The 144,179-nt window shown below is 44.3% G+C and overlaps 2 protein-coding genes across 2 annotated transcripts in view; one reads left to right on the forward strand and one right to left on the reverse strand.

Annotated features, from left to right (window-relative positions):
* Positions 1–16,124: 16,124 nt before the first annotated feature.
* ATG9A (autophagy related 9A) lies at positions 16,125–112,178 on the reverse strand. Its single transcript, XM_082262055.1, has 16 exons — positions 112,095–112,178; positions 103,823–103,950; positions 75,287–75,446; positions 73,008–73,051; positions 69,154–69,218; positions 65,976–66,131; positions 61,550–61,691; positions 58,001–58,749; positions 52,995–53,148; positions 46,769–46,948; positions 42,186–42,431; positions 31,998–32,164; positions 25,854–25,950; positions 25,434–25,641; positions 21,722–21,864; positions 16,125–16,857 (listed from the first exon to the last, which is right to left on the reverse strand). Exons 3-16 carry the CDS (start codon positions 75,387–75,389, stop codon positions 16,852–16,854), a joined length of 2,460 nt encoding a protein of 819 aa, XP_082118181.1. The 5' UTR covers positions 75,390–75,446; positions 103,823–103,950; positions 112,095–112,178; the 3' UTR covers positions 16,125–16,851.
* A 6,028-nt stretch (positions 112,179–118,206) lies between these two features.
* Positions 118,207–144,179, forward strand: part of STK16 (serine/threonine kinase 16) — a 170,361-nt gene continuing 144,388 nt past the window's right edge. The window contains exons 1-10 of the mRNA XM_082262066.1: positions 118,207–118,264; positions 124,007–124,134; positions 127,320–127,414; positions 129,843–129,945; positions 130,044–130,231; positions 130,306–130,421; positions 133,303–133,456; positions 138,170–138,389; positions 141,486–141,572; positions 143,223–143,366. Coding sequence (XP_082118192.1) covers positions 118,257–118,264; positions 124,007–124,134; positions 127,320–127,414; positions 129,843–129,945; positions 130,044–130,231; positions 130,306–130,421; positions 133,303–133,456; positions 138,170–138,389; positions 141,486–141,572; positions 143,223–143,366 — 1,243 coding nt within the window. The 5' untranslated portion in view covers positions 118,207–118,256. The remainder of the gene's footprint in view (positions 118,265–124,006; positions 124,135–127,319; positions 127,415–129,842; positions 129,946–130,043; positions 130,232–130,305; positions 130,422–133,302; positions 133,457–138,169; positions 138,390–141,485; positions 141,573–143,222; positions 143,367–144,179) is intronic.

Raw genomic sequence — 144,179 nt, forward strand, 5'->3', positions numbered from 1 at the left:
GGGGTCTAAAAGACTCCAAATCCCTCCTCTGCACTTAAAAGAATTTGATCACACGAAGATCACTGCGATCAATGCTTTTCATATTTGAAAATGTTGCTATTTACATCCAGGTAAACCGGAAGGGATGCATGCTCAGGAGTGCTGGCTGGTTGATCTGGACTCCCAGTGGGAGATCCCAGGAAAGCCAGCAGCTAGGATCGCTTTTACAAGAGAGCTTACTGTTGGGTGTAAAGCTGCAGGCATCATCCCAGTATGACTGCTGGAAGTCTAGCGACCTACGGGTACATTGCTTGGTGGCAAGTGCTTAACACGCCGACCGTTTCCTCTTCCAGCTTCTGCCACCATCGCTCTCCGGGCTGCTCCAGGTGAGGAGCTATCACTCCACCTGGGCCTCCCTCCATTGCCGGCTCCATGCACTCTGATTCTCTGAGATGGTGAGTCGGCAACCCATTCATCACAATCTGGGTTTGCTGACCAACCATCCCAGAGCATGACAGTGAGCTTCCCTGGTTTGTGGTCACCGCCCACATTAGAGGGCTCCACGGGCCACAGGTTGTCCACCCCTGACCTATATAATTCCCTCTTCTATAAGGCATCACCCTATAGATAACATTTATCTCCAGATGTCCCTCTCTATATGTCCATCTCTATATAACCTCACCCTCTATATAATCTCCATCTCTAGATGTCCCTCTCTATATGTTGATCTCTATAAGGCCTCACCCTCTATATATAACCTCACCCTCTCTATAAACTCCATCTCTGTATCGGCCTTTTTCAAACTTTGTAACATGAAGGAACCCTTTAAGTAACTTTCCAATCTCAGGGAACCCCGGCCAATAATTACAAAACCTACAGCTTCCTGTACATTACATTGCTGGTGAGTGGAGAGAATCCCTCCTTATATTGCTGGTGAGTGGAGAGAATCCCTTCCCTTACATTGCTGGCAAATGGAAAGAATCCCTCCCCTTACATTGCTGGTGAGTGGAGAGAATCCCTCCCATTACATTGCTGATGATTGGAGAGAATCCCTCCCCTTACATTACTGGTGAGTGGAGAGAATCCCTCCCATTACATTGCTGATGATTGGAGAGAATCCCTCCCCTTACATTGCAGGTGAGTGGAGAGAATCCCTCCCCTTACATTGCAGGTGAGTGGAGAGAATCCCTCCCCTTACATTACTGGTGAGTGGAGAGAATCCCTCCCCTTAAATTGCTGGTGAGTGGAGAGAATCCCTCCCATTACATTTCTGGTGAGTGGAGAGAATCCCTCCCCTTACATTGCTGGTGAGTGAAGAGAATCCCTCCCCTTACATTGCTGGTGAGTAAAGAGAATCCCTCCCCTTACATTGATGGCGAGTGGAGAGAATCCCTTCCCTTACATTGCTGGTGAGTGGAGAGAATCCCTCCCATTACATTGCTGATGAGTGGAGAGAATCCCTCCCATTACATTGATGGTGAATGGAGAGAATCCCTTCCCTTACATTGCTGGTGAGTGGAGAGAACCCCTTCCCTTACATTGATGGTGAGTGGAGAGAATCCCTCCCATTACATTGCTGGTGAATGGAGAGAATCCCTCCCCTTACATTGATGGTGAGTGGAGAGAATCCCCCCCCCCCCCCCCTTACAATGATGGTGAGTGGAGAGAATCCCTCCCCTTACATTGATGGTGAATGGAGAGAATCCCTCCCCTAACATTGATGGTGAGTGGAGAGAATCCCTCCCCTTACAGAGAGCGGTCAGTCCATGTACCCATGTAGGAGGCAGCCATTGCTCCTGGCTCAGGAACCTGTGGAGAAAGGCTGCTCTATATAATGGTCCCTATATATGGCCTCACCCTCTATATACAGAACACACTGTACATATATTATATATACAACTCCCTCCCAGCACCTTCCCCTCCGTAATCTACTTTCCATATCACCCCCATTTCCCCTCCGGTGACCCCCTCATCATACCCCGCTACACCCGCTTACACTCACCAAACCACAGGCAGCAGCCTCACACACCCGGAAACGGCGTCACTTCCGCCCTGTCACCCCTGGAGACCGTGAGCAAGCGCTTGCCAACCAGCCCGTCTACAGGCTGAGAGGAGCTGTCAGTCCAGGGTGGGCGGGACTGTTGGCCATGTTGGTACACCCAAAGCTTCGGGGTGTAGTGTTAAGCAATGTGTTTTGACAGCTGAGTCATGTGTTGTTCACGTGACTTCCTCTGGGGATACGTGTGCTCTGTTTGCAGGAATTATTTTTAGTCTTCCTAGGGTCAGGAGTCTATGACTGCATGTTTATTTATTATAATTATTCTTTACCTATAGTAATAATATATATATATATATATATATATATATATATATATAGGCAAACGTAAATCGAAGAAATCTTACAATAATGCTAATATTTTTTTTATATATTGATTTATACTTTTCTATATATATATATATATATATATATGTTATCAAAGGTGTTGTAGAATATTAGACCTAGTAAAATAAAACTATAACACTAGCAGCGCTAGAAAAGAAACGAACTGTTGTGTAAAACAAAGTCCTTGACAACTCATATAATATATAGGTATACAGTCCATACAGTGATTGATCAGGCAAAATCCATCCACCAAGGTAGGGGAGTGTAGGGTCTTGTCTATTCTCCCAAACTTCCACCACACTGCGGTGCTCCCCCCCTTAAATGGAACACTCACCAGAAAGCGGTGAATAAAAAGCCTTCAAATATATCCACCAATCGACGGGTGTACGAATCACTGCTGGGCTACACCTAGCTCCTCCTTCCTCCAATTTTCCTCCGTTCAAAGCACATGCAATTGAACAAAGTGGGGGCAACAATAGTGTAATTCCGCAAAATGTTTATTTAAAACCACACACAATTACAGCCCCTCTCCCCTCCAGATGTCTACTTACAGGAGGGCAATGGAGTGAAGACATACAGATAAAAATATGCACACTGGATGGTCATCACAAGCAATTCCTGCAGCCCAATAGGAATCCTGGACGATGTCCTGTGTGAAATAGTGAGCGACCGCTGGGCTCTCAGAAGAAGTCGAGAGGACGAAACGTCAGAGCTGATGTGCGCGGTCGCTCACTATTTTACACAGGACATCGTCCAGGATTCCTATTGGGCTGCAGGAATTGCTTGCCGTGAAGGACTGAAATCCTGCAGCACCCGCAAGGTCCCCCTGCTCAAGAAAGCACATGTACAGACCCGTCTGAAGTCTGCTAATGAAGATTTGAATGATTCAGAGGAGAACTGGGTGAAAGTGTTGTGGTCAGATGAGACCAAAATTGAGCTCTTTGGCATCAACTCAACTCGCCGTGTTTGGAGGAGGAGGAATGCTGCCTATGACCCCAAGAACACCATCCCCACCGTCAGACATGGAGGTGGAAACATTATGCTTTGGGGACAACTTCACTGCATCAAAGGGAGGATGGACAGGGTCATGTACCATCAAATCTTGGGTGAGAACTTCTTTCCCTCAGCTAAGGCATTGAAAATGGGTCATGGATGGGTATTCCAGCATGACAGTGACCCAAAACACACAGCCAAGGCAACAAAGGAGCTCAAGAAGAAGCACATTAAGGTCCTGGAGTGGCTTAGCCAGTCTCCAGGCTATAATCCCATAGAAAATATGTGAAGGGAGCTGAAGGTTCGAGTTACCAAATGTCAGTGTCACGTACCTGACTAGAGGCTGAGGTGACGAGAGGGCTCCCCTTGCAGCTGAGTGCAAAGTACCCCTGAAAGTGGAGACAGAGGGTGCTATGCCCAAAGATGCACAGGTTGCCTGGAGGTGAAGTTGCAGATGAAACCAGATGCGAGGACACCCACGGGTAGAGAAGGTGGTCACAGCCAATGGTTCACTGGAGGTGCTGACGGATCTTGACAGAGGAGTAAGCAGCAGCAAGGTTAGAAGCCAGGCCAGGGGTCAAACACAGCAAGTGAGTCAGGAGCTGAAGCAAGTAGCGCAGTCAAGATCAAGCCAGGGTCAAAGACAAGATATCAATCTGGAATAGACAGGAGCAGGTCTGAGAAGCAAGCCGGGTTCAGAGCCAGGAGAGAAGCCAGAGGAGGTCAGGGGTAAGCCGGGTCGGTACCCGGTAATCAAACAGAAGCACAAGGCACAGGACACAAGCTGAAGATAATGCAGCAATTTATGCTAGTCACTGGTGTCCTTATATAGGCCAGTGAACACTGGCAATTAACACGCTTTGCCATCGCGTACGCCAATGCGCTATTGCGTGCCTTTCGCTAATGTGCATGCGCGAATTAACGCAGCCATTTTGGGCATTGGCATATTTGCCAGTACTTCTTGGATTTTTTTCCCTGACAGTCGGCCTCGAAACCCTAATGACTTGGAGAGGATCTGCAAAGAGGAGTGGGACAAAATTCCTCCTGAGATGTGTGCAAACCCGGTGGCCAACTACAAGAAACATCTGACCGCAGTGATTGCCAACAAGGGTTTTGCCACCAAGTACTAAGTCATGTTTTGCGAAGGGGTCAAATAATTATTTCACTCATTAAAATGCAAACTAATTTATACAATTTTTTTAAATGCATTTTTCTGGATATTTTTTGTTGTTATTCTGTCTCTCACTGTTAAAATAAACCTACCGATAAAATTATAGACTGATCATTTGTCAGTGGGCAAACATAGAAAATCAGCAGGGGATCAAATACTTTTTTTTCCCTCATTGTATACATTGTTACACTGGTCCAGCTTGGATCAATATAATTATGTATATACCAGACTTGGCAAATGTCCCTGGGAGATGGAAACCACTGAAGTAGACACCACCAGTGATCTCCACTTGCTTCCGAGTCCCATGCTTAGCAGCTGCCCTGCTCGACTCCATTCAGAGAACGCTTTGCATTCTTCTCAATGAATGCAAAGCATCCTTTGATTGAACAAGGTGGATGTGATGGTACTCACGGTCACTGGTAGTGAAAGACAGATTCTTAATGGTTTTGATTGCTTCATGTGGGACAGTAATATTTGTCAGAAATATCTCTGAAGAAATATGAAGATTTAATCCCACTTTACACTGTGAGACCTATAGCCTGTTGCCATGAAGTCTGACTACTAAATAATCATAGCAATACGTAGATGTGTATTCCATGTACTACAATGTAGGAGATGGACAGACTGTCATTGGCAGTCTTGTCCTATTGTCTATCTATTGAGGTGGGATGCGGATTGTGTTAAGTCTGCCTGTCCCATTGTTAAATGTTAATGAGCCCACATTGTTCTGTCCAGGTGGCTAGATAATTAGTTCAGGTTAATCCAGTTTCTGTATACAATTTCATCTGCATATGATAATGTAATCAGGCAACCCCTGACCTGTGTGCTGTATTTTGATCAGGAGGGGGAAGTTCTCATGTGTGTATAAATTGAGCGTGAAACTGTTGAATAAAGGAGAAGGTTCCAAAACTTGTACAAGCTAAGTTGTCGGCTAGCTTTGTATGGGGGTGGCTGGGAAAATCTGGTATATATGTTCACGACTGCAAGGAAGCCGTATACTGATGGAAGTACAGTGTGGGTTGAGGTTCCGTTACAGTGGACAGCGTGACATCACCACCCCTCCTCTCCACCTCACCCAGATGCTCAGCATCAGACCCAGAGGCTGGAGTAGCAATATCCACTTCAGTGATTTCCAGCTTCAAGGGGCATTGTCCAGATATGGTATATACAAGCTGGACAAGTAAATATACCGATCAGCCATAACATTATGACCACTAGCAGGTAATGTGAATACATTAGTTATCTTATTACAATGGCACATGAAAGTGGGTGGGATATATTAGCCAGCAAATTAACCTGTTTTCCCTGAAGTTGATGTGGTAAAAGCATAAAAAATTAGCTAACAAGAATATGAGCGACTTTGACAAGGATTAAATTGTAATCAATGTGTAGTAGACGAATAGGTCAGAGCAATTCCAAAACTGCAGCTCTTGTGGGATGTTCCCTGTCTGCCGTGGTCAGGAATGACCAAAAGTGGCCCTAGGATGGAAAACCAGAGAACCAGCAACAGTGTAATGAGCAGCCAATGCACATTGGGGGGAGGCTAGCCTGTGTAGTCCAATCCAATAGAAGAGCTACTGTAGCTCGAATTGCTAAAAAAGTTAATGTTGGCTCAGATATAAAGGTGTCAGAACACACAGAGCATCACAGTTTGCTGTCTATGAGGCTGGGCAGTCGCAGATTGGTCAGGGTGCCCATGCTGACCAGTGTACACAGCCAAAAGTACCTAAAATGGGCATGTGAGCATCAGAACTGGACCACAGACTAATAGAAGAAGGTGGCCTGGTCTGGTGAATCACGTTTTCTTTTGCATCATGTGGATGGGCGGTTGCGTGTGCATCACTTACCTGTGGAAGAAACGGCACCAGGATGTACTAAAGGGAGGTAAGCAAGCTGGCGAAGGCAGTGATCTGCTACTGACGGCTTGGTGCCAAATAGCACAGCCCACCTTCAAAGGTCTAGTGGCATCCATACCTCGATGGGTCAGGGCTGTTTTGGCAGCAAAAGGGGGACCTACTCAGTATTTGGTGGGTGGCCATAATATTATGGCTGAGCAGTGAATGTAAAAATATGCAGTGCCTTTAAAAATTTAGGAATATTTGAATAGAAAAAATAGACTATTCTGATGTGGCTTTTATTAAATATTGAACATCTAAAATGTTTACATCTTAAAGAGGTTGTAAACTCAATTGTTTTTTTTTTTTTCTTTTTCACCCTGAAAGAGAAACACATAATTAGCTAGTATGCATCGCATACTAGCTCATTATGCAATACTTACCTTAGAACGAGCCCCCGCCGTGCCGCCCGCTCACCTCTATGACGGGCGACATGTTCAGTCGCCCGTCTTCCGGGATCGGGGCATCCGGCCATCTGATTGGCCGGAGCCGCAGTGACGTCACTCCCGCGCACGCGCGCCGGAGCCGACAGTCACGGCACGGGACTCTGAAGGAACGGAACCAGCGGCCGTTCCTTCAGAGCGCATGCGCCAGTGACGTCACTGGCTGCATGTAAGGTAAATATCTCCTAAACGGTGCAAGTTTAGGAGACATTTACAGTACCTATAGGTGAGCCTTATCATAGGCTTACCTATAGGTACAACTTGTAGAGGAGGGTTTACTTCCTCTTTAAAGCTGAACTCCAGAAAACTAAAAAGCCCTTCCTTGCAGTAAGGTTGTGCGTGGTTAAATGTCTAGGGAGTCCATGAGAAGCAGGTATACTTACCCAGTTCTCCACTCCCCCAGGCTGCTCTGTGTTGCTAGACCAGTCCCCACAGGCTCTTCTTCCCTGAACTCTGGTAGTCTTAGGTTCTCTGATGTCATCAAGACCAAGGCAGGGACCACAGCCCTGCACTGGATCTGAGGACGCAATGGGACAGTCCACTGCTGGAGCATGGGGGAGTGTCATCTGCCATGGGACTGGAGGATCAGGTAAGTAATGATCATGTCAAGAAGACAATACTCGTTGGGCGGAGCTTACTTATGTCACTTCTGGTTTGCTCACTTAAGTCTAGAGAATGCAGGAGCGTCCCAGACACACTGTAATGTGCTCTAAGCTTGTCAAGCAAAATTAAGGTGTGTTTTAACAGTTTTAATCTTTAAAAAATAAGCAACATTACACTATTTGTAGTATTTCCTTGGTTTGTTCTTGTGTGGTGGTCTCTGGAGTAGGAAATGTGATACTGGGATACCTGGATACAGCCCATAAGGTAGAGAGAGGAGCCTTGTAGGAGAGCGCAAATGGAGCCACTTACCATACTAAGGGGTCATGGATGGCTGGTGAGTGTGGTGTTCAAAGGGGGATCACGTGAACACTGGAACTGGAGTGAAAATTGCACCCTATTTTGAATTGAGCAAGATAATAAGAGACACTTTTAATAAAGCACTTTATTGGACTTTTTATATGTTATATATGCATTTGGCACTTTGGATGAATTATTTTTTATATTTAGTTGCACGTGGATTTATATATTATTTATTTATGTATTTATTTACATTGCACTGTGTGGGAAAACACCACATTTATTAACAAACAAGGGGAAGGTGTATTGTAGTGCCGTACCTACAAATATGTTTCTTAGGTAAGTAAAAGTGCTCTTACCTTCCCCTAGACTTGTGGTTCTCAACCATTGGACCGTGGCCTTCCATCTTCTGGGCTTACAGCCAGCTGCAGATACTTTAACCTCCCACAGCGCCTCCCAGCTCCCATGGTAGCCCACAGTGCCCCCAGGCCCCCGAACCCCCCATAGTACCGCCCAGCCTCCCACAGTGCCCTCAGCCTGCTGCAGAGCCTCTTTAAAAAAAATCTTCCACTTTGCCTATTCAGGATAAAGTGAGGGGTTCTCTAAATTGGGTGCCTCCACCCATGAGTCCTGGCCTGGCGGTTCTCCTGTGTAAGCTTCATGCTGGTTTCTGTCCTAATGGCCATCTCCTTTCCCTTATATGACAGTGTTGTTTTTTCTGGTTATTGACTACTCAAGCCTGAGCACCAACTGCAGGGTATGTTTGCATACAGTCTTAGTTAAAGTGGACCTGAATTCTATGTACCTTTTGTCTTAAATTCCTCATGAGAAATAGCAGTGCACTTTCTCTGCTTACAGTGTCATAATAAATGGTTTGGATACACAGGTAATGGTATAGGATCCTGACCAGGGCTGGGACAAGGGGTGGGCGTAAGGGGGGGCTGCCCTGGGCACAATGGTTTACTGTAGGGATGAGAGTATCTTCCTTCTGTTACAAGGCTGATATGAGTAGTGACAGAGGCAGTAATTTTGACAAGCTGGTGACCGTTGAGAGTGTCAAGATATGAAAATATATGAAGAGCATATCATTATACAGTCAAAGAGTCCCCTTTAATATACTAAAAAAATATATTCTTCTTATTGCTTAGAATTCAAGTTGGTATGTTTTAAATACTGTGTCTCACGTTGTCCCAGAGAATATGAAATGTTCTGCCAAAAATGATAAAGTTCCCGGACAGAGAAGTTTATGAAAATAAGCCCTTAGTACCGTAAAATGTTATTTTCCCTAACATACGCCCTTGCTGGGTCAAGATGACCCGATGTGTAAATGGGATTTTCCACAAGGAATGTATTGTCATCCGCTAGACTGTATTGTGAAATCTTGTGAAACTTTGTGTAATCTGTAACTTTGGCTTGTGCCCGTTTATGTACTATAAAAGCTCTGTAACCAATGTAATCTGGGTCACACATCCGTTGAAGGATGATGTGAACCGTTGCACGGCCGCTGTATGGCGTATATTCTGAGTAAACATATGGAGACGAATGCAAACCTGATTGGCCTAGATGTCCGTTATTTCAAGGCTCAAACTTAACATTTGAACTCAACAAGAGTAGGATCCCCTAAGCTTGCACATCATGAACAGAAGAAGAGGGGGGGGGGGGCACAGTTTGGCATCTTTTCCCTGGGCACTGGATGACCTTGTCCCGGCACTGCTCCTGGCTATATATGCACAGTACTGTCCTGTCACCCTCTATAATAGATGGGGTACATAGGTAGTAATATGGATGGGATCGCTGTATAAATGGTATATGCACAGTACTTTACTGTCACCCCCTAATATACAGTCAGGTCCATAAATATTGGGGCAGCGACACAATTCTAATCTTTTTGGCTCTATACACCACCACAATGGATTTGAAATGAAAGAAACAAGATGTGCTTTAACTGCAGACTTTCAGCTTTAATTTGAGGGTATTTACATCCAAATCAGGTGAACGGTGTAGGAATTACAACAGTTTGTATATGTGCCTCTCACTTTTTAAATGATCAAAAGTAATGGGACAATTGGCTGCTCAGCTGTTCCATTGCCAGGTGTGTGTTATTCCCTCATTATCCCATTTACAAGGAGCAGATAAAAGGTCCAGAGTTCATTTCAATTGTGCTATTTGCATTTGGAATCTGTGGCTGTCAACTCTCAATATGAGATCCAAAGAGCTGTCACTATCAGTGAAGCAAGCCATCATTAGGCTAAAAAAACAAAACAAATCCATCAGAGAGATAGCAAAACATAAGGTGTGGCCAAATCAACTGTTTGGAACATCCTTAAAAAGAAAGAACGCACCGGTGAGCTCAACAACACCAAAATTTGAGGGTGGCTAGGCCGCTGCTTCACCCTGTCATTAGCAGTGAAGTAGTATTAAGTACACTGTCTGAGGTAAACTGGACTGTACTGCAGAACAATCTTCAGGGCCCTTCCTGGCACCCCCTTTGTTCCTATTCTTCAGGGTCAACTACGCGGCACCCCCTTTACTGTTACACTTCCTGTGTGAGCTAGCTCCTTGATCCCCCTGACTTCTCTGGAGTGGTCCCCCTTCCCGGACAGACCCCCCGGCAAATCTCCTGGCACTCATGGACAGCGTTTTACCCGAGAGACTGCGCCAGCAGTTCCACCATCAGCACTCAGGATCCTCTACAGCTCAGCTCCACACCTAGTTCACTATGCCGACTGCCTGAACCACCTTCCTCACACCTGCAGGAGGAGAGACAGCCGTCTACCTCCTCCTGGGACTTTGCTCCCGCCAAAAGATGCCCTGTCACATGTCCCCTCTGTACTTATGGTCAATCCCAGGATGCATTGCAGGAATGCCCTCCCACTGGGACTGCCATAAAACATGATGTGTCACTGGCTAGGTTTCCTCCACTGTCCAACAAGCTCCCTCATTGGATACAGTGGGAACACTCCCTCAGACCCAGTGAATCACACCTGGAAACATGCGACAGGAAAACTAACAGATCAGGCTCTCCTGATAAGCAGACGGAGCAACAGATGCTTTTACCCAGCACCTAACTAACTAGGAGGGTGCTACATAGATAAAACTCAATTGTTCCTAGGAACAATTCAACATATATATTGGAACTGCCCCCTTGTCAAAACGTACTGACAAACTGTTCATACTCTAATCCACCCAGTTTTTTTTACACCTGCCTACCATTTACAATCAAAACATACCTTTTAAGTATACCTCCTCCTGCTTTCTCAAAAACATCTAAACGATTGTTGGATTATATCCTTACAGCAGCACAATATCCAGTTGCCCTTCATTGGAACAGACATGAACCCTTCTCTGACCCATCTTCACACTAGGATCAGGAATGTCAAAAAGGATGGCATATCTCTGCTACTATCAACAGCTCTTGATAAGCACAATGAGAGTCGGTTCACACTGATCCGACACGACTTCGGGCGACTAATGCAGTCGCCCGTGCACCGCGACTTTGGCGCGGCTTGCAACGACTTCACATAATGGAAGTCAATGCAAGTCGCACCGACTTTGCAAAAAAAAAGGTGCAGGAACCTTTTTATAAGTCGGAGCGACTTGAGTCTCTCCTATTAGAACGGTTCCCATTGCACAGCACGGTCCGCTACTTGTCAGGCGACCAAGAAGATAAGAAGATGATCACTCAGGCGTGTGTCTGAGGTGTTCCAAGCTAGCAAGAACCCATAAGAGCTGATGTCACAGACCAGAAATGGCTGCAGAAAATTCCTTCATTGACAAAAAGCAGCAGATTCTGCTCCTGAGACAGACAGAGCCACACTCGGGATTACCCCAGAATGATACTCAGCTTCCCCTGCGATCCCCCGCCGTCCTCCCCAGCCTTCCTGCAGCCTTCCTCCCACTGTCCTCTCGCTCTGTGCTTGGCCGATGCCGGCACCTTCTTCCAGTTCCGTTCCCTGCGAACGCCGCCTCGCAGGCTGGTGGAACCGGCAGGGGATTAAAAAAAAAAAAAAAAAAAGACATGATACAGTGCAATATGTTAGAATTACAACTTTGTATCGTGCCATTTCACCTAAAGGCTTTTCCAGTGCCCTGCCTGTACTTTGTGCCTGGAAAATTGATAACATCCATGGCGTCCAAAAAGCGTTCTTTTAGCTCAAAAACGCTTTTGGACAAACTGGAAAACAGCGACGGTGTATCGGAATTATTTGAAGAACTGAGCGATAGCAATTCATGGGAAAATTCGTCATCCGGTACTAAAAGTGACGACAGCGACGATTCTGCAACTGAGCTCAGCGATATGCGGACTTGGTGCTCTATTGACTGCGATACGGATCAGGAAGCGCCCCCGAGTACAGATTCTACCTCATAACGAAATATCTCCACTTCGAAAACAATGAAGAATTTGATGAAAAGTATTATTATTACATTAAAATTTATGATTTCGTGTTTCAAACTTTATCATATCCGGGATGTCTACTAGACTCTTGTTTGGACAGATTTAAGTGAGTTGTTCCTAAGAATTACAGGCCTAAAATATAAAACATATTTCTATGCAAAACAATGTAGCGCTTTTAGCACAGAAATTCTGACATAATCAGACCGCCAGGGAGGGTAAAGCATAAACGTTTTTACGCTATGAGGAGCCCATTTGTTTTTGTTTCCTCTCCTTGGGATCGCATGGACTACCATTTTTCCTGTGGAGGAAACTGACAGCGAGGACGATTCGGAGATCGCATCGCGGTCACGGAGACCACTAAAGCCTGACTTTGATCCCACTTGTCATATGGTAAGAAGGATCAACACTGTTTGGTGACTGGGAATTCTTTCTACATTTTGCACGCAGGGTGGCACCATCATTACTTCTGGGTTACATATTTTTGAAGCATCAAGCCAATGTGGCAGGAAGATTGCGCCATTTTGGGTGAAAATCCATGAAATATTTCGTATAAACTAATTGCTGGACAGTTTTTCCACTGGACTGAAGTTTTTTCATATTAATAATTTAATAATTTTTTCTTACATACTTCTCAATCTTTTTTAATTTTATTTTTAGAGTGCACTGGGTTCATAGGGGGTCACTCCCTTTTTTTCTACCTTGCACTAGCACTTTATGTTTTTCGTTAGCACTTTATGATAATAGTTTCAATGCAACATATACAAGTATTTATTGTTGTTGATTGGTGCGATTACATTTTGTTTGGGAGCTAGCGCTGCTGACCGCATAGAGTACACCACCAGCGCGGCAATTTATTTATAGTGTTATCATTGTTTTTGCAGCAGCAGCTGCTTCATATTATTAATTAATATTTACTTTATTCACGCAATAATTTTTTTTTTTTTTTGGCACGAGTGTATTTACACAAATCACAGTTCCTTTTGGCCTACATCTAATCTGAATAAAACCCTCCAATGCCCCTTCAGTGGTGTGAGAAATAGGGCAAAAAGCCTGCGACTAAGGCTCCATTCACACTTTTACACTCCATAGTTGCACGAAGCAGCTTTGGATGGGTGCCACTTGGATGCGATTTTGGCTTTGACCAATGATAATGGACAACTATTGCATGTATAACATTTAGGTGCGACTTTCATGTGACTTTGAGGGTTGCAGTCTATGGCACTCGGGTCCCAGGTCCCACGAAAGTCAACCCAAAGTAGAGCAGAAACCTTTTTAAAGTCGTTACAATTTTAGGTCACACATTTGAACGGTTGCCATTGAAAAATATGGAGCGTGACTTGTCATTTGACTTTAGTGTTCAAAGTAACATGACAAGTCTCACAATTGAGAATGGAGCCTAAAGCCCACGAAAGGAGATCTTCAGAGAAACAACTGTAGGCACATCTATCACCTAAGGACGCTATCTAAAAACTGGGCTTAGTTGAGTTAAGAGGGATAAAGCCTGGATGGGGATTCCTGTTGTTTTGGCTATTGTCCAGTAACCTGAAGGTGGCAGCATAGCCACAGTAGTCATACCTATGAACTACTCTGTGTCCTGTGATGTACGATTGAAAAAATATGTTTTCTAGGTAATAGATGTAGCACCCTCCTTGGTAGGTGCTAGGTAAACACATAGGATGGCTCTGTCTGCTTATCAGGAGAGCCTGATCTGTTAGTTGGTCTGTCACATGCTTCTAGGTGTGACTTATTAGGTCTGGGGAGTCTCCCCACTGTATCCAATGAGAGATCTTGTTGGACAGTGGAGGAAACCTAACCAATAGCACACCAGGGTTTTTGACTGTCTCAGTGGGCGGGCATTGCTGCAATGCATCCTGGAATTGGGAATCAATCCTGAGAGGGCATGTGACAGGTGTCTTTTGGCAGGAGCAAAGTCCCAGGAGGAGGTGGACGGCTGTCTCTCCTCCTGCAGGTGTGAGGAAGGTGGTCCAGGCAGTCGGTCTAGGGACCAGGTGTTGAGCTGTGCTGCAGAGGATCCAGTGAGCCGACCAGTGGAGCTGTTGGGCAGAAGACTTTAGGAAAAACAGTATCGTGAGTACTAAGGGACCTGCCCAGGGGGTCTGCCTAAGAGAGGGGACCACTCCAGAGAGGTCAGGGGATCAAGGAGCCAGCTCAACCAGAGTGTTACATAAATGTAGCGCTTCTGGTGTCGGCTTCTAGGCAGCACTCTTAATCAGGGTGGAGGGCAGGTTTGCCTAGAAATATCAAGCAGTGCAGACAGGATTTTTTTGTTAGTCTTTTCCATTGGTCTGGCCTAAACCTCCACAGTGTTTTATCACCCAATAAGCATTTCCATAATGAACAAGCAATAGAAAAAATAAAAACACAGACAGGTGACATTGAACATAATTATTCTTTAATTAGAATCATACAATAGTACAAAATCTGCCATATACATTTCTATACAAAATGGAGTGGAGCGGTGTCCCTTGATAGACAGGCTAGCGGTACACTTTTGTAAAGGACAGCTTAGAATGATAAGACAGATCCTAGAGAAACGCAAGTACCGCCACTGTAATACAAAGTACACCGCTCATCTGCACATCACTCCAGGCTTCATTCATCAAAGGGTCTTAAAGCTGAACTCTGGGATAAGCAAATTTTTGCTAAATACAAAACCCCTATGTATTTATACTCGAACCTTTGCTTGTGTGCTTTGTGTATTTCTTCCACATCTGTGCAGTAATCCAATGTGAGACTTTACCTCTGTGCAGGAGCTTCCTGTGGTAAAGACCGCTCACTGCTGCTCTCTCTGCTTGTGCAGGGTGACTGGTCTTGTCTCCGCCCCTTCCTGTAGTTTTCTACAGACAGCCTATTGAAGGTGGAGCCTGCTGTGTCCCTCCAATGTCAGCAATGCTCTATATTCCTCATAGTGTTGATGTCACAAACAAAATGGATTTATATATTTTTTTGTTATTAAAGAATGTATTTAAATGAAAGCTTTTGTGCCCAGAATTCAGCTTTAATCTGAACAGATTTGTTACAATCTCTGTACAATCTCTATACAAATCTTCTTTAGTTTTAAACCCTACCTGAACAACCAGGTAGCTGGTTATAAAAAAAAAAAAAAAAACAGGCAGCTTCTAACTGGTGGCTAAAGGGCAACACAGACAGGTCTTCTTTCCCACACAATGAAGCCCCGTTTTCTTGCCATTATATAAACAGGAATATTTTTCAGTGCATTATTTAATTTTCATCCCTTAATATGCAGATAGCACAGCCAGCGGCACCCCAAGGACTATGCCACACTGGCGATCCTGTTTTGGCTACACACTGGTGATCCTGTTTTGGCCAGCTGCTTGATTGCTTTGGAGGACACAGCAGGAGTGAATACAGTCACCAGCTTTCTTGTGTCACGCCCTGAATTGCCAGCAAGTCTTACTCTATCCAAAGATTTAGATTTTGCATCCTTTTAGGCAAAGAAGGAGCAATACCTTACTACATAAACTGCCAAACTGGTCAGTGAGTGACACATACAAAGCAGGCCTGATGTCCTCCCTGTCTTTCCTGGCAATCCCATAGCTGGCGAAGAGTCGCTAGTAGCAGAATCAGTAGTACGACATGACCCTAAGGCTCCGGAGCCTATAAAGGAGAACTCCAGGTAAACTAAGATAATACTCCCTTTAGTCCTCACACATGTTCCTTCAGGAGGTTATGAAATTATGTTTAAGGCTGGGTTCACCGCTAATACCGATGCTGCTCACGGCAGGGGTCTGGTGCGTCCTTGTTCTCCATTTCAGGAACGAATCAGGCCCAAATTTTTGCCTGAATTCGGACCTGAAACAGAGTCAGATGCACAGGACTCCCCAGGGATGTGTGAAGCGGCTCCATTGGGAGCCATTCACAATATCCTGTCATGCGAATTGGATGCAGAGACACCCACATGGGTGTGAACCCAGCCTCAATTTAATAGTTCTGTCTACTGAGCTGCTACATGGAATCAGGTTTGCAGTGTGAGCATCTGCTCTCTAAATGGTTGGCTGAAAGGGGGATAAGAGTACCTAGATGAACTGTTGAGAGGCAGCGGGCTTAGAAAGGACATTACCGGCATGGTCATGTGCACCAGTAGTGCAAGGAGACAAGTGTCAGGGTAGTGGTCCAGAATCTTCAGACTCTGAGAAGTGGTATCACCCATCTTGCATTATATTGCAATAGGGAGTTTGCAAAAGGATGTGCATTACTTTACCAATGTTTTGGCTTGTAAAAAAGTGCCCAGATATGTGTTGTGACTGTGTATTTAGTTGTTGTAGTCCTAGTATTCCTCCATTACTTGGGTGACACAGGCTGCTAAAATGCGGTATATGAAATCCTAATGCCATACACAGAAATAATGTAGACACAGAAGCAGCAGAGATAGCAGTATACCTTATTCCTGTACACACAGCTCACACGCCCTCTGACAGCCTGCTGTAAATCCAGATCAGTCCAGTATCATAGCATACATGTGCAAGAAAACTGGATTACTAACTAAATATATATATTTAAATAGACTGAGGGGGGTCACACTGCCAAACACACATACACACAGTTTACAACAGAACTTGTCTCCTGGTGTTTCCTAGTCAACAAGAAACCCATTGTGCCGGAACGTCTTTGGACAGGCTGCATCTTCAGACTTGAGACTACTCAAGATATCACACCTGCGGAGGAAGAAAATTGGATAAAAAAGGGTGAAAAAAACATGGCAATTGTTTACCATAAACAGTACTTTATCAAACTAAATGTAGTTCAGTTAGGATTCACCAGCCATGCAGCCATTCGCCAGCCATACATGGATCAAAGTTTGGCTAGTTCAGCAGGGACTGGCCAAACTTTGATCCATCTACGGGCAGGCTGATTGTACCCAAGTTGATCGATGGGTATAACCAGCCTGTCGGATCTTTAGCATGTGATTACTGCCCGTGGCTATAGCGGATAACAGTAATCGTTGTATTCTGCTGGCTGGGAAGGCTCCCCCTCTGGCAGAATACAATGGTGCTGTGAGAGGCATTCCCCCATCAACACTGAATGTGTTGATGGGGCAATGAAGCAATTTTCTTTCCTTCTTGTTCAATATCTTATTGAAGCTTATCAGAGTGAACAATAATAAAAAATGACCATGAACAATATCTGTTGTACATTAGGATCCATTAGGTAATTTCACAAAGAAAGGTACAGATGATAGAGCATTAATAAATAACATGTGTGGGCAATGTAATTCATTCTATATATTGAATGTAAAGTAAGACCAGTTGCCAGACGCCCCCAAGCACCCCGTCTGGGAGCTAACTGTACCATGGGAGGAAGACAACAAGGTCAACCATTCCTTTTCTTGTTAAAAAACATAGATAAAGAAAAATAGTAGGTTCCAATATAAACATACAAGTAATAACGTAGGTATGATTAGCATTAGGTAAGTACAGTTTGACAATGTATGGAAGTAAGTAAGGAACATGTCAAGTGGAGAGGTCGTTCAAAGAACGATGTGGTAGGATAATTTGGTATATATTATTGACAAGTAAATTGAAATCATAGGGATAAACTTCCCATTAACAGTAAGGGAAAGGTGCTGGGGGGAAGAGGAAGGGGGGGAATTAGATCCCATATGGCATGTCCAAATGCTGATGATGGTGGTAGCAATTTGGCACTCTTATGGAGGAGAGTGTCGATGAACACAGGAGATCAGGGAGACTGTAGAATAAGGTAAGTAATACGGTTATGTTGGGATAAGCCTGGCTAGGAAACCGAGCCAGGAGAAGGAAAGCTGCAGGCGTAGGTTAGGATGGGGTGGAGACTGAGGGGGGGAGGGGAGGGCAAGGGGGAGGGGACAGCAAGGGCAAAGGGTAGGGGGGTAGGGGAGACCAGAAGAGGGGGTAGGGGGGGTTAGGGATGAAAAAAGGGAGGGAAAGAAGGGGAGGAACTCCAAGTAAGGGGGGAGGAGTAGGGGTGTGGTGGCAGGCCAAGGGTAGGGTAAAAGAGGCATGTTGTAAAGGTTATGGACGCAATAGGGTCTCATCAAAACCCGGGGGTAGGAAGTGGGTCACCCAAGGGTTCCAGAGCCTCTCAAATTTTGTGCCTTTATCCAGTGGTGTTGCCTCAAGCTTAGCGTGGATCATGGCATGAGTGACTCGGTTTTTTGCTGCAAGCACGCACAAGGTAGAGGATTTCCATCCTTTTGCTGTGGTCTGCTTGGCAGAAGTCGTGACATAGAGTGGTAATTTAAATTGGCAATGAGTCAGGGACACGGGTTTGTTGTTCAGGAGAGCAACTGTTGGGTCTGGTGACAGAAATGTGGCGAATAGTTTTCGACAGGATTGAGAAGATCTCAGTCCAGAAGGTCTGTGCTATGGGACAGTCCCACCAAATGTGGAGATGTGTTCCTGTCTCATTACAGCTGCGAAAGCACAGTGGTGAGTATTGTGGGAGGAATTTGTGAATCCTGGAGGGGACCAGGTATCACCTGGTAAGCACCTTGTAGTTCATTTCTTGGGCTGCGGAGGATTTAGTTGCCTGCTAGACGAATGACCAATTAGCGTGGTTAAGCGTGAGGTTAAGGTCTCTTTCTGATCTGCTAACATAATCTGGGGGTTTCGCTGTTTCTGGTGCAACTAAGAAGGACAACGCACGCAAGTTCAAAGGATGTAAAACTGGAGTCTGAGGGATCAGAGGGGATAAATGGCGTAAGAAAATGTTTGACTTGTAGGAATCAGAAGGGTTCAGAGGAGGGAATGTTATAGGATTTGGAGAGTGTCTGGAAGGGTTTGAAGGAAGTGAACTCAAAGAATTGATGAGCTCTAATAAGGCCAGCCCTCGACCAGGAAGAGAATGAAGCCGGGGAGGACCAGGCTGGATAAAAGGATGGGTTGCGGAGAAAAGAGAGTAAGGGATTATAAGGGGAATGGAGGCCAAATCGGGTCTTAAGTCTGTCCCAGAGTATGAGGCTATGTTTCATAACCGGGTTGGTGATGGTTCTACGCTGAGCCGCGGCCAACTGAAGGAGATTGGCTGTGGAGAGGGGATCACAATCTACTGATTCTATGGCTACCCATAGTGGGGTTTCAGCTGTAACATGATATTCTGGGAGTTGGGCAAATTGTGCTGCATAATAATATTTATGAAAATTTGGTACACCTAGGCCTGCTCTGATTCTAGAGGTATATAAGGTACATATAGGTAGTCGGGGGTCTCAGTTTGTTCCAGACAAAGGAGGATGTGCAGGGCTGCAAAATTTGCAGGTAGTATAAAGGCACCGTGATAGGGAGTACCAGAAACACGTAGAGGAGTTTCGGGAGGATGGACATTTTTATGACCTTAATTCGGTCTATCCAGGACAGTGGTAGAGGGGCCCATTTGGACAGAAGGGTTGTGAGGTGGGAGAGCATAGGCGGACAGTTTGATGAGTAGAGGTCTGAGGGGTCAGCAGTAAGTTTAATACCTAGGTAGGGGATGGAACCATTAGCCCATGGAAAAGGGAGGACCTCACTAAGATGGGATTGGGGATAGCATAGTTGGGATATGTTAAGGGCTGTCCATTTCTAAGGGTTAACTATGAGACCTGAAATTTGGCAAAAGCTAGAGGATATATCTAACAAATTTATGAGCAGAGATTAGGGGAGGTCATGAAAACAAGGATATCATCTGCAAAGAGGCAGAGTTTGTGTTAAAGGCCCCCTAGTTCTAGGAAGCGAATGTTGGGGTTCGAGGGAGTAAGGAGGGCTAGGGGCTCAATTGCCAGGGCGAAGAGAAGTGGAGAAAGTGAGCCCCCCTGCTTCGTGCCGTTCTACAGGAAAGGGATCAGAACAAAAGCCAGCATACGAGATAAAGGCTGTAGGGTTCGAGTACAATATCGAAATCCATTGTAAGAAGTGTTCGCCAAACCCCCAATCGTCGCAAGATGAAGTTCAAGTATGACCAGGAGAGCGCATCAAAGGCCTTGCGGGTGTCTAAAGAGACAAAGCAGGATGGACGTTATGGTTAACTTGATGAGGGGGAAAGAACCCTACTTGGTCTTTGCGCATTAAAGAGCCAATATAGGGGTTAAGGTGAGTAGATAGGATTTTTGCTAGGATCTTGATGTCCAAGTTGAGAATTGAAATAGGCCTGAAGTTAGACCAGGCGGAGCCCCGCTGCAGCAGCAACTGAATAAACTGAACCTGATCCCCTGCTTTCCAAGGTTCACTCTCCCTAACTTCCTGTTAAGACCAGTGGACACTGATCTCATTTCCTGGGGCTACCTGCAGCACCTCTCTGCCTACCCCTATATAGTTTTGGTATATAAGCAGCAACATAAGTACATAATGGCTTCCTACAACAGGAGGATGTAAGCTGCTCAAATTCCAGACTGCCCTGCCCAGTATGACAACAAAACTTCACGGAGAGGACAGGAGTAGTAACAAACTGCCTGCAATCCGCCACCCCCCTCGCCCGCCAGAGATAATGTTCTGATGCACCATGGGACTTCTAAATTGTTAAGGTGTCGCTGAATAGGAAATAGTTGTGACATTGGCACCTTTGTGACATCTTGTGTTGGGAAGAATGATATTGTCACGCACTTTTAAAATGCCAATTTTGGCAAAAAAAGGTAAGGTAGGGGAAATATATGCTTCTTTTTGTAGTGCCTGAGGAAAGGAAGTACCATAGAAAATTTAAAGGATACGTTCACCTTTGGGAACATGTTACATGTTCCAGCTGTTTTTAAGGTGGAATACGTAACATGTTCTCAATGCTGCAGCCGCAGCCCAATCCCTCCTCTTCCTATGACAGCAGTACAGGGAAAAGTTCCCTGTACTAGTGGTCACTTTTTTAAAATCAGTGTAGCCATGCGGAGCTCCGCCCACACACCCGCACCATTCATTCACACAGCTGAGTGTGTGAATGAACTACAAGCCCCGACATCCTTTACGGCTTTCGGCTTATGGTTCTCAATGAACTACCACGCTGTGCTGTGGAGCGACGTGGTAGTTTATTGATACATACGAGATGTACGAAAACAAAGATACACAGAAAGAGCTGCAGGAGACCTGCATGGCACCAGTGATCTGCTGATTACTGGTGCAATGCTTTACTGTCTCCAAAAAAAAAAAAAATGCACATTTTTTTTACCTACAAAAAAATGTGCATTTATTTTTTTTTTTTAAAACGTTAACTTATCCTTTAAGAACATCCCAAGGTTCACCTGGGCGCTGTTTAAGAACTTGTTGATATCCACTTCCTGCTCTGGTGACAACGATAAAAGGGACAATCACCCTTATTCAATGAACACTGCTTATAATCCATGGCAATCAAACAAAATTTACTCTTCCAAAGACACACCAAGAGACGATGGATTCTTATTGGATTACTGCGATTCTATAAAGCTGGAAGATCGCACCACTAGGTTCATAGATGAGACTCATTCAATTTTAAAGAGGTGACATCATTGCTATCTAGACACAAACAATGACTTTGCTACTCCTCAGAACAGTATACATATAGTCTTATGTGGCACTAGAATGTCACATATATGAATCTGAACTTAGACAATACCTTATGAGTGTGGGGTGGCAACTCATCCTCAGAGCTTTCCTCCGGAACTGTATCTGGGTGCTTCGCGGTCTGCCCCTCCTCACTCCACCCTCCCATTGGCTGCCTTGCTAAGTTGGAAGAGGCTCTCTGCATGGATCCAAAATCTGCAGATTTAGAAGAACTCCAGTTTATACCACATTTTTATCAAACAATGCCAATATTACAATTTTGTAACAACTATGGGATCAAAGTCTGAAGGCCGATGTATAATTACAGCATCCTGCAGGGTGGATAATAATCAATGATTTTGTTTAAAAAAAATCTGATTTTTTTAAATTTTAAATCTGATTTTTAATAGATTTATTTAAAATAAAATGCTTTTGGGAGTAAAAACCTATCTAAAGAGAGTTTTCTATTTAAGATACATTTTTGATTTAGTTTATTCTGCATGAAATGGAGCTTAGTTATGAAGCATGAGGCTGTATTTTCTGCAATATTTACATGTTTGGTAAACTCATTCAATGAATCCAAGCTCTGCAAGCTGAGATCACATGCACTGCATTGATGCATTCACACAATTTCACACTTACAACTAGCCAGAATGAGTCCTTACATTTAAAGAGCACCTGTCATTTCAGATCCATCATGGCAGCGCCTGTTAGCGGGCATCCACTCACCTGCTGCCGCCATGTCACCTTGTTGTGTCACTGCCACATAACCAGCCGTCCCATTAAAGTGAATAGGACTGTTGGTGAGTCAACAGCAGATCAGAGGAGGAGCTGCTGCGGGACAGAGATGACAGTTGGGGTCCTTTCACACAGGTCTTCCACCCGGTGGACTCTGTTTTGCTCAGCGGGGATTGATCCGCCGATCCCCACTGAGCAGGCAGGTGACACAGCTCCATCTCCGCTTACTTTGCAGAGACGGAGCTGACAGAGCCCTGCTCTCCTCTATGGGAGATCGGATGAGAACGGACCGCCTGGAAAATAGGTTTTCCATCTGTCTGGATTTCACAGACCACATCAGATGGGAGAGCAGTGGGTGTCAGCAAGGATGTCACCACTGACATCCGCTGCTCCATAGGGGTACATGGAGCATCCGATCAGGTCCGCCTGACAAACTGACATTCGGATCTGATCGGAAATCCAGTGTGAAAGGGGCCTTGTTCTTTAAAAATTATGATTTAAATCAATCCTTTTTTCTAGTGATTTAAATCATGATCTGCACGTTGGAAACATCGCTAGCTTCAGCACATCAATTGACAGGTGTTCTTAAAGGAGTCATGGATTTGCTGCCCTGCATTTCCAGGCTTTAGAGCCATCATCTTTTTTTTACCTTCACTATCTGGTGTGTTATAAAACTGTTATAAAACTGCGACAAGAACATAATGGATACCCTGACACTTCACTTGCTACATGCTAGCTCTGGATCAGTGCTTTATTAAGTTTTAGCATCTGGCATACTTTTGAGGGCTCTGGGTGCCTCTTTGCGCTGTGTTTTCTTTCTACTGACCCCTTACAAAAGAGACCACAGTGCACGAAGAGGGGGACCAGGCACCCAACACACCTGGAAGTGTCAGATGCTAAAAGCCCCTCTCCAGGCTGCCTCCCCCCCCCCCCAGATACACACCCCATCTCCACACCCACCCTCTACCTAAATACTTGTTTTACTCACCTAAATGCACATGACATTTCAGTCCGAGTCTTTCTAATCTTCTGTGCACAGAAAGCAGAATCCTTCTTCGGATCTCCATGCCTGTGTTACTTGGACATTTTCTACTGACTGTCCAAAGGCTGGGTCCTCTCAGGATCCAGAGGTAGATGACATCAGAAGAAAGGGGAATGACTGGGCACATCTGCATCCCAGGATTACCAGTCCCCTGCACCCGAAAACTGCAATAAAGGGGTACCTAGACAGTGGACTAAAGTGAATATATCCCTGCTGCACGAGGTAGTTAAAAAAAAAAAAAAAGTCAGAAAAAGTAAGAGGGATGGGAAGGTAGAGGTTTCATTTTTTTGCCAGGAGAGGTTTTTCAGCTAGAGTAGTTCTAGATAGGGGAGATTCCCAGGTGTAAATATAAACTTGTTATTTTGCAAGAGAACCCTTTTTAAAATACTCTTTACTGCCAACAAAGTCACTCCAAGGAATAAAGAAAGAATACAGATGACAGCCTATTAATTTGTGCCTGCAAAGACAAGTCAGTGGTGACAGCTAACGTATTCTATTTTGTATACCAAAAAAAATGAAAAATGAGAGTGCAGTCCTCTATTTCTCGCGCTTTTTCAAACAGTGCTGTGTTTTTCAAAAATAACAGTCAACATGTGTGGAAAACGTGAAACCCAAAAAAGTCCAAATAACATGTAGAAACTAGGGATGGACCGATTATCGGAGGCCGATTTTCACTTTTTTTTTTTTAAGTATCGGCATCGGCCACAAACTTCCTGATATGACCGATATTGCTTCAAGTGGTTGTACCGGAGAGATACCTACAGGCATCGACCCGCTACCGTTTTTTAGAGCCAACGATCGGCTTACTCATAATGACAACCGATGCGGCTGAGCAGCTGCTCAATTGTCATTACAAAGAGAAGGAGGGGAGGTCCACCAAGAGACCCAAGCAAACACCCGGCACGTCCCCCGGCCGGCCAAGACCCGAACAAAGCTGCATTCGGCTCTGATCGAGTCTCCGATGTAAAAACCCAGAAGCGATGTATGACATCACTTCCGGGTACTGGAGCATTAAAAGAACCAGATTTGAAAAAAAATGACAGCATTCAAAACAGCCAAACTTGGCGTTTTTAATGTTTTTAAGTGCAGAGGAGGGGTTTGGGTTCTTTTAGACCCCAGATCCCTCCACAAAGAGTACCTGTCACTGAGTACATTTGATTCATTTCTGCACTTTATTTGCACTTGTTTTTGGACTTTTTTGTGTTTCACATTTGCCACACATGGTGATAACTATTTTTGTAAAACACAGCACTGTTTGAAAAAGCAGGAGCAGTGGAAGACTGCACTCTCATTTTTAATTTTTGTTGGTATAAGATTATTTAAAGCAGCTGCAGAGCAGCGGAGGACTGCACTCTCATTTCTAATTTTTGTTGGTATAGGATTTATTATTTAAAGCAGCTGCAGAGATACTTTGGATTTTAAAGTCTCGCTTTTTTTTTTCGATACAAAATAACAAACATGTTAAACTTACCTGTTCTGTATAGTGGTTTGCACAGAGCAGCCCGGATCCTCCTCTTCTCAGGTCCCTCTTCAGCACTCCTGGTCCCTCCCTCCTGTTCAGTGCCCCCACAACAATCAGCTTGCTATGGGGGCACCTGAGCCAAACTGCAGCAACCTGTGTCCAGCTCCACCTCCCTCATCTCCTCATTGGCTAACTGACTTTGATTGACAGCAGTGGGAGCCAATGGCGCCGGGCTGCTGTCTCAGCCAATCAGGAGGGCAGTCCCGGACAGCCGAGTCTCTCTTGCAACATCGCTGGATCTAGATGGGGCTTTGGTAAGTATTAGGGGGGCAGCTGCACACAGAAGGCTTTTTATCTTAATGCATAGAATGCATTAAGATTAAAAACCTTTTGCCTTTACAACCACTTTATGTTATTTTTTTATTCATTTACAGAGTTTTTTTTTCCTAAGCGCAAGGTGAGATGGAATGAGCATATTCTATTTTGACAGGTTCCCTTTAATGAAGAAGAATTCTTCCAGAATATGAAGAAAGACACTCCTACCTGTGCTGGCACTAAACCTGTGAGCGCTGATTGGTGGCATCCTCTTTTCCCGTAGCAGTGCTCCAGGAGAAGGGCAGCTAGCAGAGGATGGAATGTTGCATGTGGTGTTGATAGGTCCATCAGCCGGCCCACTATCCCCGCTGTCATCGCTCTCCTGTCTGTGCCATATGTGCCGCCCCCCTGCCATACGGGTCTGTTGTTGATGTAACTGTCAGGAGGAAGAAAACAGAACAGGCTCAAAGACCACTTTATACAAGCAATGTGCGAAAACCGTGTTCATCCTGATCTGTATTGTCAAATTCACTGCATACTGAATTCACAATGAAATCAACAAAAAATATCGGATAATCCAAATACTGATAGTAAGAGCCTAATATTGAAACATAAAGAGTAGAGGGTGTGGTATGAGCACATACTTACTTCATGCATGTACAAGGCGTGCAGGCTCATCTCCATTGAGGCGTATTCGGATAAAGGTCCGCTATTCATATGGCCCTCCCATAAGCTGCTGCCGAAACTGAAACAAGGATCATATTAGGAACATCCCGGTAATTAAACAGAATATATACAATGTGTAAGTTTGGAAGCTCCTTTCAAAGTAGGACGCCTAGACTTTTTCCCAGGCTAAGTACAGCCCTGGCCAAATGTTTTGAGAAAGACACAAATTTTAAATTTTCACAAAGTCTGCAGCTTCAGTTTTTATGACGGCAATTTGCATATACTCCAGAATGTTATGAAGAGTGATCAGATGAATTGCCATTAAGACCCTCTTCTCCATGAAAATAACTTAATCCCCCCAAAAAAATGTCCACAGAATTTCAGTCCTGCCACAAAAGGACCAGCTGACATCATGTCAGTGATTCTCTTGTTAACACAGGTGTCAGTGTTGACTAAGACAAGGCTGGAAATCACTCTGTATTGCTCTTTGAGTTAAAATAACAGACTTGAAGCTTTAAAAGGAGGGTGGTGCTTAAAATCATTGTTCTTCCTCTGTAACCATGGTTACCTGCAAGGAAACACCGGCAGTCATCATTGCTTTACACAAAAAATGGATTCACAGACAAGGATATTTCTGCTACTAAGATTGCACCTAAAACATTGATTTATTGGATCATCAACAACTTCAAGGAGAGAAGTTCAATTGTTTTGAAGAAGGCGTCAGGGCGGCAATAATGTCCAGCAAGCGCCAGGATCGTCTCCTACAGTTGATTTAGCTGCGGGATCGAGGCACCACCAGTGCAGAGCTTGCTCAGGAATGGCAGCAGGCAGGTGTGAGTACATCTGCACACACAGTGAGGAGAAGACTTTTGGAGGGTGGCCTGGTGCCAAGAAGGGCAGCAAAGAAGCCACTTCTCTTGAGGAAAAACATCAGGACAGGCTGATATTCTGCAAAAAGGTACAGGGATTGGACTGCTAAGGACTGGGGTAAAGTCGTTTTCTCTGATGAATCCCCTTTCCGATTGGGGAATCCGGAAAAAACCTTGTCCTGAGAAGAAAAGGTGAGCGCCACCATCAGTCCTGTGTCATGCCAACAGTAAAGCTTTCTGAGACCATTCATGTATGGGGTTGCTTCTCAGCCAATGGAGTGGGCTCACTCACAAGTTTCCCTAAGAACACAGCCATGAATAAAGAATGGTACAAAAACATACTCATAGTTATATAGTTACATAGTAGATGAGGTTGAATAAAGACAATAGTCCATCCAGTTCAACCTGTGTCGGTGTGTGTGGCCGTAATCATCTCACATACCCCTGAATGTTCTGATCCTTGAGATGTACGTCTAAGAGTCTTTTGAAAGCCACCATACTTCCCCCAGAAACCACCTCTTGTGGTAGAGAATTCCACAATCTTGTAGCCCTCACAGTAAAGAACCCCCCACGTTGCCTGAGGTTAAAACGCTTCTCCTCTAATCGCATTGTATGCCCTCGAGTGCTCGTGCAATCCCTTCGATTGAACAGCTTTTTTTCTAAGCTGAGATCCCCATTGAGATATTTGTAAATTGCTATCATGTCCCCCCTCAGGCGTCTCTTCTCCAGGGAGAATAAATCAAGCGATTGCAGACGCTCTTCATAATTAAGGTCCTCCAATCCCCTAATCAGTTTAGTTGCCCTTCTCTGGACTCTCTTCAGCTCCAACACATCCCTCCTGAGGACTGGTGACCAGAACTGGACAGAATACTCCAGATTCGGTCGGACCAGAGTTTTATAAAGTGGAAGGATTATAGTCTTATCTCTGGAATACATCACTTTCTTTATGCATGCTAATATTCTGCTGGCTTTGGCAGCTGCTGCTTGACATTGCATGCAGTTGCCTAATCTATCATCAACCAAGACTCCCAGATCTTTCTCCACTTTTGATTCCCCCAAGGGTTCCCCTCCTAATGTGTATTGTGATTTTATGTTTTTAGTCCCCAAGTGCAAAACCTTACACTTCTCCACATTAAACCACATTTGCCATGTCGTGGCCCACTCTGTTATTTTGTCCAGGTCATTCTGTAGGATATCTGCTTCATGCTGTGAGGTTATTGCCCTGCCCAATTTTGTGTCATCTGCAAAAACTGATATCGAACTACTGATCCCGTCCTCAATGCTGTTTATGAATAAATTGAACAAGGTTGGTCCAAGAGCAACTTCTCCCAACCATCCCAGAACAGTCGACAGACAGACAGGCAATGCCTTTTCCAGCATGATGGAGCACCTTGCCACAAGGTAAAAGAAGTAATTAAGTGGCTTGGGGGAACAAACATCAAAATTTTGGGTCCATGGCCAGGAAACTCCCCAGACCTTAATCCCATTGAGAACTTGTGGTCAATCCCCAAGAGGCGGGTTAACAAAAAACCCCACAAATTCTGACAAACTCCAAGCATTGACTATGCAAGAATGGGCTGCCATCAGTCAGGATGTGGCCCAGAAAATGATTGACAGCATGCCAGGGAGAACTACAGAGGTCTTGAAAAAAAAATAAAAGGGTCAACACTGCAAATATTGACTTTTTGCATTAGTGTCGGTTCAGACTATGGCAATCCGACTTCGGGGGGCGACTTGCACGGAGTTCACATAATGGAAGTCAATGCAAGTCGCTCCGACTTCTGTCAAAAGTAGTACAGGAACTATTTTCTAAGTTGGAGTGACTTGAGTCGCTCCTATTAGAACGGTTCCCGTAGCACAGAATGGACCGCGACTTGTCAGGCAACCAAGTCGCGGTAGTGTGAACCGGCACTAAACGTAATGTAATTGTCAATAAAAGCCTTTGACACTTATGAAATGCTTGTAATTATACTTCAGTATACCATAGTAACATCTGACAAAAACATCTAAAAACACTGAAGCAGCAGACTTTGTGAAAATTAATATTTGTGTCATTCTTAAAACTTTTGGCCACGGCTGTAGGCAAATCAGGCATTTTTTAAATGGGTATTCAATTGGCCAAATCACAGGGTGTCATAGGACTGCTCTGAAGACTACGCCTACTGTGACTGACTGCCGCTATTGCAATGAGGAAGTGATCCTAACTTGCTACAAAAGGTTACAGGGACCTCTAAGGGCTCTTTCACACGGGCGGTCCGATCAGATCCGCTTGTCAGTTTTTTAGGCGGATCTGATCGGATCCTCCATGCAGCTCTATGGGGCAGTGGGTGTCAGCGGAGACAGCTCCGCTGACACCTGCTGCCATCCGCATCCGATCCTGTGCTGAAATCTGGATGGATGGAAACCCTATTTTTCCATCCGTTCAGTAATCGGAGCGGAGCGGATCTGATGAGAGCGGACAAGCGGTCCGCTCTCATCCGATCCCCCATAGAGGGCAGCGGGTGCTGAGACAACTCCCTCACCGCTCTGCGAGCGGAGACGGAGCTGTCATCCGCCCGGCTCAGTGGGGATCGCGGATCGATCCCCGCTGAGCAACACGGATCCGCCTACGGAGGCGGACCGTGTGAAAGAGCCCTAACAGTGCAATGCGACTGTGACTTTCACAAGTCCTAGTAGTATAACGGGTCAGACTGATATATTGCAGTGGACACAATCAGCAGGGTCATTTCAGTTGCACAGTGACACAATCACAAAATCACTAAGCTAGTGATACCCTTAATTGGATGTGTTTTTGTATATGGTGTTTTTGCATTAATAAAGTACAAGTATAGTATAAGTATGCACTTAAGATGATGGCAGCCGTATTAGTGCACTAGAAACACAGTTGAGTACTCTTAGTCATACTTTATTTGCAGTGATGGCTTCTTCACATCAGAAGGTGCACATGATGTGGATCGCTCTTCAAAGGGCATTTGACAGGCAGTGAGGAGGAGGTATGTCGCCTCCCCATCACCTGATTTAACACTGTAAATGGCACACTACTGCGCCACAATTGCGTGCTTCGCCTGGTTGTGGCGTGGCCCTTATAGACTTCCACTGGTGCAGTTCAGTGGTAGTAATGCCTGCATGTTGTTTATTCTTTGCTGTGTATAGCTCTGTGCATCTGCATGTCCAGGTTCAGGCAGGCGGTCGTGGGGCAGTAAAATCATAGCTCAACCACCTGGATTTACTGCCACACATGGCTTCACAGACCTGCAGATAGCAGTTAAACCCTAACAGGGGTTCTAATCCTTCCCTATGTTATCTGAAACTTAAAAAGGAAAAAAAGATTTTTGGGTGGACATACATTTTATCTCATTTGAATACCAAGAAAATATCAGATGTAAAGAAAAATGGCCACAGTTATGAAAACATAAGCATCTGTTCTATACATGTACAGCATCTCTAAGTCAGGTATCCAAACTCTTCTGCAAGGCATTCCCTCTGAAAATGATAAGACATACACACTAGGGATCGACTGATATCGTTTTTTCATTGCGATATTTTGGTCATCGCGTATCAGTATCGGCCGATATTTTCATACATTTAACCGGTTGCTGATCGCCGCGCGACTATATACTGCGGCGGTCAGCCCTGGCCAGGCAGAGTGACGTAGGGGTACGTCACTCGCCTGTCACTGACTTGTGAGCCAATTGCGGGCACCCGCCCCGGCTCGTTCACTGACAAGTCAGTGCGTGTGACCGGCGGACCCGATCGTCCGTCGGTCACTCACGATCGCTCCGGTGAAGGGAGAAAGTCAGGCGGCTTATGTAAACAAGCCGCCTGTCATTCTCCCTGGTGTAAAAATGAAGATCAGACGGTTCTACTATGTAGAACCGTTGATCTTTGTTTTTACACTAATAGCCATGTCCCTTTACAGTTAGAATCACGCCCCTAGGACACACTTAATCCCTCCCTCTCCAATACAATTAACCCCTTCCCTGCCAGTGTCATTTTTGCAGTAACAGTGCATATGTATAGCACTGATTACTGTAGTAATGTCACTGGTAACCCCAAAAGTGTCAAAAATGTCAGTCAAGGGTCCGATCTGTCCGCCGCAATGTCGCAGTACCGCAAAAAAAAAAATCGCAGATCGCCGCCATTACGCGTTAAAAAAAAAACCACCAAAAATGACAAAAATCTTTCCCTTTGTTAGTAAACGCGATAAATTTTGCGCAAACCAATCAAAATACGCTTTTTGCGATTTTTTTTACCAAACATATGTAGCATAAAACAAATTGGCCGAAAATGTTAAAAAATTTTGATTTTTACATTTTTTTGGGGGGGAATTTCATCTAAAAAAATTTGAAAAATATTGTTATTTTTGCAAAATTGACGCTCTTTTTTTGTTTATAGCGCATGATCAAAAAATCGCACAGGTGATCAAATACCACCAAAAGAAATCTCTGTTTGTGGGAAAAAAAGGACGTCAAATTCGTTTTCGGTACAGCGTCGCACAACCGCGCAATGGTCTGTTAAAGTCACGCAGTGCCGAATCGCAAAATACCCCCTGGTCTTTTAGCAGCCAAATCCTCCGGGGCTTAAGTGGGGCTTAAGTGGGGCTTACATTTTTTTTTTTTTTTTTTTTGACAGGTACTCTTGTGGAGGGATCTGGGGGTCTTAAAGACCCCAAACCCCTCCTCTGCACTTAAAAGCATTCAAAACGCCAGTTTGGCTGTATTGAATGCTGTCATTTTTTTAAATCTGGCGCAGAGTACCCGGAAGTGATGTCATGACATCACTTCCGGGTTTTTGCATGGAGACCCGATCAGAGCCGAATGCAGCTTTGATCAGGTCTTCGGTGGCCGTGCAGGCTGGTTGCCCGGGTCTCCCGGTGGGACGGGAGACCCCGGTGAGCCGCGGAAGGTGGTGGGAGGAGGGAGGAACGTCCACTCCCGCTCCTTGTAATGACAGCCGAGCGGCTTCTCCGCCGCATCGGTTGTCATTACAAGACAGCCGACCGTCGGCTATGGACACCGGAACCGGGATGATGCCTCTAGCTGCAGGCATCACTCCGGTACATGCACTTTCCGAAATATCGGTAATATCGGACACCTTGGTGGCCAATTCCGATATATCTGGGAAAGTGCATATCGGCCCTCGATATATCGGCTTTGCCATAAATCGGTCGATCCCTAATACACACATACACACACAAAACCGCCAGTAGCCCACAACGGGCGCTTCCAATTGTTCTACATTACTGTGCTCTCCTCACCCGCTCTGGTTTGGTGCTGTGTGGCAGGACTGCTGTGGGGACAGGGAACGGAGAGCAGAGGCCACCTCGGACACGGCAGAGATGTGCGGAGAGCAGAGGACATCTGTATGTGGAGGTAAGCCTCCCGGAGACATTCCAGTGAAGACATTTGCCATAAGGCTGTGCGGCTGAAACAAAACAGTGGGAGACAGAAATGAAAATGTATTAAATGGCGCATTTTTATCGGCTACTACTAAATAACTTGGTTATTTCTAGAGTATTGTCACAAAATGTGTCATTCCCACACCAACAGCTATACTGAATGTTTTGTTGCCCATGCTTGTTTACAACGATGCAGCAGTTGTATAATCACTTTAACCTAGCCCTATGCAATCTACCATTAACATATATGGCCAGGGCAGCCATCAGAAATTTTGGGGCCCCTTACACAGCTTTAGGCCTGGGCCCCACGGGCCTGACCACCAACATTTCACAGGGCTGGCCCTCTGGCCGTCCCACCGAATCCGCCCACTGGCCATCCCACGAGTCCTTCAGTGCACCCACTTCTATTTTAACATTCTTACAACTTAATATATGAAAATGAATCCAAGCCAGCAAAGAGGCATCCCCATATATTCAGCAAAGAGACATCCCAATCCAGGAAAGAGACGGCCTCATATATTCAGCAAAGAGACATCCTAATCCAGCAAAGGGACAGCCTCATATATTCAGCAAAGAGGCATCCAAATCCAGTAAAGAGACGGCCTTATATATTCAGCAAAGAGACATCCCCATATATTCAGCAAAGAGACATCCCAATCCAGTAAAGAGACGGCCTCCTATATTCAGCAAAGAGACATCCTAATCCAGCAAAGGGACAGCCTCATATATTCAGCAAAGAGGCATCCGAATCCAGTAAAGAGACGGCCTTATATATTCAGCAAAGACACATCCCGATCCAGTAAAGAGACAGCCTCAGATTTTCAGCAAAGAGACATCCCTTCAGCTGCATCGACTTACTCTGCAGCCGCCCTGCTTTAGCAATTGCTAGTTACAACAGCAGCAACAACTCAGTCTCGTTGGTTTGGGCCTGGATGGCCAGGCCTCTCAGAACGCCTGGGCCCCCTACATGTGTATGGGCTGTCCCCCCTGATGGCTGCCCTGTATACGGCAGACAATAGCTTATGAAATTTTCTTTCCATCCCTCTCAGTTGGAAGGTAAGAAAATTGCTTAATTCCCCCATCAACAGTCAGTGAATCCCTCCCGCAGCGCTACTGTGTTCTGCCAGTGGGGAGCCTTCCCTGCAGGCATAACACAATAATTTGTGTTGCTGGATATAGCTGGCAGCACTTATCACTCGCAAAAAACAGGCTGGTTGCACACAAGTTGATCAATAGATCAGCTTGTGTACAACCAGGGTGTCCATACATGGATCTAAATTCCTCTGGTCCCTACTAAACTGGCTGAATTTTGATACATGCACAGTGAGGGAAAAAAGTATTTGGTCCTCTGCTGGTTTTGAACATTTTCCCAATGACAAAGAAATGATCAGTCTAAAATTTTAATGGTAGGTTTATTTAAACAGTGAGAGAGAGAATAACAACAAAAATATCCAGAAAAATGCATTTCAAAAAAGTTATAAATTGATTTGCATGTTAATGAGTGAAATAAGCATTTGATCCCCAATCAATAAGTAAGATTTCTGGCTCCCTGAAGTCTTCTATACAGGTAACGAGCTGGGATAAGCAGCAAAAGGAGTGCTCCTAATCTCAGCTTGTTACCTGTATAAAGCTGTCCACAGAAGCAATCAATCAGATTCCAATCTCTTCACCATGGCCAAGACCAAAGAGCAGTCCAAGGATTTCAGGCACAAGATTGTAGGACCTATACAAGGCTGGAATGGGCTACAAGACCATTGCCAAGCAGCTTGGTGAGAGGGTAACAACAGTTGGTGTGATTATTCGCAAATGGAAGAAACAAAAATGAACCGTCAATCTCCTTCATTCTGGGGCTCCATGCAAGATCTCACCTCGTGGAGTTTCAAAGATCATGAGAACGGTGAGGAATCAGCCCAGAACTACACGGGAGAATCTTGTCAATAATCTCAAGGGAGCTGGGACCATAGTCACCAAGAAAACAATTGGTAACACACTATGCCGTGAAGGACTGAAATCCTGCAGCACCCGCAAGGTCCCCCTGCTCAAAAAAGCACCTGTACAGGCCCGTCTGAAGTTTGATAATGAACATCCGAATGGTTCAGAGGAGAACTGGGTGAAAGTGTTGTGGTCAGATGAGACCAAAATCAAGTTCTTTGGCATCAACTCCACTCTCCGTGTTTGGAGGAGGAGGAATGCTGCCTATGACCAAGAACACCATCCCCATCGTCAAACTTGGAGGTGGAAACATTATGCTTTGGGGATGTTTTTCTGCTAAGGGGACAAGACAACTTCAGCGCATGAAAGGGACGATGGATGGGGCCATGTACCGTCAAATCTTGGGTGAGAACCTCCTTCCCTCAGCCAGAGCATAGAAAATGGGTTATGGACAACAGGACAATGACTAAAAACGCATGGCCAAAACAACACAGGAATGGCTCAAGAAGAAGCACATTAAGGCCTTAGAGTGGCCCAGTCTCCAGGCCTTAATCCCATAGAAAATAGGTGAAAGGAGCTGAAGGTTTCAGTTACCAAACATCAGCCTCGAACCCTAATGACTTGATCTGCAAAGAGGAGTGGGACAAAATCCCTCCTGAGATGTGTGCAAACCTGGTGGCCAACTACAAGAAGCATCTGACCTCTGTGATTGCCAACAAGGGTTTTGCCACCAAGTACTAGTCATGTTTTGCGAAGGGGTCAAATACTTATTTCACTCATTAAAATGCAAATCAACTATAACTTTTTTGAAATGCGTTCTTCTGGATATTCTGTCTCTCGCTGTTAAAATAAACCCAAAATTAAAATCAAATATTCCTTAAAAATAAGGCAATATATCCCCTGCGCACAAAGCATTCAATATACAATAGGTCTAATTACAGACTAGTCGCTGCTACTTTTAAACATTAGACATAAAATACAATACAGTGCTCAAATCCCATATGGACTTTAAAGAAAAAGTATTAGTAGCGCAGACAAAAAATATATATAATCAGTCCACTATTCAAAGAGTAGAATTTCCAAAAGACAGTTCATAAAGTATAGGATCACTATAAAGCAGGGGTCTTCAAACAATGGCCCTCCAGTTGTTCGGGAACTACAATTCCCATCATGTCTAGCCATGTCTGTGAATGTCAGAGTTTTACAATGCCTCATGGGACGTGTAGTTCCGCAACAGCTGGAGGGCCGTAGTTTGAGGATCCCTGCTATAAAGGACCAATCCACCAGACAGGAAACACCACCGTGTAGCCAGGATCACCAGAGAGATGTATGCATCCACCGCTGTGATAATTAGTGAGAATGGCAACTCACCAGATAATTATGCCCACCCACTTTCATAGGTAAGGCTAACAAGCCGAGGAATGCTGATTTCCAAACTGGCTCAGATCCTGATCCCCTGTTTTCCCCGTGGAAAATAGTAATCCAATAGTCCTTGTGCACCTTTAATCCCTTCTCACCCGACCATCCATGGACCAAGATGACTCAACAAGAAAAAGATAAAGGAACGCACTAGTGTAATATTGTCTTAAAAGTATACATTTATTCACCACAAACTCAAATGAAAATCCACTCACAAACAATGTAAAATACAGCACAGTAATGTAATATTGCACTCTCACTCCTTAGGGTCCATTCGCGGACAGTGATGGTACCTCTCACCCTCTCCACGTTGGTGTCAGGCCACTCCGATCACTCCACTCGTGTCCCCCAGTACTTCCGGTCGCCGTGAGGTTCACGATCTGACGCGTTTCGTCATTTCCGACGTTTGTCAAAGGGCGTGGGCGTAAAATAAACCCACCATTAAAATGATAGACTGATCATTTTTTGTCACTGGGCAAACATACAAAATCAGCAGGGGATCGAATTCTTTTTTCCCTCATTGTATGGCAGACCTAACTAACCTTTAGACCTGAATTTTAAAAGACATCTATTATTCTAATGCAGACATCATCACAGTGAAAAGTAACATGCAAAAACAAACCCACTAAATATTATAAACCTATTTTATAACTGATAAAAAAGAAAGTAAATAATCAGCACAGAAAAAGCTTCACTAAAAGCAAACCATACAAAAGATAAACATACTGTATTTTGTGTGTTAACAAGCAATGGATTAACCACTTAAGCCCCGTAGGATTTGGCTGCTAAACGACCAGGGGGTATTTTGCGATTCGGCACTGCGTGACTTTAACGGACAATTGCGCGGTCGTGCGACGCTGTACCTAAACGAATTTGACGTCCTTTTTTTCCCACAAACAGAGCTTTCTTTTGGTGGTATTTGATCACCTGTGCGATTTTTACTTTTTGCGCTATAAACAACAAAAGAGCATAAATTTTGCAAAAATAACAATATTTTTCACATTTTTTTATATGAAATTCCCCCCAAAAAAATGTAAAAATCAAAATTTTTTAACATTTTCGGCCAATTTGTTTTATCCTACCTATGTTTGGTAAAAAAAAAAAATCGCAAAACGCGTATTTTTATTGGTTTGCGCAAAAGTTATCGCGTTTACTAACAAAGGGAAAGATTTTTGTCATTTTTGTTGTTTTTTTTTTAACGCGTAATGGCGGCGATCTGCGATTTTATTTGCGGTACTGCGACATTGCGGCGGACAGATCGGACCCTTGACTGACATTTTTGACACTTTTGGGGTTACCAGTGACATTTCTACAGTAATCAGTGCTATACATATGCACTGCTACTGTAAAAATACACTGGTAGTGAAGGGGTTAACTTTATTTGGGAGGGAGGGGCTGTGTGTGTCCCTAGAGGCGTGCTTTCTACTGTGATTGGCTGTGGCTTGAGGTGTAAGGACACTGATCAACGGTTCTACATAGTAGATCCGTCTGATCAGTGTTTTTACACCGAGGAGAATGACAGGTGGCTTGTTTACACAAGCCGCCTGACTTTCTCCCTCTCCCCCGACGATCGCCGAGTGACCGGCGGACATCGGGTCCGCCAGTCACACGCGCGGGGGGGTCCGTGACCGCGCGGGAGCGGGAGCCCGCCTCCGCGCGGGTGCTCCCCAGACCCTCCCAGGCTAGTGACGTTAATTAACGTCACTCTGCCTGGCCGGGGCTGACCCCCGCAGTAAATCTACTTGCGGCGGTCGGCAAGCGGTTAAGGCAGTGCTGTATTTTGGCCTAGGCCGACAAGGCCCAGGACTAGGGCAGCACTTTGCAGGGGGGCAGCAAAATAGCCGCCCCCGGCTCCACCTGAGACTCTATTGGCCACTGGTTGCTAGAGCCTCCTGGAGCCTAGCAACCAGTGAGGTCACAGCCATGACTCCCTGTCCCTGCCCCCCCTTTCTCTCTCTCATCCCCTCTCTCTCTCTCATCCCCCCTCTTCTCTCAGCCCCTCCTCTCTCTCGCGCACCACCTCTTCTCCCTCGCCCACCACCTTCTCTCTAGCCCACCACTTTCTCCCTTATCCGCTCCCTCTCTCTCACCCCCCCCCCTCACCCTCCCTCACCCACCATTTGTCTCTCTCCCACCCTCTCTCTTCCACCCCCTCTCTTAAGATCTCGGGGGTTCTTGCTGGGAGGGAGTCACATCCATTAAACAGGAAGGGGTGGGCGAATTTACATAGGAGGGGGAGAGGGGGGCACCCAATTTTAGTCTTGCCTAGGGCAGCACAAAATCGAAATACACCACTGGGTTAAGGCAGCCCAAAAAAAGCTTCACTAAAATTAGAGCTGTACACAAGTTAAAAGAGAAGAATGTGATTTTTTTTTTTTTTCAAGAATCATACTTACTTAGGTGGATGCTGCATCTGCCCCCCCACGTCTCTGAGGCTGAGAACTGCGCGATCAAACACCGCTGATCGTTCGGTTCTCAGCGCTCTGTGATAAGAGAGCTGGTGACTGTCAGTCACCGATGTCTGCTCTATACCCCCCGCACTTACTGGAGTGCTGGGCTGTGGAGGGGGCGGGAGGCCGGGAGCAGCTGGCTCAGGCTCTTAGGCTGAGCCAGGTGATGGTCCAAGGTTGTGAGTGGATCCCGACCATATTGTCACGATCATTCCCTAGCTTGCACTGGCTGTGACATCAGCCGAAAACAGGCCACAGCGCAGAACAAACTGCACTACTGTGATCCACAGAAGAAGTACAGCTAAACAAGCTTTGGCTGCACTTCTGCTTTAATGTACAGTACTTTGTGTGTTAACAAGCATTGTATTAAAGAGGTTGTAAACCCTCTCTTGGAACATGTACCTATAGGTAAGCCTTTAATAAGGCGTACCTATAAGTACTGTAAATATCTCCTAAACTTGCATCGTTTAGGAAATATTTTCTTTTAATGCAGCCGATGATGTCATCTGCGCATGCACTGTGAAGGAACGGCCACGCGTGCTGTTCCTTCAGAGCCCTGTGCCGTGAGCGGCAGCTCCTGCGCCCATGCGCAGGAGTGATGTAATCACGCCTCCGGCCAATCAGATGGTTGGAAGACACGAACCAGGAAGCAGGACAGCCGAACATGTCGGCCGTCCTGTCGCTGAGCGGGCGGCACTGCGGGGGCTTCGTTCTAAGGTAAGTATTTCAGAATGAGCTAGTATGGGGTTTTTTTTTTTTTTTTTCATTTTTTTGGGGAGGGTTTACTTCCTCTTTAAGACAGCCCATGAAAAATGCATCATAATAGATACTTAATGAACTTGATGCTCCTTTTTTCCACATCTGTGCATTGTAGTGTGCTGAAACGCAAGTGCATTGTGGTTTACTGGTAAGGTGCGAAGGGATGCCATTCACAATAAGGACATTCAGTCATGTACGTTACCATGTATGTGAAAAACCAGATGTGAAAACAACCAGTAGATCCAAAGAAATAGAGCCAAAAGTATATGTAAACAAAATATGTAAATCCTGACTCTTTCTGGAAAATTTGTAGAAAGGCAAAAAAAAAAAAAAAAAAAAAAAAAGTTTCTTCCTGTATTTTAAATAACAATGTTTAAATAAAGCCCAGAAAACCAACTGAAAGTTACATGACACAAACTTACTTTTGTATGTCCTTCAGCTGCTTCAAATTATCACATGATGAGCAAATGTAAAAATTTACATCAGACCATATTTTAAATGTACTACTGATTTCATGTTAGGACATACAAGGTGTGACAATTAAATTCGCGGAATAGACTGAAAAAAAAAAAAATTGCTCACCTATACACTAGCGGCTGTTGTAGCTTTCAAAGAGGTCCCCTTGTGAGGCAACACACTTTTCTAAACGACTATGCCGCTCCTGGAATTCATTTTCCAGAACGCTGGGCAGTATCTTTGTTGTGGCGCGCTGGATGTCCAGAATGTCATTACATCTGTGTCCTTTAACCACTTGCCGTCCGCCGCAACTACATATACTGCGGCAGTCTGGTGCTCCTGGGCAAAGCGACATACCGGTACATCGCTCGCCCACGAGCCTCTAGGGGGCTAGCGCGCGCCGCCGGAGGCACGCTCCTGCCCCAGCTCGTTCCCTGACATCCCTGCGCGATTGACCGGCGGCTCCGATGTCCGCCGGCCACTCGCGATCTCCCGCTGGAGAGGGAGAAAGGCAGGAGGCTGATGTAAACAAAGCCGTCTGTCATTCTCCCTGGTTTAACTGCAGAGACTATACGATCCTTCTATGTAGGATCGTATGTCTCTGTGGTTACATCACAAGCCATGCCCCTTGACAGTTAGAATCACGCCCCTAGGGACACACTTAACCCCTTGATCACTAATAAAGTTAACCCCTTCCCTGCCAGTATCATTATTACTGTAACAGTGCATATTTTTAGCAATGATTACTGTAGTAATGTCATTGGTACCCCCAAAAGTGTCAAAATTGTCAGTCAGGGGTCCAATCTGTCCGCCGCAATGTCGCAGTCCAGCAAAAAAAAATTGCAGGTCGCCGCCATCACTAGTTAAAAAAAAAAAACAATAAAAACGACATAAATCTTTCCCGTAGTTAGTAAACGCAATAACGTGGTGCCGGAGCCAATAGGAGAGAGTGGCCGGATCAGCTGTCAAGTTAGGTTGCAGAGAAGAGCAAGCAGTGGCGCAGTTAATGATACGCCTAGCGCTAAGCAACGCGGGAATTGTAGTACGTGGGTTTACGTGATTGAAGTTTCCTCAGACCGATTGAAAGGAGAAGGCAGCTTACATTGTAAGCAGCACGTGTTCTCACGGTCGGCGGACATTCCGGGACACTGCATTGTCCCGGAATGAGGGTGACCGGGACCCGGGACAGACTCTCCAAATGCGGGACTGTCCTGAGCGATCCGGGACACGTGGTCACCCTACCAGTGACATCACTGGCACATGCACTCTTAAGGAACGGGCATGGGTGCCGTTCCTTTTCCAAGCCCCGAGCTGTGAACAGCGGCTCCCGCGCGCGGTGACGTCATCGCGGCTCCGGCCACTCACAGCACCGGAGCCCGCAAACCCAGAAAGAAACTCCAGGGAAAATGTCAGCCGTGTCAGCGGAACAGCTTTGTTCTAAGGTATTACATAATGAGCCAGTATGCAATTCATGCTAGTTCATTATGCCCTTGTCTTACAGGTTTTTTTTTGTTTTTTTACAGAATTTACAACCTATTTAAGGAATCTCCACCATAAGCCTGGTGTAACAGAGCTAAAAATTAATTTGCACTTATGCCAATTTTCACACAAAATTTGATGTTAATCCGGTGATTCATATTCCCGTCACTCATTTTCCACCAACAGCGCAAAACACAGATGTGGTAGATCTTCTACTACTCTTTAACCACTTGACCTCTGGAAGATTTACCCCCCTTCATGACCAGGCCATATTTTGCGATACGGCGCTGTGTTACTTTAACTTACAATTGCGCGGTCATGCGACGCTGTACCCGAATAAATTGTATGTAATTTTTTCCCCCACAAATAGAACTTTCTTTTGGTGGCATTTGATCACCTCTGCGTTTTTTATTTTTTGCACTATAAACAAAAAAAAAAGACCCACAATTTTGAAGAAAAAGCAAAAATGTTTTCTGCTATAAAACCTATCCAATAACAATAATCGAATTTGTTCATCAATTTAGGCCAATATGTATTCTGTTACATATTTTTGGTAAAATAAATCCCAATAAGTGTATAATAATAATATATAATAATATAATGGTTTGCGCAAACGTTATAGCATCTACAAACTAGGGGATATTTTTATTTATTTTTTACTAGTAATGGCGGCAATCAGTGACTTATAGTGGGTCTGCGATTTTGCGGCAGACATTCTGGTGCTGACAGACACTTTTTGGGGACCAGTGACACTAATACAGTGATCAGTGCTAACAAAAATGGACTGTTAGTGTACTGACACTGGCTGGGAAGGGGATAACATCTGGGGCGATCAAAGGGTTAACTGTGTGCCTATAGATGATGAGAGACTGCACACAAACTTGAAATAATTGACGATTTATTGATCAAGATGACAGATAAATAATCAGAGACAGGAACAAGGTTAACGCGTTTCAGGAAATTACATTCGCTTAGTTATAACCCAAAACTGTGTGCCTAGCCTGTATTTCTGTGTAGTGTGGGAGGTTCTTTTACTAGGGGAAGGCATTGATCCAAGTCCCTGTTTTGCAGGAACACAGGATCCATGTCCTCCCTACTAACGGCGATCTGCCTTGTTTTATATAGGCAGACCGCCATTCTACCTCTGTACTGAATGATCGGTGGGTGTTGGCCGACACAGAGTCCACAGTAACTGCTGCTCAGCTCCTGTTGTGTATAATCACAGTGGGAGCGAGGCACCAGCAGCGTACATTCGCGCCCGCTAGCCGGAGGAGCCAGATCACTTATATATATATATATATATACGTGATTCCGCACAGAGGTGCCGCCCTGTAGCAGTAAAACCGCTATAAAGCGGACCTTAAGTGGTTAAAGACTGAGTCACCTGGTCTGTGACCTGCAAGTTAGAACACGCCCGAACACACTTGAGTGTGAATGGCTGTGTAACTCACCACCATAGTGCTACGCCGCGGGCATTCCTGGGAATTAAAAGGTCACACCTCATATGCCTAAATGGAAATGAATGATGAATAAAAATGAGACATACACTTACTTCAGAATCAGACTGCAATGACAATGCAGAGTAGTGCAGCAGCTGTGTAAGATTGGTGGGATTTTTTGGCGTTGTTCCACCGCTGTCCTTCTGCACTCGCTCCCGCAGGTGACTCAGGAAGGCCGAGCACTCCCGAGGTGGCTGCCATCGTGGGTTAGTTATGGCAAAATGCATGAGAGACAGTTCTGTCTTCCCATCTTCCGCCTGCTGGTACACTGAGGCCTCCGTTTTTCCTGCAGACATCCACTGTAAAAAGAGGAAAGACACATACCATTTACTCGCACATCCTTACACCTTTACTATGACAGCGGAGAGGACATGGCCAACATTTCCTCCTGACTCCCATTTTCACTTTATGGAGGAGATCATAAAAAACCTGATCAAAGCTGCAAAATTGGGCAGCACAGTGGCCAAGTAGTTAGCACTTCTGCCTAGTAGCACTAGGGTCATTGGTTCAAATCCCAACTACATCACTACCTACATGGAGATTACATGTTCTCCCTGTGCCTGTGTGGGTTTCCTCCCACACTCCAAAGACATGCTGGTAGGCTAATTTGCTCTAAATTGGCCCTAGTATATGTATGTATGAATGTGTAGAGAGATGATCCACACACCGGTAGTTGCTCCTAAAAAAATCTTCATCTTTATTCATATTTATGTAGGAATGTGCATTAGGGACCTTAGATTGCAAGCTCCTTGACGGGAGGGACTGAGGAGAATGTACAATATACTGTATATTTAGAGGGCTGTGCAAATGGATAGTGCTATATACCCTAAGTACAAATTAAATACAATTAACCTTCTTTTTAAATATATCTGACACTGGTTCACAAAGGGTGTGCTGCAGCTGGAGCCAAGCAACAAAATGAAGAAGGGGCAGAGATGACCTCAGGGGAAGAAAAGTATTCTTGAACCTAAAATGAACTGGGGGATATGCTCACATTATATAAATATACAGTTACATAGTTACATAGTAGGTGAGGTTGAATAAAGACAATAGTCCATCCAGTTCAACCTGTGTAGGTGTGTGTGGCCGTAATCATCTCTCATACCCCTGAATGTTCTGATCCTTGAGATGTACGTCTAAGAGTCTTTTGAAGCCGTCTAAGAGTCTTTTGAAAGCCACCATACTACCCGCAGAAACCACCTCTTGTGGTAGAGAATTCCACAATCTTGTAGCCCTAACAGTAAAGAACCCCCCACCTTGCCTGAGGTTAAAATGCTTCTCCTCTAATCGCATTGTATGTCCTCCAGTCCTCATGCAATCCTTTCGACTGAATAGCTTTTTTTCTATGCGGAGATCACCATTGAGATATTTATAAATTGCTATCATGTCCCCTCTGAGGCGTCCTAAAACGACCATTAGGTAAATTTAGCAGACCACAAAGATTAGAAGTGGCCCCCTTGTAATTGAAATAGATTTTATCTCTAAAGACTCTTTAGTCTTCCACTATAACAGATTCAACTTAATACAGTAGTTTGCTTCAAACAGTGCTGGAAACTTCCATAAAATTATATATAAAAGGTTATTTAAATCTATAAAAAAATATATAAATGGACAGCTCACCCAAATATTCGTCTCCTTGTCATAAGGGATCAGGACATTTTTTTCTCAGTTAAAGAAAAATTAGACCCTTTGTGAAAGTCTTTCTATTCTCTGGTTAACCCTAGGATTCTGAGAATGCAATTTTTAGGTTGAACTGAACAGACACGTCTTTTTACAACCAAAATACATGAAAGGGCTAAAAGGGTGATCTCAAAGATTTTAGGTTTTTTTCTGCATCCTTCCTTCCTTCCCCACTGGAAGACCGGAAGGATGTCCCCCCTTAATGACCAGGCCCTATTTTGCGATTCGGCACTGCTTTAATTTAATGGACAATTGTGCGGTTGTGCGACACTATACCCAAATAAAATTGATGTCCTTTTTTCCCACAAATAGAGATTTCTTTTGGTGGTATTTGATCACCTCTGCGATTTTTATTTTTTGCGCTATAAACAAAAAAAAAGAGCGACAATTTTGAAAAAAAAAAAAAAAACAATATTTTTTACATTTTGCTATATGACATTCTCCAAAAAAAAATTTAACAATCAAAATATTTTAACACTTTAGGCCAATTTTTTTTCTGCTCCATATTTTTGGTAAACAAAAAATCCCAATAAGCGTATTTTGATTGGTTTGCGCAAAAGTTACCGTGTCTACTAACTACGGGAAAGATTTATGTCATTTTTATTGTTTTTTTTTTTTGTTACTAGTAATGGCAGCAATCTGCGATTTTTAGCGGGACTGCTACATTGCGGCGGACAGATCGGACCTCTGACTGACATTTTTGACACTTTTGGGGGGACCAGTGACATTACTACAGTAATCAGTGCTAAAAATATGCACTGTTACTGTAATAATGCCATTGGCAGGGAAGGGGTTAACATTATGAGTGATCAAGGGGTTTAATGTGACCCTAGGGGAGTGATTCTAACTGGGGGGGGGGGGGGTGGGTCTTGTGAAATGATCACAGAGACTTGTGATCCTACATAGAAGGATCACAGGAGCTCTGTGATCATTCCAGGGAGAAAGACGGTCAGCTGTATTTACAGCAGCCGACCGTTCTTCTCTCTCAGCAGGGAACGATCGCGGGTGTCAGTTGGAGCCACCTGCCCGCTGCATCGGCTTCCCCGCTGACAAGCTGGAGCGGGAGCGTGCTCGCCCCTTAGCCTTGTGCTCGCGAGCTCCGTACATGTACGGCAATTTGCCAGGGAGCAGCTGCCTACCGCAGTACATCTGCGGCGGGCGGTCGTAAAGCAGTTGAAGAGGAAGTAATCTTCCATTGATTATTTGTACCTATAGGTAAGCCTATAATAAGGCTTACCAATAGGTACTGTAAGTATCTCCTAAATGTGCACCATTTAGGAGATATTTACTGTATATGCAGCCGATTACATCATCAGTGCATGCACTCTGAAGGAAGGGCCACCTGTGCCATTTATTCAGAGCCCTGTGCCATGACTGGCGGCTCCTGCGTGCATGCGTGGGAGTGACGTCACGTGGCTCTGGCCAGTCAAACAGCCAGAGTCAGCAAGATGGATGTGGCCTCCAGTGGTGACCATGAGGTCCTACTTTGCAGGTAAGTTTCACAAAATGTGCTGGTGTGCGATGCATAGTAGCACATTATGCCTTTACTTTGCAGGTCATAAAAAAAAAAAAAAACAACAACATTGCTTTACTTCCTCTTTAAAGAGGAAGTAAACTCCTCCTTTTCCCCCCCCCCTGCAAAGTAAATGCATAATGTGCTAGTATGCATCGCATACTAGCACATTATGTGACACATACTTGCAAACGAAGCCCGCGTTGTCCCCACCGCCGGCCGCATCCATCTTTGCCCGTCTTCCTTCCGGGTCTGCGGACCCCAGCCGGTCACGGCACAGGGCTCTGAAGAAACAGCATGGGCGGCCGTATCTTCAGAGCGCATGCGCTGATGACGTCATCGGCTGCATGCAAAGAAAATATCTCCTAAACAGTGCAAGTTTAGGAGATATTTACAGCACCTATAGGTAAGCCTTAATACAGGCTTACCTATAGGTAAAAGTCATCAAAGCGGGTGTACAACCACTTTAATAGGGCTAAAATGCTTTAAAAGATAAAGGAATCTGCTTCTCCTTCTGTGCACTCCGTGTTTTCTTCTAGGACAGTTGTCTCCAAACTGTGACCCTTTGCTTGTCTTTATCCGGCCCTTGTGGCACTTTTTCTCCCACTGATGCACGACACTATTTCTTGCAGTGACACCACCATTGAATATGATTAAGCACGAATTACTCGTGTGAAACGCGTCAACTGTTCTGTGATTCTTTGTCTGGCATTGACCAATAAAGACATCTTCACAATTTGACCCTGGTGGCAATGTGCCACCATTTTCTTTTTTTTTTGCCGGCTGTATCTTCGGTGGCGAGCCTGGGTGTGCACCTGCGGGGGAGGGGGTTAATCCAGTATTCATTGCCTGAGCGGTATATTGACTGTGTTTGGATTGTTGACTGACACCAACAATGGGGCGCCTATTCCTCCCCCTAATGCCAAAGATGCATTGTTTACCCCCACTGATGCCATGACAATTTCTACTCCAAATGGTCACAGTCCACTCTTCATCCGCATCAGGTATAGCTTCCTTTGAAGCTAGGCTTACGCGTTTCGAGGCTTTGCCTCTTCCTCAGAGACTCTGAGAGGCGAAGCTTCGAAACCCGTAATCCTAGCTTCAGAGGATGCTATACCTTGTGGTTTTGATGCGGATGGCACCGTATACATTTGATATGCTTTTACCATGACTCTGTATGTGAGTATTTTTATACCTTTCATTCAATAAAACCTTTATAGAGGATAATGCACTAGGCCGGCGCGCCCTTGTGTTTGTTCTTTGATTTTAGTGGTCTCAGACTACCCTGGTCTTGAAAAGGGGCTGTAAGGCCGAAGTATCCAAGCAAAGCCAAGTAGAAAGTCTTCGGTAGCCGCATGAGTGTGGCTGGATGTGGTTAGAAGATTACCTCTCAGAGTGCAGGAGAAGTGTTTTGACTCAATTTTTTTGGTTTGGTACACTTACAGCAGGATTGCCATGCTGGCGGACATCCATTTGTGCAAATGAACAGGTGTCGCCGACGCCCACCACCTCAACTGTGAAATTCCTGAAGAAGTCAATGATCTCTAATGACTTAGGGCGCAGTTTGAATATCAGAACAAGGGGCGTGAGCAGTGGGCTGAGCAGTTCCTCCAGAATGAAGACCTGAAAATGAGAACAATAAAGTCAATTAGTGACCTTCCAATACTATGTAGTAAACTCCTGTGTTCATGTGAACCTGTAGCTTTGCACATGCAGGGTTCACTTTAAATCCCCCCACTTATTTCCATTCCCCTTCTGCTCTGTCGCTGCCAAGAGCAGGACAGGCCACCTTGTCTAGGCATTTAAATCAAAGCTTACACAGCTCTATGGATTCTTCCCATGTGACAATGCTGTTGTTTTGTCCAGAGCGGTCACATGGACTGAGTTACATGCTTCGAAATTCCTAGAAGTACCGGGTTTTCTCTTCATTCCTGGTAGAATGGAGGGAAAAGTTAGGTATCTACTGTTGGTAAGGGGAACATTAATGCAAGCCTGTTGCTTTTCCCTGCATAGACAAAGCGCCTGTTTATGTTAACTTTAAAAAGCAGCTTAATTTACATTTAGGCTGCATTCACACTTGAGCGTCGCGTTTTACCGCGGTTTTTACCGCGATTTTCAGGCGTTTTTTGGAGGCAGGCATTGACATCTATCAAAAACGCTGGTAATCAGCCCAAAAAAGAAGCTCATGTACTTTTTTCAGCTACAGGCGTTTTGCAAAACGCTCAGATGTGAACAGGGGCCAATTAAATGAATGGGGTTTTACTTGTTGGGCGTTTTGGAACTTTTTTTTTTGAGCGTTTTTGAAGCTGAAAAACACTCAAAAACGCCCAGGTGTGAATAAAGCCTAAATTTGAGATTAGAAAATAACAGTGCCTTGAAAAAGTATTCATACCCCTTGAAATTTTCCACATTTTTGTCAGGTTACAACCAAAAACGTAAATGTATTTTATTGGGATTTTATGTGATAGACTGACACAAAGCGGCACATAATTGTGAAGTGGAAGAAAAATGATAAAATGGTTTTCAAAATATTTAACATTTTTATAATTATTTTTATAAATATCTGAAAATTGTGGCGTGCATTTATATTCAGCGCCCTTTACTCTGACGCCCCTAACTAAAATCTAGTGGAACCAATTGCCTTCAGAAGTCACCTAATTAGTAATAGTGAATATAATTATAAAATAATAAAATAATTAGTAAATAGAGTCCACCGGTGTGTAATTTCATCTCAGTATAAATACAGCTGTTCTGTGAAGCCCTCAGAGGTTTGTTAGAGAACCTTAGTAAACAAACAGCACCATGAAGCCAAGGAACACAACAGACAGGTCAGAGCTAAACTCTTGGAGAAGTTTAAAGCAAGGTTAGCTTATAAAAAAATATCCCAAGCTTTGAACATCTCATGGAGCACTGTTAAATTCATCATCCGTAATTGGAAAGAGTATGGCACAACTGCAAACCTACCAAGACATGGCCGTCCACCTAAACCGACAGGCCGGGCAAGGAGAGCATTATTCAGAGAAGCAGCCAAGAGGCCCATGGTAACTCGAAGACAAGATTGATGCAATACTTAAGGACACCTCCACTGTGAGTATTATCTTCCCCACTAAACATACCTTACCTAACAGCACAGTCAACACTCTCCTCTTTTGAACTGACTACTACTAAAGAGGTTATAAAAATTCTCAGATGCCAACGTAACCAATTGTCCCCTGGATCCTGTTCTCTCACAACTACAACGGTCACCCTCTTATTCTATTCTATGCTCCCTCACTCACATCTTCAATCCCTCCATCTCTAGTGGCACCTTTTCCTCCTCTCTAAAACAAGCGCAGATCACTCCCATACTTAAAAAGCCCTCACTGGACCCCACCAACCTGAACAACTTAGGACCCATCTCACTGCTCCCATTCACCTCCAAACTTCTACAACGCTTAGCCTACAACGGCATTGGCTCCTACCTCAGTGAAAATAACCTTCTTGATCCCTTACAGTCTGGCTTTTGCTCGCAGCACTCCACAGAAACTGCCTTACTAAAACTCACTAACAATTTACTAACTGCTAAAACCAATGGCCACTACTCCATACTCCTAATACTTGACCTCTCTGTGGCATTTGATACTGTTGACCACCTACTCCTTTTAGTAAGTTCCGATCCCTTGGCCTCCAAGATTCTGCTCTATCTGGGTTCTCCTCCTACCCATCACAGCGCTTCTTTAGTGTTACCTACAACTCTGTCTCCTCCTCTCCATTGTCCCTTTCTGTGGGGGTTCCCCAAGGCTCTGTTCTTGGACCCCTTCTCTTCTCGCTCTACACCGCCTCCCTTGGTCATTTGATAACCACCCACGGCTTCCAATACCATCTATACACCGATGACACTCAAATCTATCTGTCTACTCCTCTTTTCACTCCTTCAATCTCCTCTCAACATATCAGCATGGATGTCACACCACTTCTTCAAACAAAATCTCTCTAAAACTGAGCTAGTAATACCCCCCTCCCCCCTTGCTCCCCCTCCCTGAGTTTTCCATTAAAATCAGTAAAGCAACCATCAATCCCTCCTCTCATGCCAGAGTACTAGGTGTAATCCTAGACTCTGATCTGTCCTTTCAGCCCCAAATCTGATCGTTATCAAAAACTTGTAGACTTCACCTCCGTAACATCTCTAAAATTCGCCCCTTTTTAACAACTGAAACCTCCAAGCTACTCATTTACTCCCTTGTCATTTCTCGCCTTGATTATTACAACTCCCTTCTCATAGGCCTACCTCTCCATCTCTTCTTCAGTCTATGATGAATGCTGCTGCTAGGCTTATCCGCCTTACCAACCGCTCAGTGTCTGCCACCCCTCTCAGTCAATCCCTACACAGGCTCCTGATTGCACAGCAAATTAAATTCAAAATACTAACCACAACATACAAAGCCATTCACAACGAGCTACATCACCAATATGGTCTACAAATATCACCCAAACCAGACCTCCTACTCTCAAGCCCCCTTGTCTCCTCCTCCCATGCTCGTCTCCAGGATTTCTCCAGAGCCTCTCCCATCCTCTGGAATGCTCTACCTCAACCTGATCAGCTATCTCCTTCTCTAGCTGCCTTCAGGGGATCCCTGAAAACTCATCTCTTCAGGGAAGCCTATCACTCCTCCAACTAATCTTTTACCTCTTCCATCCGCTCATTCCCCACAGTTACAACCTCTTGTAACACCTGCCCCACCGTATTAGACTGAAAGCTCTGAGAGGGCCCTCTTAATCCTCTATTTTATTTTATTGTAACTGTATTGTCTCCCTTTTTATATTGTAAACACAGCCCGGGATCCAGCCGGTCTCTCCTGTCCACAGGGCATTGATGGGGACATGCTGGTCAGGTCACTGTGCATTAATGGGGACATGCTGGTCAGGTCACTGTGCATTAATGGGGACATGCTGGTTAGGTCACTGTGCATTTATGGGGACATGCTGGTCAGGTCACTGTGCATTGATGGGGACATGCTGGTCAGGTCACTGTGCATTGAATGGGGACATGCTGGTCAGGTCACTGAGCATTGATGGGGACATGCTGGTCAGGTCACTGTGCATTAATGGGGACATGCTGGTCAGGTCACTGTGCATTAATGGGGACATGCTGGTCAGGTCACTGTGCATTGATGGGGACATGCTGGTCAGGTCACTGTGCATTGATGGGGACATGCTGGTCAGGTCACTGTGCATTGATGGGGACATGCTGGTCAGGTCACTGTGCATTGAATGGGGACATGCTGGTCAGGTCACTGAGCATTGATGGGGACATGCTGGTCAGGTCACTGAGCATTGATGGGGACATGCTGGTCAGGTCACTGTGCATTAATGGGGACATGCTGGTCAGGTCACTGTGCATTGATGGGGACATGCTGGTCAGGTCACTGTGCATTGAATGGGGACTTGCTGGTCAGGTCACTGTGCATTAATGGGGACATGCTGTGTAAACTGTTGGTGCTATATAAATTCGGTATAATAATAATATTAATATTAATAACTCCACTTTAAAAAAAACACTTCTGCTAGTTTACCTCAAACTCTTCATTTGTGAGACTCAATTAAATTCTCTGCAGGTTTGATTACCCCCCCCCCCCCCCATCTACCTTTACTTCGTTTCTCTGCTGCCCACTATTCACCCCGGGGCTTGAAAATCCGAGACAATTCTCTTGACGGACTGACAGTGGGTTTGTTGATATCCACTCACTTCTTGCCTCCACTAGGATTATAGCGTTTGTTGCCCTTAGATCTTCACATGACATTCCATTGCGAGAGCACTACAAGGATCTCCAACTTCATCACTTTACTTTGCAACTTCTTAGGTCCCAACTCACTCCTTATGCGCTGATACAATTTGAGAGCCTTTGTTGAGCATGACCCCGTTTCCCTCATCTCATTTCATCTCATTTCATGAGGACTGGCAGACCCATGACCCTGGCTCTTTTGGCTATTTTAAGAATGTACTTATATTAGAAAAAGCCTACAAGATCTTATACAGAGAGTACTACACGCTTGCTAGGCTGGCTTGCATTATCCCCAACTCTTCCCCGCTTTGTTTCTGAGGATGCTCACAAGTGGCACACATTTGGTGGTCTTGCCCAAGTGTCTGCAGACTTTGGGTCTACGCACTTCTTCACACTTTGCTTCACACTGATCATAAGAGAAATCTGTGTGAAGGCCTTCTTTGCAAACCGATTGTAACAGAACCGCGACCCACACTGCGTCTTAAACATAGATATCAAATATTCTAGCCACCCCCATACAAAACTAGCCAACAACTTAGCTTGTACAAGTTCTGGAACCTTCTCCTTTATTGAACAAGCTCACACAATTTATACACACATAAGGGCGTCCCCCTCCAGATCAAATTACCCCACCAGGTAACGTGCCTGAAAACATTATTCTATGCAGATGAAATTGGATACAGAAATATAGCTAAACATATCTAAGGAACAACTACACAAACAGTATACTCTTTCCACTCAGCAACTAACAGAAGACAGAGATTCAATCAACCTGAGCTAATTAACTAGCAGACTGCCGTCCTTGAGCTTATGAAATATAATATACATTATCATAAGTGTAAACACAGAACCCATTGTAGATAACGGGTAAGTAAATCAGCATATTCAACAATGTGTGGAAGACAGGTGGCTGAGCTGATGATATTAGCATCTGCTACGGGTTTGACTGTGTGAAGCAGTCTTCATATGTTTCTTGAGATATATGGTTGATAAATGTTACTGTTCCATTTGAAGTAATCCAAACCATATTCTCAGCGTCCATTAAGTACCTGTCTTTCACTTCCAGTGACGGTGAGTACCGTCACACCGATCAATGAATTGCTTTGCCCTGAACGACAATTGGCCTTGCACCTCTTTATTGCAACTAGAGAGCTTGGAAGATCCCCACTCTTAAGTTTTGAAGCTGTCAAAACCGTATGAACGACATTACATAGTCTGGTTAAAAAAAAAAAAAAAGGTACAAGTCCATCTAGTTTAACCAATAGAAGGAAAATAAATGGACATTATGGTCAATGAGAAATTGACAGCCATAATATCAGACACCCATGAAAAATGTCTTCGGGTTTGACAACCTTGGATTGCCCACGCACAGCCATCTTGATTCGACAATACTCTTCTGACGATCTAATGATCCTGCATCGCAGAGTCCCTGGGACTCTTTTTCTTCTCCCTCTTTTTCTTATTCTGCTTCCCTTTTTTCCCGCTTCTGTCTTATTTTTGGGTTAGCTTATATGATAATCTGGCCTCCTGGTTTGGATGGTTACGATATGTGCATTTCTCATCTGTGATAACAGAATAAGCCTTTGGTCTAATATTTGATGGTTTATGTCTATTCCGACACGTGGTTTGATGTTTCTGCATTACCGAAACCTATACATTGGCTTGAATCCGGAATTTATTTTTTTTGTTATTGGTCTTTATATCTACTGTAAGGTTTTGTGCCTTGGTTATGTATGCTTTTACAGTCCGCACATGATCATGTATTGTAGCGGTCCAATTGCTGGCTCTGTCTGTTTGACTGAACATTAATAAAAACCTTTGTAAAATAAAAAAGCAATTCTGGGTAGTCTGACTTTTTAATCTGCAACCGTTAATGAGCTCAGTGAAGGAGTCAGGATAAAACTCACCGCCTTGTACTGGAAGAGCTGTGCAAACTCGCAGCGGGTCTCGGCCCGGTGAGCGCTGCGCTGCCAGTGGTCGGGCATGTAGTGGATATGAGCCAGGATCACCTTTAGGAGCTGCTCTGGACAGAAGACCATGTGCTCTTCTGGGATAAATGATCTGAAAGAAGAATGCTTTCGTGATTTAACATGTCGAATACCAAACTCCAGCTTATGATTTGTTTAGCCAAACTGAATCTTTCATTTTTATTACTGGAAAGCAGTCAGGTTGCATAACTGTAAATGACATGCCATTTTTTTGCTGTACATGTCACTTGTTTTTTATTTTTACCATAATAGTTGCCTCAGCCTGTGTTTAAATACCTTGGGCTGGAATCATTCTGTATATCTGGACCACTGCACAACACAGAGTGTGGTGGTCCAGATTTCCAGCGATCTAACATCTGCACAATGCTCTGATCAACAACGCTCACTCTTCCTGAACATTGTTGTTGATTAGAACACTATTCAGTGGGTGTGTTGGACCACCAAATACCCAGAATGCTGTGCTCTACATTGAGCATGAGTCCAGGGTGCTGCAGACACAGGGAATTTTAAAAAAGGCTGCAGCACATTACTACTTAAAACCAATAAATATGCTGGCACATTCTTTAGCTAACAATGTGCTTGGCTCTAGTGCTGACACACAGAACGCACCAGCCTCGCCAGTCGGAAATTATGTCACGATGGGAGGGAAGCAGGGAGTGTCTCAAGCCATGCTCCGAAACGCGTAGCCATGCCCTGCTTCCCTCCTATGGTGACCTCATCTCTGCCCTGCGAGGCCAGTGTGTTCCACTAGAAATTAAGTCATCTGTCAGCAGCAGAGCTGAGCACATTGAGTGGACGTCACTTAGGGCTCTTTCACACGGGCGTTCAGTTTTTTTTGCCCGATCAGGTCCTTTTTTTTTTTTTTGAAGCGGACACGGATGACACTTGTGTCATCCGGTCCATCTGTTTGCAGATGAAAAACGGACATAATGTATCTCTATGTAAATACGGATGTCAGCAGATGACACCACTGACATCCGTTTCTGCGTCCGTTCCGTTTTTTGAATGGAAGAAAAAACAGGTTTCTCTTCCGTTCCAAAAAACTGAACTGAACGGAAAGGACGAAAAACGGATGTCAGCGGATGTTCATCCGCTGACATCCGTATTTACATAGAGATACATTATGTCCGTTTTTCATCCGCAAATGGATGGGATGAAAAACGGACATACGGAACGCCCGTGTGAAAGAGCCCTAAGGCTTCTTTCACATGGCCGCTCCGTGTGAAAGGTCCGCTGCGGGACTTTTTTTTTTTTTTCCACGGAGCGGATGACATTTGTGTCATCCACTCCGTGTGCCCGCATATCATCCCATCCGTTTGCGGATGATATGCGGACATAATGTAAGTATATGGCACTGCGGATGTCAGCGGATGACACCGCTGACATCCGATTTTCCTTCCTTTCCACGGATTTTACACGGATGAAAAAATAGGGTTCTGTTCCATTCGAAAAAACGGAACAGAACTGATAAGGAGGAAAATCGGGTGTCAGCGGATGGTATTCTGCTGACATCCGCAGTGCCATTCACTTACATTATGTCCGCAAATCATCCGCAAAAAAATAGGATGATTTGCGGACACACGCAGCGCCCGTGTGAAAGGACCCTTACAGAAATACGGGCACAGCATCAGGATGCCAGTAGCGTAATATTTATGAAGAGCGTGTTTTTTACCTTGTAAATATGAGTTGCTACTTGTGACTTTTACTAATAAACATGTCCTAATACTACAGGCCTCTTGCACACTGCAGCTTAAAAAAAGCTCAGTACAGCTTTTTTTTTTTTTCGCAGCTAAAATACAGCCCATTCATTGTAATGTGCCTATGCACACAGGTGGGTAAATGAGCGCTGTGCATTCTTCAGTAAGAACAAAATAGAAAAATCTGCATTTTCAGACAGTAATTTACACCTAATGCACGCAAATACGCACAATTGCGAACAAATGAACGCACACGAACATACTGTTGATCTGAAAAATGCAAATTTGCATATTTTACAAAAACGCAAAGACGCAAATTTGAGCGAACGCATATGCGCGAAAATGCATGCGAATGCGCGCATTTCAATAACATAAATACGCCTGAAATTTACGGCTGGAAAAGGAGATGCTCAAACAGGAGTATTGCGTGTAAGAGGCCTTAAAAGGCGATTTCCCTTCCGCTTTTTTTTTTTCTTACGTTTACAGAGATTGTTTCTACTCTTGGGTCAGCAGCCATATGCATGAGACTTTATCCTGGATTTTTAATTCTACTCCTTTGTAATGCCTGTTGTACCTTTGCGCCATTTACTTCCCACATTCTTTAGCTACTGGCCTTGTTCTGTAATGCTGGAGACATTCTGCAACTTATCCAAACCACTTCTTCAGTTCAGTTCCTCAATTAGACTGAAGACGTGGCTGGGATAGGCATGCAAACATCATCAACATTACAAAACAAGTCCAGCTGAATGAAAGTAAATACTAATAGATATACCATGATCGGGATAAATGAAAACTCTTGCAGAGACAATCCTTTACTGTTTATGCAGACTGAAGGCATTACAGTGATAAAAATAGAGAGTTCAACCAGGCTTTAAAATCACCCATTTCAAGTGACTGTTGCTTTAGTTCTATGCTACAATTCAGCCGCATACAGCTGTTATACAGTTTAGGTTAAAGGAAAAAGAAGAGGGCGCCAATATGTGCAGTACATCGAAAAAGACTTGAAAAAGGAGCAGTTACGCTCCAAAACATGTAGCCAAGCACCCCACGTTGTGGCCCTCCCAGGTGTGATGACACTTCCAGTCCGATAATGAAATGAGGTATCAACAATTTAAAAGGTAATGTCTGATCCGGGATACCTCATTTCATTATTAGACTCTTTGACATGTTCATCTTTCTATAGATATAGAGCAGCATCAGCTCCTGAGAAAGTGACTTTGATCACGTAACGCGTTGAGCTTCACACGGTGCAGCCATATCCCAGTTAGATGCAGCCACATACATTTATTTCATCTGTCAAGTCTATATATAATATAACTTCTCTACATATGGAGTACTACCAGTGTTGGTTTACTTATTGTTTGATGTTTTATGCTGCTATTTAATGTGTGTGTGTATATATATATATATATATATATATATATATATATATATATGAATTTGAATTATTTATCCAATGTCACATGTTATGTTTGACCATTGACATATATATATTGCTATGTGCTATTTTATGACATTAAACATTTGATACATACTCTAGAGTCAGACTCTCTTCAGTTGCCTCATACAAAGTCCCAAACCCCTTTTTTTATTGTTCTTTAACCACTTTACCACCGGAGGATTTTGCTGTCTTACGTCCAGGCCACTTTTTGCGATTCGGCACTGTGCGAATTTAACTGACAATTGCGCGGTCATGCAACGCCGTACCCAAATGAAATTTACGTCCTTTTTTCCCCACAAACAGAGCTTTCTTTTGGTGGTATTTGATCACCTCTGCACTTTTTATTTTTTGTGATATTAATAAAAAAATGCGAAAATTTTGAAAAAATAACAATATTTTTCTACTTTGACAGTTAAAAAATATCCAATATATTCAATTTTTGTCATATATTTAGGCCAAAATGTATTTAGCTACATGTCTTTGACAAAAAAATTGTCAATGAGCGTATTTTTAACCAGTTTAAGACCGGAAGGTTTTACCCCCTTCCTGACCAGGCCATATTTTGCGATTCGGCACTGCGTTACTTTAACGGACAATTGCGCGGTCGTGCGACGCTGTACCAAAATTAAATGTATGTCCTTTAAGAGCTTTCTTTTGGTGGTATTTGATCACCTGTGCGTTTTTTACTTTTTGCGCTATAAACAGAAAAAGAGCGACAATTTTGAAAGAATAACAATATTTTTCACATTTTTTCATATGAAATTCCCCCCAAAAAATGTAAAAATCAAAATTTTTTAACTTTTTTTGCCAATTTGTTTTCTACTACATATTTTTGGTAGAAAAAAAAATCGCAATAAGCGTATTTTGATTGGTTTGCCCAAAAGTTATCGCGGCTACTAACTACGGGAAAATTATGTCATTTTTATTGTTTTTTTTTTTTTAAACGAGTAATGGCGGCGATCTACGATTTTTTTTTGCGGGACTGCAACATTGCGGCGGACAGATCGGACCCTTGACTGACATTTTTGACACTTTTGGGGCTACCAGTGACATTACTACAGTAATCAGTGCTATAAATATGCACTGTTACTGTAATAATGACACTGGCAGGGAAGGGGTTAAGTTTTATTGGTGATCAAGGGGTTAATGTATGCCTGGTGCTTACTGACGTGTGTGGGGGGAGGGGACTATGTGACACAGGGACAGATCGCAGGTTCAGTTATGCTGAATCCTGCAATCTGACCCTGCCTGTCACTTAGGAGATCCGCCCGCTTTGTTTACACAAGCGGGTGGATCTCCACACTCGATTCCCCGACGATCGGGGAAGAGCAGCGGATCGGAGGAGTCCAGCGACGTAGGTCTACGTTGCTGGACGGAATCGAGCCACTTTGCCGCAGTAGCACCAATGTGAGCGGTCGGCAAGTGGTTAATACAGGGATGGAGGTGCAGGGTACCTGCACCTCATTCAAAGTCCCAAAACCCCTCTTCTTTTCTACACAGCTCCTGATAGCGCCATCTGTGGGACTTTGCAAGTTACCATTTGTTATTTTTATATAACAATATATTATATACTTTTTCTATATACTGCACTTATTTGCGCCCTCTGCTATTTCTATTATTCAGTCTCACTGAGAAGCTGCCATTAATATTTTTGGACCTATAGACGTTTTAGTATAATTCTACACCCTCACAGCACATTCACATGTATGATTATGTTGCAGCTCAGCTGTATCCCTACCTGCACCTTTCTCTATAATTCTTTGTATATACAGTTGAGGTTCACTAACCTGCAGATGGTCACAACGACTCCAAGTAGTGTCACCATGGTCAGTACATGTTCCACAGCAAGCACGTCTTCATCATACACAGTGAGCGCAATCAGCACCGCCAGAACAGAGCCTGCCAGGAATCCCAGGTGTTTGGCAGCCACAGCCAAAAGCGGAGACAGGAAGCAGTTCATGTACTTGCTGGCGGGCTTGTACGCTCGGCTCAGCCTTGCCTGCAGCTGGTGGTCCAACTCATTAAAGTGGCGCAGGTAGCAGCGGCCATACAGAGACCAGCATCGGGCACCGAGACTGCCAGGTTCTCGGCGAAGCACCTCCGTATAGCTGAAAAAGGCATAGAGGATCTGCCAGACCAATACAAGAGGGCAAAGCAACAGGTTGGCAAGCCCTATCCAAAGAATACGCTGGGACAGTTTCTCCGCCAGCTCCAGGCGTGATCCTGCACGCTTGTACTCTGGTTTTAGGCTCCACTCATTTTGGAACATGCAGCCGGGGCCCCAGAAGAAGATAAGCTGGAAGTTGTACTTGAGGCCACGGGTATAGAAGATTGAGTCGCCCAGCAGGGGCATCCTATGCTGCAGTGGTAGCAGATTCTTATTAACCATGGCCACCATGTAGTTTTTGAAGCGTAGGATTCGATGGGAGACATCTAACTCTGAAAGTTCCTTTTTATGAATGCAGATCTGATGCTCCTTCTGGATCTGAACAATTCTGCTCTGGACTTCTTCCCAAGTGTAATAGGGAAGATCAGCCTGTGGAGAGCAGGATTTCACCGTGAGATGGAGTACAAATTTAAAGGTAGATGCACAGTGTATTTTCATTCAGCACATTTTTTGCATTATTACTGCAGTGGTTTTACATTTTTTCACGTTTAATTTTTTCGGATTTATAGACCAACCACCAGCAATGAAAAGTGGACCTAATCTCAAAAAGAGAAGAGAAGTCATCTTATATGAAACATCTAAAACTGTTAATTGTGCATAAGCAGTACCCGATCTGACCTATTGTCTTAAACCCTTCCTTAAAGCGGAGTTCCGGCCACAAAATCGACATAGTCGATTTTGGGCCATCCGCTTGCTATAGGTCACCTGAAACAGAAATGGGTAGTTAGGATTTTTTTTTTTTTTTTTACTTACCTTGTAATTGCAGAAAGAAAATACTCACCTCTCTTCCACTTCCTCCCTCGGCCGCACGGCCCCGCGCCGTCACTTCCGCTTTGCAATGATTCCTGGGAGCTGAACGTTATTGCTCTCAGGAATCAATGCGCCTGCACCGGCCCCGACGTCAGTTCCGGTGCAGGCGCGTCATACCTTGCTAAACAGCTTCTGGGCATGCCCAGAAGCTGTGCAGGGATGACGCTACAGACCCGGAAGTGACGGCAGGGCTGGCGCAGTGCATCGTGGGACCGAAGAGGACGCGGAAGAGGATCGCGCTGGCTTCAAGCTGCCCACACCTGAGATGGCAGCGCTGGAGAAGAAATTTTAAAAGTAAGTATTTCTTCTAAAAGGTAAGTGCAAACCGGGACAGATCAGAGGCTAGCCATTGTGGAATGTACTAGCCCTGACTGTCCCGGGGGTATGTTCATTGAAATTTTTTATTTGTGGCCGGAACTCCGCTTTAAAAACAGCAATGCACCTTCTGTGCCTACAGCCACATAGCTGTATATTTCAGAGGCATAACTGGAACCCTCAGGGCCCTGGTGCAAGAAACCATAAAAGCCCCCTTCACGGTATCAGAACGCTAGGACCTAGTCGCAAGTGCGTTCTTTGTGACCCTAGTAGTTCCGCCACTAGTGTCAGCAGTTATTTTATTATTTTTTACCATTTTACTTTTTTACCATTTTTACTATGCCTCAGTTTTGAAGGAACAGAGTCAGTGATCGGTACGGATCATTATTTCTATTCATTAAGATAAGGAAGATGTTGGTAAATTAAACATTTACCGGCCCTTTTCCACTCTCCATCCTGACAGATTGAAGGGGGTGGACAGGGGAGTACACAGGAGCCTGATCACATCACAAGGTGGATGAGAGGGGAGGCATGTAGAGGAACTGATCCCCTCCATTTTCCTCCTGTAGCTGTGTAATGGAACCGCAACTTACACTGTACTTTCGTCAGTATACGGCTTCCTCCCAGTCTTGAACATAGATATCAGATTTTCCAGCTGCCCCCATACAAAGCTAGCCGACAACTTAGCTTGTACTAGTTTTAGAACCTTCTCGTTTATTGAACAACGTACACAGTTTATATACAGCATGGACATCCCCCTCCTGATCAGATTACCACACACAGATCAGGGGTGGCCTGATTACATTATCACATGCAGATGAAATTCTATACAGAAACAGAATTAACCTGAACTAATTATCTAGCCATCTGGACAGAAACAATATGTGAGTTCATTAACAATTAAATATGGGGCAGACAGGCTTAACAGAATACACATCACACCTCAATACACAAACAATAGGGAGAGCCTGTCTCTGACATTGAAGGACATGGAACAGAAGCCAATGTGATTAGCTCTTTCAATGAACATGTTCAGAATCAAACAGATATAGTCCTCACATATTTCTCGAGATACATGGCTGACAAATATTACTTTCCCACCTGAAGCAATCCAAACCATATTCCCAGTGTCCATTAAGTACCTGTCTTTCACTCCCAGTAGCGGTGAGTACCCCTGAAGCAATGGGCCAGGTCCTTATTGCGACCCTGTAGGTACTCCCCTGGTATATCTGCAGAATGAGATCATCCAGGTCACTGTTGCCTCTGGTAATCTGAGGCGATGTGGAGTGAGATTTTGTGATATCATTACCGTGCTGCTCATTGTTTTCTTGCTGGAGAGGAGGTTGTACCCAACAACCTGCAATGCAAGGATCGCCCTGCTTCTGCTTCAATCTTTAGGTGCACCTATGCTTCTTGCACCTCTTCTGCTTCCGGATTAGTCCCCGTCTAGTCATCAGGGGGCAGCTCTGATATGAGGAAGCAAAGCCCTTCTCCAAACATGGCATGGTAATTCAGTAATGAGAAAAGAACAGCTGCAGGGAGGCTAGAGACAGTACTGGTGACTAGTTCTTTGCCCCAAGCCTTTTTGGGCACTACCTCAATAGTTCAGATCCTCTTTAAAAGCTGTTGAGATAAAATATCACCCTCAAAGAAGAAATTAGTCATCAAACTCTTTGATATTCAATGTGGGTCGGACAGTAAAGTATAACCATTGTGTAGCCCTTACTACCAAACCCACAGCTTGAGACTTAAGTCTCAAGCTGTGAGTTTAACATTTTTTGTGATGGATTGCCAGAGAGACTCCGGAACTTTCCTCCTTCCACATTTATATTATCGCACTTGGTCCTTGCAGGCAAGGGTTTGGGTATATTTTAAATTGTGAAGCACTGTAAAAGCAGGATATTGCTGCTCCCATTTTGTTTCAGTGGGTTTAATGATTTTCAATAAAAAAATAAAAAATTGCAAGAAAAAACGGTTTCAGAGATTAGAAAAGGAAATGTTATATATTGCATGATATGTAAAAATAATATTGGCTGGAACGCACCATAGGAATGCGCAGAGCCTGCATGTAGAAGTTATAGATCTCCCAATAGCAGCAGATATTGTATATAAATTTAATAAGTCTGTGCATCCAGAAGACACCAGCAATCACCAGGAGACAAGTGAGGAACCAATTCTCTTGTATTCTGTGGAGATAATGAAGACAAAGCAACGGTTAATCACTGGGAGTGAAAAGATAAATATGGGACATCTTTTTTTTTTTTTCTTTTTTTAGATGCGACATCTTTTTGTAATCTTTGCATTCAGATTAGGTATATGGAATTGCAACATACTATGGTTAGAAAGCGACTATTTATTTTATGGAAGTGCTGTTTATATCAGTACTTCTATTGTTTCTAGCCAGTATGATCATTACAGTTATATATTGTACATTCATATTAGTCCCCACCATCAAGTTGCTTAAATTCTAAAAGGTCACATTCATACATACACATACCAGGGCCAATTTAGACAGATTTAACCTACCAGCATGCCTTTGGAGTGTGGGAGGAAAGTCACACAGGCACAGGGAGAACATGCAAACTACAGGCAGGTGGTGCAGTGGTTGTGATTTGAACCGAAGTGCTAACTATATATATACACATACATACATACATATACATATACACACACACCCACACCCACACTATATTACCAAAAGTATTGGGACGCCTGCCTTTACAGGCACATGAACTTTAATGGCATCCCAGTCTTAGTCTGTAGGGTTCAATATTGAGTTGGCCCACCCTTTGCAGCTATAACAGCTTCAACTCTTCTGGGAAGGCTGTCCACAAGGTTTAGGAGTGTGTCTATGGGAATGTTTGACCATTCTTCCAGAAGCGCATTTGTGAGGTCAGGCACTGATATGGACGAGAAGGCCATGCTCACAGTGTCTGCTCTAATTCAGGCAGGCGTCCCAATACTTCTGGTAAAATAGTGTATATACAGTGCCTTGCGAAAGTATTCGGCCCCCTTGAACTTTATAACCTTTTGCCACATTTCAGGCTTCAAACAAAGATATAAAACTGTAATTTTTTGTGAAGAATCAACAACAAGTGGGACACAATCATGAAGTGGAACGAAATTTATTGGATATTTTAAATTTTTTAACAAATAAAAAGCTGAAAAATTGGGCGTGCAAAATGATTCAGCCCCCTTAAGTTAATACTTTGTAGCGCCACCTTTTGCTGCGATTACAGCTGTAAGTCGCTTGGGGTATGTCTCTATCAGTTTTGCACATCGAGAGACTGAAATTTTTGCCCATTCCTCCTTGCAAAACAGCTCGAGCTCAGTGAGGTTGGATGGAGAGCGTTTGTGAACAGCAGTTTTCAGTTCTTTCCACAGATTCTCGATTGGATTCAGGTCTGGACTTTGACTTGGCCATTCTAACACCTGGATATGTTTATTTGTGAACCATTCCATTGTAGATTTTGCTTTATGTTTTGGATCATTGTCTTGTTGGAAGACAAATCTCCGTCCCAGTCTCAGGTCTTTTGCAGACTCCATCAGGTATTCTTCCAGAATGGTCCTGTATTTGGCTCCATCCATCTTCCCATCAATTTTAACCATCTTCCCTGTCCCTGCTGAAGAAAAGCAAGCCCAAACCATGATGCTGCCACCACCATGTTTGACAGTGGGGATGGTGTGTTCAGGGTGATGAGCTGTGTTGCTTTTATGCCAAACATAACCTTTTACATTGTTGCCAAAAAGTTTGATTTTGGTTTCATCTGACCAGAGCACCTTCTTCCACATGTTTAGTGTGTCTCCCAGGTGGCTTGTGGCAAACTTTAAACTACACTTTTTATGGATATCTTTAAGAAATGGCTTTCTTCTTGCCACTCTTCCATAAAGGCCAGATTTGTGCAGTATACGACTGATTGTTGTCCTATGGACAGAGTCTCCCACCTCAGCTGTAGATCTCTGCAGTTCATCCAGAGTGATCATGGGCCTCTTGGCTGCATCTCTGATCAGTCGTCTCCTTGTATGAGATGAAAGTTTAGAGGGACGGCCAGGTCTTCGTAGATTTGCAGTGGTCTGATACTCCTTCCATTTCAATATTATCGCTTGCACAGTGCTCCTTGGGATGTTTAAAGCTTGGAAAATCTTTTTGTATCCAAATCCGGCCTTAAACTTCTCCACAACAGTATCTCGGACCTGCCTGGTGTGTTCCTTGTTCTTCATGATGCTCTCTGCGCTTTAAACAGACCTCTGAGACTATCACAGTGCAGGTGCATTTAAACGGAGACTTGATTACACACAGGTGGATTCTATTTATCATCATTAGTCATTTAGGTCAACATTGGATCATTCAGAGATCCTCACGGAACTTCTGGAGAGAGTTTGCTGCACTGATTTCGTTCCACTTCATGATTGTGTCCCACTTGTTGTTGATTCTTCACAAAAAATTACAGTTTTATATCTTTATGTTTGAAGTCTGAAATGTGGCAAAAGGTGGGAAAGTTCAAGGTGGCCAAATACTTTCACAAGGCACTGTGTATATATATATATATATATATACACACACACACACAAATATATATGTGTATTCATTTGATAAGTTACACATTCATCAGACTATTACAGTAACACTTTCATTTGCTGTAATATGCAACCGCATATTACAGCGATGATGGAGGATCACAAAAGGATTTGAATAACCTTACATGTGTTTCGGTTGGCTTTTAGATGTTTGGTTGCGGTTACCCATTGAATGGCATTCATTTAGGATGATCGTTATTAAAAAAAAAAAAAAACAGTTTAAAAACAGATTTATACTTGCCTGCTCTGTGCAATGCACCTTAAAGCGGAGTTCCACTCAATTTTGTGTTTATTAAAAGTCAGCAGCTACAAAAAGTGTAGCTGCTGACTTTTAATAAAAACACATTCACCTGTCCCATGATCCAGCGATGCGGCCGCCCGAAGCCTCGATCCTCTCCCTCTCCTCTCGGCGGTGCCAGCATCTCTAGTGTGAGCACCCAGCTGTGACAGCTTGCGGCTTCACAGCCGGGTGTGCACTGCGCATTCGCGAGTCGCGCTGCGCTCCATGAATGGCCTGGCAATCTTCTGGGACCTGTGACATATCCCAGGAGATTGCAGGGAGGGAGGGGGAAAGGAGAACTAGGCAGCGGCTCGAGCGGAAGTAGGAGTGGTTACCTGTCAAATCTAGGTACCTGCTCCCCCCCCCCCAAAAAAAATGACATGCCAAATGTGGCATGTCAGGGGGTCAGCAGTATTTAAAGCGGAAGTTCCACTTTTGGGTGGAACTCCGCTTTAATATTCTTTTGTATTTTAATGCAAGGAATGCATTAGGGTAAAAAAAAAGGTTTCGGCTTTAGAATCTTCCTTCAAACGATCTATGAATTTCTAGAACATAAACATATTATATGTAAGAGGACTTGTAAGCTAGGCAGGTTTTCTGAACTAATCTGCTTTATTAAATGTGCTGAACACACTTTTTATATAAAACCAGCAATCATGCCATAACATTGCTTTAAAACGTGTTCCCATAAATTTTGATGCATGGCCAGTCCATAGTTTAGAGCATGTTTCAGGGATTGCCGGCATTCTCTATAGAGGAGTCTGGCTCTTCAGCATCTACTTTACAGGAGAGAAGGTTAGGGCTGCTATACTCCATGTGCCTGGAGCTTAGTGATCCATCGATATCGGTTTTTCGTTGCCGATACCAATATTTTGGCCATTGAATATCGGTATCGGCCGATATTTTCGTACATTTAAAAAATGTTTTATTTTTTTATTTTTATCACTTGACAGGTACTCTTGTGAAGGGATCTGGGGGTCTAAAAGACCCGAAACACCTCCACTGCACTTAAAAGCATTAAAAACGCCAAGTTTGGCTGTTTTGAATGCTGTAATTTTTTTTAATCTGGCGCCGAGTACCCGGAAGTGAAGTCATGACATCACTTCCGGGTTTTTACATGGAGACCCGATCAGAGCCGAATGCGGCTTTGATCGGGTCTTTGGCGGCCGTGCAGGCTGGTGCCCGGGTCTCCCGGTGGGACAGGAGACCCGGGCGAGCCGCGAAAGGCGGCGGGGGGACGTCCCCTCCTGCTCCTTGTATTGACAGCCGGGCGGCTTCTCAGCCGCATCGGTTGTCATTACAAGACAGCCGACCGTCGGCTATGGACGCCGGTACCGGGGTGATGCCTCTAACTGCAGGCATCACTCCGGTACAAGCACTTTCCGAAATATCGGCAATATCGTACACCTTGGCCGATACCTTACGATATATCAGGGAAAGTGTATATCGGCCCTCGATATATCGGCTTTGCCGATAATTGGTCGATCCCTACTGGAGCTAGTTTCATCTGTATCTGAGAATTCTATTGAGAAGGGCAGGGGGAGGCCTAATATCACCCTTATATTAACGGTACAGTTATTCTTTATATTTTCTTTTGAAAAGCAAAAGATACCGGTCCTTGCAGACTCCAGGTGGTAGGAAGGCATCAGGCAACGTCACTTTGTTGTTTTCGCTCTGGCTGTGGTTCACCATCTTGTTTGCAAAGAGAATATCGTAATCAACACAGCTCACCAGGAAGGTTGTGAAACTAACCACAAAGATGAACTGCCTGCATGAGACAAGAAGAGAATGTATATATACATATATATCTATAGATTAGGAACACAAGAGCTTGGGCGCAGTTCATCAACCAAAAGCCTGCTAGTAATAAAGTTCCCAAAAGCAGTAAGAAAACAAAAGTGACAATTCTCTCACACAGTGAATAGAAAGATATTCTAAGGCCGTTTTACACGATTGGACCGAACGGTCCGCCTCTCCGTTTTTTTAGGCGGACCCGATCGGGCCACCCATTAACCTCTATGGGGATGAGGATGTCAACGGACACCCGCTTGGCATCCAATAAGATCCGCTGAAAACAGATGTATGGCGATACTTTCGCCATCCGTCCAGCTGGTCAGAGCAAATGAAAATGGACAGGCTCCCCATAGAGAGCGGGACTCTGACAGCTCTGTCTCTGCACAGTGAGTGGCGACGGACCTGTCATCTGCCTGCTCAGCGGGGATCAGCAGAGCGATCCCCACTGAACAAGCGGAGTCCGTCAAAACGGATCTGCCCCGATATGAAAGGGGCCTATGTGGTGAACAGGATGAAATGAAATGGTGTCATTATTAAAAGCTAAGAAGCTAAATAACTAAAACATACAGTATGTCTATTAGATCTACTGGATGAACGGGACAAGAGGGCAGAGGTGAGATTAGGGAGCTAATTTACTAAAACTAGAGCGTGTAAAATCTGTTGCAGCTCTGCGTAGAAACCAATCAGTTTCCAGGTTTTTTTTTTTTTTATTAAAGCTTAATTGAACAAGCTGAAATTAGAAGCTGATTGGCTACCATGGTGCACCAAATTTTGCACTCTCCAGTTTTAGTAAATCAACCCCTAGGAATCTATTTAACCACTTGCCGACCAGTCACGTTGACTGTACTGCGGCAAAGTGGTTAGTTATCGTCCAGCGACATAGACCTACGTTGCTGGACTCCTCCCCTTGTGGGCAGCGCGCGCGGCGCCGTAGGCTCGCTCCCGCTGTATTCAGTCACAGCGGGAGTCGGGCCAGGGGAGGAGCGGCGGTGGTCACCGCCGCTCTTCCCCGATCGTCGGGGAATCGAGTGTGTTTACACAAGCGGGCGGATCTCTTAAGCGACAGACAGGGTCAGATTGCAGGGTTCAGCATAGTTGAACCCTCGATCTGTCCCTGTGTCACTCAGTCACCTCCCCCCACACACGTTAGTAAGCACCAGGCATACATTAACCCCTTGATCACCAATAAAAATTAACCCCTTCCCTACCAGTGTAATTTTTACAGTAACAGTGCATATGTATAGCACTGATAACTGTAGTAATGTCACTGGTACCCCCAAAAGTGTCAAAAATGTCAGTCAAGGGTCCGATCTATCCGCCGCAATGTCGCAGTCCTGCAAAGAAAATCACAGATCGCCGCCATTACTCGTTAAAAATTGGCCTAAAATTATAAAAAAAATTAGATTTTTACATTTTTGGGGGGGGAATTTCATATAAAAAAATGTGAAAAATATTGTTATTTTTTCAAAATTGTCACTATTTTTTTGTTTATAGCGCAAAAAGTAAAAATCACACAGGTGATCAAATACCACCAAAAGAAAGCTCTGTTTGTGGGAAAAAAAGGACGTAAATGTCGTTTGGTTACGGCGTTGCATGACCGCGCAATTGTCAGTTAAAGTCGAACAGTGCCGAATCGCAAAAAGTGGCCTGGACGTAAGACAGCAAAATCCTCCGGTGGTAAAGTGGTTAAAGTCATGAAAGTCAAAAGCGGACATATAAATAAAGCAGGATTCAGTTGATTTATTACTGGAGCAAAGAAAAGGCCTTTGTGTACAACTTATCCTTAGGCCTCATGCACACAGGGCGTTTTTTCAGCAGCGTCAGGCGTTTTTTTTTTACAGCTTCAAAACGCCTCTCCATGTAATTCTGTGTCCATGCATACATAGGCTTTTAGGAGCTGTAAATGGCATAGGTGTTTTTAAGCTGCAAATAAAACAGGGCCAGTGCATTCTGGAGTAGCAGCTCCTAAACACTACTTAACGCTTTTGATCCAGAGACCGACCTCGTCCTTAACAATGGATGAGTCATCAGCTGTCAGTAGGCATCCCCGCTGACAGCTGAACTAAAAAATAACAAAAAACCCCATTGATGGCAATACAAAAATGTGAAATAAAAAGGCGTAGGGATCCCCCCCCAATTCACACCCAGGTTTGTGAGGGAGAGGCCCTTGTCCCCATGGTGGGCGGCAGAACCCCCCCCTTCCTCAAAGAAAAGCAAAGTGCTCGCTCCCCCCTCCCTTTCCTGGCCTGCCAGGCTGCATGTCCCAAAGGGCCTGGGATGTATTGGAGGGGAGGGGGGCCCACACCGTTTTTTTTTCTTCACATTTTTGTATTGTCTGCAATGTTTTTTTACATTAAATTGTCAGCAGGGAAGCTTAACGTTGTTAAAGACGCGGCGGCCGGCTTCCCGGGTCGCTCCTTAACAACCAGCTATTCATTGGTTAAGGACGCAGACGGCCCTGCTCCTTAAAGCTGCAGCTACTAAACCTGGCTTACACACTAGGCTAAACACTGCTAAACGCCGGCAAAAAAAAAAAACCTATAACATTTTTTTGTCCAGCGTTTTTACAGCAGTTTTTAGCTTTCTAGTGTGCATAGGGGTTTAGTGCGGCAAAAATGATCCCCTTTATCGTGTTCGGCAGGGTTGTGCCACAACTGCCCTGCAAACAAGTGTAATGCATGTGGTTGCAGCATGGTGGTACGGCACTTACAGCTATACAACAAGCTGTAAGGAAGCAACATATCGCTTCCTCGCCATCTGTCAAATGCCTCTGAAAAGCGAGCAGCGGTGGATCGCGGCACGCATTGCAGCATGTGTAAAAAACCTGGTCACAATTTAACATTTGCCCACAAGCCCGCAGATTAAGAGTGGGCAGCTAGAATGAAAAAAGCACCTGATTTTGTGCTCTTTGTTTTTTAATACACAAAATAAAACAGGAATGGCATGAGAAGTATGACAACACAAATTAAAAAAGATGTAAAGAGAGACAATCTTACAGTAACTCAAATATCTCTCCAATCAGCATGCAGGTGAATCCATTTTTCTGGTGCAGGTTGTACACCTGGAAGGCCTGTGTTAAGGATTATAGGAGTGTAATATACAGTACAGTATAGGGCAGAGGTCTCCAAACTGTGGCCCGAGGGCCAGATGTGGCCCCTTGCTAGTCTTTATCTGGCCCTCGGGGCACTATTCCTCCCACTGATATGAGGCACTATTCTTATAATTCTTCCAACGATACCAATGATGGGATACTATTCCCCTTACTAATAGGGGCACTGCTCCTTTCTCCTATTGACCACCAAACCTGAGGCCATATTTATTCTCATTGATGCCGAGCCCGGGACATTTACTGCCCCTGTGGGCCACAATCCGGCCCTCTTAAAGTCTAAAGGATAATAAACTGGCGCTTTGTTTAAAATATTTGGAGACCCCTGGTATAGGGGGTTTGCAATAAGTAATGTTCTCCCAGCCTCTTTGTAGGGCTTAGTACATGAGAAAACGCCGTTCATTCTAAGAACACCAAATGCCAGGCAGTAATGGGTCCCTGAAACAATGAAAGTAATGCTGGCCATACACTATACAAAAAATCGTTCAAACTCATTTTCGAAAAACAATCGTGCCATCATGTAATAACCGATAAATTGTTCAATGGACATAAATGAATCCGTTTTTTCTTCTTTTTTCACATATACCTAGTGCAAACAGTTTGGACGAGAAACACATTAACCAGTTGCCGACCGCCCCATGCAGATTTACTGTGGCAGGGTGGCTTGGCTGCACATATTCACGTAGTACTAAGTGATTATGTACACGCTGTCTCGGCGGCGCGCGCACGCACCATCGAAACCACGCTCCCGCTGTGATTAGACACAGAGGGAGTCAGCCAGCGGGAGGAGCGGTAGCAATCGCCGCCAGACTCCCACAATTGTCAGAGAAACTGACAGAAGACCCTCCTGCTTATGTAAACAAGGCAGGCGAGTCTTCTGTCACACAGGCAGAGAGAGATCAGGAGTTTCAGTTAGGGCTCTTTTACATGGGCGATCCGATCAGATCCGCCTGTCAGTTTTTTAGGCGGATCTGATCGGATCCTCCATGCAGCTCTATGGGGCAGCGGATGTCAGCGGAGACATCTCCGCTGACACTCGCTGCCATCCGTATCCGATCCTGTCCGTGAAATCCGAACGGATGGAAACCCTATTTTTCCATCCGTCCAGGGATCGGATCAGATCGGATGAGAGCGGACAGGCGGTCCGCTCTCATCCGATCCCCCATAGAGAGCAGCGGGAGCTGTGACACCTCCCTCTCCGCATTGCAAGCGGAGACGGAGCTGTCATCCGCCGGCTCAGCGGGGATACGCGGATCGATCCCCGCTGAGCAGCACGGATCCGCCTACGGAGGGGGACCGTGTGAAAGAGCCCTTAAGCTGAAACCCTGATCTGTGTGTGCCTATCACAGAACCCATCCCCCCCACAGTCACTAATCACATTTAGGCATACATTAACCCCTTTGATCACCCCCAGTATTAACCCATTCCCTGCCAGTGTCATTTATACAGTAACAGTGCATATTATTTAGCACTGATTACTGTAGTAATGTCACTGGTTCCCCCCAAAAGTGTAAAAAATGACAGTTAGGGGTCCGATCTGTCCGCCACAATGTCGCAGTCCCGCTAAAAATTGTAGATCACCGCCATAACTAATTTAAAACAAACCATAAATAAAAAGTCCAAAAAAATCTATCCCGTAGTTTTTAAACGCTATAACTTTTGCACAAACCAATGAAAATACGCTTTTTTTGTTTTACCAAAAATATATAGCAGAATACAAATTGGCCTAAACTGATAAAAAAAATAGATTTTTTAAATTTTTTATTGGGAATGTTTTATAGCAGAAAGTAAAAAATAGTGTTTTTTTCAAAATTGTCGCACTTTTTTGTTTATAGCGCAAAATCTAAAAACCACAGAGGTGATTAAATACCACCAAAAAAAAAGCTCTATTTGTGGGGAAAAAAACATCAATTGTATTTGGGTACAGCATCGCACGGCCGTGCAATTGTTAGTTAAAGTAACGCAGTGCCGAATCGCAAAAAATAGCCTGGTCATTAAGGGGGTAAAACCTTCCGGAGCTGAATTGGTAACCTTTCAATTTATCGTTCGCTCGGAAGAAAATTTCCAAACTTGTCCTTCGTTTTTTCGGCTCAAAAATGTCACAACTGATTACCAATTTGTGCCCATTAAAGAGGTTGCAAACTAAATTTTTTTTTTTTCACCCTGAAAGAGAAAGACATAATGAGCTAGTATGCATCGCATACTAGCTCATTATGAAATACTTACCTTAGAACGAGCCCCCGTCGTGCCGCCTGCTTACCTCCATGACGGGCAACATGTTCAGTCGCCCGTCTTCCGGGATCGCGGCATCCGGCCATCTGATTGGCTGGAGCCGCGGTGACGTCACTCCCACGCACGCGCGCGGGAGCCGACGGTCACGGCACGGGGCTCTGAAGGAACGGCACCAGCGGCCGTTCCTTCAGAGTGCATGCGCCAGTGATGTCACTGGCTGCATGCAAGGTAAATATCTCCTAAACGGTACATGTTTAGGAGATATTTACAGTACCTATAGGTAAGCCTTATCATAGGATCACCTATAGGTAAAACTTGCAGAGGAGGGTTTACTTACTCTTTAACTGGCTGAAAAATGAAAGCATTTTCAAAATGACCGAATGTCAGCCGATTTTTCGTATAGTGTATGGCCAGCATTACACTCATGCATTAGTTCCAACAATGGATATTTTGGAGTTGCATTATATTTGTTTGTTTCTTGCAGAGTGTGTAAAATCGACTATACAGCACATTTACCCCTGCCCCACCTGGCATAGTTCTATTAAACACTTATTAAAGCATAATAATAATAAAAGGTATACAGTATATTAAATATCCCAAAAAATGGGTCCACGTACCTCAACTGCAGGATTACTGTATACTTTGGATGCATGGGTACCAAATGAAGAGAAAAGGCCATGACGAATTTTGCCTATTCCTAAGAACTCAATAAAGTGATACTAAACACACATGGTCTATTTTACATCGTCCCTTCTCTTTCTGGAAGTGGATGGCACTGTAATTATTAATAAAAAAAAAAACATCCAAGTACCATTTTCCTAATTGATATACAGCTGTCACATGACTCAGCTCTCTTCCAGCCTTTCTGCAGGGAAATATAAGAAGGAGGAGCTTCTAGTCCTCTGCTGCTGGTCACATGTTCAAAATAAAAAACAGCCTTTGGGATGCAGAGTAAACAAAAAAAAAATAGATAAATATTTTTATCATACTTATATATTGTATACTACTAATATTGATTTGAAATGATTCTTAATTACTTTTTGGCAACATGGTGTGGGCAGAATGCGTCACACCCCTCCAACATGAGTCTTAGAATAAGAGGGAGGTGAATCCTCCATCAATCTACAAGTAATATCCCGCTCCCATTATGGTTAGCTGGTTAGTGGGCATGGAGGAGGAGGGAGGGAGGGAGTGGGCTGTCATTTACCACTGTGTATACGCCCACATGTGTGACTCTATTGTCACATGGGCTGCTCAGATGTGATAGGAAGGAAATGCTCAGGGGAAAAATACACTGGAAACTGAGTATATGCAGAGCTGCCAACACTGCTCAGCAAAATCCCCAACTGCAGTGGGGACATGAACAGAAGGTGGAGATAGAGAACAGCAGGATCCAGGTTTTTTTTGCAGAATACAGAAAACGCATCTTATAGTGACTGAGTATGAACAGCATGTAATACACCATTTATTCATAGTTCATTATGGTGGGTTTAATGACACTCTAAAGGATACTCGTGAGAAGAAGAGATCCAGGTTCTCAATATGGTTCCATGGTGCTGGAAAGGAGAAATCAGATTACTTTCGCATAGTTAAGACAAAGGCCAGAGTTTAGAGCAGTGTTTCTCAACCTTTTTAAAGTTGAGGCACCCTTTAAAATTATAGACAATCTCAAGGCACCCTTTAACTACTTGCCGCCTGCCCACAATCAAATGACGGCGGAGCGGTGCGGCTCTCGTTTTGGGAGGACGTCATTTGACGGCGCCCAAGAAAGGCCACTCTTGCGTGCCCGCAGGGGCATGCAGTGCGGCGATCGCGCCCTGTGTTTCTAGGACACGGTGTGATCCCGATCTTGGTAAAGAGCCAATGACGTGGCTCTTTACCCATGTGATCGGCTGTGTCCAAACACAGCCAGTCACATGTAAATGCGGAAGTGCCGTTTATCGGCGCTCCTCGCCATACACTGTCAGAGTGTGTGGCGAAGAGAGACAATCAGTGGCTCCTCCTCAAAGGGGAGTTCAGGACAGGTAATCAGGGCACTGGATTACAGTAAAGCAAAAACACCTGCAACAGTGACACCCATCAATGCCCATCAGTGACACTAAACAGTGGCCATCAGTGACCTCAGACAGTACCCATTAGTGATGCCAGTCAGTGCCCATTAGTGCCTGCTCATCTGTGCTGCCCATTAGTGCAGCCCGTCAGTGCCTATTAGTGCCCATCAGTGCTGCCCACCAGTGCAACATATTAGTGCCTCCTCATCAGTACCATTTAAGCAGTGCCCATTAGTGCAGCCTATCAGTGCCCACCAGTGACCTCAATCAGTGCCCATTAGTAATGCCAGTCAGTGCCCATCAGTGCCTGCTCATTTGTGCTGCCTATCAATGCCACCCATTAGGACAGCCTGTCAGTATCCATCAGTGCTGCCCACCAGTGCCACCTATCAGTGCCCATCAGTGCCACCTATTAGTGCCACCTATCAGTGCCACCTATCAGTGCCCATCAGTGCAGCATATTAGTGCCTCCTAATCAGTGCCCTTCAGTCCCACCTCATCAGTGCTGCCTCATCAGCGCACATCAGTGAAGGAGAATAATTACTTATTTACAAAATTTACTGACAGAAACTAAGAAAAACGTATTTCTTTTCAAAATTTTCTGTCTTTTTTTCTTTTATTTTGTAAAAAATAAAAAACCCAACCGTGATTAAGTACCACCAAAAGAAAGCTCCATTTGTGTGAAAAATATGAAAAAAAATGTCATTTGGGTACAGCATTGCATGACTGCGCAATTGTCATTCAAAGTTTGACAGCGCTGAAAGCTAAAAATTGGCCCGGGCAAGAAGGGGGTGAAAGTGCCCGGTATTGAAGTGGTTAAAATCATGGACACTTCAAGGCACCCCATTCTAAAATGGAAAAAAACTATTCTAATAGCTTTACATAATGCAGCAACATCCACACATAGGACACCCAACGTTAGAGGCGATTTATTCTTCCAAAGTAAATACATTTTTGCACACGGGTACTGACTAGTATTCCAATGTTTCTCTTCTCCCTCATTTTCTCTCCATCAGTCAGCTAATGTGACCCCAGTACTGAGAGAGGGGGGCACAGGAGGGTCAAGCAAGGATCAAGCAAGGATGGTGTTGAGGCAACAGACATCCTCCTTATTAAATGATGAGGTCATTGGTTGTTAGGATGCCAGTGTCTAGGAAGTCGTAAAGGTGCATAATAAAAACCTGGGACTTTGTGTAACTTAAAGGCAGGTTTGATCCACCTGCTGGCTTGTATACAATTTTTTATACATTTTTAGGCATTTTGCCAAGGCACCTCTGAAGAAGCCACAAGGCACCTCTGAAGAAGCCTCAATGCACCTCTGAAGAAACCTCAAGCCACCCTGATTGAAAAAGGCTGCTCTACTGCACCTACTAGTAAATTATTTGCAATGTAGATATATAATTTATACCCAAAAAGATTGATCTGGTTAGTGATGTTGGACTGCTATTATTTTGTGTTTCAATGTTTTTATTAAAGTTTTCATAGCACAACATAGCATACATGTAGGCAATATGAGTCAAACAAAGAAATGCATAGGAACCATAACATCAGCAAAACCAATTACCTTCAGAAAACAGTGAAGGGGCATAGAAAGGTGGGGCCGGGTATAACCATAGCCAAAGTCCGTAAACATCACAATGTAGACCCTCTCGGAGGGACTGTTATTATTTTGAACACAACTGTATATTTATATTGTATATTGCATTCAGCCATAATGAATAACAGAGAAAGCATACTCACATTTACTGCCCTCGGGAACATGCACCAGCAAGTCATCCTCCCCCATCGGCGAGTCTGTGTATGAGGCCTCCAGCCTCTGGTATGGCGTGTCAAACACCGCCATGTCTCTTCCTCTTTACACCCAGGTCTCAGCATTCAGAAATGTGGCAGTACTAGAAATCTGGGAGAAGGTGGTCACATTAGTTTGTGAATTTGGCCAACCTGAGACCTTAGCATGGAATATTACTATCATTGCTTAAAGTGGAGTTCCAACCTCAAAACAAAATTTTGCCATCCGCTTGCTCTAATGCCTCGTACACACGCAACGATTGTTGGCTGACCGATCGGCCGTCTTTTGTCCAGTGTTGTTGTGTTGGTTGAAATGTGCTCTAGACTGCACACAAATTTTCTCGGCCAACAAAAACCAACTTCAGAAGTGATGTCATGTGCTGGTTTACTTTCCGTGTGTTTTTTCTTCTCTGAGCATGCCCAGTCTTGCTCATCAGATTTTTGTCTGCCGAAATCTGTACTGACTGACGGAAAATCGGCCGTTATGTTGACGGCCAACAAAAATTTTATAGCCTGCACACCAGATTTTTTTCGGCCGAAAAGTCGGAGTCGGTTGTTGAAAGCATCGTACGTTGGCTGAAAATTCACGGCCAACTATGGATGCGTGTGTACGAGGCATAAGTAGCCTGAAAAAGAATTGGATAATCATAAGTTTTTTTTTTGGTTTACTTACCTTGTTTTTAAAGAAAATATACTTACCTTCCTTCCACTTCCTCCCACTGTGGCCGCGGCCCCCGACGTCACTTCCTGCTTGCATTGACTCCTGGGAGATGAACGTCATCGCTCCCAGGAGTCAATGCACCTGCACCGGTGTTCCGTGAAAAAACCATACCCGTAACAATTCCATACCCTTGTCACTTCCGGTGCACCTACGTCAGCACCTACGTCATTGAAGAGCTGAGGAGCTCACTAGTGCGCATGCTCGGAGGGTAGGGAATTTTCACGGCAGTGTGTGTAACGTTACACCGCCTCAGCTGTTGCGGCGGTTACATTAAAAAACAGCTCGGCTGCAACATGAATCATCTCCGCTCCTATCCCTGTCACTTCCCTGATCTCGGCTAGTAAATGTAAAAGCGGGGGGTGTATGAAAATATAAATCACGGATATATTTTCATAGAACCGCCGCCGATTTTACATTTATTAGCCGAGATCAGAGAAGTGACAGGGGTAGGAGCGGAGATGACTCACGTTGCAGCGGCGGCAACAGCTGATGCGGTGTAACGTTACAACACACTACCGTGGAAATTCCCTACCCTCCGAGCATGCGCAATGCTAAGCTCCTCAGCTGAACAATGACGTAGGTGCACCGGAAGTGACGAGGGTAGGGAATTTTCACGGGTATGGTTTTTTTCACGGAACACCGGCCCTGCTCGTCACTTCCGGTGCAGGCGCGACATTCCCTGCTAAACAGCTTCTGGGCATGGCCAGAAGCTGTGCAGGGATGACGCGCCTGCACCGGAAGTGATGAGCAGGGCCGGTGCAGGGACTCCGACGTCACCGAAAAGGACACAGAAGAGGACGCTCCGGCTTCAGCTGCCCACAACTGAGATGGCAGCGCTGGACAAGACATTTTCAAGATAAGTATTTCTTGTAAAAGGTAAGTGAAACCAGGGACAGTTCAGAGGCTATCGTTGCTGAAATGCATTAGCCCTGACTGTCCCGGGGGGATTTTTATCTAAATTTATTTTTTCAGGCCAGAACTCCGCTTTAAGTAGACAATGGTAACCTGCCACATAAAGCCCTCTATTTGCTGGAAACGTGGTGTTCTGGGAACACCTAATCTTCAGCTACTGATTCTGTTGGCCTGAGATTCGCAGCTTCACCTATGAAAATCTCTAAGCAGTTTCCATATTCAACTCCCGTGTAAAGTCCAATTTTGGACAATCAAAATAAAAAGATTCACGCATTTACCACCCCCCACCCTCCTACACACCATCTACAGAATACATAACATGTAGAGAAAAGAATTTGCCAGCTGTGAATGACTGGTAAGAGGCTGTAGGTTCGAAAAACTTTGCTTCATCTCTCAACCACAAAACCATATACAGTATCTCACAAAAGTGAGTACACCCCTCACATTTTTGTATATATTTTATTATATCTTTTCATATGACAACACTGAAGAAATGACACTTTGCTACAATGTAAAGTAGTGAGTGTACAGCTTGTATAACAGTGTAAATTTTCCCCTCAAAATAACTCAACACACACCCATTAATGTCTAAACCGCTGGCAACAAAAGTGAGTACACCCCTAAGTGAAAATGTCCAAACTGAGCCCAATTAGCCGTTTTCCCTCATGTGACGTGTTACAAGGTCTCAGGTGGGAATGGGGAGCAGGTGTGTTAAATTTGGTGTTATCGCTCTCACTCTCTCATACTGGTCACTGGAAGTTCAACATGGCACCTCATGGCAAAGAACTTTCTGAGGATCTAAAAAAAACAATTGTCGCTCTACATAAAGATGGCCTAGGCTATTAGAAGTTTGCCAAGACCCTGAAACTGAGCTGCAGCATGGTGGCCAAGACCATACAGTGGTTTAACAGGACAGGTTCCACTCAGAACAGGCCTCGCTATGGTCGACCAAAGAGGTTGAGTGCACGTGCTCAGAGTCATATCCAGAGGCTGTCTTTGGGAAATAGACGTATGAGTGCTGCCAGCATTGCTGCAGAGGTTGAAGGGGTGGGGGGTCAGCCTGTCAGTGCTCAGACCATACGCCGCACACTGCATCAAATTGGTCTGCATGGCTGTCGTCCCAGAAGGAATCCTCTTTTATAGATGATGCACGAGAGAGCCCGCAAACAGTTTGCTGAAGACAAGCAGACTAAGGACATGGATTACTGGAACCATGTCCTGTGGTCTGATGAGACCAAGATAAACTTATTTGGTTCAGATGATGTCAAGCGTGTGTGGCGGCAACCAGGTGAGGAGTACAAAGACAAGTGTGTCTTGCCTACAGTCGAGCATGGTGCTGGGAGTGTCATGGTCTGGGGTTGCATGAGTGCTGCCAGCACTGGGGAGGTACAGTTCATTAAGGGAACCATGAATGCCAACATGTACTGTGACATACTGAAGCAGAGCATGATCCCCTCCCTTCAGAGACTGGGCCGCAGGGCAGTATTCCAACATGATAACAACCCCAAACACACCTCCAAGACAACCACTGCCTTGCTAAAGAAGCTGAGGAAAATGGGATGGATTTCTGCGCTAAAAAATAAATCGAAATTAAATAAATAAATGTGAAAACAGGTGGCTGTGAAACCTCTAGAGTATATACCTATGTGATATAGGAGGGAAGCTGCACACATGGACCTATAGAGAATCCCAGATTGTAGTACAAAATATGTGTAGCGCTAAACCCATAAGAAATCAAAAAATAAAAAGATATCATTTCAAAAACAGTGATGACGATTAAATTGGTAGTGATCACCAATAAAATTATATAAAGTGAATGTGTACACAAAACAATGAACAAAAAGGAAAAAGGAAAAGTTGTTTTGCAACAAAAAATAGTCCTTGCGACTTTAGGTCGCTAAATTGTGAAAAGCGCTACTAAATTTTAGAAGGTGGATTTTGTCTTCTATGGCAGCTTCAAAACAGACTTATAGTGATCAAAACTGCTTACCAAATGAAGTTGGTCTACCAAATAAGGCCCCTTTCACACAGCCTGTCCGTTTTTTTGGCGGATCTGAACGGTCCCCCCATGCATCTCTATGGAGCATCGGATGTCAGCGGAGACATGTCCGCTGACACCCAATCCGATCCGTCAAATCTGGACGGATGGAAACCCTATTTTCCATCCGTCCAACGGATTGGATCAGATGGGATCGGATGAGAAAGGGCCGACGGTCCGTTCCCATCTGATTCCCCCATAGAGATCAATGGGGCTGTGACAGCTGTGTCTCCGCACCCAGTACGGAGAACAGCTGTCATTCTCCTGCTCAGCAGGGGATCGGCGGATCAATCCCCCGCTGAGAAAAGCGGAGTCCGTTTGACAGACACTGTGTGTGAAAGGAGCCTTAATGGACAGACTTTGGCTCACTTTTGATAAGATGATGACAGAATCCACTTGCTGAGCTTCTCATTAGTATGAGGGAAGAAGGCTCTCAAAGGCACGTGTTCAAAGACCATATAAATCGAATAAAAGAAAAAAGCACATAGTGTAACACCGTAGAAAAATTGGCAAAAGGAAAGGAAATGTAAGAATAGCACTCACATGATATCCTTATACTTAAGGTGTTTCACAAGTGACCCCAATCAGGGAAAAGGAAGAACCGCAAATCCCAAGAAAATGACAAACGACACATGCAAAGCACTTGTAAAACAAGTGTACACCCGTGGAATGTCACCAAACAAAGGGCAATTATTTGAGCCTCTTACCAGATGCACGTGGTCACCCAATCAAGGGATAGACCTCACCCAGTATATGTAGTTACTCAAGGGATACCTCAGGCATATGGAGCGATGAGTAGACTCATTCAAATCCCCAAAAGAGACAAAAACAAATGTGTGGACATAGCGTAATCCCATTTAAAAAGAACACTATTTATTGATTAAAAGTTAGACTCATGCTGTGATGCAGTAATGGGCATGTAAAACATACAAGCGGTGCTGGAGAAGGATAACAGCGTCTTCATGTAAAAAATCATAGGCCGGCTCCGGGGGTGTGGTCATGTCTGACTCCACCCCAACGCGTTTCGTCATAGGTTTGACGTCGTCAGGGGCGTGGGGCAGAGATGTGAGCGTAAGTGGGGCAGAGCAGAAAGCTGGTGATTGACAGTCACCAGCTCTCTGCTCATGGAGCTCTGAGAACCGAGCGATCGGCTGTGTTTGATTGCTCGGTTCTCAGTGTTAGAGCTGGAAGGAGACAGATGCAGCATTGGAGCGATGCTGCATCCAGCTAGGTAAGTGTGATTCTACAAAAATACAGATTTCCATACTTCTCTTTAAAATTGGTTCATTAAAATTCAAACTTGCGTGTGAAAATAAAACAATGTTAATATTGCAGAGACTTTTTCTGCTGAATTTACAAAAAAAAAAAGGCCACATTATCCTTATCCTCCAGGTGTGGATCCATCACAGCACCATTTTACTTTTATCTAAGGAGTGCTGGCATCCATTATTCTCATTGCTAAATATAGTAAGAAATAATGAGCTATGTGGCTGAAAAATTAGAATTTCTCTGGGCACCCTGACAATAAAACACAGCTACCGTATATGCTGGCGTATAAGACAACTTTTTAACCTTAAAAACACCCCCCAAAAATGGAGGGGAGGGGGGGGGTTGTCTTATACGCATAAAATAAAAATGTGAGGACTACTTTACATAGTTAGTTTGGGCCAAATTGGCCCAAAACGAACGTCCCTAATCTCTCAACTCGCTAGATGTGTGGTAATACTGTATGTACTGTAGCTTCAGCTACATACAGTATACCGCGCTGAGCCAATCACGGTGAGCGGTGTATTTAATTAACCACTTAAGCCCCGGAAGATTTTACCCCCTTCCTGACCAGGGGCTACTTTGCGATTCGGCACTGCGTGACTTTAACGGACAATTGCGCGGTCGTGCGACACTGTACCCAAATGAAATTGACGTCCTTTTTTCCCCACAAACAGAGCTTTCTTTTGGTGGTATTTGATCACCTGTGCGATTTTTTGATCATGCGCTATAAACAAAAAAAGAGCGACAATTTTGCAAAAATAACAATATTTTTCACATTTTTTTTATATGAAATTCCCCCCCAAAAAAAATGTAAAAATCAAAATTTTTTAACATTTTAAGCCAATTTGTTTTCTGCTACATATGTTTGGTAAAAAAAAAAATAAAAATCGCAAAAAGCGTATTTTGATTGGTTTGCTCCAAAGTTATTGCGTTTACTAAGTAATGGAAAGATTTTTGTCATTTTTATTGTTTTTTTTTTAACGAGTAATGGCGGTGATCTGCAATTTTTTTTGCGGTTCTGCGACATTGCGGCGGACAGATCGGAGCCTTGACTGACATTTTTGACACTTTTTGGGGGTACCAGTGACATTACTACAGTAATCAGTGCTATACATATGCACTGTTACTGTAAAAATGACACTGGGATGGAAGGGGTTAACTTTATTGGAGAGGGAGGGGTTAAGTGTGTCCCTAGGGGCGTGTTTCTTACTGTGATTGGATGTGGCTTTGTGTGTAACAGCACAGATCAACGGTCCTACATAGCAGGACCGAGTGATCTGTGCTTTTACACAGGGGAGAGTGACAGGCGGCTTTGTTTACATTAGCCACCTGCCTTTCTCCCTCTCCACCCGACGATCGCGAGTGACCGGCAGACATCGGGACTGCCGGTCACACGCGTCGGCTTCTTCGGGTACGAGCGGGGACGGGAGCGTGCCTCCGGCGGCGCGCGCTCGCCCCCTATTCGCTCCCAGGCTAGTGACGTACCGGTACGTCACTTTGCCTGGGAGGGGCTGACCGCCGACGTATATTGTCGGGCGGCGGTCGGCAAGCGGTTAATAAATACAAAGCTCGCTCGGATTGGTGGAGTCAGAGAGGCGAGCTGATGATGTTACAACCTCTGACTCCCTACTAACCATCTCTGATCTCAACACCTCTACCTCAATGGAGTATTTGTGTAGGTCAGAGATATGCAAACTGTGGCCCTCCAGCTGTTGCAAAACTACATGTCCCATCATGCCTCTGCCTCTGGGTGTCATGCTTGTGGCTGTCAGAGTCTTGCTATGCCTCATGGGACTTGTAGTTCTGCAACAGCTGGAGGGCCGCAGTTTGCATATCCCTGGTGTAGATCATACCATAAGCACACAGGCCATATATCGAAAATTTACAACATCCTGACCTCAAAGTCAGAAAAACTATTCTATATGCAGAAATGGGAACAAGATGTAAATGAAACATACGAAACTGATGAATGGTTTCGAATAGCCCAAAGTGCATCAAGATCCTACATAAATACGGCATTGATAGAGGCCAATTATAAAGTATTAATGAGGTGGTATATGGTTCCAGTGAGAATAGCAGCATATGTGGAGGGAGCTTCTCCCGCATGTTTCCGGGGATGTGGTATGCAGGGCACAGTAATGCATACGTGGTGGTCCTGCCCAAAGCTGAAACGCTTTTGGATCCGAATCTATAATTTTATCTATTCTCTCACGCAAGTCAACCTAATTAAATCACCACAACAAGCCCTGCTGGGACACTCTATTGATGGAACACCAAGACAAAAAGGAAAACCCATAGCTTTTATTTTTACAGCAACCAGATTGCCAATGGCCAGATCTTGGAGATCACCTACTATCCCGTTTGACCTGGTAAAACCCAAATTGACATGGATTATGATAAACGAACACCTCTCAGCGACTCTCTTAGACAAAAGAGCCATGTTCGAAAAAGCATGGGAACCCTGGATCAAATATTTGTCCGATCCTCTGTAACCCGCTGTGGATCTGATAGATACTATTTATAAAGTGAAAAAAGATTGGTGTTAAACACAAAACAACCTGCGCTAACGAATAATAAATAAATCATAAATTAGTGAATTTTAATTGTATGTGAACTAAATGCTGTGCGTGGAATAAAGAAAATTTCCAACTGTGAGCTGCAACGTAAACGTGATGAACGTGAATAGTGTTTATGAGGGGGGGGGGGGGTACGGTGCTCAACAAAACCACATACATAAATAAAAATGATACACTGATTAAATGTATGGTTAACACCAAAACCAATAAAACTTAAATGTTATTCAATTTGAGAGTGATAAACCATGCAGAAAGTGAAAAGGTGCATAAATATAGCTTAATTAAAAGTATCTAGTGTTAAAAGCGAGCAAGAGATATCTCAATCTCAAAATCAGCTGGTATGTGTCCTGAGGCTTGATAGAAGAAATGAATATCACCTTCACTCTTTCACCCAGTGAGTGCAAGATTAGCTGCTTACCAGAACTATTGGACCCCTTGATTATGGGGGGTCACTTATTAGGCGGTATTCCCTTTTCAGCTGATCAAAAACTGGAACGGTATTCCATCAATAAACCTCCAGGAAATTTAACACAACGGGTATAATGGGTCACTCTCCCTTAGGATGTGTGTGTATTCAAGCCGTTTTAAACATTAGGACCAAGACATATATGGAGAGAAGAAAGAGGGCTCTAATGGCATAGTATCACACATTAAAACCATTTAATGATTAAAAATGCACTTACTAAAATCATGTATGTATAAAGCCGTTCATTAGGAGATCGCGGTTATCAGGGTATAGGAACGCCGCTTCCGCGTTCCATCTGCGTTCCACCTCAAAACCGGAACTTCTACTGTCACGATCTCACGTTCCCGACGCGTTTCGTCAGCACGTCACCAACGTCATCAGGGGTCATGACGTTGGATCATCGACACGACCCCTGATGACGTTTTATAAAGTGCACGATCATCTTTCTGGGATACTTTCCCTTTCCCTACTCTTCTCCTCAACTGGTCTCTTCTCCCCTTGTGTCTTTTCTTTTGGAATCAGGCAGATAAACATAGACAAACCTATAACTAAGAATGAAAACTAGTGAGTTGGGCCATACTTCCCAATTAAGAGATACAGGTGTAGAGGGACGACACTGGACTTCTTGCACTTTCCTTTCCCCCTATTTCTTCTTTTTCTTACTAAAATCATGTATGTATAAAGCCGTTCATAAGGAGATCGCGGTTATCAGGGTATAGGAACGCCGCTTCCGCGTTCCATCTGCGTTCCACCTCAAAACCGGAACTTCTACTGTCACGATCTCACGTTCCCGACGCGTTTCGTCAGCACGTCGCCAACGTCATCAGGGGTCATGACGTTGGATCATCGACACGACCCCTGATGACGTTTTATAAAGTGCACGATCATCTTTCTGGGATACTTTCCCTTTCCCTACTCTTCTCCTCAACTGGTCTCTTCTCCCCTTGTGTCTTTTCTTTTGGAATCAGGCAGATAAACATAGACAAACCTATAACTAAGAATGAAAACTAGTGAGTTGGGCCATACTTCCCAATTAAGAGATACAGGTGTAGAGGGACGACACTGGACTTCTTGCACTTTCCTTTCCCCCTATTTCTTCTTTTTCTTTTTTCCTTTTCTGGGCTATATAATGGTCAGAAGGGGAATCACAACCCTTCAGACACTCCAATACAATCTCCCCATTCCTCCTTTCAGATACAGTTTAGTTATTTTGCTCTGGAAGAAGGATGAGGACATTGACGTCCTAGGTCAACATGGCATTAGGTGACCGGTGAATTACCGGGTATATCTTGTAATTAAACGTGTTCAGTTATGAAGATATATATGACACAGTATGGATGACAGAGAGATACCCCACCTGAAATGCTATGTTTGTATTGCCATAGACTCATGGAATTCTATGTTATCAAAACATGTAATGTTTCATTCTTTTTGTTAAAAACTCAATAAAAATCATTGAGGCTACGTTCACATGTTCTGCCAGCGATCCAGAAATCATTGAAAATTGCGGGATGCCTGTGCGTTGCCGTTGATTTGCAATGGCACCCCAAACGCTGTGCGATGTTGCCGCGATTTCTGCTTGCCGAATCGCGGTAACATCGCGCAAACGAAATTGCGGGTCGCATGACGCCCCAAAGAAGCTCTTGTACCTTTTTTGGACGTCATGCGACCCGTGATTTTGTTTGCGCGATGTTACCGTGATTCGGCAAGCAGAAATCGCGGCAACATCGCACAGCGTTTGGAGTGCCATTGCAAATCAACGGCAACGCACAGGCATCCGGGGATTTGCAATGATTTCCGGATCGCTGGCAGAACCGCAGTGATTCTGCCCGCGGTCCGCTACGCTAACATCTGAACGTAGCCTGAAAGGAAAAGTGTATGTGTATACACACACACACACACTATATTACCAAAAGTATTGGGACGCCTGCCTTTACAGGCACATAAATTTAAATTGCATCCCAGTCTTAGTCCGTAGGGTTCAATATTGAGTTGGCCCACCCTTTGCAGCTATAACAGCTTCAACTCTTCTGGGAAGGCTGTCCACAAGGTTTAGGAGTGTGTCTATGGAAATTTGTGACCATTTTTGCAGAAGCGCATTTGTGAGGTCAGGCATTAATGTGGACGAGAAGGCCTGGCTTGCGGTCTCCGCCGTAATTCACCCCAAAGGCGTTCTATCAGGTTGAGTGAGGTGCAGGCCAGTCAAGTTCCTCACCTCCAGCACCTCAAACTCGCTCATCCATATCTTTATAGACCTTGCTTTCTGGCATGCACGCTGCTGGCGGCCTGCTCCCGCTTTGATTTTACACAGCGGGAGCGGATTGGTGGGTACGACGGACTCAATGTCTGCCGGCACCTGCCGTTCCTTCAGTAGAGAGGGAAAAAGGCGATCTGCCTATGTAAACAAGGCAGATCGCCATTCTGTCAGTACAAACACAGGGGAACCAATCATTGCCTTCCCCTAGTACAAGCACCTCCCCCACAGTAAGAAAACACTGGCTAGGCACACAGTTAACCCTTTGATCGTCCCTGATGTTAACCCCTTGACGGCCAGGGTCATTAGTACAGTGACAGTGCATATTTTTTAACACTGATCAGTGTCACTAGTCTCCAAAAAGTGCCAGTAAGTGTCCGATTTGTCTGCCATAATGTCACAGTCCCGCTATAAGTCGCTGATCGCCACCATTACTATTAAAAAAACATAATAAATAAAAATATCCCATAGCTTGTAGACGCTATAACAAACCAATCAATATACACTTATTGGGATTTTTTTTTTTTAACAATAATATGTAGCAGAATACATATTGGCCTACATTGATAAATTCATTAGATTTTTTTCAATTTTTTTTATTGGATATGTTTTATAGCAGAAAGTAAAAAAATATTGTATTGTTTTTCAAAATTGTCATGAAGGGATGAAGGGGAATCTTCCGGAGAGCAAGTGGTTAAGTGAGGGGGTGAGGAAAAAAAAAAAGAGGGAGGAGATCCACTTTAAAATGGTCTTCAGGTCAAATCAAATGAATAGTTAAAGGGTGAATTAACCTAAGCACCATAAATATCTATGTATTCCAGCTTCCCCAGTATTTCAAAAGGCAGTCCTAAGGTTTTAACCACTTCTGGACAGGAAGATTTTCCCCCTTAATGACCAGGCCATTTTTTTTGCGATTCGGCACTGCTTTATTTAAACAGACAATTGCGCAGTCCTGCAACGCTGTACCCAAATAAAATTAATGTCCTTTTTTTTCCACAAATAGAGCTTTCTTTTGGTGGTATTTGATCACCTCTGTGATTTTTATTTTTTAAGATATAAACAAAAAAAGAAAGTGACAATTCTGAAAAAAATAAATGTTTTTCACTGTCTGCTAAATAACAACATTCCAAAAAAAAAAATTAAAAATCTATTTTTTTTTAAAATTTCAGGCCAATTTGTATTCTGCTACATATTTTTGGTAAAAAAAAAAAAAAAATCACATTAAGCGCATTTTGATTGGTTTGCACAAAAGTTATCGCGTCTACAAACTAGGGGAAAGATTTATGTCATTTTTATTTATTTAATTTTTGTTTACTAGCAATGGCGACGATCAGCAATTTTTAGCAGGACTGCGACATTGCGGCGGACAGATCGGACCCCTAACTGACATTTTTGACACTTTTGGGGGGACTAGTGACATTACTACAGTAATCAGTGCTAAAAATATTCACTGTTACTGTAATAATGACACTGGCAGGGAAGGGGTTAACCCAGGGGTGATCAAAGAATTAAGTGTGAGCCTAGGGGGTGATTTCTAATTGTGGGAGGGATGGGCTTGTAAAATCAATACAGAGACCTGTGCTCCTAAATAGGAGGAACACGGGAGCTCTGTATTGATTGCTGAGAGAACAACGGTCTGCTGTGTTTATAACAGCAGACAACCGTTCTCTCTTCACAGGGAGCGATCGCAGATTCCCGGCGGCAATCGCGGCCGTCAGCCCCGTGGATCAGCTTCCCCGCTGGCGAGTGGGCGTGCGCCCTCAGGATCGCTCTCGCGGACCACTGTACTGGTACAGCGATTCGCGGGAACCTGCCAACCTGCTGCCGTATAACTGTTATACAGCGGCAGGTGGTTAAAAAAAAAAGATGCCTCATTTACAAGGCATACCTGTAGGCTGTGAGCGGCCTCGCCACCCCCCCCCCCCCCCTCCGCTTGTCCAACAAAAACTTCTAGCTAGGAACCCCACAGCTGGCTATGGGCACACAACCCCATCAGCACAGGACTGAGTGCTCTGGCTCGTTCAAACCTAAACATGAGCAGTGAGCTCACTTTCCCTCTGTTGCAAAAATGTGAAAAAGTGATGTGCGCATGCACAGGTTTTGAACGGGTTAGAGCACTTGTTCCTGCATTTATGGGGCTGCACATCTAAGAGTCAGCCCGTCCTACTCAAAATGGAAAGGCTGTCCCCTCTAGGAGTTTTGGAGCTGGGGTGAAGCTGTACACAGCTTTTTATTACACTGGAGAAGCTGGAATACACTGGAAATTCTTTATGAAAGGTGATGTAAAGGTGAACTAGGCCTTTAAGCCCAATTTCATTTTAATTTTAATCAGCCAATTACATTCCAGGAGCAGCAAAACAAAAGATGTGCAAAGTTTGTTCTCTTTATGACCTATTCACACTTGTCCAATTTCCTACAGTAAAACGCATACAATTTGTTGCGTTAACACGTATTACAAGTAGAAACCCTAATATTTCCTTTTGCCTATGGCGCTTTTCCACTACATGGAACCTAACGGCTCGGCTCGCTTTTGCGCTTTTCCACTGCATGGTACCGCATGGTGCGGTGTTGGAACGGTTCGGTACGTTGCGGCGGCGCTTTTCCACTAAAAGGAACCGAACGGTACGGCTCGCTTAAACAGTACCACCTCGGTTGTGGTTCCAAGAGGGCCGTACCGGTACCATATCCCACAATCCTTTGCATGCAGCCTTGACTGTTTGTCACTACTAGCCACTGATTGGTCAGAGAATCGTTATCCCACCCACTTTACTTTAGTGGAAAAGCAAACCGTACCGAACCGTTCCAACACCGTACCATGCAGTGGAAAACCAAACAGAGCCAAGCAGGGCCAAGTGGAGCCGAGCCGGTACTTGCAGTGGAAAAGTGCCAATAATATATTTTCTGCAGTTTATGGCGAAAATATATGGGCCCATTCACATTCATTACCCTATGCACAAGGAATAGTGCCAATCCAGCCTCAGAAAGCAAGCCCCAGCCTGCGTAAAAAAGCCTGCCCCTGCCAGCAATAGTCAGACTGAGGCCTTGGAAAGTGGCATGAACATGTCCTGAAACGCGTAGTCACACTGATAGACAACAGGCTTGGCAGTGGCATGCAATGCCAAGCTGCTTCAAACAAAGCCAACAGAATACTGAATAATGTATAAAAAAGGGGATTCACTCCAGAAATAAAGAGATTATTCTCCCACTCTACAAGACTCTGGTCTGGCCACATCTAGAGTATGCTGTCCAGTTCTGGGCACCGGTCCTCAGGAAGGATGTGCGGGAATTGGAAAGAGTCCAGAGAAGGGCAACAAAAATAATTAGGGGAATGGAGGACATCAGCTATGAGGAAAGACTACAAGCACTGAACTTATTCTCTCTGGAGAAGAGACGATTGAGGGGGGATATGATATCAATGTACAAATACTGTACTGGCGACCCTAGCATAAGGAACAAACTTTTCAGAGAAAGGGAATACAATAAGACGCGTGGCCACTCACTAAAACTAGAGGAAAGGTGGTTTAACCTTAAAGTACATAGGGGGTTCTTCACTGTAAGAGCGGTAAGGATGTGGAATTCTCTTCCACAAGCAGTGGTATCAGCAGGGAGCATCGATAGTTTAAAAAAACTATTAGATGGGCACCTTAAAGACCACAACATACAGGAGTATACAATGTACGGGTAACAGCAAACACACACATCTTGGGTTGAACTGGATGGACTGATGTCTTTTTTCAACCTCACTAACTATGTAACATCTACATTACATCATCATGCCTGACTTTTTCCCTCATACTGTCCCAAACAGCTACATCGGCACTTCCGTGTGCTCTGCGCTGATTAACGGCCGCTCCTCACATGGAGCTGCTTCCTCACATTCACTCTGCAGTCCTAAAATGTTCCCCTGCTGAGCTCTGCATGCCATGTTCAGGAGCTCAGCAGTCATTCCATGGAGGATGATGTGCCTGAAACTTACTACTATATGTGAGTGCAAATCTGAAGTTTTTATTGATTTTAAAAGAGGAAGTAAACCCTCCTCTGTAACTTGTACCTATAGGTAAGCCTATGACAACGCTTACCTATAGGTACTGTAAATATCTCCTAAACATGTACCGTTTAGGAGATATTTACCTTACATGCAGCCAGTGACATCACTGGCGCATGCGCTCTGAAGGAACGGCCGCTGGTGGACAGTGGCACTCCTTTGTTTATATATTGCAGGAGCTGCATCATCCTGCGCCGGTCAATCAAGGTAGGCGAAGCCTTGGCACACGTTAGAACCTGGGAAGGAGATGCCCCCACTGGCAAGGGACCTCGCAGACATCTGAACTTTAGAAAGACGAGGTAAGTATTTGCAAAGTTTAGTTCTGCTTTATGTGTGAATAGGCCCCAGGTGAAATCCAGGTCATGCTGCCAGTGAAAACTTAACCAATGTTAAACAAGAGGACACAAAACAGGAGCTGCCAAGTACAAATATTGACTCTCTAATGAGCAAATAGGAGACGTTCATTGTCAGTTTACATACCATTTAACCCTGCAAACACAATATGTATAAAGCCAGTATAAAATACAGAAAGTAATATATACAGTATCTCACAAAAGTGAGTACACCCCTCTTCTCTAGCCGAGGCTCGGGAACCACTCTTGTAGCACTTAGCCATTTGAATGGATCCGTAGAACGCCCAATTACTGGGACATTTCTTGAGATTTCGAAGAGCTTTAACAGCCATGACCACCACCTTCAAGACACTGGCGAAAAAATTGAGGTTCTTCCTGTATGGGAGGGGTTACATGGGAGGAACTTCCTGTCTGTTGGTTGCCAGTGTCCATTCACCTAAAGGTAGCATATACCCAGATAGTCATTATTACCTGCTCTGTGTCCCATGATGTACAATAAAGAAATATATAGTATCTCACAAAAGTGAGTACACCCTTCACATTTTTGTAAATATTTTATTATATCTTTTCATGTGACAACACTGAAGAAATGACACTTTGCTACAATGTAAAGTAGTGAGTGTACAGCTTGTATAACAGTGTAAATTTGCTTTCCCCTCAAAATAACTCAACACACAGCCATTAATGTCTAAACCGCTGGCAACAAAAGTGAGTACACCCCTAAGTGAAAATGTCCAAATTCGGCCCAATTAGCCATTTTCTCTCCCCGGTGTCATGTGACTCGTTAGTGTTACATGGTCTCGGGTGGGAATGGGGAGGAGGTGTGTTAAATTTGGTGTTATCGCTCTCACTCTCTCATACTGGTCACTGGAAGTTCAACATGGCACCTTATGGCAAAGAACTCTCTGAAGATCTGAAAAAAAGAATTGTTGCTCTACATAAAGATGGCCTAGGCTATAAGAAGATTGCCAAGACCCTGAAACTGAGCAGCAGCATGGTGGCCAAGACCATACAGTAGTTTAACAGGACAGGTTCAACTCAGAAAAGGCCTCGCAATGGTCGACCAAAGAGGTTGAGTGCATGTGCTCAGCGTCATATCCAGGGATTGTCTTTAAGAAATAGACATATGAGTGCTGCCAGCATTGCTGCAGAGGTTGAAGGGGGTGGGGGGGTCAGTCTGTCATTGCTCAGACCATACGCCGCACACTGCATCAAATTGGTCTGCATGACTGTCGTCCCAGAAGAAAGCCTCTTCTAAAGATGATGCACAAGAAAGCCTGCAAACAGTTTGCTTAAGACAAGCAGACTAAGGACATAGGTTACTGGAACCATGTCCTGTGGTCTGATTAAACCAAGATAAACTTATTTGGTTCAGATTGTGTCAAGCGTGTGTGGCGGCAACCAGGTGAGGAGTACAAAGACAAGTGTGTCTTGCCTACAGTCAAGTATGGTGGTGGGAGTGTCATGGTCTGGGGCTGCATGAGTGCTGCCGTCACTGGGGAGCTACAGTTCATTGAGGGAACCATGAATGCCAACATGTACTGTGACATACTGAAGGAGATCATGATCCCCCTCCCTTCAGAGACTGGGACGCAGGGCAGTATTCCAACATGATAACGACCCCAAACACACCTCCAAGATGACCACTGCCTTGCTAAAGAAGCTGAGGGTAAAGGTGATGGACTGGCCAAGCATGTCTCCAGACCTAAACCCTATTGAGCATCTGTGGGGCATCCTCAAATGGAAGGTGGAGGAGCGCAATGTCTCTAACATCCACCAGCTCTGTGATGTCATCATGGAGGAGTGGAAGAGGACTCCAGTGGCAACCTGTGAAGCTCTGGTGAACTCCATTACAAGGAGGGTTAAGGCACTGCTGAAAAATAATGGCGGCCACACAAAATATTGACACATTTGGCCCAATTTGGACATTTTAGGGGTGTACTCACTTTTGTTGCCAGCGGTGTAGACATTAATGGCTGTGTTGAGTTATTTTGAGGGGACAGAAAATGTACACTGTTATACAAGCTGCACACTCACTACTTTACATTGTAGCAAAGTGTCATTTCTTCAGTGTTGTCACATGAAAAGATAATAAAATATTTACAAAAATGTGAGGGGAGTACTCACATTTGTCAGATACTGTATTGCTGGCTCACTCCAATATACTCCAAATATTACCAATACATGCTTAGTAGGTACTTACTGATATACAGGAACCTTCATCGAGCTAAACAGCAAATGGCAAAAACAGCTGGAAAAACATCCCAGGATAGGAAAGAAGAGACAGAAAATGCAACAATTTGTTCAAATCGAAATGAAAACCTCACATGAAGTGATGTAGTGATCTGGAAAGTGAAAGTAGGAGGAGGAAGGGGAGGGGATTTGACTGTAACCTGTTTTAGGACATAAACAATAAACTGAAACCGATTGGTTGCTATAAGCAACAGCTTCTCTTTGCTTCGTTCCAATTACAAATGAATCAATAACCTATCAATATATATATATATATATATATACACACACACACACACACCAGCCACTTTATTAGGAACACCTGTTCAATTGCTTGGTAACACAAATTGCTAATCAGCCAATCACATGGCAGCTACATGGCATCTAGACGTGGTGAAGACGTTTTGCTGAAGTTCAAATTGAGCATCAGAATGGGGAAGAAAGAGGATTTAGGTGACTTTGAACGTGGCATGATTGTTGGTGCCAGACGGGCTGGTCTGAGCATTTCAAAAACCATTGATCTAATGGGATTTTCACTCACAACCATCTCTCGAGTTTACATAGAATGGTGGGGAAAAAAGAAAATATCCAGCGAGCGGCATTTGTGATTACTGTAGTAATGTCATTGGTCCCCCCCAAAAGTGTCAAAAATATCAGATAGGTATATACACTTAGAGATTTTGTTTTACCAAAAATATGTAGCAAAATACAAATTGGCCTAAAATGTTGAAAAAAACTGGAAATTTGACTTACCGTAAAATCCTTTTCTCTTAGGTTCATTGACGGATGCAGTCCTTTGATGCATATCAGTAGGGTAATACCGCCCCCTACAGGAGTAGCACACTAGGCAGAAAGAATTTCTGGCTACGTCTATAGGCAGTCCCTGGGGGTGATACCATCTCTCTTCCTGCATAGGATGTCAGTTTTGTATCAAAGCAGTGACAGAGAAAAGCACACCAACTCACTCAAGAAATTAGAGGGGCGGGTACTGCGTCCGTCAATAAACCTAAGAGAAAAGGATTTTATGGTAAGTCAAAAATCGAGTTTTCTCTATTGTTCATTGACGGACGCAGTTCTCTGATGCATATCAGTAGGCACATCCCAAAGCAGTACAAAAATGAGGGGTGCGAAAAGCAGAACAAAGAAAAAACAGTCCCCAAGACCAACATGGCCAACCAGGCAACACAGGACACATCAGAAAAACCAGATGAGGTCCACCTGATATCAAACAGAAAAAAACATCCTCAAGGAAGGCCAAGGGGCCTCCCTAAACCGCAGCCTGCAAAACCTTGCGGCCAAAGGAGGCATCCGCACATGCCATCACATCCACCTTATAAAATTTGGTAAAGGTGTGAACAGACGACCAGGTCGCCGCCTTGCACACCTGAAGCACTGACGCCTGATGGCGAAAGGCCCAGGAAGCACTAAGCGCCTGAGTAGAGTGCGCCTTGACAGGGAAAGGTGGAACCTGACGATTAATGGAATAAGCCTGCACCACTGTCTGTCTGATCCATCTGGAAATAGTCGCAGCAGATGCAGGCAGCCCTTTCTTCGGGCCATCCATGAGCACAAAGAGCGAGTCAGACTTGCGAAAAGACTCGGTAGTCCTGACTAGGCAGATTAAAACTGACATCCTATGCAGGAAGAGAGAGGGTATTACCCCCAGCTCTGTGATGTCATCAGTGGAAGAGGACTCCAGTGGCAACCTGTGAAGCTCTGGTGAACTCCATGCCCAAGAGGGTTAAGGCAGTGCTGGAAAATAATGGTGGCCACACAAAATATTTACACCTTGGGCCCAATTTGGACATTTTCACTTAGGGGTGTACTCACTTTTGTTGCCAGCGGTTTAGACATTAATGGCTGTGTGTTGAGTTATTTTGAGGGGACAGCAAATTTACACTGTTATACAAGCTGTACACTCACTACTTTACATTGTAGCAAAGTGTCATTTCTTCAGGGTTGTCACATAAAAAGATAGAATAAAATATTTACAAAAATGTGAGGGGTGTACTCACTTTTGTGAGATACTGTAGGTTTTGAAGAAAATTCAGTATTACAGGGAAGAGGGGGGAAAAATAGCATGGGGGGGGGGGGGGTGGCAGAGTACTACTTTATTATATGAACACTTTTAAGGCGTAACTCAACTTTTGTTGAGAAAGAAACATTTCCCTCTGGGTGATCTCTGTACATTGCAGGGATTTTTAACAACCTTTGTTGCAGATTCCAACCTTTTGTTATTCTGAAGAAATCCCTGTGTGTTTCTCTGTGTCCATGTAGGAAAATTAGTCTAATGGAAGTGGTTTCATAATTATCAATCAGCTCCAGCACCTGCAGGGCTCTAATGAGGAAAGCTGCTGGGCCTGCATCCCTTTCGACGTGTTCATATTGGGAGTATTTCACCAAAAATCACAGAGGAGATTTCTAAAACATCTGGGGTGCCAAGATTCGCTATCACTAATCTAGAACATATGGGGTCCTCTCTCATCCCCACATCTCAATAAATGCTTACCCGAGTCCTAGCTCGATCCAGTGCTGTGCCCCAGTGCAGCAGTGCTGATTTCTATCTCCTCACCATTGACTTCTGCTGCTGTTAATCAAATCCTGTTATGAGGTAGGGATGGAAGCAGGACCGAGCCATGTTGTGTGTCTATAGAAACGGCTTCCTATGGTTGTGCTCTGAGAAGGGGGAGGAGCCTAGAGCTCCAGCGGGGGACCCAAGAATTGGAGGTTTGGGGCCACTGTGCATTATTATTGCACAGAGCAGGTAAGTATAACATGTTTGTTATTTAACCACTTAAAGACTAAGCCTTTTTTTGACACTGGTTGCTTACAAGATAAAATCAGTATGTTTGGCTAGAAAATTACTTAGAACCCCCAAACATTATACATATTTTTTTAGCAGAGACCCTAGAGCAGTGATGGCGAACCTTGGCACCCCAGATGTTTTGGAACTACATTTCCCATTATGCTCAGCTACACTACATAGTGCATGAGCATCATGGGAAATGTAGTTCCAAAACATCTGGGGTGCTAAGGTTTGCCATCACTGCCCTAGAAAATGAAATGGCAGTCTTTGCAATATTTTATGTCATACTGTATTTGCGCAGCAGTCTTTAAAACACAATTTTTTTGGAAGAAATACACTTTCATGAATAAAAAAAAACAGTTAAGTTAGCCCAATTTTTTTTGTATAATGTGAAAGATGATGTTACGCTGAGTAAATAGATACCCAACATGTCATGCTTTTAAATTGGGCACACTCATGGAATGGCGACAAACCACGGTACCTACGGTTTCTTCATAGGCGACGCTTTAAAAAATGTTTAACGGTTACCAGTTTAGAGTTACAGAGGAGATCTAGTGCTAGAATTATTGCTCTCTCTCCAACGATCACAGCGATACCTCACATGTCAGGTTTTGAACGCTGTTTACATTTGTGGGTGCGACTTACACATGCGTTCGCTTCTGCGCGTGAGCACAGAGCGATGGGGCGCTGTTTTTTTACCTATTTATTATTTTAATTTTTACACTGTCCCTTTAAATATTTTTTGTTGATCACTTTTATTGCTGTCACAAGGAATTTAAACATCACTTGTGGCAGCCATAATCACGTGTAAGGCATTTTTTTGGAGGGATCTGGGGTCTAAAGGAAACCCAAACCCCTCCTTTGCACTTATTGTAAAAGCATTTAAAATGCCAAGTTTGGCTGTTTTGAATACTGAAATTTTTTTTAAAATCTGGCGCTTTTAAGTCTCCAGAAAACCCGGAAGTGACGTTATAATGTCACTTCTGGGTTACTAGATCCAATCAACGCCAATTCCGGCTTTGTTTGGGTCTCTGGCCAGCTGACGGACGTGCCAGCTGGTTGCTTGGGTCTCACAGTGGGACAAGAGAGCCTGGGAGGAGCAGCAAAAGGTGACAGGAGGGGGGGGGGGGGGGACATCCCCTCCTGCTGCTTGTGATAACAATTGAGTGGCTGCTTAGCCGCATCGGTTGTCATCACAAGACAGCCAACCAACAGCTCAAAAGCAGCTGCAGGCATCACTCCGGTACAGCCACTTGAAGCAGAATGACGTACAGGTATGGAATTTTGAAGCAAGTGGTTAAACAAAAAACAAAAAAAGACCAAACCTAAATTTTTACAATCACTTTAAAGGTATCTTCTGGCAAGTTTAATCTCTGTCATTCAGTGAACATCCATTCATGCATATTTTTAGATGGCAAGAAAAAAAAAACAATAAGTATTACTACAATAATAACTGAACTGTAAAAAATAAGAAATTCCAAAAGGGAAATCTACAAATAGAGCATAAAAATTGATCTGTTGGCCTCTACCAAACTAGGTTCCATTTTTAGTCATCTGGTGATTCTTAGAGAATAAAAAGATAAGGGGTGCTTTTATAGCCCCCTTTCTTTATGGGATGGCGGCAGGGGAGTAATAATCAATATACAGCTATTGGTTTTCTCTTAGTCAGTCAGTAAGTGAACTTTTGACCTCAGGTCAAAGCTTAGTTTGGTTTTTCCCGCTCTACGGGCAGTATCTGGGCAAAGTTTAGCTGGGATTCAGCTCTCCCACCAATGGGGGGCTATCACTAGGCAGATCTGAGCAGGGGGCTGTGTTTCCCGCTTGTATGCTTCAAGCTTACACAGCCGCTCCAGCTCAAACTGGTTCTCAGGTGGGCTATTTAAGAGGCGGCCGCGGGACTCCGGGTCACTTCACCCTGTCAGGATCCAACTGAGGTGTTCCTGCGCTCCTACCTTTTCACCATGAGCCTAGTGAGGAAGCTTCTGGAGAAGGCCGGCGAACAGGGCAGTGAAGAATGGATCCGCCGCTGTTTGGAGCTACCCTTATCTTCAGCGCAACCTGCCTCGACTGCTTCAGCATCGGCCGTCAGCTACGCTCCCATCGCCAGTGGCAGCGGAGCTCTGGTGGAAGAGCAGGCAGCGGAGGATGCATCGCGCACGGAGGAGGTCGGGAGAATGGCGTCCGGAACCGCGAGCATGCGCAGTAGTGCATCGTCAGCCATTTACGGAGCGGAAGCGGGGCCTTCAAAGAGACGGAGATTGCCCCGGAAGAGCTACTCACCGCCGACCGGAAGGGACGTCGCCGGTCCGTCAAGAAGGAGTTCCCCACACGGAAGTCGAGGACAGCGCCAGAACCCACCGGCATCGGCCGGGACATCCAGGAAGCAGCGGACCCCTGGGCGCAGGGCGTCCAAAGACAGAACGGTGCCTGCTACTCCGGGGGGGGCCCCCCCTTCTGCCAGCAGCGAAGATGGACCTTCATCCCAGGCAAGAGCGTCGGCTCCGCCTACCGCGGGTGAGTCTGCTCCCCCTGTGTCTATGACATCTCTGATGTCCCAACTACTATCTGAATTTAGGAATTTTACAGAGCATTTTAAAAGTAATCAGGAGGTGCCTAGTAATGCTAGTGCGGTATGGTTAGCGCCACCTAGTGGGGAAAGTGCAGTAAGTCAGCCGGCTTCATCTTTTGACCTGGCTCAGAGTCAAAACTTACCAGAAGTCTGTTTAAGGGAGCCTCTGACTTGTGAAATTTCCCCACTCGGTTTCCACCTTTCTGAAGCAATGAAAGAGAAGATCTGGCAAGGTGCCTATATTGATCTGTTATCCTTGTTGCCATCAGCTAAGGATTTCGTATCTAACAAAAAGGAGGAAGAAGAAAGGAAAAGACCAGTTACAAAGTCATTTAATAATTGGTTGCAAGCTTTTTTAATCTTTTCCAGCGTGCTTTGTGAAAGGTTTCCTACTAGAAGTTTAGGTTTATTTCAGCACATGGAAATAGTATTAGAGGCTTACAAAAACTTTGGAGGCTTTGCTTGGTTCAGCTACGACGTAGCGTTCCGGCAAAAATTGTCAGTACAGCCGTCCTTAAAATGGGGAGTTAAGGACGTGGGTCTGTGGTTGGACCTTTTTGTTCCTCAGCGGTCCTTTCCCCCTAAGCCAACAGTTACCCCACAACAGTCAAGTTTGCAGTCTTTTAAAAAAGGCCTTTGCTTCAACTTCAACGAAGCACAATGCAAATGGCCCGGCTCTTGCAAGTTTAAGCACGAATGTGCGTTTTGCGCCGGGCCGCATTCCGTTTTTAAATGTTTTAAACGAATGTCAACTGCACAGCAACCAGGCGTTCAAAAAGGCCAACTCCCCAGTGAGATTGCCAGAAATGCTCCCCTGGCTGCTCAGCTACCCAGATCGGGAGAAAGCGGATCTGTTAATTGAGGGATTTGCGTTGGGATTTATTTTACCTTCCTTTAAGGGCAAGGGTTGTACCATTCATAGGAACCTAAAGTCAGTGATGGGCCTGCAAAGCATTGTGGCCGATAAAATTGCGGCAGAATTGAAGGAAGGAAGGTTTGCGGGTCCTTTTGCTGAGCCTCCTTTCCTGGATTTTAGGGTCTCTCCATTAGGCATAGTTCAAAAGAAGGAACCAAATTCGTATAGGTTGATCCACCATCTATCTTACCCTAAAGATGACTCACTTAATGATGAGATTAGTGGTGATTTGGCGTCGGTTCAATACTCTACTTTTGAGGACGCCTTGGAGAGACTCAGGTTTGCAGGAAAGGGGGCTCTTTTAGCTAAGGCGGATATCAAATCCGCCTGTCGCTTACTGCCCATTCACCCTGACAGTTTCAACTCATTGGGTTTCCACTTTCAAGATTATTTTTATTTTGATAAGTGCCTCCCAATGGGTTGTGCATTGTCTTGCTTTTATTTCGAGAGTTTCTCCACTTTCCTTGAATGGGTGGTAAGTCAGGTATCAGGGTCGCACCTCATAGTACACTATCTAGACGATTTCCTTTTTATGGGACCTCCTTCCTCTAACACCTGTAAAATTTTATTGGACACTTTTTTACAAGTTTGCAACCATTTTGGGGTTCCACTTGCCCCTGAAAAAACTTTTCTTCCTTGCAATTGCCTAGTGTTTTTAGGTATCACTATCGACGCTGACAGGATGGAGTTCAGATTGCCGGAGGAAAAGGTCGAGAAACTCCGAGTTGCATTATTGCAGATGGTCAGAAGAAAAAAGGTTTGTCTCAAAGAGCTGCAGTCCCTGTTGGGGCTGTTAGCGTTTGCCTCCAGGGTGATACCGGTTGGTAAAATTTTCTCCAGACGAATTTATGCAGCAACCTCTGGTCTGAAGTCTCCTTCGTCTCACGTGAGAATTTCGGGTGAGATGAAGGAGGACTTTTTAGTGTGGATACAATTTTTATTATTTTTCAATGGCTCAACTGTTTGGCAAGAACCTTTTATTGTTGACAAAGATTTTTTGCTCTTTACGGACTCGGCCGGGTCTAAAGGTTTTGCCGCCATCTGGCGCGATCATTGGTGCGCCGCACCATGGTGCCCCAGATGGAAAAGTCGAGGTCTTACTCGCAACGTTGTTCTGCTGGAACTGTTTCCGATTATAGTGGCCCTAGAATTATGGGGCCAGTATTTTCGGAACAGAAGAATTATGGTAAGAACAGACAACAAGGGCGTGTTGTTCGCAATAAATTGCCTGTCTTCAAAATCGCCACCTGTTACCATAATGTTGAGATATTTAGTAGCACAATGTTTGAAATTTAACATTTGGTTAAAAGCATCTTTTGTACCGGGTAAAGATAACAACTTGGCAGACTGTCTGTCCCGTTTTCAGATGCAGCGTTTCTTTCATCTGCTTCCGACGGCAGATTTGGTTGGACACTCCTGCCCGGTACACCTATGGGAGCTAATCTAGACAGGGTCTTTGAAAATATTGAATTATCTCTAGCCCCTTCAACGCTCGCCGGATATCGATCGGCTTGGTTGCTGTGGCTACAGCATCTTCAATCCTCTGATGTACCATCTGATGCTTTCTCCGAATTTTTGCTCCTGTCCTTTTTGAATTCACTCTTTAAAAACGAATTTTCTTGGTCACACGTACACAAGATATTGGCAGGAATATCCTTTTTTAATAAGCTTCTCAACAGACCAGCTTGCTTTTCTTATTTTTCTATAAGGCAGGCGGTGAAGGGCTACAAGAAATCTCATTTTAAAGTCGATGACAGGAAACCAATTTCTTTAGAATTACTATACGACCTTTGTGCAGCCCTCGATAAGGTTTGTTTTTCCAGTTATGAGGCGACGTTATTTAGAACTGCTTTCGTCGTGATGTTTTTCGCGGCGCTCAGGATCTCGGAATTGATTTCAGATAGAAAGTTAGGTTTTACAGGATTAAGAATTCAAGATATTTCTTTTCATCCAAATCGTGTCGTTATTTTTTTGGCTCACTCCAAAACAGACCAAATGGGAGTCGGCAAGCAAATAACGCTTTATGAGTTTAGAAATTCTTCCATTTGCCCGGTTTCTCTTTTAAAGGATTTCGTTTTGCTGAGACCCAATATTAGCGACATTTTATTCATTCACCTTTCAGGTAAGCCCCTTTCCCGTTACCAGTTTTCGGCGGTTTTGCGCATGTGCCTAAAAAGTTTAAATTTAAGCGAGTCGAAAATAACATCTCACTCTTTCCGCATCGGGGCTGCAACGGAGGCCGTCAGGTTGGGCCTGGGTGTGGAATCGGTGAAAAGGATTGGTAGATGGGCTTCTGATTGCTATAAATCTTATGTACGCCCTAACGCTTTTATTTAATTTCAGGGAGCAAGATTACAGTTTGGATCCTGGGCCATTCCTATGTTCACTGGGCGTATCAACGAGCAAGGAAAAGAGTCTACTCCGAGAACTTAGGTTTGGACAGGAGCAAGTTTCAAGTATTTTGGTTTGGCAAACGTGGTATGGTGTGGGCGGAGCTTGTTCCAAAAGTGTTAAAGCTTACACGATCGGCCCCCCCTCCTGAGATTTTAGTAATACACCTAGGCGGAAACGACATTGGGCGGGTTAAAACTTTAGATTTGCTTTTCACCATTCGGGACGATCTAGTTTTTCTTCAATCCCTTTTTCCTAGGTTGCGTTTGGTTTTTTCGGAAGTGATACCACGGCTGGTATCTTTCCGTTATCACGGACTTAAACCCATCGAACGGATGCGTAAACGTTTAAATAGAGGGTTGTCCAAATTGTTGGGGGGGCTAGGAATTTTGGCATATAGGCATTTTGAGTTGGAAGGGGGTCTGGTGGGGCTATATTGGAAAGATGGTATTCATCTTTCTGATATTGGCTTGGACATTTTGAACAATAATCTTGGTACTAGTATTGAGTTGGCCGCGTGCTGGGATGGTGGGGACAGGCGGAATGTTTCCGCCTGTCTGGTGGATGTTGTTGGTAAAAGTTATAGTGATATTTTGTCAACCTGAGCCGTCTGGCTGGGTTGTTGATGTAAGTCGATTTTTTAAGTTGTAAATACAGTTCAAAGTATTTATTTATGTAAAGCTAATAATAAAACAAGCCGCGGCCTTTTTATGTCCAAGCCAATATTGTGTGGTCTATTCTTTTTTAGATAAAAAAAAAAAAAAAATTTTACAGTAATAATAAATAAGGAATGGGGTATATGTTATGTTATTTATTTAATTTAATTTATTAAAAATGGTTTTACTAAAGGAAAGCATCCTGCCTGCCAATCCCATAAAGCAGATGTCAGACTGGTAACATCAGCATCTTTCTTTATTTGCCTTATTTATGACACATTCATCGCTCCAAGAACACACGGGGGTTGATTTACTAAAACTGGAGAGTGCAAAATTTGATGCAGCTCTGCACAGAAACCAATCAGCTTCCAGCTTATTTGTCAAAGCTTAACCACTTGCCGACTGCCTAACGCCGATCTACGTCGGCAGTCAGCCCCTCACAGGCAAAGTGACGTAGGGCTACGTCGCTCGCTTGTGAGGGTTTAGGGAGCTCCCGCGCGGTCACGCACCCCCCCGCGCGTGTGACCGGCGGACCCGATGTCCGCCGGTCACTCGGCGATCGTCGGGGGAGAGGAAGAAAAGCAGGCAGCTTGTGTAAACAAGCTGCCTGTCATTCTCCCCTGTGTATGACAGATGATCATACGGTTCTACTATGTAGAACCGTTGATCACTGTTCATACACTAGTAGCCACAGCCAATCACAGTAGAAAGCACGCCCCTAGGGACACACATAGCCCCGCCCTTTCAAAAAAAGTTAACCCCTTCACTGCCAGTGTATTTTTACAGTAACAGTGCATATGTATAGCACTGATTACTGTAGAAATGTCACTGGTAACCCCAAAAGTGTCAAAAATGTCAGTCAAGGGTCCGATCTGTCCGCCCCAATGTCGCAGTACCGCAAAAAATAAAAATCGCAGATCGCCGCCATTATGCGTTAAAAAAAAAACAACAAAAATGACAAAAATCTTTCCCTTTGTTAGTAAACGCGATAACTTTTGCGCAAACCAATCAAAATACGCTTTTAGCGATTTTTTTTACCAAACATAGGTAGCATAAAACAAATTGGCCGAAAATGTTAAAAAATTTAGATTTTTACATTTTTTTGGGGGGGAATTTCATATAAAAAAATGTGAAAAATATTGCTATTTTTGCAAAATTTACGCTCTTTTTTTGTTTATAGCGCATGATCAAAAAATCGCACAGGTCATCAAATACCACCAAAAGAAAGCTCTGTTTGTGGGAAAAAAAGGACGCCAAATTCGTTTAGATACAGCGTCGCACGACCGCGCAATTGTCCGTTAAAGTCACGCAGTGCCGAATCGCAAAATACCCCTTTGGTCAGGAAGGGGGTAAAATCTTCCGGGGCTTAAGTGGTTAAAGCGGAGTTCCGCTGGCTTTTGTGTTTATTAAAAGTCAGCAGCTACAAAAAGTGTAGCTGCTGATTTTTAATAAACACAGCGATGCGGCCGGGGGGAGCCTCGGTTCTCTTCGTCTTCTCCGCGTGGCGCCGGCATCACTACTGTGGGCACCTGGCTGTGACAGCTTGCGGCCTCACAGCCGGGTGCACACTGTGAATGCGCGAGTCGCGCTGCACGTCGTGACTGGCCTGGCAATCTTTTTAGACTTGTTACGTGTCCCAGAAGATTGCAGGGAGGGAGGTGGAAGAGGAGAACTTCAGCCCGAGCCGCAGAAGTGGGAGCGAAAACCTGTCAAAACTAGTTACCCCCCAGAAAAATGACATGCCACATGGTGTCGGGACCACCTAAAGCGGAATTTCCACCTTTGAGTGGAACTCTGCTTTAATTGAAGAAGCTGCAGTTAGGGTTCTTTCACATGGGCTTTGCGCCCAGGGGACTCCGTTTTGCTCAGCGGGGATCGATCCGCCGATCCCCGCTTAGCAGGCGGATGACAGCTCCGTCTCCGCTCTGTGTGCAGAGACGGAGCTGTGAGATCCCCAATCTCCTCTATGGGAGATCGGATGAAAATGGACCGCCTGTCCGTTTTCATCCAATCCCATCCAATCCTTTCACAGACAGGATCGGATCGGAAAGCAGTGGGTGTCAGCGGATGCCCCATAGAGGTGAATGGAGCATCCGATCAGGTCCGCCTGAAAAACTGACAGGCGGACCTGATCGGAAAGTCCGTCTGTAAGGTGCCTTAGAAGCGGATTGGCTACCATGCACAGCTGCACCAGATTTTGCACTCTCCAGTTTTAGTAAATCAACCCCATGATGACTCTTCAGTATTATTTGGAACTGAAGGAATGAATGACATGTGTACTTACATGTAGTGGTGGATTCCAGACTCCAGGCTGATTATTTTCCTGTACCGTGACCCTGGAGGTTTATTAAACCTTTACAGTCCACTAGCTTCTTTATGTTCAAATGTTATCATCGGCTTTAAAGGCTGTTCCTGCAGAAATAAAAATTGGAAATACTTTTAGCAAACAGGATGCATTAAATAGTTTTTTGGCTTGTGTGCTATCAGGGAGATTTCCCTTCACTTCTCGTCTCAGAGACACAGTAGTAAGAGGAAATCTCTCCAAGGGCTCTTTCAAACGGCAGCTCCGTATTCTTCTTCCGCTGCGGCACTTTTTTTTTTCTCACGGACACGGATGACACTTGTGTCATCCGCTCCCTATGTCCGCATATCATCCCATCCATTTGCGGATGATATACAGACATAATGTATGTCTATGGGGATTGCGGATGTCAGCGGATTACACCGCTGACATCCGATTTTGCATCCGTTCCGTTTTTTTAACAGGGGAAAAAGAGGGTTCTGTTCCGTTCCAAAAAACGGAACAGAACTGAAAGGACACAAATCGGATGTCACGTCAGCGGTGTCATCCACTGACATCCGCAATCCCATTGACATGCATTATGTCCGTATATCACCCGCAAACGGATGGGGTGATATACGGACATACGGAACGCCCGTGTGAAAGAGCCCCAAAGTAAGGGGATATGCCCTTACAGACTGATGGCACCAGAACAGGTGTGCCTGTTGGAAGATGGCAGCCCAGAAGATGAGAGGCGGGATGAGAACATTGATGGAGTGGAGTTCCTCTTAAGCTACCTGCTGATTGGAGCGGTTTAGCTTAGACTCAGCAGGGGGTGTGCCGAATCTCTGGAGAGAGATCACTGCTTCCACAAGGACAAGGGTCCCATTCTGCACCATACTAGCAGGCGATGACTTCACTATTCAGGCTTTGTCTACTTTCCAAGAAAACAAACTGCAGGACTTTGCACACCTTTCAGTTATGATGCACATGGAATACATTTAGCTAAATCAGCCCTAGTTCACACTGCTGCGACTTTGAACCCGATATGCCAGCTCAACTTCATCACAGCTTGCATACAACTTCTTTAACCACTTGCCGACCAGCCACCATCGATATACAACGGCAGGTTTTTGTAAATGGCCATACCTGTACGCCGGTTCCCGGGAGCAATCTTCGGGGTGCGCGTACCCCCATTCGCAGGAAAGCTGGATTCATGGGGCTGGCGGCCGCGATTGCCGCCAGGCACCCGCAATCGCTCCCCGTGGAGAGAGAGAATAGCGGTCTGCAGTTCTAAACACAGCAGACTGTTGTTCTCTCAGGAATGAATACAGAGCTCCTGTGTTCCTCTTATTTAGAAACACAGGTCTCTGTATTGATTTCACAAGCCCACCCCCTCACAGTTAGAAAGCACCCCCTAGGCATACATTTAACCCTTTCATCGCCCCGCGGTTAACCCCTTCCCTGCCAGTGTCATTAGTATAGTAACAGTGCATATTTTTAGCACTGATTACTGTAGTAATGTCACTGTTCCCCCCCAAAAGTGTCAAAAATGTCAGTTAGGGGTCTGATCTGTCCGCCGCAATGTCGCGGAATGCTAAAAAAAAAAAAAGAAGATCGCTGATCCCTGCCATTACTAGTAAAAAAAAAAAAAAAAATTACATACATCTTTCCCCTGGTTTGTAGACGTGATAATTTTTGCGCAAATCAATCAAAATACGCTTATTGGGATTTTTTGGACCAGAAATATGTAGCTGAATACAAATTGGTCTAAAATGGTGAAAAAATTAGATTTTTACATTTTTTTTTATCGGAAATGTTATATAGCAGAAAGTGAAAAAACTGGATATTTGTAAGAACTTACCGTAAAATCCTTTTCTCTGAAGTTCAATCGACAGACGCAGCTCCATCTTCTTTAGACCATTGGGTTTTGCTCCTCCTATCAGGAATAGGCACTAGGCAGGAAAAAAAGTGTTACCACGCCTATGGGGGCTGTCCATGCAGGCATAACCCCACACACTCTTCTACAGCAGCCAGTTTCGTTGCAAGCTGTGTTTAGAAGACAAAAAAACCCCATTCAATCAGAAGTAGAGGGGAGGGGGCTGCGTCTGTTGATTAACTTCAGAGAAAAGGATTTTATGGTAAGTTCTTACAAAAAAAACATTTTTCTCTTTCGTTCATCGACAGACGCAGCTCCATCTTCATTAGACCATTGGGATGTCCCAAAGCAGTATAATCATGAGGGGTGGAAAGACAAAGCAAAGAAGACGTAATTCCCCAAAGGCTAAACCTAGCCAACCAGGAACAACTGGAGCTCATCTTGAAGAAAAAATCATACATCCTCAAAAGAGAAAAAAAAAAGATTCTCTTTAAACAGCAGCCTGCAAAACTTTGCGGCCAAAGGAGGCATTCGAAGATGTCAACACATCAACTTTGTAGAATTTTGTGATCGTATGCACAGACGACCAAGTTGACACTTTGCAAACTTGCATCACTGACGCATGATGGCGAAAAAGGCCAAGAGGCACTCAGCGCTCTCGTAGAATGCGCCTTCACCGGGAAAGGAGGAACCTGACCCTTCAGCAAATAAGCCTGAACTACCATCTGTCTGATCCATCTGGATATGGCTGCAGCAGATGCAGCCAATCCTTTAGGAGATCCTTCTGTAAGGACAAATAGAGCATCTGATTTCCTGAACGACTCACTAGCCTCCAGGTAAACTCTAATTGCCCGCACCATATCCAAAGAATGCAATGCCATTTCCTTGGAATGCTTGGGCTTAGGACAAAGTAAAGGCAGCACAATGACTTAATTCAAATGAAAATCAGAAACCACCTTAGGAAGAAACGACTGATTAGGTCGGAGAGCCACTTTATCTCTGTGGACCACCAGATAAGGTGAGTGGCAGGACAACGCCGCCAATTCAGATACTCAGCGGGCAGAAGTAATAGCCACCAAAAAGGCAACCTTCTGAGACAAGGCAAGCAGAGGAATCTCCCTAATGTTCTCAAAGGGAGATTTTTGAAGAACAGATAATACCAAATTCAGATCCCACGGAGGTAGCGGGGATCATTTCAGGGGAACCATATGGCGAACCCCCTGAATAAAAGTTTGAATCAGGGCATGCGTAGCTAAAGGGCATTGGAAAAACACAGCCAGAGCCGACACTTGCCCTTTGATAGTGACCAAAGCCAACACGTTTTCGAAGAAAAGTCAAAATTCTAGCCACCAAGAACAAGTGAGGGTGCACCTTCATAGATTCGCACCATGAAATGTACAATTTTAACATACAATGATAGATCTTCCGGGAAGTAGACTTCCTGGCCTTCAGTAGTGTAGGAATCACTGAATCAGAAAGACCTCTATCCTTTAATACCTAGCTTTCAACAGCCACGCCTATAAAGCAGGATGGAAGATCCAGCAGATCTTCCTTGAGAGGAAGTTTCCAGGGAGCATCGGCGACCAACCCTATCAGGTCTGCGTACCAAGAGGGAATGCATAAATCAGCCGAGACTAGCTCCAAGGAGCCATCAATGCATCTGTGGCGTCGACCAGAGGATTCCGAGACCTGGCTACGAACCTCTGAACCTTCTTGTTGAGTCGAGAAGCAAACAGGTCGGCGTCAGGTGTCCCCCACCGGACACACAGAAGATGAAAAACACCTCCGGGTGTAGGGACCACTCCCCCTGATCCAACACCTGACAACTCAGGTAATCTGCCTGCCAGTTCTCCACAACTGGGATGTGTGCAGCAAAGAGGGCTGGAACAAACTTTTCCACCCAATCCAGGATCTCGGTCACCTCCTGAGCCGCCAAGACACTCTTGGTGCCCCCATGATGATTGATGTTAGCCACGGCCATGGCATTGTCCAATTAAATCCGGACCGGACAATCTTGCAGATGACTTGTCCAGTGGCTCAGGCAAAGCTTCATCGCTCTGAGCTCCAAAATATTTTATCGGAAGTTCGAACTCTACTTTCCAGGACAAGAAAGCCCGCAAACAGTTTGCTGAAGACAAGCAGACTAAGGACATGAATTACTGGAACCATGTCCTGTGGTCTGATGAGACCAAGATAAACTTATTTGGTTCAGATGGTGTCAAGCGTGTGTGGCGGCAACCAGGTGAGGAGTACAAAGACAAGTGTGTCTTGCCTACAGTCAAGCATGGTGGTGGGAGTGTCATGGTCTGGGGCTGCATGAGTGCTGCCAGCACTGGGGAGCTACAGTTCATTGAGGGAACCATGAATGCCAACATGTACTGTGACATACTGAAGCAGAGCATGACCCCTTCCCTTGGGAGACTGGGCCACAGAGAAGATTTCCAACATGAGAACGACCCCAAACACACCTCCAAGATGACCACTGCCTTGCTAAAGAAGCTGAGGGTAAAGGTGATGGACTGGTCAAGCATGTCTCCAGACCTAAACCCTATTGAGCATCTGTGGGTCATCCTCAAATTGAAGGTAGAGGAGAGCAAGGTCTCTAACGTCCACCAGCTCTGTGATGTCATCATGGAGGAGTGGAAGAGAACTCCAGTGGCAACCTGTGAAGCTCTGGTGAACTCCATGCCCAGGAGGGTTAAGGCAGTGCTGGAAAATAATGGTGGCCACACAAAATATTGACACTTTGGGCCCAATGTGGACATTTTCACTTAGGGGTGTACTCACTTTTGTTGCCAGTGGTTTAGACATTAATGGCTGTGTGTTGAGTTATTTTGAGGGGACAGCAAATTTACACTGTTATACAAGCTGTACACTCACTACTTTACATTGTAGCAAAGTCTCATTTCTTCAGTGTTGTCACATGGAAAGATAGAATAAAAAAGTTACAAAAAGGTGAGGGGTGTAATTACTTTTGTGAGATACTGTACACTAGATTACCAAATGTATTGGGACGCCTGCCTGAAGGGGAGTGTCTATGCGAATGTTTGACCATTCTTCCAGAAGCGCATTTGTGAGGTCAGGAACGGATGTTGGACAAGAAGGCCTGGCTTGCAGTCTCCGCTCTAATTCATCCCAAAGGAAGATTCAACTGCAGTGATTGTCAGACTCCCTGCTTTACAAATATAACCCTTTTAAAGTGTAAGTCCAGGCAAAACCTAACTAAGGCTAAATCTGCTCTGTGCCATATTCTAAACCTAATCTATCTAACCCTGTAAAGCAAAAATCGCTGTGCTTTCCTATTCTGCACCCGATCCGGTCCGGCCTCCAGCAGCTGATGCTGTGTGCAGGAGAGGACCAACAACGGCTGTGAAACAGTTGGGAAGTGACGTCACCCATAGAAGTCACTATGGGGCTTCCATTGGCGGCTTCCTCTCCTGCACCCGCCTCCACACTGAAGCCGCCGCTGGCAGTTGATGCTGGGACCGCAACGGATCGGCTGCAAAATGGGTAAGTATAGCGATGTTTGCTTTACAGGGTTAAATTGTACAAAATTACACGAAAATTGTACAAAAACGGTACACATTAAACGAAAATCGTTTGTTTTGTTCCGTACTATAAAAATTTTGGAGTTTATCCCTTTGGGAATTTCTGGACGAAAAATCAGAATTGGCTGTAGAAAATTGTGTACACACTATACGAAAACCGTATGAGAGTTCCTCGGAGGAAAACGTTCGCCCGATTGTCTTATAGTGTGTACGAGGCTTAACCACATTAAGACCGCCCGCCGCAGATTTACTGTGGTAGGCAGCCTCTCCTGCGCGAACCCACTTAGCCCTACGTCGGTTGCGCGCGTGGTGCTGGAGGGGGGGGCGAGGGGATGCGGGGCACGAGGCTGGCAGCCGCAATTGCTGCAGGGCACCCGCGATCGCTCCCCACTAAGAGAGAAGAATGGTCAGCTGTTGTAAACACAGCTGACCAATCTTCTCTCTGGAATGATCACAGAGCGTCTGTGATCCTTCTATATAGGATCACAGGTCTCTATGATCATTTTACAAGCCCCACCCCCATACAGTTAGTAAACACTCCACAAGGCTCACACTTAACCCTTTGATCACCCCTAGGTTAACCCTTTCCCTGCCAGTGTCATTACAGTAACAGTGCATATTCTTAGCACTGATTACTGTAGTAATGTCACTGGTCCCCCCAAAAGTGTCAAAAATGTCAGTTAGGGATCCGATCTGTCAGCCGCAATGTCGCAGCCCCGCGAAAAATTGCAGATCGCCGCTATTACTAGTAAAAAAAAAAAAAATAAAAATGACATAAATCTTTCCCCTAGTTTGTAGACACAATAACTTTTGCGCAAACCAATCAAAATACGTTTATTGCGATTTTTTTTTTTTTTTTTTTACCAAAAATATGTAGCAGAAAACAAATTGGCCTAAAAGGATGAGAAAATTTAGATTTTACATTTTTTTTTTTGGGAATGTTATATAGCAGAAAGTGAAAAATATAATGTTTTTTTTTTTTTTTTTTTTCAGAAATGTCGCTCTTTTTTTGTTTGTAGCACAAAAAATAAAAATTTGCAGAGGTGATCAAAAACTGATCAGAAAACTCTTTTTGTGGGGACAAAAAGACATCAATTTTGTTTCGGTACAGCGTTGCACGACTGTGCAATTTTACGTTAAAATAACGCAGTGCCGAATCACAAAAAATGGCCTGGTCATTAACCACTTGCCGACCGCCGCCCGACTATATACGGCGGCGGTCAGCCCCTCCCAGGCAAAGTGACGTACCGGTACGTCACTAGCCTGGGAGCGAATAGGGGGCGAGCGCGCGCCGCCGGAGGCGCGCTCCCGTCCCCGCTCGTACCCGAAGAAGCCGGCGCGTGTGACCGGCGGACCCGATGTCCGCCGGTCACTCGCGATCGTCGGGTAGAGAGGGAGAAAGGCAGGCGGCTAATGTAAACAAAGCCGCCTGTCATTCTCACCTGTGTAAAATCACTGATCACTCGGTCCTGCTATGTAGGACCGTTGATCTGTGCTGTTACACACAAAGCAACATCCAATCACAGTAAGAAACACGCCCCTAGGGACACACTTAACCCCTCCCTCTCCAATAAAGTTAACCCCTTCCCTGCCAGTGTCATTTTTACAGTAACAGTGCATATGTATAGCACGGATTACTGTAGTAATGTCACTGGTACCCCCAAAAGTGTCAAAAATGTCAGTCAAGGGTCCGATCTGTCCGCCGCAATGTGGCAAACCGCAAAAAAAAAAATTGCAGATGGCCGCCATTATTCGTTAAAAAAAAAAAAGAATAAAAATGACAAAAATCTTTCCCTTAGTTAGTAAACGCAATAACTTTTGCGCAAACCAATCAAAATACGCTTTTTGCAATTTTTTTTACCAAGCATATGTAGCATAAAACAAATTGGCCGCAAATGTTAAAAAATTTAGATTTTTACATTTTTTTGGGGGGAATTTCATATAAAAAATGTGAAAAATATTGTTATTTTTGCAAAATTGTCGCTCTTTTTTTTGTTTATAGCGCATGATCAAAAAATTGCACAGGTGATCAAATACCACCAAAAGAAAGCTCTGTTTGTGGGAAAAAAAGGATGCCAAATTCGTTTAGGTACAGCGTCGCACGACCGCGCAATTGTCCGTTAAAGTCACGCAGTGCCGAATCGCAAAATAGGGCCTGGTCAGGAAGGGGGTAAAATCTTCCGGGGCCTAAGTGGTTAAGGGGGAAAACCTTCTGGTCCAGAAGTGGTTACGTTAGAAACCTACTTTAAAGAGGAAGTAAACCCTCCTCTGTAACTTGTACCTATAGGTGATCCTATGATAAGACTTACCTATGGGTACTGTAAATATCTCCTAAACATGCACCATTTAGGAGATATTTAGCTTTCATGCAGCCAGTGACATCACTGGCGCATGCGCTCTGAAGGAACGGCCGCTGGTGCCGTTCCTTCAGAGCCCCGTGCCGTGACCGTCGGCTCCCGCGTGTGCGCGGGAGTGACATCACCGCGGCTCCGGCCAATCAGATGGCCGGATGCCGCGATCCCAGAAGACGTGCATGTCGCCCATCATAGAGGTAAGCGGGTGGCACGGCGGGTGCTCGTTGTAAGGTAAGTATTTCATAATGAGCTAGTATGCAATGCATACTAGCTCATTATGTGTTTCTCTTTCAGGGTGAAAGAAAAAAAACATAAAAAAATTCGGTTTACAACCTCTTTAAGGCCCAGGAAGCATTAACAAACTGAATGTAACCTGCACAAAGATACAGCTTTCATAATACAAGTGCTCAGTGCTGACATTTAGGGACAAAATGTCAAATCCTAAAAACTAGAAAGCCCAGGTAACCATAGAAAGACCCCACAGTGACACTCACCCTTTATAGATTGCTCTCCTCTGTTCACTTCCATTCCTACATGGCAGCAACTATCCGGTGGCTGGAGCTGGGAAAATGAAACCAACATGTAACACACTGAGTCATAGTACTGTGTATGTGTAATCATCACTTAGCACTGATAACAATGGAGCCGCCCACACATACAATGCATCCGGAAAGTATTCACAGCACTCATAGTTGCCAACATTTAAGAAAAATTTCCAGGGACACTTTGCAGCACAGCTATCAATTACTTACCACACCCACTTCCCTGAAGCTCCGCCCACTCTGCATAATTAATCTTGTCTACTTATCAGATTATAGGGGCTACTCAATATAGAGAGAATTACAGCAATTTAACCACTTTACCACCGGAGGATTTTGCTGTCTTACGTCCAGGCCACTTTTTGCGATTCGGCACTGTGCAACTTTAACTGACAATTGCGCAGTCGTGCGATGCTGTACCTAAACGAATTTGGCGTCCTTTTTTTCCCACAAACAGAGCTTTCTTTCGGTGGTATTTGATCACCTGTGCGATTTTTTGATCATGCGCTATAAACAAAAAAAAGAGCAACAATTTTGCAAAAATAACAATATTTTTCACATTTTTTAATATGAAATACCCCCCCCCAAAAAAATGTAAAAATCAAAATTTTTTAACATTTTCGGCCAATTTGTTTTCTGCTACATAGGTTTGGTAAAAAAAAAAAAATTGCAAAAAGCGTATTTTGATTGGTTTGCGCAAAAGTTATTGCGTTTACTAACAAAGGGAAAGATTTTTGTCATTTTTGTTGTTTTTTTTTAACACGTAATGGCGGCGATCTGCAATTTTTTTGCGATACTGCGACATTGCGGCGGACAGATCGGACCCTTGACTAACATTTTTGACACTTTTGGGGTTACCAGTGACATTACTGCAGTAATCAGTGCTATACATATGCACTGTTACTGTAAAAATGACACTGGCAGTGAAGGGGTTAACTTTTTTTGAGAGGGAGGGGCTATGTGTGTCCCTAGGGGCGTGATTCTAACTGTGATTGGCTGTGGCTTGAGATGTATGAACAGTGATCAACGGTTCTACATAGTAGAACAGTATGATCATCATTCATACACAGGGGAGAATGACAGGCGGCTTGTTTACATTAGCCGCCTGCCTTTCTCCCTCTGCACCGACGATCGCGAGTGACCGGCGGACGATCGGGTCCGCCGGTCACGCGCGCGGGGGGGTCCGTGACCACGCGGGAGAGTGCCCCCGGCGGCGTGCGCTCGCTCCTGAGACCCTCACAGGCTAGCGACGTAGACCTACATCGCTCTGCCTGTGAGGGGCTGACCGCCGCAGTAAATATACTGTGAGCAGTTGGCAAGCGGTTAACTGACGCCGTACCCAAACGAAATTTACGTCCTTTTTTTCCCACAAACATAGAATAATATTTGAAGGATAAAACTGCCAACTGACCTTACCCCAAAATACAACAATAGTATCTATGTTACCATTGTATGAGAAGACAGCTTGGTGGAGGGGGAGGGGGGGGAGGGGGGATTATGGTGTGGGGTTGTTTTTCAGAGGTTGGGCTTGGCCCCTTAGTTCAGTGAAAGGAATTCTTAAGGCGTCAGCATACCAAGACATTTTGGACAATTTCATGCTCCCAACTTTGTGGAACAGTTTGGGGATGGTCCCTTCCTGTTCCAACATGACTGCACACCAGTGCACAAAGCAAGGTCCATAAAGACATGGATGAGCGAGTTTGGAATGGAGGAACTTGACTGGCCTGCACAGAGTCCTGACCTCAACCCGATAGAACACCTTTGGGATGAATTAGAGCGGACGCTGTGAGCCAGGCTTTCTTTCCAACATCAGTGCCTGACCTCACAAATGCGCTTCTGGAAGAATGGTCAGACATTCCCATAGACACACTCCTAAACCTTGTGGACGGCCTTCCCAGAAGAGTTGAAGCTGTTATAGCTGCAAAGGGAGGGCCAACTCAATATTGAACCCTACGGACTAAGACTGGGATGCCATTAAATTTCATGTGTGTGTAAAGGCAGGCGTCCCAATACTTTTGACAATGTAGTGTATATAAAACGCAACACATAGCTGCCTGTCAGTAAATAGTTATCACTAATGGCAACAAGCAGTAGTCAGTAAATGATGATAATGATGTAAAAAATAAACAACTGTGTGTCAGTAAACGGTCACACTAATGTCAATATATGGACTTCTCACTGTCAGTAAGTAGGATTGTGCCAGTAAATGGTCATACTGTCAGTATATAGACACCCCACTGTCAGTAAGTAGTCATATACTGTCAGTATATACAAAGAAGACCCCCATCCCCCCGTCCGTTCTCCAACTACAGAGACTGGCCGGGGCAAATGCAGGGATTTTAACCACTTTAGCCCCGGAAGGATTTTCCCCCCTAATGACCAGGCCCTATTTTGCGATTCAGCACTGCGTTACTTTAACGGACAATTGCGCGGTCGTGCGACGCTGTACCCAAATAAAATTGACGTCCTTTTTTTCCCACAAACAGAGATTTCTTTTGGTGGTATTTGATCACCTGTGCGATTTTTACTTTTTGCGCTATAAACAAAAAAAGAGCGACAAAAAAAAATATATATTTTTCACATTCTGCTATATAACATCCCCCCCTCCCCCAAAAAAAATGTAAAAATCCAAATTTTTTTAACATTTTAGGCCAATTTGTTTTCTGCTACATATTTTTGGTAAATAAAATCACAATAAGCGTATTTTGATTGGTTTGCGCAAAAGTTATCACATCTACTAACTACGGGAAAGATTTATGTCATTTTTATTGTTTTCTTACTAGTAATGGCGGCGATCTGTGATTTTTTTTGCAGGACTACGACATTGCGGCGGACAGATCGGACCCCTAACTGACATTTTTGACACTTTTGGGGGTACCACTGACATTACTACAGTAATCAGTGCTATACATATGCACTGTTACTGTAATAATGACACTGGCAGGGAAGGGGTTAACACTGTGGGTGATCAAAGGGTTAAATGTGAGCCTAGGGGAGTGATTCTAACTGTGGGGGGGGGGGGGGGGCGTGGCTTGTGAAATGATCATAGAGACTTGTGATCCTATATAGAAGGATCACAGGAGCTCTGTGATCATTGCAGGGAGAAGGACGGTCGGCTGTGTTTACATCAGCTGACTGTTCTTCTCTCTCAGCGGTGAGCGATCGCGGGTGTCAGGCGGAGATTGGAACCACCGTCCCCGTGCATCGGAGTCCCCGATGCCAAGTGGGGGCGGGAGCGTGCGCTCGCCACCTAGCTGCTGGCGCGCGACCGACATTCACGCAGGAGGGCCGCCCTGCCGCAGTAAATAGGCGTCGGGCGGTCGGGAACCGGCTAATATAAGTATATGGACATGTCAGTAAGCAATCATATACTAATGTCAGTAAATACAAAGAAGGCTCCCATCCCCCGTCCGTTCTCCAACTACAGAGATTGGCCGGGGGGCAGTGCGGGGATTTTAGGATGCCCAGCAATAAATATACCGTGTAGAAAAAAAAATGTATTAAAAAAGACTTAAATATAAAACATCAACAATGTATTATTACATAGAAGATTAAACACACATTCCATGTGATCAGTACAACAAAATTCTGATCAGTTATCCATATAAGTATCCCAACATTGATGAAATCCAGAAGATAACCTATAAGTGCCTATGGATCAACGCGTTTCGCCCTATTCAGGGGCTTCTTCAGGATCCATTTACAAATGTCAGAATATAAACACCCTATTGCCAGTAAATATCAGTGTGTCAGTAAGCACATATACTAGTGTTAGTAAAGTATATAGACATCCCACTGTCAGTAAATAGCAGTACGTCAGTAAGCGGCCCTATACTTTCAGCATATACACACCCAACTGTCAGTAAAAATCAATGTGTCAGTAATTGTACCAATGTTAGTTAATAGCAGTGTGTCAGTAAGTGGTCACACTTCCAGTATATGTACACCTCCTGTCAGTAAACAGCAGTGTGTCAGTAAGCAGTCATACACCAATGGCAGTAAATATCAGTGTGTCAGTAAGCACTCATACTAGTGTTAGTAAAGTATATGGACATCCCACTGTCAGTAAATAGCAGTATGTCAGTAAGCACTCATGCTAATGTGAGTATATGGATACCCCGTCAGTAAATATTACTGTATCAGTAAGCGGTCCTATACTTTCAGCATATACACACCCAACTGTCAGTAAAAAGCAACGTGTCAGTAATTGTACCAATGTTAGTAAATAGTGTGTCAGTAAGTGGTCACACTTCTAGTATATGGACACCTCCTGTCAGTAAACAGCAGTGTGTCAGTAAGCAGTCATATAATATTGGCAGTAAATATCAGTGTGTCAGTAAGCACTCATACTAGTGTTAGTAAAGTATATGGACATCCCACTGTCAGTAAATAGCAGTATGTTAGTAAACACTCATGCTAATGTGAGTATATGGATACCCCGTCAGTAAATATGACTGTATCAGTAAGCGGTCCTATACTTTCAGCATATAAACACCCAGCTGTCAGTAAAAAGCAAAGTGTCAGTAATTGTACCAATGTTAATAGCAGTGTGTCAGTAAGTGGTCATATACCAATTGCAGTAAATATCAGTGTGTCAGTAAGCACTCATACTAGTGTTAGTAAAGTATATGGACAACCCACTGTCAGTAAATAGCAGTACGTCAGTAAGCACTCATGCTAATGTGAGTATATGGATAACCCGTCAGTAAATATCAGTGTATCAGTAAGCGGTCCTATACTTTCAGCATATACACACCCAACTGTCAGTAAAAAGCAACATGTCAGTAAGTAATTGCACCAATGTTAGTAAATAGCAGTGTGTCACACAGTAAGTGGTCACACTTCTAGTATATGGACACCCACCTCCTGTCAGTAAACAGCAGTGTGTCAGTAAGCAGTCATACTAGTGTTAGTAAAGTATATGGACATCCCACTGTCAGTAAATAGCAGTATGTCAGTAAGCACTCATGCTAATGTGAGTATATGGATACCCCGTCAGTAAATATCAGTGTATCAGTAAGCGGTCCTATACTTTCAGCATATACACAACCAACTGTCAGTAAAAAGCAACGTGTCAGTAATTGTACCAATGTTAATAAATAGCAGTGTGTCAGTAAGGGGTCACACTTCTAGTATATGGACACCCACCTCCTGTCAGTAAACAGCAGTGTGTCAGTAAGCAATCATATACCAATGGCAGTAAATATCAGTGTGTCAGTAAGCACTCATGCTAATGTGAGTATATGGATACCCCGTCAGTAAATATCAGTGTGTCAGTAAGTGGTCACACTTCTAGTATATGGACACCTCCTGTCAGTAAAAAGTCATATACCAATGGCAGTAAATATCAGTGTGTCAGTAAGCACTCATACTAGTGTTAGTAAAGTATATGGACATCCCACTGTCAGTAAATAGCAGTATGCCAGTAAACACTCATGCTAATGTGAGTATATGGATACCCGTCAGTAAATATTACTGTATCAGTAAGCGGTCCTATACTTTCAGCATATACACATCCAACTGTCAGTAAAAAGCAACATGTCAGTAAGTCATTGCGCCAATGTTAGTAAATAGCAGTGTGTCAGTAAGTGGTCACACTTCTAGTATATGGACACCTCCTGTCAGTAAGCAGTCATATACCAATGTCAGTAAATATCAGTGTGTCAGTAAGCAGTCATAGCAATGTCAGTACATGGACACCCCAGTGTCAGTAAATATCAGGGTGTCAGTAAATATCAGGGTGTCAGTCAGAGTTCAGTGTCAGTAAATATCAGGGTGTCAGTAGATCCCTCCTCAGGGTGTCAGTAGATCCCTCCTCGGGGTGTCAGTATTTCCCTCCTCACCTCCTCACCACACGGCCGCTCCTCGCCTCTCCCTTCAGCCCAGACTGACTCTCAGCAGCATCAACAGCCCAACTAACCGATCGGCAGACGATCTGAGGGCAGTGGCGTCCTCCCCACCAACCACAGGAGGGGCTGTCAGTGGTTTGACCAATGATGTTCCGCCGGGCGGGGCTCATGGTTTGTTTTGGGTCAGAGTTGAAGCAGAAAGGCTGGATCGGGCGGAAGTGAGGTTAAACCCGGAAGTAAAGTGACAGCTGGGTCCCACGTGAGCAGCATGGAGGGGTGAGAATGTCTGGGATGTCCCCCTGATTACTGTATTATGTTATTTATATATTGTTTACAATACAGGAGGATTGGGAGGGGCGGGGTCTTCTGTGGGACTGTCAGTGAGATGAGTCCTGCCATATGCTGCACTGAGAGGGAGAATGTTCTTTTATTGAAGTATAGCTGACATCACACCTCCTCCTGGTCAGCTCAGCTGCTCTCCTAAGATCAGTAGTTGGCTGGTTGGTGATCCTGCTGATCCTCAGTGCTCTTTTACCTGGAACAGTTATGACAGATGGGATCAGAACTCCCTATACATGTCTTAGAAATGTGGCACTGGGTAACAGATAAACGGTGCATTCTGTACTATATACTGTAGATCAGAACAAAATGAGGGACAAATGAGGATGAAAGAGGGACAGAGGGAAATTGTTCCAAATCAGGGACAGTCCTTCAAAATCAGGGATAGTTGGGAGCTATGCAGAAATCATTGTATTCATTGGATCGGTGCCACAGCCAGGGAGCAGTCCAAACCCACCTGAACTATCCCACCAAGAATCTGTCAAAGTCGACAGCCAATCATAGGGGCCAGAGGCATTCCCACCCCACAGCTATACATACACTCACCGGCCACTTTATTAGCTACTCCCATTCAATTGCTTGGTAACACAAATTGATAATCGGTCAATCGCATGTCAGCAACTCAATGCATTTAGGCATCTAGATGTGGTGAAGACGACTTGCTGAAGTTCAAACCGAGCATCAGAAAGGGGATTTAAGTGACTTTGAACATGGCATGGTTGTTGGTGTCAGACAGGCTGGTCTGAGTATTTCAAAAATTGCCGATCTACTGGGATTTTCACACACAACCATCTCTCGGATTTACAGAGAATGGTCCGAAAAAGAGAAAATATCCAGTGAGTGGCAGTTGTGTGGAGGAAAATGCCTTGTTGAGGTCAGAGGAGAATGGGCAGACTGGTTCCAGATGATAGAAAGGCAATAGTAACTCAAATAATCACTCGTTCGAAACAAGATATGTTGAATACTATCTCTGAACACACAACACATCGAACTTTGAAGCAGATTAGCTACAGCAGCAGAAGACCACCCTGGGTGCCACTCCTGTCAGCTAAGAACAGGAAACTGAGGCTACAATTCACACAGGATCACCAAAATTGGACAATAGAAGATTGGAATAAAATGTTGCCTGGTCTGATGAGTCTGGATTTCAGCTGTGACATTCAGATGGTAGGGTCAGAATTTGGTGTAAACAACATGAAAGCATGGATCCATCCTTCCTTGTATCACCGGTTCAGGCTGGTGGTGGTGGTGTAATGGTGCGGGGGAAGGGCAATGGTTCAGGCTGCTGGTGTAATGGTGTGGGGGAAGGGCAATGGTTCAGGCTGGTGGTGTAATGGTGTGGGGGATATTTTCTTGGCACACTTTGGGCCCCTTCGTACCAATAGAGCATCGGTTAAACCCCACGGCCTACCTGAGTATTGTTGCTGACCATGTCCATCCCTTTATGACTACAGTGTCCCCATCTTCTGATGGCTCCTTCCAGCAGGATAATGCACCATGTCACAAAGCTCAGATCATCTCACCACTGGTTTCTTCACCATGACAATGAGGTCACCGTCCTCCAATGGTCTCCACACTCACCACATCTCATCCAATAGAGAACCTTTGGGATGTGGTGGAACGGGAGATTCCCATCATGGATGTGCAGCCGACAAATCTGCAGCAATTGCGTGATGCTATCATGTCACTATGGAGCAAAATCTCTGAAGAATGTTTCCAACACCTTGTTAAATTTATGCCACCAAGAATTAGGGCAGTTCTGAAGGCAAAAGTGGTTCCAACCTCGGTACTAGCAAGGTGTACCTAATAATTAAGTGGCCGGTGAGTGTATGCACACCAGGACTGTGGGGTGGGGAATGCCTCAGTCATCTATGATTGGCTGACGGCTTTGACAGCTTCTTGGTGAGAGAGCTCAGGTGGGTTTGGACTCCCCTGAACTCATCCCTATCAGGGAAATGTACTGATCATATCCAACTTAGAACATTCATAAAGCGGAAACTTCACCAACCCCTTCTTATCTCTATAGTCGGGGTTTGCACCAATTCTGGTATCCCTGGAGATCCAGCAATGGCCTTGAGGGGTCCAAATCTCACGCAGCTGTTCCTCTCATGTTATTGGGGGTACCAACTGTCTCTTCTGGGTTATGCAGCCACCCCAGGATGACACACATGCGCTGTAGATTGTTGCAGCCTCCTGGGATCCATGACCTGGGTATCCCAGAAAGGTTCAGGCAATGCAAGAAGCCAGGGAATGCCCCCCCCCAAGAAAGGTATACCCCCCTTTAAAATATTAAAAACCTCAAATTTTGCGATTAATTTTTTTTTTTTTTTTGGGGAAGCTGAAGAAAAGGGTGAAAAGGCAAATTTTTTTTTCTTTTCTTTGGATAGAGTAAGGGAGTGTTCATTTTTTTTTTTTTCTGTCATCTGTGTCTAATTAAGGAGATTTTTTTTCACTCTCTATTGACTGAACAGGAAGTGAGAGAATATTTTTCTAATATAAGTGTAGCACCCTCCTAGTTAGGTGCTAGATAAAATCATTGTTTGCTCCATCTGCTAATCAGGGGAGCCTGATCAGTAGTTTTGCCTGTTACATGTGTCCAGGTGCAATTCACTTGGTCTGAGGGAGTGTCCCCACTGTATCCAATGGAGGGGCTTGTTGGACAGTGGAGGAAACCCAGCCAGTGACACACAGGCTTTTGTGGCTGGTCTAGTGGGAGGGCACAACAGCGGTATCTCCTGGGATAGGTCATAAAAGCCAAGGGCACATGTGACAGGGTGTCTTTGGGTGGGAAGCCAGGTCCCAGGAGGAGGGTGACAGCTGTCTCTCCTCCTGTCAGCAAGGAAGGTGGTCACAGGCAGTCAACCTAGTGAGCCAGAGTGTGCTGCTGAGCCAGGAGGTCCGGATACTGACAGTGGAGCAAGTGGCAGAGCAACCCAGGGAAAAACAGTGTCTGTGAGTACCAGGGAGCTTGCCAGGGGTCAGCCCAGGAAGGGGACCACTCCAGTGGAGAGTTAGTGGACAAGAGGCTAGCATACATGGGAAGTAAGAAAGGGGGTGCCATGTCAGGACCCAATTCAGTCAGGAACATATCTTCTACTTCACTTCAGTGGCAAGGTGAAGTAGCGGCCTTGCTGCACACACTAGTCAGTTGTCCTCAGAAATTGTGCATAGTTCAGGTTGGAGTATCCCACTCATCCCTTCTCCCATCCAAGTTCTAAAATAAAACACAAAAACCAAATCCCCTGGACTGTTCATTGTCTGAGCCAAGTCTTAACCACTTGCCGACCACACGCCGCAGTTGTACGGCGGCAGTCTGGCTCTCCCAGGCAAAGTCCCGTACATGTATGGCCCTCACCTGGGAGGAGCTAGGGGGCGATCACGCACCGCCAGTGATGCGCTCCCACACCCGCTCATCAGCTGGGAAGCTAGTGCGTGTGACAGGCGGCTCCGATGGCCACCAGCCACTTGGGATCTCCCGCAGCTGAGAGAGAAGGACGGACGGCTGATGTACGATGATGATGATGAACCCTGAAGTGATCACAGATGTCATGTGATCCTGCTATATAGGATCACATGTCTCTGTGATGACTTCACAAGCCACGCCCCCCCCACAGATAGAATCACACCCCTAGGGTCACATTTAACCCCTTGATCACCGATACTGTTAACCCCTTCCCTGCCAATGCCATATTTACAGTAACAGTGCATATATATAGCACTGATTACTGTAGTAATGTCACTGGTAACCCCAAAAGTGTCAAAAATGTCAGTTAGGGGTCCGATCTGTCCATCGCAATGTTGCAGTCCTGCAAAAAATCACAGATCGCTGCCATTACTAGTATATAAAAAAAAAACAATAAACTGACATCTTTCCCGTAGCTAGTAAACGCAATAACTTTCGCGCAAACCAATCAAAATATGCCTATTGCGATTTTATTTTTTTTAACAAAAATATGTAGCAGAAAACAAATTGGCCTAAAATGTTAATCACTTGCCGACCGCCGCACGACTATCTACGTCTGCGGTCAGCCCCTCACAGGCCAAGTGACGTAGGGCTACGTCGCTTGCTTGTGAGGGTCTAGGGAGGCGCGCTCCCGCGTGGTCACGGACCCTACAACCCCCCCCCCCCCCCCCCCCCCCCGCGCGCGTGTGACCGGCGGACCCGATGTCCGCCGGCCACTCTGCGATCGGCGGGGGAGAGGGAGAAAGTCAGGCGGCTTGTGTAAACAAGCCACCTGTCATTCTCCTCGCTGTAAAAACACTGATCACATGGATCTACTATGTAGATCCGTTGATCAGTGTCCTTACAGCTCAAGCCACAGCCAATCACAGTAGAAAGCACGCCCCTAGGGACACACACAGCCCCTCCCTCTCAAATAAAGTTAACCCCTTCACTACCAGTGTATTTTTACAGTAACAGTGCATATTTATAGCACTGATTACTGTAGTAATGTCACTGGTAACCCCAAAAGTGTCAAAAATGTCAGTCAAGGGTCCGATCTGTCCGCCGCAATGTCGCAGTACCTCAAAAAAATCGCAGATCGCCGCCATTACGCGTTAAAAAAAAAAACAACAAAAATGACAAAAATCTTTCCCTTTGTTAGTAAACGCGATACCTTTTACGCAAACCAATCAAATTACGCTTTTTGCGATTTTTTTTTTTTTTTTTTTTTTTTTACCAAACATAGGTAGCATAAAACAAATTGGCCGAAAATGTTAAAAAATTTTGATTTTTACATTTTTTTTGGGGGGAATTTCATATAAAAAAAAATGTGAAAAATATTGTTATTTTTGCAAAATGTACGCTCTTTTTTTGTTTATAGCGCGTGATCAAAAAATCGCACAGGTGATCAAATACCACCAAAAGAAAGCTCTGTTTGTGGGAAAAAAAGGACGCCAAATTCGTTTAGGTACAGCGTCGCACGACCGCGCAATTGTCCGTTAAAGTCACGCAGTGCCGAATCGCAAAATACCCCCTGGTCAGGAAGGGGGTAAAATCTTCCGGGGCTTAAGTGGTTAAAAAAAATTTGATTTTCACATTTTTTTTTTTTTTTTTTTTTTTTTTGAGAATTTCATATAAAAGAATGTGAAAATATTTTTTCAAAATTGACGCTCTTTTTTTGTTTATAGCGCAAAAAATAAAAATCGCACAGGTGATCAAATACCACCAAAAGAAAGCTCTGTTTATGGAAAAAAAAAGGACGTCAATTTCATTTGGGTACAGCGTCTCACGACCGCGCAATTGTCCGTTAAAGTCACGCAGTGCCGAATCGCAAAATAGGGCCTGGTCATTGAGCAGCCAAATCCTCCGGTCTTAAAGTGGTTAAAGTGATAAGTTTTACAGACTGTTGCTATGGGTAACCCAGGGGAATCCACACTCAGCAGCTCCCTAGGGGGCAGTGCTACATAAGGGAAATCCTTTCTTAGTGGTCTCCAGGAACTGGTGTCCCCATTAGAAGATTTTACCTCTCTTCCTTTTCTGGTGACAACTCAAAATTGTTTTAATTCCCGATGACATTGGTGACCAGAACAGTATAGGGACACAGACTGCAATAAAAATCTGACAGGGGTTCTAACACTTCCCTACTCTATCCACATAAAAAAGTTTTGCTTTTAATTCTACTTTAATAATCGATTCCATGCTTTCTTCTTATGCTCTTCTCTAAACAATGTTGGCAGGTCTCCCGGATTACAGACATTGTGCCTATTTGACCTGAACCCAGAAAGCGATTTGTTCTCAGACCTTTCCCTGGATAATAATAATAATGCAAAAGCGGGATTTGCAGAAGATAAAGAGAAACTCCCAGGTAAGAATCTGCACTCTGCTTTTATAATTCTCTGCATCTCAACAAGGAGACAGGTGGCTGAAAACCATGGAGAGATCTGTATATGAAGGTACCTGGGGGGAAAAAAATAAATTTACGCTGAGCAGTAACTTTCTTCTTTTTTTAAAAAAAAAAAAAAAGAAGAAGAAAGTTACTGCTCAGCGTAATTTTTTTTTTTTTTTTTTATTATTAAACTTTCTATCTGTTTCTTGCATGCAATAGAATTAATAGCAGAAAAAACAATTCTTGCAGTCTTCAGGACAGTCTGGGGAAATTGCAGGTCCTTCCTTTTCGTCTCTTGCGGAGGGAAGCTCCTCCCTCCCAGACTGGGCAGCGCTTATGTCGGTCCAATGAGAATAGCTCTGTCCATAGTACGGTGAGCCCAGGCTGTGTATCATGTGCCTCCATGGGGTGTGATTGTGACAACCTGGACCCACAGGAAGTGGGTTGGATGATGCTGGCTGCCATTCAGACCAGAAGAGGAGCAGCATTGGACTTCAAAGTAGTAAAATTACAGAACTAGACTTTAGTTTTAAAGAAGAGGTTAAATCTGCTTCTATTTTGTCTTCTCTGCATCCTAATTCCCCCAATATGCTAATGAAATTTTAATATGAAACCTTTCACTTTTCAATACATGCCATATTTTGGACCCAGTGATGTTCTCACTGGGTTTCTGTCAGTGTTGGGGTAGTTACTCAAAAATTGTAATTAGTTACTTCTGTAAATTGTAATGAGATTACTTTACTAGTTACTGCATTTGAAAAGTAACTTCACTACTTATTACTTTACTTTCCTCTTTCTGCATAGAGTTTATTGTATAAACACAGGCTTTGGGAAACATGAGAACAAAACCTGAAAAAACAGAATAAAACATAAAGTGCAACAAAAAGTCATAAACTTCATCCCTCTCTATTCTTCGAAATAACGATTGTATCGCACAGCTTGGGTAACGCAGGAAAGCGCGTTCCTATAGCCTAGTAAAGTAGTGTAGTTACTTCCTATAGCCTAGTAAAGTAGTGTAGTTACTTCCTATAGCCTAGTAAAGTAGTGTAGTTACCAATATTAGTATTGTAACTAGTTACTTTACTTCGTTACCAAAAAAAGTAATGTAGTTACTGTAATCAGTTACTTTGTAACTCGTTACCCCCCCAACACTGGTTTCTGTGCTTCTCTATGCAAAGCAGGCAGCTCATGGCTGATGGGAGGAGCAGGCAGGGTGCTGTACAGAGCTTCCTGAAAATATCCCACCACCGTGAAAAAGATTAGATTGTACCGGCGCCATGGAGTTGGGGGTTTTTCTGAGGTTAAAGCTGCCACCAACCTACCACTGAGGTAGTGTGTGAATAAAGGGGTATAGGCTTGTTGGTAAAACGGCGCTACCACTATATTCCAGGTTAAAGGACATAAAACCATAAAAGGTGAAAACGCAAGCTGTGCCAAATATTAACCACTTAAGCCCCGGAAGATTTTACCCCCCTTCCTGACCAGGCCCTATTATTTTAACGGACAATTGCGCGGTCGTACGACGCTGTACCTAAACGAATTTGACGTCCTTTTTTTCCCACAAACAGAGCTTTCTTTTGGTGGTATTTGATCACCTGTGCGATTTTTTTTTTTTTTTTTTTTTTTTTTTTTTTTTTTTTTTTTTTTATCATGCGCTATAAACAAAAAAAGAGCGACAATTTTGCAAAAATAACAATATTTTTCACTTTTTTTTTTTTTTTTTTTTTTTATGAAATTCCCCCAAAAAAAATGTAAAAATCAAAATTTTTTTACCATTTTAGGCCAATTTGTTTTCTGCTACATATGTTTGGTAAAAAAAAATCGCAAAAAGCATATTTTGATTGGTTTGGGCAAAAGTTATTGCGTTTACTAACCAAGGGAAAGGAAAGATTTTTGTCATTTTTGTTGTTTTTTTTTTTTTTCCAACATGTGATGGCGGCGATCTGCGATTTTTATTTATTTTTGTTTGCGGGACTGCGACATTGCGGCGGACAGATCGGACCCTTGACTGACATTTTTGACACTTTTGGGGGTACCAGTGACATTACTACAGTAATCAGTGCTATACATATGCACTGTTACTGTAAAAATGACACTGGCAGGGAAGGGGTTAACTTTATTGGAGAAGGAGGGGTTAAGTGTGTCCCTAGGGGCGTGTTTCTAACTGTGAAGGGATGTGGTTGGTTGTGTAACAACAGAGATATACGATCCTGCATAGCAGGACCGTATGATCTCTGTTCTTACACAGGGGAGAATGACAGGCGGCTTTGTTTACATTAGCCGCCTGCCTTTCTCCCTTTACAGCAGACGATCACGAGTGACCGGCGGACATCGGGTCCGCCAGTCACACGCGCGGGGGGGTCCGTGAATGAGCAGGGACGGGAGCGCGCCTCGGGTGGCGCGCGCTCGCTCCCTAGAGCCTCACAGGCTAGCAACGTAGTACTACGTCGCTTTGCCTGTGAGGGGCTGACTGCCGCAGTAAATATACTGTGGGCGCTCGGCAAGTGGTTAAGAGAAGCTAAAATCACATAAGAGCCAATATGGTAGTGTTGGGTCTTATAAAATATATAATAATTATTATATATTATAAGACCCAACACTACCATATTGACTCTTATGTGATTTTAGGTTCTCTTAATTGGCACAGCTTGTGTTTTCACCTTTTATGAGTTTTATGTCCTTTAACCTGGAATATAGTGGTAGCGCCATTTTACCAACAAACCTATACCCCTCTATCCCACCACCGTGCCTCAGTACTCCTCTCAGAACCGATGCAAGCAGTGGACTGGACCTTGCGAGGAGTTATGTAAATGGCAAAATGCCTTGTTGGGTGGGAGTTCCCAGGCAGGCTGCATTGATGGAGACCACCGAAGGTAAAGCCCACATAAGAGTCCAAGTCACCATTAATGAAAGAAACAATGTCAGTGATCAAAAGGGATGGGTGGGACAGTCAGCAGGGGAGGACTGGGCCAGGGGGGTTTCACTGCTTCTGCCACAGACATGCCTGAAGGATTCCTGGTGAAGAGAAGTAAAAAGGCTCCACTTCTGACCTACTGAGTGCGGGATGAAGACAAGGACCGAGACACCCACACGCCGGCTGCGGCAAAATGGAGTAATGCCTTGCATATCTGACTTTTTTACATATAATTATCATTTTCATGTAGAAAATTGTGAAAGTAGAGGGTCCAGCATCCTGGAAATTTCCAATCGGTTGAGCTGCACCACTTGTCAGTCCACGTTTGACAGCAGAGAGGAACAGGTAACTGATATTTGGATTCCTTTCTGAAGACATGTGACAGTGGCTGTCTGTGTTTTAATTCCTTGCTCTAAGTTTGGGAGCAATTTGATATTGTTGAGCTCAACTATCAGACTACAAGGGGCATACACTATTGCCTATCCAATGAGATTTTTCTTTCCCTCTTCATACTGCACTGGATGATTCTCTGATTGTTTGGTATGGGCAGTATAGGCTTCCAGAGACGGTTCTTCAGCCATAGGTGTCCGAAGAATGCTAGGCTCCTGCCTAGCTGACTCAGAACAGATATGTAGAGCCAATGTCCACTGGTAATACCTGATCTGATATTGGGCATCTTGTCCAATTTTCATTTTTCAGCTTTCTTCAATGCAGGGCATTGGTTAAAATGGGCACCAGTGAAATCAATGGTATTTGGTTTGACCTTGCATTGAGTAGTGCAGCCCAGTGCAGGTAGTGTGAATGAGCCCTAAGGCCCCTTTCACACGGGCTTTCCGATCAGGTCCGCCTGTCAGTTTTTTCAGGCGGACCTGATCAGATCCTTCATGCACCTCTATGGAGCAGCGGATGTCAGTGGGAACATCTCTGCTGACACCCGCTGCTCTCCGATCCGATCCTGTCCGTGAAATCCAGATGGATGGAAACCCTATTTTCCATTCGTCCGGAGGATCGGATGAAAACGGACAGGTGGTCCGTTTTCATCCGATCTCCCATAGAGGAGAGCAGGGATCTGACAGCGCCATCTCAGCAAAGTAAGCAGAGACAGACCTGTCACCCTCCTGCTCAGCGGGGATCGGCGTATCGATCTCTGCTGAGCAAAACTGAGTCCGACGTGCGGAAAGCCCGTGTGAAAGGACCCTTAGGGTCCTTTCACAAGGCCCCACTGCTCTCTATGGGGGAATCGGATGAGAACGGACCGCCTGTCCATTCTCATCCGATTCCCATCAGATCAGATGCTCTGGACAGATGGAAAATGGGGTTTCCATCCGTCTGGATTTGACGGACAGGATCGGAATCGGCTAGCAGCGGGTCTCAGCTGAGATCTGCTGCCCCATAGGGATGCATGGAGGATCCGATCAGGTCCGTCAAAAAAACTGACAGGCGGATCTGATCGGATCGTTCGCTTGAAAGGGGCCTTAGGCCTCTTTCACACACGGAGTCCGTCAGGTGGACTCCTTTTTCACAGCGGGGGATCGATCCGCCGATCCCCCGCTGAGCAGGAGGATGACAGCTGTGTCTCCACACTGTGTGCGGAGACACAGCTGTCAGGTCCCCATTCTTCTCTATGGGGGAATCGGATTGGGAACAGACCGCCTGTCCATTCTTATCCGATCCGCTGGACGGATGGAAAATAGGGTTTCCATCCGTCCAGATTTGACGAATCGGATGTCAGTGGACATGTCTCCGCTGACCTCCAATGCCCCATAGAGATACATGAGGCATCCGTTCAGATCCGCCAAAAAATGGACAGGCAGATCTGAATGGTCCTCATGTGTGAAAGGGGCCTAAATAAGCTGACTCACAGAGGGAGATTTACTTGTGCACACAGAATCCGGTGCAGCTGTGCATTGTAATCTATCAACTTCCAGGTTTTATTGGCAAAGCTTAAGGCCACTTTCACACAGGCGGACCGTTCAGATCCGCCTGTCAGTTTTTTTGGCAGATCTGAACGGTCCCCCCCATGCATGTCTATGGGGCATCAGATGTCAGCGGAGACATGTCCGTTGACATCCGATCCGACCTGTCATTTCTGGACAGATGGAAACCCTATTTTCCATCCGTCGATTGGACTAGAACGGAACGAAGGTTCGTTCCCATCTGATTTCCCCCATAGAGATGCATGGGGAACTGACAGCTGTGTCTCCGCACACAGCACGGAGACACAGCTGTCATCTGCCTGCTCAGCAGGGGATCGGCGGATCGATCCCCCGCTGAGAACAACAGAGCCCGACTCAGTGTGTTAAAGAGCCCTAATTGAACAAGCTGAAAGGATAAGTTCACCTTTGGGAATATGTAACATGTTCCCCCTGTTTTAAGGGTGAAATATGCAACATGTTTCCAATGCTGCAGCCACTGCCTGAGTGCTGGTAGTTCATTGGCTCTTCCTGTCAGTATATCTGCTTGTAAGGGTACACAGATAAACTGTCAGATATGCAGGAGACCAGCGATTTCTCTTCTTCTTCCTTCTTCTTCCTCCTTCTTCTTCCTTCTTCTTCTTCCTTCTTCTTCTTCTTCCTTCTTCTTTCTCATGCATGCTTAAAAGAATATGGGGGAAATTTATCAAAAATGCAGACAGTCAAGCAGCTGTCCATGGCAAACAATCAGATTCTATCTCGGCTTATTCAGTTAAACTTTGAAAATAATAGAAGGAAACTGGTTTCCATGCACAGCTGCTCCCATTTAATAAATTCCCCTCTGTATATTTCCTTTAAAGAAAGAACATTACACTTTGGACTGGCATCGCTTTAACCTGAAACGGAGAATCAAGGGATCAGGTCCTCTGAGCGAGGAAGACTTCCAGAACAAGACACAGGACGGTGAGAGTATTGATGGACATGACACGGGGCAGGTGGACAGGGAAGGATACGGGTGAAAGGTAACAAGGATTCTGAAATCTGATTTTGCTCTCTTGCAGGGGACTTGTCCAGTATTTCTGGCTCTGATTCAGACAGCTCAGATGAAGAGAATTCAGGAACCTCCCTTGAGTCCAGTTTCGAGACTTCTCTGGACTTGGGTCATCCAAACCGCTCCCAAAGGGTCCTGTTTAGGAATGGTCAGGGGAAACTGCTGTCTGTGTACCGCTGTGTGCTGGGGGTAACAAAGGTAAATTCACAGTGACTGCCGCACATGGACAGCTGAACACAAATCCGGTATTAAAGGCAATCTGTGTATTTCAGGACATGGAAGTGAGCCCAGAACAGCTACTGAGCTGTGTAAAGAGTCAGCAGGACCAACCAACAGTGGTGATTCTTATGGCTGGAGGAGGACATTTTGCTGGCGCAGTGTTTAAGGGGTGAGGATATCTATACGCTTTCCCCTTATTGTATTGTCTTTTGAAGTGGCATACAGTATCATTTTATTGTATTTTTGCATAAATATGTAAGCTCACCACCCACGCCAAGGGTCCTCATGTCTGGTGAGTCCTAGGGCTACATTTACATGGCCGAATATGTGCAGTTAAGCCGGCCATAGACCGTTCAAATTTCGGGCAGTTTAGCAGGGACCAGCTGAGATTCAAACAATGTAAGGGCAGGCTGATCGAGCAACTTGGGTACAACCAGCCTGTTCAATATTTTATGTGATTATTGCCAGTGGCAACAGTTGCTAGCAATAATCACTGTGTGTTCTCCCAGCCAGGATGCCCCCCCCTTCCCTTCCAGTGAGAACACAGTAGCTTCGCAGGAGGGATTCCCCCATCAACACTGACTGTGTTGATGGGGGAATTAAGCGATTTTTTTTTTTTTTTTTTTTTTTTTTCTCCCGCAAACCTAGGTTGCAAGAAAGGAAATTGCACCATCTATGGCCGGCTTCAGTTCACTGCATTCAGAGGTGGATAAATGCCATCTCTGGACACCATAACACTGTCATACAATTTGGATCATCGCTTGCAGCCAGTTAGTGTGCCGCCAAAACTCAGCGAAAATGCAGATCTTGGATGCACACTAGTTGTGTCCCCAGGTTCGATATTCCAGTTGGATGAGTGGTTACATGCAAACAGCCGCAGTGCCTACCATTGATTTGTACAAATCTGACAGCTGCAGCTGTTCGCATGCAGTGTTTACAAGCGGCGGCAAAATCTACCAATTCTGATGGTGGCTGCTGCTGGCCACTGTAAGGCCTCTTTCACACGGACGTTCCGTATGTCTGTATATCACCCCATCCATTTGCGGGTGATATACGGACATAATGCATGTCAGTGGGATTGCGGATGTCAGCGGATGACCATCCTCTGACATCCGATTTGTGTCCTTTCAGTTCTGTTCCGTTTTTTGAAACGTAAGAGAACCCTATTTTTCTTCCGTTAAAAAAACGGAACGGATGCAAAATTGGATGTCAGCAGTGTCATCCGCTTACATCCGCAATCCCCTTAGACATACATTATGTCCGTATATCATCCGCAAACGGATGGGATGATATGCGGGCATACGGAGCGTCATCCGTGTCCGTGAAAAAAAAAAAAAAAAGTGCCGCAGCGGAAGAAGAAATCGGAGCGGCCGTGTTAAAGAGCCCTAAATCGGCAATGTGAACGTAACCTTCCACTTTACAAAGTAAAAAAAATAAAATAAAATTTTAATGTAGTTAACGGGTTACTTGAGCTCAGAGCACACCCAGGTAACGCATTATTACTAAAATACAAAAAAACAAGGAATTTATTTGTGGATGCATAATGCTTGTAAACATCCTTTTTTGATGTCCCCTATACCATTAATTTACCAGGTGGGCCAGTATGCATTTCTTAACATCTTTTCACTTTCATCCCATCATAGCAGTCTTGCATTATACAGCAGCGGTTCTGTATGTGCATCTGGCCAATCGGGTATAAAGCAATGATTTGCAAGGCTCCACTCGCTGTCCTGGAATGAGGAATACTCCTTGTTTTGGGATAAGTGATGGAATGAGACCTGTGAATACCTTCTGTTTTAAAGAAGTCTTTACTGTGCTACACACCTTTTTCATTTGAAAGGCTTTTTGATTGCTTTATTCTCCTTTCACCATAACCGGTATAGTCATACTATCCCAAAAATGTAAATTGTGAGGTATTAGTCTGTATTTAATCAAAACCCGTCACTCTCATAAAGGGTTTGTATTGTGTGCATCAGTTAGCAATCAAAGGGTTACCGGTGTATAGTCTGGGACCAAGCTCAGGTGCCCATTATTTATTATTTGGTTTTGTACTTTTATACTCCTTTTTTTCCCTAAGGGCTCTTTCACGCAGGCGGACCGTTCAGATCCGCCTGTACATCCCATCCGATTCCCCCATAGAGATGTATGGGGAACTGACAGCTGTATATCCGCACACAGCGCGGAGAACAGCTGTCATTCTCCTGCTCAGTGGGGGATCGGCGGATCGATCCCCCGCTGAGATAAACGGAGTCCGCCGACGGACGGATAGTGTGAAAGGGGCCTAATCCAACAGGATAATATTTTACTAGTTAGTACATCCACTTTTAAAATCTTCCTAGATGGGGCCCACTGAAATTGTTGTGTACTGCCATTATTTGCTATGGAGCTTCTGAGTATAAAGTCGTATTCTAGACTGACTGGCAAGCTGTTCTGTGATTTAGTGAGCAATATCTAACTGGATAAGGGAGAGTTGAGTATAAGGCTGGGTTCACATAAGTGCGCCCGCTGTTTCCAGCCTTGGGTCTGGTGCGTTCCTATTCACCGGTTCAGCTGTGAATCCGGTCCGAATTTTTGCCTGAATTGGCACCTGAACCGGACCCAAAAACGCACAGGACCCTTTTGAAATCTGGACCGCGGCCACCCGGACATGTGTGAACCGGCCCATTGAGAGCCGGTTACACTCGCATCATGTGATGTGAATTGGATGCAGGAGAAACCCACCTCCAATTCGCACATATGTGAACCCGGACCTAACACTGGGAAAGGTGCTGTGGTAGGGAGAGGGCTACGATAAAAGTGTAATTGCACCATGGCACAGTTGCACTTTAAGCAAGAAACGCACCTTATACTCTCCGTACAATCTATTTCATATTTGCCAGTAATGATGTAGTAAGCAGGTAGGCATACCTAAGCAATCCTTTCAGCTAGGTCCTCATAGTACATTGCTTTACTATCAGTGTGGAACGTGAGGACAGCTTTAGTTAGAGGTGCCCATATTCTTCTTTTTCTTGATCAATCCCATTGGGTTCCTTTTTGTCTTGCTTATACAGGAAAGAGGTGTTCAAGCACAAGACCTTCCATCGGTATACAGTGCGAGCAAAGAGGGGAACTTCTCAATCCCTTCATGATGCCCAGAACCGCAGTCACATGGCCAAGTCTGCCGGAGCAACTCTAAGACGATACAATCAGGCTGCACTAATGGCGGTAAGAGTATATTTTGTGCAGGTGTGATACAATTTACAAGGTTCTGTTAATAGGGAAGTCCACCTAAAACAGTCCCTGGCTTCCTATGGGTGAGATTTACTAAACCGGTGCACTCAGAATCTGGTGCCGTTGGGCATGGTAAACAATCAGCTTCTAACGTCAGCTTGTTCAATTAAAGTGTTACTAAACCCAGGAGCCTGCATTCACTATATCTGGTCTCCCACAGTACACAGAACATGGAAATGCAATAGTTTTAGTAAATCTATACTGCTAAATACCTTTGAATGCAAAGCCTGCTTGGATTGGCGGAGTCAGAAAGCTGGGCTGATGTTACTCCGCCAATCCGAGCAGGCTTTGCATTCAATAATAGAATACATTGTTCGCCGTGATTGGCTCATTGGGTATACTGTATGTAGCCGAAGCTACGGTACATATCCACTTAACGACCAGCCACGTAGACCTACGTCTGCTGACTTTAACCGCTTAAGCCCCGGAAGATTTTACCCCCTTCCTGACCAGGGGGTATTTTGCGATTCGGCACTGCGTGACTTTAACGGACAATTGCGCGGTCGTGCGACGCTGTACCTAAACGAATTTGGCGTCCTTTTTTTCCCACAAACAGAGCTTTCTTTTGGCGGTATTTGATCACCTGTGCGATTTTTTGATCACGCGCTATAAACAAAAAAAGAGCGTAAATTTTGCAAAAATAGCAATATTTTTCCCTTTTTTTTTTATATGAAATTCCCCCAAAAATAAATGTAAAAATCAAAATTTTTTAATATTTTCAGCCAATTTGTTTTATGCTACCTAAGTTTGGTAAAAAAAATCGCAAAAAGCGTATTTTGATTGGTTTGCGCAAAAGTTATTGCGTTTACTAACAAAGGGAAAGATTTTTGTCATTTTTGTTGTTTTTTTTTTTTTAACGCGTAATGGCGGCGATCTGCGATTTTTTTTTTTTTGCGGTACTGCGACAATGCGGCGGACAGATCGGACCCTTGACTGACATTTTTGACACTTTTGGGGTTACCAGTGACATTTCTACAGTAATCAGTGCTATATATATGCACTGTTACTGTAAAAATACACTGGTAGTGAAGGGGTTAACTTTATTTGAGAGGGAGGGGCTGTGTGTGTCCCTAGGGGCGTGCTTCTAACTGTGATTGGCTGGGGCTTCAACTGTATGCAGAGTGATCAATGGATCTACATAGTAGATCCATGTGATCATCTCTCATACAGAGAGGAGAATGACAGGCAGCTTGTTTACACAAGCTGCCTGACTTTCTCCCTCTCCCCCGCCGATCGCAGAGTGGCCGGCGGCGATCGGGTCCGCCGGTCACACGCGTGGGGGGGTCCGTGACCACGCGGGAGCGGGAGCGCGCCTCCGGCGGCGCGCGCTCGCTCCCTAAACCCTCACAGGCGAGCGACGTAGACCTACGTCACTTTGCCTGTGAGGGGCTGACCGCCCACGTAGATAGTCGTGCGGCGGTCGGCAAGTGGTTAAGTGGTTGTACCGGAATGATGCCTCTAGCTAGAGACATCATCCTGGTACTGTTTTTTTTTTTTTTTTTTTATAGAGCCGGCGGTCGACTTTCCGGTGATAATCTTTGAGTTTGGACCGCATAGTGCCATCACGTTACCTTAGGTGGAACGCAAGCCGGAAGCTAGTCCGAGGAGGACGCGCAGCCCGCACCGCTGACCACCAGGGATGGTGTTTACTCTGCTTTTATTACTCTGAACCCTGTGTGGGGAATAAACTCTTTAAACTTGACTATATTAAGCTATTTGGAGCCTTCTTTTCTCCTTCCCTACTACATTGGGTCGTCACACCCCGGAGTCCAGAGGAACCATTACCAGCCCATAGGACCACCAAAAGGGGAACCTATTTGGCCCAGGGGGCCATTAAAGCTTGAATGGTCTTAATGTCATATGACATATAAGACCCACGATATCTGGTAAGTGACCCAATTTACTCATTCACTCGGGACAAGGAATCAATCTCTTAGCCAACCAAGCCAGAGCACTTTCACTAAGGACATTATCTTGAGCACAAAGTCACCGTTTACTATTGGACTGTCTTTTTATTGCTGAATTTTATTACTGAATTTTATATTGCTGATTGCAAAACTGTTTTACTGTTTGATATTTATACCTGGATTTTTTTATGTCACAGTCACTTATGCACAAAGGACTATAATTTGAGCACACAATCACTGTTCACCTTTTATTGTGAATTTTATATCGGATATTTACATGTCATATATTGAGTCTCATATGCACTTTATAACACAGGCCTAATCAAATATTGGGAATCTCTACATACATATTTTTATTCATCTTATTTCAAAGATTGGCATGGATAATGCTATCTAATTAGCAAGCGCTGTATTCGGCCTTTTCTAAGACCATTATTTTGAGATATATATATATATATATATATATATATATATATATATATATAAAAATGTTTGGGGGTTTGAAGTAGTTTTTTTAGCAAAAAAATACTGATTTTAACTTTTAAACAAAACTGTCAAAAGTAGGCCCGGTCTTAAAGTGGATATGGTATACCGGTACAGGATTCCTGCACAGCCAGTGCCTTGAGATTACTTCTACTGGTAATACTTATACTTAGGGTACCTTGGAGATATTATACTCGGCGTATAAGACGACCCCCCCATTTTTTGGGGATTTTTTTGAGGTTCAAAGGTCGTCTTATACGCCGGAAAATACAGTACTCGTCAAGCCTAGGGATCGAGGAATATGCTGTAACACTTGTCTCAGGCCTCACTGCTTCTTTTGTGCTGTGCGTTCAGTCCCCTGAAACTACTGTTACGGCTGGCAGTTGCTCGCTGACCTCATCACATACAATGCAGGACCAATTGCCCAGTGCTTTACATGAACATGCCAAGGCTTGCCCATTTCCAGAGTGATTTTGGCTCAGTCAGGAAACAGTCCAGTAGCTTTGGTTTTTGTGTTTTTATTTGGAACTTGGATAGGAGATGGGAATGAGTGGGATACTCCAACTTTATACACTATGCACAATTGGCTCGGACAACTTAAGATGCTGAGTAATGCTAGTCAGCGGCTAGGCCACTTCTTCACTCTGCCCTTGGCTGTGAAGTGAAATTGCTTGAGCTCTCTGGGGTAAACTGTATCCTGAGGTTATCTAGACTGTACTGCAGGACAACTTCAGGGTCCTTCCTGGGACCCCCTTTGTTCCTAATCTTCAGGGTCAACTATACGGTACCCCCTTTACTGTTAACTTCCTGCGTGAGCTAGCTCCTTGATCCCCTGACTTCTCTGGAGTGGTCCCCTCTCTTAGGCAGACCCCTTGGTACTCCAGATACTGTTTTTCCCAAAAGATTCTGCCAGCAACTCCACTGGTCAGCTCTCTGGATCCCCTGTAGCCCAGCTCCACACCTGGTTCAATAGGCCGACCGCCTGAACCTCCTTCCTCACACCTGCAGAAGGAGAGACAGCAGTCCACCTCCTCCTGGGACTTTGCTCCTGCCAAAAGATGCCCTGTCACATGCCCCCTCCAGGATTCATAACCAATGCCAGGCAGCATTGCGAGAATGCCCGCCCACTGAGAGAGGCATAAACACCGGTGTGCTGCTGGTTAGGTTTCCTCCACTGTCCAACAAGCTCCCTTATTGGATACAGTGGGGAGACTCCCTTAGACCCAATAAATCACACATGGAAACATGTGACAGACCAAACTAACAGATAAGGCTCTCATGAGAAGCAGAAAGAGCCACTTAATGCATTTTCCTAGCACCTACCAAGGAGGGTGCTACATGTGTGTCATAGAGAAGAGGAAGGTGTTCAAGCCTGTTTGAGCAAGGAATAAGATACCGTAAGTATTACATCTTCTTCTACCACCCATAGACTTAATGAGCATTTTACCCTTGTAGTCTTGGGGTTGCAAGAGTATCTTCTTGTATAATTCCTGGAGTTAAACTATAAGATGGTTGTAAAGTCAGCATGGTAAAAAGTTTCTGAAAGGCAGGGTATGTATGACAGAAGTGACCCTATCAGTCTCTTCTGTGAACAATGCTTCCTCCTGCCAAATGCACAGCTCAGTGAACATTTACTGCCCCCGATCTGTGCCATTGTGATAAGACTGCGCAGGAGGGACGTCATCGCGATCTGGCCATTTATGCGACCGAAGGCACAGAACTCGGAAGGAAAGCTCGTTGAAGATGAAAGTGCCTGGAACCTGCCGGATCAATCACAGTGCAGCGCTGGAGGGCTCGGCTTGACAGGTAAGTGTGCCATAATATGCTAGTATGCTGTGCATACTAATACATTATAGCATAACCCACCTAGGGACCCCAAAAAAGAAGAAACTATAGCGGACTTTCCTACCGCTTTAAGGTACTGTATGTATCTGGAGAATTTAAAATAAAATAAAAAAATTGCTTTTTTTTTTTCTCTTAATGCTTTTTTTTTTTTTTTTTTTTTTAAACCCTGCAGAGCTCCGAGGTATTGGCCCCAGATTTGCTATGTCCCCTAATAAACTATTTGTCAAAAGATTTACAGTACGAAAAAAGTAGTAAAATTCTTTTGTTTTGCCCAGTTATCACAATTGCCATTCTTTTCTTACCTCGTACTGTAATATGGAGGTCCATAGCGGGATTTCTCATAATTCAGTGATTGTTTATGTCAGCAATGTTCTGAAGGTTGTTCAGCAGATCATTTTGTGTTTTTCACCAGGACATAAACCAGTTGTTGCAAAGTTGGACGGAACACATCACTGAGGCTCGTGGAATATTCCTGCGTGCTCCTCGCTCTGATAAGACTCTTTTCTTGGGCCGGAACTCCCCAATCCAGAAGAAGGACCCACGTGTTCATGGCATTCCCTTTAGCAGTAGGAGAGCCACCTTCCGAGAGGTCCAGCGTGTGCACACACAGCTCTTTACTCTGCAGGTACACGGTAAGAGCTAACTGTAGCATCATTTACTATGCAGAGATTGTCTACTGAATAGAGTCTAGGGTGAGGAAGCATGAGAGGTCTTTAGTAGAGTATCTCACAAAAATAAGTACACCCCTCACATTTTTGTAAATATTTTATTATATCTTTTCATGTAACAACACTGAAGAAATGACACTTTGCTACAATGTAAAAGTAGTGAGTGTACAGCTTGTATAACAGTGTAAATTTGCTGTCCCCTCCAAATAACTCAACACACAGTAATTAATGTCTAAACCACTGGCAACAAAAGTGAGTACACCCCTAAGTGAATATGTCCAAATTGGGCCCAAAGTGTCAATATTTTGTGTGGCCACCATTATTTTCAAGCACTGTCTTAACGCTCTTGTAATGGAGTTCACCAGAGCTTCACAGGTTTCCACTGGAGTCCTCTTCCACTCCTCCGTGACGACATCACAGAGCTGGTGAATGTTAGAGACCTTTCGCTCCTTCACCTTCCATTTTTGGATGCCCCACAGAAGCTCAATAGGGTTTAGGTCTGGAGACATGCTTGGCCAGTCCATCACCTTTACCCGCTTCCTTAGCAAGGCAGTGGTCATCTTGGAGGTGTTTTTGGGGTCGTTATCATGTTGGAATACTGCCCTGCGGTCCAGTCTCTGAAGGGAGGGGATCATGCTCTGCTTCAGTATGTCACAGTACATGTTGGCATTCATGGTGCCCAGGACCATGACACTCCCACCACCATGCTTGACTGTAGGCAAGACACACTTGTCTTTGTACTCCTCATCTGGTTGCTGTGACACACGCTTGACACCATCTGAACCAAATAAGTTTATCTTGGTCTCATCAGACCACAGGACATGGTTCCATTAATCCATGTCCTTAGTCTGCTTGTCTTCAGCAACCTGTTTGCTTTCTTGTGCATCATCTTTAGAAGAGGCTTCCTTCTGGGACGACAGCCATGCAGACCAATTTGATGCAGTGAGCGGTGTATGGTCTGAGCACTGACAGGCTGACCCCCACCCCTTCAACCTCTTCAGCAATGCTGGCAGCACTTTTACATCCATTTCCCAAAAACAACCTCTGGATATGACGCTGAGCGCGTCTTTGGTTAACCATGGTGACCATGTCCACTCTGAGTGGAACCTGTCCTGTTAAACCTCTGTATGGTCTTGGTCACCGTGCTGCAGCTCAGTTTCAGAGTCTTGGCAATCTTCTTATAGCCTAGGCCATCTTAATGTAGAGCAACATTTTATTTTTTTCAGATCCTCAGAGACTTCTTTGCCATGAGGTGCCATGTTGAACTTCCAGTGACCAGTATGAGAGAGTGAGAGCGATAACACCAAATTTAACACATCTACTCCACATTCACACCTGTGACCTTGTAACACTAAGGAGTCAACTTAGTGACTGAAAATGGCTAATTGGGCCCAATTTGGAGATTGTCACTTAGGGGTGTACTCACTTTTGTTGCCAGCGGTTTAGACATTAATGGCTGTGTGTTGAGTTATTTTGAGGGGACAGCAAATTTACACTGTTATACAAGCTGTACACTCACTATTTTACATTGTAGCAAAGTGTCATTTCTTCAGTGTTGTCACATGAAAAGATCTAAAAAAATATATTTACAAAAATGTGAGGGGTGTACTCACATTTGTGAGAAACTGGTATATATAAAATCTGTGTTTCTGATTATTCTGCCGTGGCAGATATGCCTGGCACTTTTTCAATTACTATTAGGTATGTTTTTTTTTAATGATGATACAATTGCTACACTAGAGATGCGGCCCAAACGTATTGGCCGAAAATGGTGTTATCTGCATTTTGCCGAGAGCAAAAGGTGCCAAAAACGCAATTTTACTGTGCTTATGGTTTGTTTTTCATAAGTCATATGACTAATAAAACCGCATCAAAAAGGTAACACGAGTGCATTATTGATGCGTTCATGCTACAGTTTCAATGTGTTTCAATGGGAGGTGTGTTTTTGGTGCTGTTTTTTTTTTTATCTTATTTCTAAATGACCGAAAATGGAGCAAACAGGATTTTTAACACCACAATGGAAGCGCACTGGACTAGTGAAGACACAGAATTTAAAGGGATACATTTTTTTTCTTGAGCCTTTCTTGCACCAAATGTGCCAATAATGGCAAATGACAAATTTTATATTCATTTAAATTAATTATATTAAAAAGTCAAATATTTTATATATATATATATATATATATATATATATATATATATATATATATATATATATATATATATATATATATATATATATATATATATATATATATATATATACATATATATATATATATATATATATACATATACTTTTTTTTTTTTTTTTTTTTTTTTAACTGTCAATTTTCGGATTTCAGCCAGGTGCTTTCTGCATTTCCATTCGGTGCAACTCCTAGCTACAATCTGATTATGCAATCTTCTTAGGAATTACTTACAATGGTGTCTAGTTGCCTAAGCCAAATTTAGCAGCATCTACTTGATTTTTTGTTTGTTTATTTTTTTCTTAGGACTTTTTTAATTTCTTAAAAATACTCCTTTTTAATATAGGCTGACCGATGCCCAACCGTTTTTTTTAAAAATTACTTTTTTTTCAGATTAATTTTTCTAATTGTTTAAATAATACAACTGTATTTGACCACTCTACATTTTAAGTAGGTAGTGTTTATCCGCAGGCTTATTTTGTCTAAGAAGCCTCCAGCGTGCATTTAACCACTGGTTTCATAGCTGACATGATCAGGAACCGTTTTGATTGGTTCCCAGACATCAGCAGGATCGGACATCCTGGCTATCAGTAACAACTCTGATTGAGAGCCAGCAGCCGTGCAAAGTGTTGACTGTGGTCTCCCATAGGGGAGACATTTACTAATCTAACACAGGACATCCTTGCTGGGGAACGTTAAACAGATTGCAAGCGAGGAGGGGTAATCTGGTGGTAGTCCCTTTAACCTTTCTCTTTTTTATTTTTTTAATGCAAGATTAAATAAGGTTTTACTATGTCATCTAGTCCCAAAATATTTGTGTGCTTTTGTATCTTATCGCACGCCTTTGGTCACTTACACTCTCTGTGCACAGATCGGGAAGTACCAGTCACTGGAATACGGGAGAAACCTTTCAAATCCAGAAGACCGAGAAGGACGGAGAACCAGGAGGAGACAACCGGTAATAACTGCAAAGTGATGTACATTTTAACGGCATGGTATATTACAACTCTTGTTTTATACAGTAAAATAAAAGATTACCTTACATTCTAAAAATACATTTATTACATTACATCTAAAAAAACAAATCCAAAAACTGTGTTTTTTAATTTTTTTTTTTTTGGTTTTGCAGTTACAATAAAACACACATATAGACAAAAGCAATAATGCATAATAAGAATACAAGTGTGAAGAATAATCAGGCCACATACACTTGGAATAGGAAAACATCCTTCGTTTTCATAATACAGCTAAGATCAAATAAGATACAAAGACATGGATCCTAATAGTAGGAGGGAGATCAGAAACCTATAGCTATGTATTAGGGGTGTGGTGTTAACACATATAATCCTATAGAAAGAGCACCTCTAAAACGAAGTATTGTGACAGATCCACAAAATGAGTATATCTAGGAGCAGGAAAAAAAAGGAGGGGGGTGGGGGTGATGGAAAAAGAGAAGGGGGGGGGTTGTAATTGATAATAAAATTAAGGGGTGGGGAACAGAGGCCATGAGTATCTATAGAGACACCAGAAGATTACATAGGCTGATGAGAGGATCCCGGGACAACCCAACAGGCTGAAGAAAGGATCCGAAAACTTTGGTGCTAAAAGGGTTTCCAGCTTTTTTTTTTTTTTTTTTTTTTTTTTTGAAGATTTTTCCCACTATTCAAAAAAAATTGCTGTTGTAAACAAACTTTAGAAACAATTTTAAAGCTGAACTCTTTGCAGACCTAAAACACACATTAAATAAACTCTTTAATCAAAGTGGTTGTAAACTCTCTTGCATATACCCAGTAAAGTGACTGGCCTCTGGTGGTTCAGAGATTAAATCAATCTTCTTACATAAGTTGTACCTGATTATCTGCAGACTTCTCATCTCTACCTCTGTTGAAAGTGCTGAGTGTACCGCTTTTTTGAGAGTTCTGAAAAAAAAAAGGGGCAGAGAGCTAAGGTTACACTTTACAGAACTCAGTGAGGAGAGCTCTGAGAGGTGATTGGAGGGAAAGGACACGCCTCCCTCCACACAGAAATAGAGCTGAGACAGTTAATCAGCCGGGGCGTCGTCATCTGTGACGAAACGCATCGGGTCGTGATGTGCTGACGTCACCGCATGCTATCCCAGAAGGACAGACGATGTTGAGGCAGCCGGCCGGCTTTACTTTTATGCGTTCTGCCATTGGATGTTTGTAAGTGTAACTCTAGATCTTTTTAATAAAGTTAGTAATGATTTTACACTATGGAGGATTGTTGTCTCTTTCATGGCGAGCAACATCAACTGTAGCTAGTGGAGGTGGACGTAGGGTTTGAATACGGCTCCGGACCATACAGTTTACTTCCCAGTCCAGAGGCCCTGGTCGGGTTAAACCATAAGCGTTGATGACCTTGATGGTCACGTCTTTTTGGTAAGGAGCCATCTGTTTTTTGATGAAGGATTCATGTTTGGTGGTGTTGGCCCTCTCTTCACTAAAGAATCGCATGACAGCATAGCGGGCTACTCACAGTTGGATTGTTAACATAATGTATCTGTAATAATATATAGTCCTCCTTTAACATGTAGTCCTACTTTTTATTCATATCCATTTTGATGCTCTGTGATATATGTTAATATTAGATCCCCCAGAGGAGTCAGAAGATGATGATCCAGTGCTGGAAGAATATGTGGTAGAAGAGCTGACCATCAGCACGCTGGATCTCAGGGAATACGAAGTGCAGCCGAAAAGAAAAAGGAAAAAGAAGAAGAAAAAAGATGTCTCAGGTGACTGATCGCCACAAACCCTCTGTTATTTTCCTCTAGTAAATACTCCATAATGTGCCGCCTTGCATCTCCACCCCTATAAATGCAGGAGATGAATATTTAGGTACATGAGCTCCAGTAGTCACAGGGTCACATGCCTGATGAAGGGGTCCTGTGAGGCTCCGAAACATCGCTCTTGTAGCTATGATACATAAAGCTTTGGACCTGTACTGGAAATCCTTGATGTGCTGCATAAAACTGTGTGTATTTCTACCAGGGGTTCAATTAGCAGCAACTATATAGATGTGAATTTGTAACGCATTTGCTGCAATTGCTAACTAGATCTATAACTTCCTTTCTGTTGTCAGAGTTTTACAGTGTTACAATATGTACATTTTAATAGAACATAATTATAATTCCCTGTTATATTGAAAAGCAAAAATGGATAAATAGGTAATAATGAAGACCCCAAAATATTCACATGAATCAAATCATGTTCGGATTTTTATTTTTTTAAATGCAGAAGTACCGGCTTTATGCCATAAATATATAATACTGTTCAGTGCTCTATCGGGTCACCTAAAACATTGGCACAGATGATGGTTTTGGGCAACCCTGTGCATTGTTGGTGTTTTGATATTTTATTGGAGACTAAAAAGCATTCTGTAGTTTAAAAAAAAAAAAAAACAGAACCTGTCTGGTAGAATTCCAATGGGTTAAAAGAGCAATGCACAATAACATGTATAACCCTACAAGAAGCACATTGTGTGTGTGTCTATCTCTTTATTTATATTTTTTATTGCAAAAAAAATGTTTTAAAGCATTTTTGTTAAG

The sequence above is a fragment of the Pelophylax lessonae genome (genome assembly GCF_965119305.1).
Source record: "Pelophylax lessonae genome assembly, chromosome: 6".
NCBI lineage: Eukaryota > Metazoa > Chordata > Amphibia > Anura > Ranidae > Pelophylax > Pelophylax lessonae.

Excerpts from the sequence above, each read along its gene's own strand:
- ATG9A (XM_082262055.1), bottom strand. The coding sequence starts at position 75,389 with ATGGCGGTGTTTGACACGCCATACCAGAGGCTGGAGGCCTCATACACA. Across the intron at positions 61,692-65,975 it reads CCTGGAGTCTGCAAGGACCG|AATACAAGAGAATTGGTTCC; the intron begins GTATCTTTTGCT and ends TTATCTCCACAG. Across the intron at positions 25,951-31,997 it reads ACAGCACCAAACCAGAGCGG|TTTCGGCAGCAGCTTATGGG; the intron begins GTGAGGAGAGCA and ends TCCTTGTTTCAG.